The sequence below is a fragment of the Cygnus olor genome, chromosome 16 (assembly GCF_009769625.2).
Source record: "Cygnus olor isolate bCygOlo1 chromosome 16, bCygOlo1.pri.v2, whole genome shotgun sequence".
NCBI lineage: Eukaryota > Metazoa > Chordata > Aves > Anseriformes > Anatidae > Cygnus > Cygnus olor.
In genome coordinates, this window is record NC_049184.1 from 9634874 (window position 1) to 9744973 (window position 110100).

General features: G+C 39.2%; 1 protein-coding gene and 1 long non-coding RNA gene across 2 annotated transcripts; one reads left to right on the forward strand and one right to left on the reverse strand.

Annotated features, from left to right (window-relative positions):
• The first annotated feature begins 1879 nt into the window (after window positions 1-1879).
• LOC121079212 lies at window positions 1880-61075 on the forward strand. The gene is made up of 3 exons (XR_005824940.1): window positions 1880-2174; window positions 59862-60076; window positions 60877-61075. It is a non-coding gene; the product is annotated as an uncharacterized LOC121079212 (long non-coding RNA).
• A 28998-nt stretch (window positions 61076-90073) lies between these two features.
• CBLN4 (cerebellin 4 precursor) lies at window positions 90074-98433 on the reverse strand. The gene is made up of 3 exons (XM_040576037.1): window positions 98142-98433; window positions 96507-96623; window positions 90074-93741 (listed from the first exon to the last, which is right to left on the reverse strand). The coding sequence occupies exons 1-3, from the start codon at window positions 98421-98423 to the stop codon at window positions 93544-93546; spliced, it is 597 nt and encodes a 198-aa protein (XP_040431971.1). The 5' UTR covers window positions 98424-98433; the 3' UTR covers window positions 90074-93543.
• Between the last annotated feature and the right edge of the window lie 11667 nt (window positions 98434-110100).

Genomic DNA, 110100 nt, shown 5'->3' on the forward strand with positions numbered 1-110100 from the left:
GCCTCCAGGGCAGGACCATAACTGAGCAGCACCATCTATTGCATTTGAGTGAGACTGTCCATCATGTTTCCCTACAGGACTTCATATAAAATAATGTTTGGCACATAAAATGGCTTTGGAGGACGGCATGGTGGGAAGTGAGTTTTTCTGGACCAAAACTTTTGGAGAATTATGTGTTTCTTTCACTTAATTCTATTCAGTTTTCTTTGTTAATGGATTTCTCCGAGGAAAATGAGCAGCAGAAAAAGGCATTTAAATTTTGGTGTTTCTTCTCAACACACAAGAGTGAGAAAATTCCAGAATAGCTAGCAATCCTGTCGTTGAAATTCAGGCTCCGAGGTTCAGTTCTCTATTCTGCCTTTCCTTATATCAAAAAAGAAAAAAGAAAAGGAAAATCCTGACTGGCAGTCCATTGATTTTCCCTGCACACACCCTCTCTGCATTTTTTTCTGGAGCTGTCCCACTTTGTGTTTTTAATTCGCTGTTCTGTTTTGTTTCTTCACATCCTAATCATTCCTTTTTATGTACCAAAACTGAACTACTAACAAGAAGCCCTCTGATTAATTTTAAAGCTTTCTTTGTGAGCTGTTAAAAATCCAGGATATGGCCTAATTTAAGGGCCAATAAGCAATCCCTCTCTGCAAGCCATTCTCTGCAAGCTATTCAAGAGAATTTCAACTAGTGTGTACACTTTATCCTCTAGATGTTTAATCTATACAATTTTAGAGCCAATATTTTTAAAAAAGAAGTGGCACTAGTATAATAACACCACTTAGTAATCAAATATTAATGGGTTTCTAAATGTTTATTATGTTGTTAAATTAAAATATTTCTGTGCACAGGCAGAACAGATGACTTCTGTTCTGCAAGGGAAATGGCGTTATATCAGGCATTTGGCCATTTAAAAACAGTTTCATTGTCCTCTCTTCCCTCTTAATTTCCTAAACTGAAAAGGAAACCACAGAAAAATAAGAAAAATAAGAGAAACAGAGAAAATGGGAAAAAATGGAAAATGATGACAAGGAGTGTTATATGATCCAATTATGCAACTATCGGAGTTCAGAAAGCACAAATTGTATCTTTTCGTGGTGTTCAACTTGCTTTACTAACCCTTTGTTCAAAAGTTTCTTATCTTCATGAGTGACAGTTTCCGTTTTGGAAGACCATGCTTTAGAATGTGTGTTAAAAATCCAAAATCTCTCTTCTTACAGATGCAGAGCTCAATTAAGTCAACTAAATTAAAGCGCCTACTATCAAAAGCCTGACAAATTCCTCCTAAGAAGGTATGGCAACTCACTGTAGTGCTTTATTTCCTTTTGTTTGCTGATTATACCCTTTTTATGCTTTGCAAATCTTCAGCTGTTGAATGCTAATGTCATGATTTCACATGAATGGATTTGTTTCACAGTATTTCTGATAGTCTTGTGTGTTTTTTTTTTTCCTAATTTTTCTTTTAAGAGTTATTAATTTTCACTTGGTTGTTAAACAGTTTAGGGTCAAAGCTCCATCGAGCAGCCGGAGGGAAGATGACAGAATTTTTCTCTACTGTGCTGTTAATATGTACTAAATTAACTTTAGAGAAATGACATAAAAGGTTGGGATAAGGGGGGTGCAATTCAGTCTTTAAATATTAGTCTTTCTGGGGAGCCAGCCTAAGATTCATGGCCTTTTTTTAAGAAAATGTTTTAAATTCTTTTTATAAAATCACATTCATAGGCAGCTCTGCTAACGAAAGAAGCTCTTCAGTGCCCAGTTGATGGAAAGTAATGAATTGATCCCAGCTGTAGGATCAGTTAATACCTTTTTAGACATCAGAGAAAGCTGGGATAAATTCCTTTTAAGTACTCAATCAGTTAGGAAGTTTCAGTTAAAGCTTGAATCTGCATAGATGTTAATGTCAACTACTACAAGGTGTAAATTCAAAGACAATCCCTATGTTTGAACAACTTTTTCAGTTCTTTGGATGTTATTACTATTTTACAAAACTTTTGGGGGGTCTGTATGAGTTTAAGTAGTAGTTCTAGTAGGATGGGCTTTATTGTGTTGACCACGCCATTTATCAGGAACCGAAGAAAAGCAAGGTGGTCATCTGGAGGCAGTGATGAAGAGCCAAAAGAAAAGTTAACGTCTCTGATCCACGGGTGTCCCTAGCCTGGCAGGACCTGGTTATTCTGGTACGTGGCTTCTCTCTCTTGCTCATAGAGATGTTCAAATGGGTTTTGTATTTTGAGAAAGAAATGAAAGCTCTGCATTTCTGGAGAAAGAAGCTTTATTTTCTTGCCCTTCCAGTACCAGTCTGAGGGGAACTGTTGTGCTAATTTGTTTGCAGTGCTGTTAGTTTGTTTTTTTTTTTATGTGAACCTCCTGTTTGTTTTGAATCTAGCTTACTGTCCAATATCTTTTTCCCTCAATATCATAAGGGTAGCTGCACTCTGTGATTCACCCTGTGGTCCTTTGTTATATGGATAATGCCTGAGTGGATGCCATTTCCCTGTATTTCTGGCTTTGCACTGGCAGAAAGTCTGGGTGGAAAGAAGAAGGTGAGAACTGCTGTGTACTTCCTCCTGTAGCACAGATGCAGCTAGTGCAGAGCTCAGGAGCTCTCTGTACTGAGCAGAGCAGAAAGAAAGTTCTGCAAAATATAAATATTTCATGATAATGTGGATCACCTGTGCTCTTGTTGGGACAGTTATCTTGGAAAGAGAGATGAAACATGAGTTTCATGAAGTTCAAGAAATTAATTGTGTGCGTGTCCCCATGCAAGCCTTCAACTGGGAGACAAGCAGTTAGAAACAACATAAAAGGAGGATGATCTTACCGAGAGGGAGCAGTGCATTTTGGAGTCTAGTATATGATAGTAAGGGATGATGAGCTCTTCAGTTTCAGAAAGTAGGAAATTCATTATATTTCATAAATTACGTTTTTGTTAAGTTATCAGTTAAAATGTGTTGAGCTACTATGTTTATATCTCTAGTCTTCAGAGACAGTAAAATCCTCTAGGTATGAGCATCAAGAAGTACAAATGTGTTGTGTTCAAGCTTGAAAGATACTGTTTTCTAAGTATTTGCAGTTGCTTCAGCAGCTGTATGTTTTAATTGCTTTCCCCAAGTTATTATGAAACTAAATATAGTGCTTGTATGTTTGAGATACTTAGCAAAAAGTTGTGTGGCAATGAAAGTTGGTTGAATTGTCTTTATTATTGTGGGGGAGAGGGGATGAAGCGGTTTGCCTTTTAGAGAACAAATTTTACCTTCTTCAAGTACAAGCTGAGTTTGTCTCACTTGCCTCTACATAAGAGTTAAAGCTTGATGAGAGGGTTTTGCAGCATGAGGCTACCACCCTGATCCAGCCCAGCAAGAAGGGGGGAGGTAATAGGCACAGCACACACTCTGACCCTACCCATCCCACTCCCCTTCTAGCTGCTGAGGCAGCTATTTGGGAGGGGATGGGACATTAACACCTCCAAAACTCCTTAAAATTTACTGATATCTCTCTGTAGCCCTGTGGCCTGCAACAGACTATTCCCCTCCATTAATGCCTCCAGGCCTGGACTCTGTGTCCACCTGCCAAGGAGTAGTTTTCTTAGGCCAGGTCTCTAGATGTCCTGTCCTGCATCCCATCCTTTAATTCTTGTTTATTCAGCTTTACAGACTTCCAGGCTTCCATCATACTTTCAGAAGACTGTGTCCCTTTTCTGCCATGCTCTTTTGCTGGTCAAATATGTATCCTGGGTTAAATCACTTCATGCTTCAGGTTATTTTCTGTAATGTTTTTTAGAAAATATTTAAAAATAAAAGGGGGGGGTGGGGGGCGATTATAGTATCCAAAATCATGTATCGTGGGAGGAAGGGAACAAATGTTGATTACATTATGATTTAAGATCCTTAAGATACCACTATCTGCTTTGTCAAGACCTAGTGGTGTTAGAAAGAACCTTCCTTAAAAAAGGTCGAAGGCAAAAAAAAAAAAAACTGTTTCAAATTCATGTTTCTACACATCATCCACCGTGCATTTTTCTATCAAAATTGGGAGGAGAGGGCAAGAAAGCCCTATAAAATACTAATATGTTGTAAAACATTGAGGTCCCACAGATTAGATGCATTTAAAAATCCTGTACTACAGACAAGCAATGCTATCATTTCATAGGCATCACGGGTGCAGTGCTACTCTTTTTTATAAAGAGTAGATGCTACTGATTAGAAAATCCTCTTTGGTTGGTTATTTCACATGAGCGCTTCTACAGCTGTAATGTGGTAGTTGTCACAGTACATCTCAATAAATCGCTTCACTGTTTAAGGGTAAAGCCATCATTGCTGAATAATCCCCTCCTTTAGGCATAAAGCTTTGTCACAAATTCAGCTTCTCAGTGTTGTTTCTTAAAACCTGTAATTAAAATGATGATGTCTCAGTGGCTACTTTGCCAGGTGACATTGATTTTATTGCTTAAGCTGCTTTATGACTCTGCCACGAGTCGTTTAGAACAGGCCTTTATTAAGAGAACCTCAGAAAAGTTTTAGTACTGACTATGATGCAGAATTAGCAGCAGTCCTTGCAGAAAGTGTTGAGAGCCAGGTACTGAGGGCACATTTCTGGAAGTCCTCTCTTCATATAAAACAACTCTGACAGTAATAAATGAGGACAGACAAGGGAGAGAGAAGAACAGAAGCCAGGAGATGAGTAAGACAGCATTGGGAAAACAGCTTGGGTATACTTCAATCTCTTGTTATTCATATTTTCTTCCATTTGGAAGACTGATTGCTCCGAATTCAATCCTGTTACCAGCTTCTTTGTCAAAATTGTCTTCAGAACTACAGGCCACTGGAAGAGCCATTAAAATGAAGTTGTTATTCTCCTTGCCTTCCAGCACAAAGCGTTGCCCGTAGCAATGACAATAATCCAGAGGAATTGTATTTTTAAATGGAAAACAGTAAACTGTCAGTATAAAATTTAAGTCCTGTTGTGTGGGCCCTGTAAGCTTTGCACCGCTGTGTGTGACCACTGATAAGTGGCACTGGGGACTGGCCAAATTCTGCAGTGGCAGACAGTGGAGTTATATGTGGAGCTCAGGTAGAAACCTTCTTTGGAAAGTTTATTGGAAAGGTGGCTTCCTTTTTGAGGCAATGCAGGCCCTGTTGTAGTGGAGAAGGCCTCCAGACAAATCCTGTTGCACCCAGTTCATCTGTATGTGCTTGTTCTTGAGACAAGAGGGGTGTCCTTTCCTGGGTTGCTGGACACTCGCAGCTTGTAGGTAGTGCAGAACACTCTTGTGAAGAGCAATACCTATGAAAATCAATGAAATGAGAAGGTATTTCGTTTTATCTTTCCAAAGCACTGTTGTCTATTTAAAGAAAGCCTGGTCGCAGGACTTGCGGTTTGAACATGAAAGCTTTGGCCATCCAGGTCAGTCAGATGGGATCTATGGATGCTCATTTACTATCCATTTCAGACTTTTGGATGAACATGGGCTGAAGTGAACTCCTGCCTTTTGGTTCACCATAACCACTGTAGGGATGTTTGCACCTTAGGGAGACTTTCCTACTTTTTTCAGTGTAGGATCCATGTAAGAGCCTCCTTTTTGAACATATTTTTGCAGTGAAATTGTTTCTATCCCTTTCCATGCACATACTCAGAGAGAAAAGGAGGCATCACGGATGAAATTGCTTGAGGAGTTGGAATCCCGTAAGTAGAGAGCAAGGATCAATGTGTTTTGTATTGAACTTGGATTCTGCAGTGGACACATTCATAGCCCGAGAACATGCACTCAAAGTGAGAGTAAGGTCACTTCTTCAAATAGATCTGTGCTCCTATCCAAATTATACACTGTCTGTCTTTCCCTCTCTTCCCAAGATTAACACGCGTCAAGTTCTGACAGCCCTTGTGCTGCACCATCCCGGGTCTATGCTGTGACTCTTCGCTCAATAGAAGAGCGAAGCCTTGTAGGGAGGGGAGTGTACAACCCAATTTCTGCACTTCCAAATAGCAAGCAAATGTTTGAATTATGGATCACAATTAACTACTAATTGGCCATAATGTAAGCCCCTTCTGAATGGACATGGTAAATATTGAAACAAATGGGTTGTTATTTTTCAGACCTGAATGCTAGTCATTTAAAATGAAAAGCTAATTTCAGCCTGGGAGGCAAGCTCCATATTTTAATCAAGTGTGGCAGATCGAGAACAATAAATGAGCACTTAAGGTGAGGGGATGTTTATTTCCCTGCTGCAAGTTTATTTGTGGTAAGTTATACAGCCCGATGCAAAATAAAATTAAGCTGTAGCTTTGATCCAGATCTCTGAGAAGTCCCAGCAGAAAGCCTGAATAAAGAAAGCAAAGCAAAAGATATCATTCTTTAAATAAACAAACCTCACAGTTAGGAAAGCTTTTGTAGATTTATATATATATTATGCAATTTTGCTGCTAAATCAGTGCTTGGTCTGCTATAACATAATTAAGAAAGAAGCTTCACTAAGAGCCATAAAGAGCTGGGACTTTGCTGGGGTGTCATCCTAGTCTGCAGCTGTCCTGCAGAGTATGCTCAAAACTCATGAAGATCTTTATTACTACAGTAAAAATCCTGGTGTTCCCTTTCACTCAAGGTACATCTTCATCTTCAGTAAATGTAATTGTTTTTGTTATAGGGAGGCAGAGATAATGTTTATAGTTGATGGGCCTTTTTTAACCTACTTTCAGAGTGTTGCGCTAAAATTCTAATATTGTTCTAAGCATGAGCCTAGCATTGATTTTAAAAGGAAAAAAAAAAAATGAAATTAAGCTCAGGTGGATGTTTTCTATAAAATTAAACTTCTACTTAAATCAAGCATTGTATATAATCTATGTAATGTTCTGAAGAACTCATATCTCTTCTGTGTCTGTCTGTATATAAATATTTTATACTTTTTAATATTTCAGCACAACCAGTAGATCTGATGTTGCTCTGAACCATTTTTTTCATATCCAAGCAACAAAATCAGCCTCAACTCAACATTTGGAAAGGGTTTTAATAATTGTATATAATACAGGTTTATGCTGAAAACAAATTAAAAATATATTTCTGTGTAGTAGTGTCCTCAGATGAGATTTCTTAAACTATTTACAGAAGTATTTTTTGCCTAGTCAAAGAATAACTAATACAAGCTAGTAAGGAAAAAGTTGGTGATAAATTGGGAAACAAGTTAGCTAAAACAACTAACTCCCCAGTGAGTTTTTGGATATTTTCCAACACTTAGTGTTGTGTGCATATTGTTGCAGACTAGTGCATTCTTTTTAAAGATTGTGTTCAGTTTACATCTCAAGTGTATTTATGTCCTTTCTGGTGCTTTGGCTTTCTGCTACAACTTTTGTATTGGGATTCCTACTGCGGATGTTAGAAATGCATATGTTTCTTGCCAGGCTATACACTTAGCACCTAGAGGTGCTTCTGCACACTTCTGTGAAAGGTTTAGAAATGAGCTGGCCTTTACAATGCAAGGGGAGCATTGGTTTTATGCTGCGTTACTAGGCAAATATGTGAGTTTGCAATGTGTCTCTACATACTACTAGCATTTACTTAGCTGTCTCTGGTTGTGACAGCAGGGAAACTGAAGGTCCTTGCTTCTGTCTCTTAGAAGGGTGCTGTGGTGACTCTTTCAGCAACGAGCTGGTGGAGTGAAACATGGCTTTGCAAGGAGAGCTTCCAGGTTAGCACTGTTTTAGCACTGTTATAACCTCAGCCAACCTTTTAGTGCCTAGTGCTTCATGGGTAATTCATGTTGAAATTACAGCAACTGTGTAATACAGTCTTGAAACGTGAATGGTATCAAACGTGAGAAGCTGGGAGTGTGTGCCTATTGGCTCTTGTAAATACCGCAAGGGCTGCAGCAAAATGTGAACTAGAAGTAGATCCCCAGCTGCATGCTTGTGCATGCTGCCCCTCTCCCAAAAACAGCTCTCTGGAGTACCTCAAGAGCAGGTGGCTGGCAGCCCGATGTCACCGTGGTCAGGCAAAACTGTGGCCAAGTATATAAGCTTCAATTTATAGGTAAAGGAACAGGTAGGAAAATCTTCTTCCCCTACCCTGGAGGATTTTTAATTTGTCTGCTTTGTTATATCCATCTTTTTACCAGACATATCCAGTCAGTAGCCTGTGAATGGCTTTCCAACTCTATATAAGTGCTCACACCAATGAACACCAGACTGTTTTAAAACCGAACCCTTTTAGAAAGAGCTAAGATTGAAAGATTTAGTTAAAAAGCACCAGCTAGGAAAGGTCATGGTAGACTAGACAGATTGGCAGATGTTCACTTCTAGATACAAATGTTTGTTATAAACTCCCTGTACCCAAACTAGCTTCCCTTTTGTTGGAAAGGGAGTGAACCAGCCTGCTATATAATCCTTCCTCTGTCTTCCCAAGAGGCCTGGTCATCAGTCGCTCAGCTAGTTTTGCAAGAGGACTGCTGAAATCCGTACTCTGCACCAGAGAGCTGCACCTCATGTGCACTGAGGTCTTCCTAATACTGGAGAAACTAAAAGGGAATTCAATTTAAACAAAAATCGGGCACAAACACACGCACTTGTGGCGCTTCCTTGCTGTGCTTTTTCTTCTCCAAGGACTAATCCCATGGCGGACTGAACATTTCCTACAAACTGCAGAGCATCCCCCAGTTCAGGGCTGTTCAGTTGTTTCCTCACAAATAGCACTTCTGGGGAGGAATAATTCTGATTCACCAGATGTCATTTTACTGTTCATATAGCTAAATTAATAAATATGTTAATAAATGCCTTCACTGGTAATCTTCAGGTGGAATGATTGCCGATGATTTCAACAAACCTTTTTTTTTAACAGAGAATTAATCAGCCTTCCCTCTTCAGCTCTGACCAAGCCCTTACAGAGCCCTTCATTTGTTGCTGTCAGAGGCTTTTATTTTCATATGCTGCAGGAAAACCAAAAAATTGAGCCCTACACGGCTCTCTGTAAAACAGAAATGGTATTTCTCTCACACTGCCAGTGAAACACTTTCAATGTTTTTTAGCCTGTCAGGCAATAATTTTTTTTAATGCATCTAGGTCTGTCATGAACAAATGGAGGGATGCATTGATTTCCATACTGCTGAGCAGCACTGTTATTTCTAAACTCTTCAGTGAAGGGACTATACTTCTAAACTCCTTTTTTTCTAACTAGGGCTACAATTCAGTAAATAACAGTGCCACAAATGTCCTTTCTCTTATATTAGATATTAGGAGTGTATTCACACTGCCTAATGTTTAACATCCATATCTGACGCTTTATGTTGTATTTTGGAGCATCTCAATTTCTCTCCTGGCTAAAGACAAAAGTTAAGCGCAGGTACTTTAGCTCAGTCCCATGTTACCTTTCTTTAAAAGGAAAATACATCTCCTCATCCAAATCAGTTTTCCAGTTCTGAAGTTTTGTTGTTGTTTTTTGTTTTGTTTTTTTTAATTTACTTCCACGTAATTTCCAAATCATCCAGCAGCTTCCAGTAGTGTGAGTGATAGACTCAAGGCCTGCCCTGCCTCCCCCTCCTCTTCCTCAGCACAGCCACCTAGCAGCAGGAGTCAGAAGCTTTTCATAAACAGAGACATTTTTTTGTCACATACCTCAGATGCCAGCACTCGACAGATGGAAGTTAAAAAAGAAACGTGTTGGCTGCCTGAGGCACATCTTAATTTGTCGCTCAGCTCGGTTTGTTTCACTTTTAATGGTTCACTTAGCTGAACTTGTGACTGAAAATTAACACAGAAGGAGAAAAAAGTGAACTGAAAGTTTTGACTTGATGGGCCTCCGCAGCCAGCACATGGAAACCGTCACAGGGGCCAGCTGCCAACCTCCTGCTTCTTGACACAACTCCTTGTGGGCTGTAGGAGCTCTCCCAGGGGTGCTGGGGCTCCTTGGTGCGTCCCAAGGACCAGCCATGATCTGTGCCATGGAAGGGCCTGGGTGATGTGCAATGCATCCAGTCCTGCTTGGCTCCTGCCATCAGATGCACTGCTTTCCTTACTGCTGTGTTTTTCTCTCTGTATTGTCTCAGCAAGGCTGGCCAGCTCATTTGCCTGAAGAAAGAGACAAGAATCTGTTGATAAATGCTTTCTGGATATGCCAGCTTGCAGAGAAAATAAAGGAAGGGCAGGACTGTTGCTGCCTGCACTGCTAACCAACTGGGTAGGAAAAGTGCTTTCAGCTTATACAGGAGCTTGTGAAAAGTAAGCCTTTGTCTCCTGTTCAGCAAGGGGAAAAATAATAGTTTCTGATCCTTCACAATGAATGCATACCAGACAATAAAGCCAGCTTGCAGAGAAATGAATAAAGAGTATCAGTATGGAATATGGGAACTATATATTAAAGACTGCATTTCCAGTCACCCTCCGTTTGCCCTCTGGTTTTGCACACTGGCTTTCACAGCCAAATTTGGTCAGAACTGCCAGCACGGAGAAGAGTCACTTTTAGTTGCAAAAATGCATTTTTTTTGCCAAATGGCAGTGAGAACTCAGGACGTGGCTGCCAGAGTAGCCTCAGACATGTGGACACTGCATAGGCACCAAGTTTGTGTCCTGTTTAAACTTTAAAAATTCTACTTACTTTTAATAAATAACAACAGGTGAATTTCTTAATTGGCACATATAGAGATGAGGGAAGGTGGTGAGAGGTCTATTCTCTTGTTGAAAACTTCAAATAATCTGCTAAAATCAAAAGGAAAACTACACTTGACAGACAATCTTGGACTGGTAGGGGTATCCCACATGTTCACAGAGGCTATTTCCATCACTATCTACTCTTATTAATGGATGAAGATGGAGTCAGCAACTTATAAAGGCATTTTAAAGTTAGCTACATGTCTTGTTCAAATCTCCTGACAATTTTCATTTTAGTCTTTGTAGTAACAAAGACTAAAATTTCCTGTAGTAATAGGAATGAGTTTTCTTAGTTAAAGTAATCTCCATGGGATAGATGGAAAAAATATTTGCAGATACTATTTGATGAAAACAGAGAAATCACTTTGCATTCATGAGGCATCATCCCTTGTATTTGTTTCCTGTAAATATTTATACGAGTGTGGCTTTCCTACTGAGGATTTTGGGAAAGCAGAGGCAGCTCTCTTGGAAGCATTCCTCAGCCAGGGCTGTGCCTGCCTGAGGGCTCCCGGGGAGCCCTAACCATGGCTCCTTGCAGAGCAATGCTTTGTGGTGGGAGCTACCTCTTGCACGGAGCTGCTAATGAGTGCCTAGAGCAACAGCACACATGGCACATTCACAGGCTGCACGGCATTAGCATAAACTGTCTTGAAAATAATTTTTAATGAACAAGTTAATTATGAAATCCACCAAGTGCGTTTGTCAATAACTGGGGGGGGAAGAAGCTAAATATTAACAAAAGAAATTGTTTGGCCAGTGCTGTTACCCACAGTCTGGACTGACAGCCGTGTGTGTGTGTTTTTTTTTTTAAGGTATTGTACCCTCTGAGCCTGTATCTGCTGAGATGTTATATGTTTATTTATAGTTTGCCTGAAAATTGATTACAATGAAGGCCAAGCTTGTATAACCACAGTCAGTGGGAATTTTGTTGCTGTCAGCAATGGGCCCTGCTTTGGGACATAAACAGCCCCCTTAGCTGGCACAGGTAATAACTTTACCTGCTTATGCTGAACAGTGAGGAGTTTCCACTGTTTCATAAACACTTCCATCTTTTCAACGTCAGTTTCTGTGACTGTGTTCAAACAAAATTCTTCTGTATATTTTATATTTCTTGCTAAAGACAAAACGCTTGGTTTACGTGCCCCAGCCCTTTGTGTACCCTCATGGGCATTTCTAATTATCTGCTATTGCAGCCAGTCCATACTAGATGCTCTTCAGCTTCAACTTTATTTAGTATGCCGGGATCTCTTCCTAAGACTTGCTCCAGTTCCCTCTAAATGTGTGAAGCTGCTCAGAAAACTAAGAAAGAAGCTCTGCAGCACCTGGTGAAATACCTTCGTCTCTCCAGTTTCCTTTACAAATAACTATTACTTTTATGTGCACTCAGATAAATCTCCTGCAATAACAACTCTTGTATGTGTGGCATCTGTGCTCAGAGCTGTGCTGTGCCTCTTCCCACAAGGCTCCATGTGATCACCTGCAATCCAACAGCTAAAAACTTTTTCCCTAATGAGGACACCACATGTGACAGACTACAAAGATGGGCATGCCGAGGAGGCTGCTGAGCCCACCCAAAACCTGTCTCATTCTGGCAAAAACCAGTTCAGCTCCTCTGTGTGCATGGTGCAGCACCTTGGAGGACTTTCCAACAGCAGGTCCTGATTCTCTTTTGCTGTTTATCAATGAATATTCACATCTCGTGGGTTTGCATTTATTTTTTTTCTACCCCTCAAATTACTTTCTTCCCCACTCATCTTTGCCTGGTCCTTTTGTAATGTACATCTCTGGTATATTTCTCTTCATATTCCAGCAGTAGAAAGTTATGCTAAGTTTCATATATTTCTCATGCCTCTCTTATTTGTAATACTTTACGCTAAATTAGGCATTCAAAATGTGCCTTATTTTGAGTCCTCAGAGAACAACACATGCATCTTTCCATTTGTATTTGCTCAGTGATAATTTCAGGACATGTCTCTTCAGTGTTAGTCAAGCTTGTAATACAGCAGCAACATGAACCCAGTGTTCAGGCAGCTGATCAGGCTGTTAAAACAATCCCTGCTGCACAGTTATGATGTTGCATAAGAGAGCTGTGACTTTGTACCCCAGTGCAACACACTGGAACAAAACCTCTGCTCAGTGTCTCTGGATCTGAGATTTAAAAAAAAATAAAAAAAATAAAAAAGTCTACCTGTGTTTCTTCTTTGGCAACGCTGAGATAATCTGCTTTAAGAAAAGCCTCAGCCCATAGTGAGTGATCCATGAAATGCGTCATCCCCGTTGCCTGAGTTGGTGGTGGTGAGCTGCTGTCACTGTGTGCACAGGATTTGTTGTGCCAGTGTGTCTTCTCCAGAGCACTGGCAAACTGCGTGGGAAACCAGGGAAGCCTTTCATCCCTGTCTGCCTAGCCAATATTAATAAAAACAACTAGTAGGTTCAGGAACTATTTTGATATTGATCTTTGCAAATCTTTACTAAGCTACATGTTAGTAAGAGGAAACCTGACGTGGGCTTATCTAGTTTGTGATTTAAGTAAAATACTAGTGTTTGGGGGATGGGAGTGATGTTTGTGTAATGTGTTCTGGATTTGGGCATCCAAGTCATTCCAGTTTGCAAAGTAAAGGCAGAGGTTGCTAACAAGCTGATGCTCCTTATTAAAGCAACACTTTAATTTTGGTTTTGGTAGCTATCAGATCTCTGGTATCAAAAAACTAATTTGATTACATAGTGTTACAAACAGTATAACTCAGGACTCTACTCATATAAGCAAGGATTTAGTAGGACTAATCTCAGCATTAAAATTAGAAACCCCATGTGGCTAGGGTGAGAGAAAGTTGCAGGAGGAAAAACTATTTGTTGTTTTTTCTCACTTGAAATCCTGTTATTCATTCGATGATCCATACCTTTTTTCTGTATAAACAGAATATTAATCGGTCCTTCCATGGGGATTTTTTCTAAACATGCTTTTCAGCTATTCTCTATATGAATATCAGAAAGCGAACATACAGTGTAATAAGATTCCCTCAGACTTTTGCAGATTGATTTCTATGAGTTGTATGTTCTCCATACTTTGATCCTTCTGTGTTCTTTCATTGCTGCCTTCCATTTGAGCAATTCCTGTAAGTCCTGAGGAGCAGACCTGCAGGGGGTAAGGAGGCCTGCCCCTGTGCACCGATGAGCAGGGAGGGAGGATCTCAAAACTCTTCACCTGCATTAGCAGGTGAACTGCTGCCACTGCCCAGAGTGAGCTGCCTTGCTTCCTGATACCTCAGGCAACAGGAGTTTGAACTGAAACGGCTTCTTTCTCTTCAACTTTCCATTCCACATTCCTCCAGTGATGTTTTGTGAGGCCAGCATAACTGCAAAAATGATATGAAACTGGTTAAATTGATGTGAGCAGTTTAGGTCTCAGGGATGGAAATGATAGTCTCTGGTAAGGAGGGTGTCTTGGCCACTGAGGACACAGTCATGTTTTTGTTTCTGTATCCTTTCAAACAGTATTTCTGCACTACAAGGCAAAACTGAAGAAACAGTGACGCAGAAAACATGGCGCTCTCTCAGGGGGATGTGACACCAAGGACCCTTACACCCATTGCAGAGGGCTGCAGCAGGGGGAGAGGGAATTTGTGTAAGGCTGCTTCCATGGAGCCACTGAGCAAAAGCTGCTTTGGGAAGTGGGCTTCCATAACTGGATGAGACACCATTTCACTCGGTATGGAAGGGAGCCAGGCCCAAAGCTGCCTCAGGACTGCATTCCCCACTGCCAGCAGTGTGCAAGTGGGGTTCAGTAACAGGGAAGGGACAAAGATGTGCAGGGCTCACAACACCTGCCTGAGCTGCACTTGACTAGTGCAATTAGTTTGCTGTGTTTTCCAAGCTAATGACAGCTTTGTCATTTTTTTTTCTATGGATTTGTTGTTGTTCTTTGGTTTAATTTCTGTTTTTTGTTGTTTCCTAAAGTTTCCCCCACTTCTGAGACTCATTTCTTGTAGATGGTGAATTGTGGTTTCTTGCAGGTTCTTCTCAGGATGGAACTCCCCAAATTTTAGAAATTCCCCTGTGGTAGACTTACGCTAGTCATACCTAATCCATGTTGCTGACAGCAACATCTGGCATAAAGGTGACAGGGATGTCAATCATGTATTGCCTATTGCTGCTGTCCAGCTGAACAACATGACTTCAGATCATCTGTGATTACATATCAGTATGTTTATTATTGATTTATTTAATTTAGCATTTTTTTCCAACTGACCTTGATACTTCTAACCACGCTTGGAGATGAGTGTCTGACACACAGATCACTGCTTCCAAGAGGGTATGGGCAGCTGGCAAAGAGAACTTAATAACACAATTTACTCTGCTGATTTTATTGAGTATGTAAGTAAAAGGGTTTTAGTTCACCTCAGTGAATGCGTTTTTATGATCTGCATCACTGCAATCATACTTGTGATGAAATGAAATAATTAAAAAAGATATTCTCCTCTCTTCATTGTATTTATGATTAACAAAGTAAATGAAAATCTAGCCTTTTATCTGACATCAAATGGTATTGCATTTTTGAGCTAAATTGGACATTCATCTTTTTTTTGGTGAGTTTTTTGAAGCTTAAACATACCTTTCTTTTCCTCCCTATCCTTCTTTCTTATGCTTCTGAATACCGGTAAATTAAAGATGACTAGAAACTGGAAATGCTTTCAGAAAAGGTCTTGAAATTCACACACATGCACGCAAAAAGAGGAAGAAAGAGAGAAAAATGTAACTCTTCTTCTTTCATATTAGCATGACAATCAAGCAATTACTTGAAATACTTCATACATATTCCACCAGTCTTTTTTTGGGGGGTGGGGCAGAGTCTTCATTAAATAATGTATTTTATGCGAATCTGAATTTATAGAATCGTGCAGCACCATTGTATTACCCCTCCCTTCCAAAGGCTGGGAAGTAACTAGTTTAGTAAATAAGTTCTGCATTCTGTAAACCCCCAGTGAATGCTTCTTACATGAGAAGTCAATTAAAGTGACTTCTTTGGAAAAGTAGGAAAAAGTCATAAGAAATAATTACACTTCACTGAAAGTTTAGCAGTTGTAAATTAAAATGAGAGTATTTCAGGAAAGATAAGTTTCATGCCCACAAAGTAACCATGTACTTTTGTAGTACTACAAGGGAATTATCAGTGTAACTGAGTCAAGAGTCAATCTCAATGCCTCAAAATGACAAAATCATAGTTGGCCAAATTTTGTCGATAGGAGCAAAATTTCCACATAACTGTATGAATGAGTTAGTCACAGGATATTATTGTAGAAGAAATAATGGGTAAGCAGGAAAAGGAGATATGACTTGCATGATACTTGTGCCTCCTAATTCACAGATCTGTTCTGTGACATTGGTTGTTCCAGGCTGACTTTCAACTCTTCTCATTCTCTAATAGACAGCCAATGTAAAACTGACAAAATCAGGCTCTTGGTACTTTGTATGTGTCACGTGTTTGACAGCAACATTTTGTTTGTAGTTTGCCAATACTTACCTTTGAGAGATCATCCAAAATCATATTACTATAATCCGTCTTCTGCTAAAATGCATGAATGAAATCTCCAAAGAGATCTAGTCAAGAAGAGGACAAATTCAAGCAATTCTTCCGTAACTTTCTGAGTACTGAAATGTGTGCATCCTTGAGAAGGGAGGGCTGCAGCAGGCAGACCTGAATGTGGCTGCAGAGCAGCACTGCAAGCAGCACTTTTCTAAATACAGAAGACAGTGGGATAAGGTGTTACTGAAGATCTTTATTTTCTGCTCAGGGAAGCAACAGACAGTTGCCTAAACAAAAATCGAGTAAAGATATGGAAAGACAATCGCATGTGCTTTCTGTTACTCTGTTTTCATTGGGGAGGATGTATTACAACCCATCTGCTTTAAGGTGGAAGTAGAGGAAAAATTTCCATGGTTTCAACTGACGTCTCACCAGCTGAATCACAGCTGCTCACAGCCTTTCCTAAGAGTATCTAAGCCCTGCAGATCTTCCTCCTTTTGTGACTTTCAGCTGATGAGCTGCCACCTCATGGCTGAATAGCAGTTTGTTCTTGAGTGCCTTCCCTTACCCTTCATCACCTGTCTCCTACCTGGTACGTGGGCCATGCACTTCTGTGTGCTGTTGAGGTCACGGGCCATGGGTTTGTGTCACTCCTCTCATTGGCATATGCCTTATATGTGTCATTTGTTACTGAAAATACTAAGATCTGTCTTAGAATATTTCTTTCCTTCAAATTTTGTTCTAAATCTTTGTTTACAGCTGAAATTTGACTTAGAAGTCTTTAATTGCCCATATAACTTTCTTCTTTTTTTTTTATATTTGGGTAGCGCGGTCTCTGTTCTGGAGTAGTTTCTTCAGAGTTCTGCAATGGAGGTTTTCCAGTCTCCCTGGCACAAGCATTTTGTTTGTAAATGTGTCTATTAAAAAATATTCTGAACTTCTTACACTATGTAACAGTTTTATATTTCAACTCATTCTCCCCATTCTGGGATTGTACCAGATGCACCAAATAGGTGCATCATAATGACACAAATTTCTTCATACATTTGTATGTTTAAAGTTATACCCACACACCTAATTTTCGGAAGAGTTTGACTGTAGAAGAATAAAGAACAGAAGACAACAAAGATAACTAATTTTTTTGTTGTTGTTCTTTTGATGCAGTATGTAAAAAAGGTGAGGCCATGAGATCAAGTGAGATTTTTTTTCTTAGTAAAGATATTCAGGAAGTCCTTTAAATAAGGAGCCTGGGTTGTAGATGCAGACTTTCCAGCAAGCAATTAAAGCTCAACGTTTACAGACACTTAGATGAACCAGATGTGTTCCTGGCAAGGGAGAGCTTGAAAAGCAACAGATTTTGAAGTACATTGACAGCCCTTAAACTTCAGAAAGAAAAAAGCTCTGCTTAGGAAACCCTCCAGTAAGTAAATTATTTAGTTCATTGTATGTTGCTTAACAGTTCTGTTATTTAGACTTCTGATTGTTGAGGACTTAGTAAAAGAGTAAGAAAGAAGTGAAAGGAAAGGTTCCCAGGGAACTAGATTAAGTCTGTAAGAGCAACATTAAGTGTTTTCATCTCCTACCCCATTTTAAACCAAATGACTCTTTTCTTATCCTTGTCTCTTAATGGCAGCAGATCTCCTGTAATGTAGAGACACTCAGCAAAGAAGTAATGCAGTGAAATTGTGCTAACAACATGATTTGCCAAAAGCAATCAGTTTTTGTTAGGTACGTTGTAAAGGAGATGTATTAGCAGACACAGAATGACTTCCTATAGAGCAGCTGCAAAATCAAGGGGAAAATATTGACCCTTCATTGCATAGGTAATAGATGGCTGTTTCAGTTTGGAGGGAAACGACAGAAGAACAGTGACATTAACAAAATGGGAGAGGTGCAGTGGACAGGGATGCTGTGAGAGTTAGGGAAATCTTTCTGGCAACAAAAGCATGTTCTTAGATCCAAAGCTGACAGTTCACAACTGCTCCATCAGAGCATAAGCCTTCCGATTCTTAAATGCTAAATGGATCCAGCCTTTAACTAGATGCAAGCTGTCAGTTTGAGAATGTCTTATTCACCCAGTTACTACCCACTTTGGTGGCACCTTCAGCTGAGAAGTCTTCAGCGGTCCTTGCCAGGTATAACCTCCAAGAGCTTTTCGCTCCTAACTGAGGGCAGGAAGTGGACACAACCTGGCAGTTTCCCATGATGGGTCTGAATCTTTCCTGACCAGGAGTAAACTTGGATTTGTGGGGGAGGAATTACATGTCTCCAAGGAAAAGAGCTACAACAAAGAGGTTCAGGGAGTATTCTGCATAAAACTGACAAGTTTTCTGGGCTTGCTTTATAGACAACCAAAGCTTATTTCAGTTTCTATTATAAAGCACAGTAAAATAATGAAATGTTATCAGTTTGCCTTGCCACGAGACTTGTCATTCTGCCTCTGCCCAAAGTAACTGGCATCTCTGTTGCTTTACTCTGCCATTGTTTCCTAGAAGCAGCTTGGTTGGAGCACAGAAATACAATCAAACTCTTCCTGATATTGCATGAGATAAGAGGGAGTGACAAACAGCATTAAGTCCAGGGTTATTTTTCATTTCCATTTATGTTTCTTTAGCTTTTTTTGTGATTAAACTCTGCTTCTCATATTTCAGGGCATAAGTGTATCTCCCCCCTATCCTGAACTAAATGTTGGAGGGAAAAAAAAAAATATATCCTTTCTCTACTGAATAGTTTACTAGAGGAATAGCTAGGGTCACCTAGGAACAAGCTGTAGCCTTGTCAGAACCAGCAGATCTGCAGTAACCTGAGCTTTTCCAGCCTCTCCATAGCTGATTAAAAATGAATCTTTGCCTAGGTCGCTTTGGTGAAGGAGGCCAGTGGGAATCATTTCTGCACTACAGTGTCTGCCTGGCAAATGATTTAACACTTATTTCATAGGTGAAGGAGTCTATTTGCCTTAAGAGCTCCACTTATTTTGCAACTATCATAGCAGAAAAAATAGGTTTGTTTTCAAAACCAGTCTCAATTTGAGAGGGTATTTTGCTGTATAATGAATTCTCTGATTTGTAGCAGACTCGGAGGCTGTAAAAACTCTTCCAGCTTGCAACCTGAAGTGCTATAAAAGTTTTAAGACATTAGGTATTATTTAGTGAATTATTGAAAACGGTATTGTTTAGAAGTCTTGCAAGCTTAGCAGAAAGAGGTAAAAAACTGAAGTTTGGATTTAAAAAAAAAAAAAAAAAAAAAAAACAACTGCCGGGGGATTATCATTGAGCCAGTGAAGGAAGAGCTGTCCAGAAGAGTGCTCCACTCTCTTTCTAATGTACAAGGCAACTTCTACACACATCTCTTCTTTTCAGGGGGAAAGCAGGACTGGGCTTACACGGAAGAAACATTCTGAATAAACAACAGTTTCGTACTTCATTGCTTTTGTCTCTGGCTACGTGAACTGTGTGTTGATGCTATTTGAACAGGTACAGAGGAACAAAATGCCTGCCTGCTGCAGGATTTTGTTGAGACAGGATTATTCCTTTTTAGGATGTGTCCAGCAGAAACCTATCCCTGTATCTTTGACTTCTACCTCTGGACACACTTTGGGATATAAATCCATCCAAGTAATTAATCTGTCTGGAGACCTGGGTTTAGTTTCATATTTCCTATTGACCAGTTGTAGGCAGTTCTCAGGTTGGCAAGCAGGGGCTTTGAAGTGCCCTTTGGAAGCAGTTATCTTCCCACAGATGCCTAAAAAGTTGAGGAGGCTTGCTTAGTTTTGGAGTTGGCTCAGGTGCCAACTCCTGCAGCACCTCAGTGCTAGGCAGTGAATTCCTTCACTAAGCCTTTGACTCCTTAATGCTGCACGCACTGCAGTGCATTAGTTCTTGGTAGCAATTTCAAGTAATCAAATTCCTCTGCAATCTTTCAAACATTAGCCACAATGCTGGTTGTACCCTAGTGATGTTTGAGTCATGTTTTGTCCTGCAAGTCAATGAAGATATGAAAATTAATTACTGACCGGAAGCACAGGCTGCTGTGACAACAAGCAACCAGATCCATTAGTGTATTAGCATTACAAATATAGAATTTATATTAAAAAAAAAATAGAATTAGTATTTAACCTTGCTTTCATTTCACTTGAATTGTTTGAACTCAAGATGCAACTGAAAATTATTTCCAGTGAGAATTCTGTTATGAAAAAAAAATACATTAGCCAAAAAGAATTGTTTAGATATGAAATTAATAATTCAGCATAGCAAAGAGTAAACTAGGTATCCATGTAGTCACATAATACAAATAAAACTTTAAAGAGGGCAAAATAGTTCTTTTGAGTAAAGACAAAGTTTTGTGGTTTTTTTTTCGTGTCTTAGGGCAAATAATTCACTTAACCTGACAGTTATTTCAGAAGTTCTAGATTGCTTAAAATAGAAATTTCTGGGGGTTGCTCTGTGCAGATAGATTTTATACTTGGCAACTATCATAGCACTTTATTCTTACAAAAAGATTTTGTACTCCAGGCATACAATTAGCCACAGAGCACTACATTCATTGTCTCTTTCCCAACTTACTATCATTATTTGTCAAAATCTTTTCTGAAAAAAAAAAAAAAAGGCTCTGTCAAAACTGGATTATTTTCCCTTTAAAAGGGCAAGTGATTCAGCTCTACTGAAGTCATGAAGAATACATTTTTCTGGATTAACTTAAAATTAGAACTGGTGGTCCTGGTCTTACTGAAACATACAGCAGAATTCACAATTTCAGTGGGGCAGGTTTCACGACTGCATCTATTTTGCCATACTTTTTCTTCTCTGTTACTGTTCAGCTATACAATATTTCTATATTACCAGTTAATATTAATACCAAACAGTATTCAGAAGGAATATTACAAATAGACAAGATGTTCATGTTTGCTAAAATCAAGTAGCATGACAAAGCACTCTTTAATTTGTTTTCATTTCATAGCTCTGTGCAATCTATATTTGTCTAACGCTGATTTCAACTGTGCTTTTAACATTCTTTTTTTAAAGAAAGTTACTGAGATCCTTCTAATAGCTGATAGAATAATGCAATGTCATGGGAAGATTTTTAAATAGAAAATTATTTCTTTCTATTTCAACTCTGTGTGCAGTACTTATCAGAAAAGTTAGATTGAGTGAACTGCAAGACTGATTTTTCCTCCTTAACTGATCAATTAATTGTGTGGATATTGTGGTTTAATAGGAGGGAGATTGGTAGTCTCTAGACAGAGATTACTAACATCTATAAACTTATTCAATTTGTATGCCCTGGGATTTCACTGAGAGCAGTTCAGTACAATAGCAAAAGAGAAAGGAATGTCTTGATAATTTTTCCATAGCAAATTCCAGCAGAACCTTTGCACATAATGAATTGCAATCAAACGACAGTAAATCTGAGAACAGGAGAGAGGGGAAAAAAAGAAGAAAGGAAAGAAAATGCAGCTGTATTACATCATTTTAGAAGGATAGAAGCATTCTCCATAAACAGTCTTGGATATAACGTATTGATTCCTAACTGCAATTTATAGTTCAACACAATCATATTTATTCACTGCAGAGACATGAATTATACAATTTGTAGCTGCAGTTAACCAAGAGAGAGGAAAGAGTCCATTTCAGACCCTAGCCACAAAATTTCAAGGATTCCATCATCCGTAAAATCAATAGAGAAACAGTAATAATCTTTAAGGTATTTGCAGTAATGAAGATTTCACTGTGGAATGGGTTCCCAGAGTGAATTAGATTAATCCAGAATCTGATCACTTATAGAAAGTGCTGCAAGGCCTTCATTGTAAATTTACAATATATTCAAGCTCCACTTACGTTAATCTCAGGGAAAAATAATTCCGTGTCGTACAAATGCAGCTTAAATGTTGGGAAAAAGGAAAGTACCCAGAAACAGAAGCTTCACAAAGGATAAAGCTCCTGACTCCTCTTAAATCAGTAGATTTTTATTTTTTTTACTTTTATCTGAACAGATGTTAAATTGAATTATGTCTATAAGCGCAAGGATTTTAGATATGAGGTAATAAACAGAAACACAGAATCACAGGAAAGAAGTGCCACCCAGTTCCAAAGGAGAAAAGTGCACAGTGAGCCAAAGCAGGTTTAAGTTGCGTGAGGAGTCTGATGCCAAACAGGTGAACAGGGCAGATGTACACTCTTTGGGTCATGCCAATATATTCCCGTATATCTTGTTCTCAAATTACAGTATAGCAAGTTCTTTTCTAGCAGCTCTTAAAGCAGTGTGTAAGAGTGCTCACTGTACATTTTTAGTAGTAAATGTGTTCATTTATTGTGAAAATTAAGTGCTACTTTTACAGCACTGAAGCAGAGCACAAACTTCACTTCAGACCTTCAAAGTGCTCTGTGCTACTCCAAATACAAGATATAGTTAATGTACAGAAAATAATCCTGCCACAAGTTTTGGTAAATGTTTGGCTTGCATCTCCCATTTGATACAATACTTCTCCCAGCTGTACAACATTCAGAAAAGGAGGCACAAAACTATGAAATGACTAGTGCCATTGGCTTCCTGGGAGTTCTTAAACAAATCTCGGTTCCAAATTGTGAATTCTAATTAATTGATGACAAATAGCAAGCTTAAAAAAAATATGTCAAGTGATCCTCAAGCTCTGGCTTATGCCAGTTCTCTTTGTAAAATATTGATAGCTGTTGCTGTGTTGAGTTGTAATGACAGTATGTATTTCCTTGCATAATGCTCTTAAATATTTAGTGACAAGTGATAATGCTATCCCATAGAAAATCCCTGGACAGAAAACAACCATGAAAAGCCTTTCACAGAGACCTTTCCATTACACCTTTCACCTCAGTGTAAGTGTGGGGAGAAGGTTCAGATCCTCCAGTTTCCCTGAAAAACTTCCAAAGCCCATTCCCTAAGACCAACTGTTCGTGGATTGTTTCTCTGCTAGTCACTTGCCCCATTTTTCTCTTCGGTTTCCCAGCATGTTTGCTGATCTGGGGCCATGCTATCAAACAGCTCTTGGGACCAGCACCCCAGGGACAGCCACAGGGCTGAGAGAATGACCCCTGCTGTCTCTCTGCCATCGCAAGCCCTGCTGCTGCTGCTGAGCGCTCAGGGTCGCAGTCCTCCACTGCCCCAGTGCTGATATCTCAACGATGCCTCGTGGGAATGGCTGAGAGCTGGTTCTGCCACCAGCTCAGAAACACAGCTTCCCAGGATAAGTCAGGATCATCTCTATAAAATTTATTCAAAGCTACCCTACAAGTGTGAGCTCCAGTCTGTCGTGAGCATGCAGTATCCAATAAATAATCCTAGAGCTTCCCTCCTCCATTACACACAGTAGTACTCTCTGCACTATTAGTAAGATTAAAATGCTAAATAATTGAATGATATTGATCTTAAAATTGAGTTACCAGAACAAGAGCATTTCCTGTATATTTTCAAAATAAAGTCACTGTGTTCCTGTCTATAATCATCGCTTGAGCCCATTGACAGGTTCAATAGTAGCAGCTTGTCAGGTTTTAAAAGTCAATAAAGAAAACAAGTGTGTTTGTTTTCAAACATCAAATACATTTTAATTGTTCTTATTTAAAGCTACAAACCCTCAATCAAACAATGCCCTTTCTTTCTCAGAGCAAAGCCTGCTGCAGTAACACAGGCACGCGTTACCTAAATCAAGTTTAAAGACTTGCATTAACCATGAAAACTGTAGCACATCTGATTTAAAATGCCATTTCCCCCTTGTTCAGTTATGTTGCCAATTTTATGAAGACAGGTTTTTTCCTTTATCTCCAGGAGATGAGCAATACAGCTTTCACAGGTGAATATGGGCAGTACTCCACTTGGTGTGTGTGTTGCTAAAGGAAGGTCAAATAATATGAGTTATAAATTTGGGGTTTTCAAAATATCCTTTTACAATGACAGTTATGTTAGTTACATTTATTGACTGTGTAATAGAATAACAGCTGCTACTTGAAACATGGGACTTTGCCTGGGTTTCTAAAGATTTGGATGCTGGAGTTGTATGTGGAATTGTCTCACAATACTGTATCTCTTCTTGCAATCTCACTAGGGCCTTATACATGCAAGTATTTGCGTGTGTTGAGATCTCACAGTTATTTGCATAAGATTTCTTTTCATATAGAAATGTTCAGATCCAGTGCTTGCAGAGGCTCTCCCATTTTTGATGCCAGAGCTTTGTTGACTTTCTGAGAAGGGTCATAGATAGGCATGTAGACTATGCCTCTGTAGGTAATGGGCCAAGGTTATAGGTAGCTTCCCAAAACACAAAACTTGTCCCTTTCTAGGTGGCTCTGTATGCAGATAGATATGGAAAAGCTCACACTCACTTAGATAAATCCTTCTTTGATATCTAATCTTCTTGCTGTTCCTTCAGTTCCATTATTTTTTGTTAATAGATGTGCAGCCAGGAGAAATGGCTATAGTCAAGATTTCCGTTTTTTTTGATGGCTGCATTTTTGAGAGGGCAATTTAGTTTCCTAGTAAAGTTCTTTGCTGGGTAGGGTTTTTTCTTTTTTATTTATTTACTTATTGTAAAGAGAGAAAATCTACTTTTAGGGTAAGACATTAACTTCTACTGTGGAAATCCTCAGAACTAAAATAATAAAAAAATCTCAAAGTTAGATTAAATATTTCTTTCCATTAATGTTGCCAAATGGTGGTTCCGCCGCAGTCAAGATTTTTCTGTCTAAAAAATGTTTCTTTCTTTTCTAGTGATATTGTAAATCTATGGATTGCCTCTGCAATTGATTTATTTCGTTGCTTTACAAATTCTTATCTATTGAGGGGAAGATTTTTTGTATGAGAGGCAACGCAGGGCTGTTTATGTCAAATGAGTTATATTGGCTTATTCTAGGTGGTGCACTGGGCCCCAAACCCTAGCTTTGTGTTTAATTATTCTCACTTGCAGACCTATAGACTTAATACTGGAAAGAAGAAAAATGTTTTCCAACGTGACAGTAGTAACCTGGACAGCAGCTTCTTCAAGGTTATGGACAAAGTGATATTACTGCACTGTAAAGCTGTCACGAGGGTACAGCTTTTCTAACTATTGCTGAGAATATGCTGCTAAGCTTGAAATGACAGGCTCATTGCCAGCTTGGGAGAACTCTGCAGGAGTTTATTGGGAGGTAAACCTCATAAAAAGCATCTCCAGATTCATTTTGATACAGAAATGTTTTACAGATTAAAATCTATTAAATGTGAAAATAAAATTTGCCACATCAATCATCAGCAATTGAGAAAAGCCCAAACCTAGGGAAATAACTTGTAATGAAATCAGTTTCTTATAGACTTTTGAGAAGGGCATACTGGGGCAATTTTCTCTTTTAAGCTCTCATAATTTCCTATTTGACTTTTACTGCCAATTGCTTTAGCTATTGATTAGAAAAGGAAGAATGTGAACACGTTTTTGAATGATTGTTGTACAATAGTGTTAAATATGACTTGAAAATATCAGCAGTCAGGATTCATCTGTATAAGGAATCACAGGGCCATATGAAAAAACCCTTGTCACAAAATGTCGGAGAAATGTGAGGCCAAACAGGAAATTTTTACTATTGATAAAACTTTTGGGATAGCTTTACAAGGAAGGTAGTCCCTCTGCACACTGATCCAGCAAAGAACTCCAGTCTAAGCCTTTAGTTTTAAACCAATGAGTTCCTAGGTTCTCAGATACTCCTGTGAGTGCTGAGGGCATGGGATACTCCTGCTGATTTAAGCAAACTGAAATAGCCATTTTTTATTAAATAAAAGTGAATTATATTAATGAACTCCATAAGTTGAAGAATTAGCTGTGCACCTCTAGTTATAACAATCCTTCTGACCTGTGGTCCTATAAAGAACAAAAAAAAATCACTAAAAATATGAACAGAAAGGGTCTGTAAAATGGGCAGTTTGGTAGAGTGTGGGAGAAGAATTCGCAGGGAGCTTTGTGCTGTTTTGTGGGAAAGGAATTCGCAGGTGGCTTCGCGCTGTTTCACACGTCCCTGAGTTAGAGATAATGAGGAAAACGGGTAGAACCAAAAACTTGAGCAAGGACGATATAAAGTAAATTGGCTACAGTGTTAAAGATGAGTTTGGGGCAGTGGCCAATTGCTGGCTGGCTCAAGGCGTGTGTTTGAGGGTCTCTAACCAATTGTAAGACAGACTCGGGCACGTGGACAGCGTGTGGGGCTACGGGGAAAGTATATGTAGTCGTGAAAAATGGCAATAAAGGTCCTCCTGTTCAAGAGCCATCAGGAGTCCGTATTGTGTGTGCCTTCAGTAGAGCACCAGCCTCTGAACACCCAGTGCAAGGACACGAGCCACAGAGCAGTACGGTGCCCAACAAGTGGCATGGGTAAGGTGTAGTGTTGCTAAACTGGGGGGTTTTGTCTGTATTGTACTCGCTGCCCTTTCTGAGTCAAATCTGGCAAGAAAAGACAAAGGAAGTGTTCACAAGTTCTCAGAGTTTGTCTGCTGCTGTGCAACATCAAACCATTTTTTCTAAAAAAAAAAAAAAAAAATACCTCACAAGAAACTCTATGGACTCTTAGGAATGACAAGGATATTCTGATTCCTCTGCAAGATTTTTCCCAGTTCATTTGGAGTCTGCTGCCTTCAAAACACAGCATTTTTGTATAATTAAAATGCTATGTAATCAGCTTCCATTGCTTGAGTTACCAAATACAGCCGTCATGAAATTAAAAATATTAAAACCATTCCTTGATGGTCCAAGCAATATGAATTTCTTCCTGTGTGGCACATTATATTCTATGTTTTCTACTAACATATCATTTCTGAGCAATCTCTTGACCAGATGTAAAATCATGTTAAGGGTCTGTGATGGTTCTCTTTTGAACAGTGATGAGGGCTTTTATACTTTAAAAATGTAATGAAAAATCCAATCCCACCTTCTCACAGGTGACTGTTTAGTACATTCTCTAATTTTGTCTCTGTCATCAGAGACAAATCACACTTCCTTGAGATGATTCCTTGAGGAGGCTGGGAAGGCAAAGATTTCTTTATTGGACAGGTTTTGATATCTTTATCTTATTTTTCTTTCAGTAAGTTTTGACAAAAAGAAAAAATAACTGGTTTGAACTCTGTCTGTTATTAGCATCACTCCTTTTGAAAGATACTGGAGGAGCAGGGACTGGAGGTAAAAGAGTTAAAAGTTAGAGGGTTGAAACAAAAATATCATATCAGTGCAGGAAGAGAAAAGAAAAACTTGCTAAGAATTGGGATTTTGGATGATTTGTTAGCAACAGTTTTTCTGTGAGTCGTCTTTGCATGCGTAATTAGTTCTCTCTGGAGATATTACTAAGAGATGTAGCTGGAAAAATTATAAGGGTGCATACTGTGAATCATAGAGATGATGATTCAAATAATATCTGATCAAGAAAGAGGTACAATGGACACACACATCTCTTTTAAGACTGAAAGGCAATTTCCGTAAATGAAGGAGTAATTTTATATGGTCATATTTATCTACATCAGAAGCAGAAGGATATAATTTGTCCCTTGGTTCTCTCTGGGTTCTCTCTGCTATGAATAGGTAGGGATCAGCCAAAAGTGGATATGTTCAGCTAATAACAGTATGGATTCTTTAAACAAATTATAACACAGGTCCTTGTAAGAGAACGTAATAGTACTGGACCTGTATTGCCACTGGAAATACATTGCTATGGGAAAACTGGCAGTCTGAACACTGAAAAGTCTATGGTCCGCTCAAGGTTGGTTTTCCTCAAACACTGAAAATTGAGGAGTAGGCAGTCTGGGTTTTCAGCTCCTGTGGTCTGAAATCCCTTTCCCCTGGGAACGTTCACTCTGGGTGCCAGCTGGGAACTGGAAGTGGTGGCAGAGGTACCCAAGCATCCTTAGCACAGTTCTGCCTGCAGGCAGAGCTGAATTCAACCAGCCAAAAAGCTGTTTGTTAATCATGTGGAGATTTGTTTTTGTGAATTTGGGGGCAATATCCCTTTTACTACCTCTATTTTACTGTTATTCAATGTTAGTATTGCTGTCTATTTCTCAGCCACCAAGATGGTTCAAAGACGAATAGAGAAGCAGTTCAACAACCACAAAGAACTAAAAGTTATGTATTGTAAGGATTAGGACAGTCAGGAAAAAGGGAATAAAAGCTGTGAAGTTTCAGGTCTGTTTCCAAGCAAAATTTCTCAAGGGAGAGGGGAAAATTTACACAGCAGCTAAAAATGAAAACAGCAAAATAAAATATACAAGAAGATGAGAATCAGGTATTAACTTTGAAATTTGATTTCTTGCTTTCCAAGCTAGAGAATTCTATTATTTTTTATTTTTATTTTTTGAAGCAGATCACAAACCAAAGCACTGAGAGTGAGAAAAAAGGAGAAGAGGAGGTGATTAGTAAAAAAAAAAAAAAAAAAAAAAAAAAAAAAAAAAGATTCTGTATACAGTGATGGGTCTCTTTAATGAGATATCTCCATTTATGCTGTGAGACCCTGGAACTTGGTACCATTTAAGTATTGTGTGTATTGTGCTCTCCAGCAGCTTGCTCTTGATTAGTTCTTCATTTCCACGCACCATTTCTGACATGTATGGCTGAATCTTCGCATAAAACAACCAAAGAGGGGCAACAGTATCAGCAATATCCTAGGTTTTTCCATGAAGAACCTCCAGGGCAGTGCTTTATTTACCTTCTTCATTATATATGCAAATGTTTTCTTTCCTTGTCTCAGTACAGATGACAAGGTAGATGAGGCTGTGATAATAAGCACTTTTATAAAGCAGTAGAAAATGCCACAAATACAGAAACAAATAAGAAACCATCACATACTTTTCTTTCTTACTTGTGCCACATTCTGTGTGAATCCAAGCCCTGAATCTTTAAAGATTTGTAGGGCAGGGAACTGTAAAAGAATTCACTGGGAAAACTCACACCGTTAAGGTACAGAATGTGTCCAAATGCTTTGCTGATACGGGGTATGAGCAAAACTGTTGGGTGAAGACTTGTTCAAACAAAGTCGTGAACATCAGTAGAAGAAACATTCACGCAACCCCACACTTTCTGCCTCGATTGTCACCTGTAAAATTGAGAATAGGCCTCTCCGCTGAGGTTTTCAATGAGGTTGTCAAATGTGCCGAGATATTTTAGGTTGTAGGTACTCATTCCTTTTTGAACTGAGCTCCTTTCATGAAGAACACCGAAGAGCCCTCAGATGACAGCAATGTTCCATTATATTTGGGCTCTATTTTAACAGCTACTTGCAAATCTAAACCCAATCACTTGAAACTGAATTTTCTATTCACCGTATAAACCTGAGACAGTGAAATTGTTCTATAACCTGTGCAGGAGAAATAAAACTATTACAGCCCTTCAAGCAAAAGCCTCTGGACTTTTTCTTTTTCCTCTCTCAGCTGCGCTTTATATCTTGGACTGTAGGTCTGTTAATATCAGTGCAGAAACTGATCAAATCGCAGCTCTTCAGCTGTCAGGGGATGCTGCAGTGAAGGGGTGGGAATGGAGCACAATTTCCCGAAGTGACTATTTTCCCTGGCTGCATCCACGCACCGTCCTTTCTGCTCAGCCACACACGGGCTGGGACCACAGCACCTGTGGGGCAGTAACAGGTCCTCAAAACACTGCTGCTTTGAAATGAGAGTAGTATCTTTGTCTGGTTCTCTGCTCTCCGGGTTGTGTTTTGTGCAGAAATTACTCTGCTAGGTTCATTTTGAAAGTGCCTGCTAATTTGAGCTTTGCAAGCCAGATGAAGAAGGGAGCCTCAGCAGCACGTAAATCCTGCAGCAATTAGATTTGAGGCTCAGTGGTGTCAGGAGTGGGCAGTCTGGGGATCTAAACTTAGGGACATACATCTGACATTTGTCAGTTAAATGCTACTTTCAGGTTTACCTCTAGCATCGCACCTTGTCTGCTCTGTGTTGGGATGTGGGGCACAGCCCTGAACACCCTCCTTTTTTTTTTTTTCCACTTTTTTCACTTGCACCCATTACACATCTTTCAGCCAGGTCTCTTGCACATGAGACCTTAACTTTCAGTCTCTCTCTCACACCTATAACCCTAACGGAGCAAACTGCCTAAGCACAGGCTTTATTTTAGTGTGTACTGAGCTCTCCCTGGTTTCAGTAAGGCTATTTATATCTTTAGAAGTTAAGCCAGTTCCTAAGCTGGTGCTATCAGATCTGTCTAATGTTGGAAGAACAACATATGGTCCAAATAAAACTGCATTAATCATAATGGATAAAGGAGCTTTGTTAGTTTCTAAGGTGTATCATTAGTGGCAGTGTATCCTGGAAAGGTCAGAGTCCAGGCTTCTGCTAAGTATTGGTACTCATTTAGAATGGCTCAATGTTGTGTTTTAAAACTGCATTATTTTTAAAAAATAACTACATTCTAAATGCAGAACAAATGGCAGGGGTCTCAAACTAGAAACATGCATCCTGTTTTGGTTTGACTGATAGAAATTTAATAGTTACTCTGATATTTCAATATCTGCTTGTCCCATAGCATGCACCAGGTGAGCAGGAAACATGGCTGGGATTTCCAAAACACAAAACACTTATGCAGCATGCTTAGATATAACACACCTATTACCTTTATGATTACTAAACGATGACAATAGTAGATTAGAATCAGCCATTTGGCATGTAAACCCTACTATACACAATTTTTTCCTGGGCAGTAGTACTAGCATAACGATAATCTGTCCTTCAAAGAGAGACTGTCAGGGTTAAGTGTCTGAGGCCCCCAGGAGAAGCAGGATTTGGTTGAAATGAGTTGCTCTTTCCTAGCTGTGTCATTATGGAAGTGAACTGTAGCTGTGGTCTCGTTGGGCTGAAATGAAAAGAAGCTACTTTAGGAGCACAAAAGGAAAGAAATCAACAGGAAAAATTGTGTTTCTGTTGTCATTGACTTTAGAGCTCTTTTTATCTGTGAAGTAAACGCTGATTACAACTCATCACAACAGGCCATACCTACCAAAATGCTATCAGAGCTTATGTGATTGCTCTCAGTGTTCAGAATGGAAATGCAGCCGTGAGGCTGGGCAGACTATGCCTTCTGCTTCTGAAGAGTGCTATCTACGTGCTGGAAACGCTGATACTTAACACCAGCACGTATTCGTCAATTTGACCTTTCACTGTTGTGTATACTGAGCTACTATTGATATTTTCCATACTTATTCATCCTACGTCACATACCATCTTCATCTGCTTCTTTCTCTATCTCATTAAACTCTGGAGGAAAGGCAAATCCCTGCTCTATAAAAGTCACAGGGGTGAGAGAAGTTAAAAGTAAAATTTTCCAGGGAAGAGTGTAACGTGCAACAACTGGATAAGGTTTTCATTAACTAGTCCGTCTCCAGTGAGTTGAACTATCACAAAGTATTTGACCTTTTTACAGCAATTTGTCATTGCTATCCTTAGGACTTGAATAGAAATTTCTTACCTACATTATGCCACCTGGATTTCCATTCCCAACTGATACTGAAACATTCACAATATACAAAATCTAGAAGAAGAAGAGGACATTAGATAAGCATCTAACCAAAACACCTCTTCTACAGTTAGTGAAAAGTAGAATAATTTTATTCAACTCCCTACAATACTGTAAAAAAAAATGGTTTTCCTTTTTTAAATTTTTACTTATCCAAACAAAAGCTGTGAAGAGAAAATACCAATTCAGATAGAATTACTGATTTTCCAGGATTGATATAAGCTATTTTAAAGCTGCCTCACTACTGCCTGATGCACAGATAACTTTCACTACCTGCAAAGTGTTATTGTGATCTAGACGTTAAATAATTTGATGTTATGCAGATTCATTTTCTCTCTGGTTTTAATATCGAGTTAGGGTTACACTTTTTGCCCTAGGAATAAGATTATGTATGCTGACTATGTGTAAATTATGATCCCTTAATACTTAATGTGATTTAATAAAATAGTGTTACTTTCCTAATTGGTCTTATTCATAACTTTGCTTAAGGTCTACATTATAGCAGTTGCAAAGACTGGAGCAAACACTATTAAGGGACAAATCCTGATTCCCTGAAGCAAGAGAGAGTCCTGGTAGGATGAGAGCTGAGCATGATGTGTGGCAGGCCCCATGTGTGCACTGCACAGCTCTTGTGGGGTGCTTCCCCCGTTCCACCACATCCAGTGCACAGAGTCAGTGTGGCAGCATGTCTACAGGTGTGCTCCCTTTCAGGAGGGCTCGGCTGCTTCCTTTTGATGAAGCCAGTATGTTGACCCACATTTGCAAAGCATGAAATTTGCATATATATATATATATATATAGGCTTGTGTCTTAGCAGCTTACTCTCTCCTTTTCAGGAGATGTGAGCAAAGGCAGATTTTCAAGCAGTGTGCCTCCAGTCAGCATGCAAGCTAAGCACATTTTAATCTCTAACAATATCTGCTCAGAATGTGTGTGTAACTCTAATTGTTCACACAGGAGTGAAATCTGGTAACGCCCTTGTAGTATATGTTCATGGTTTTCCACATCTAAGAGTGTAATAGCCATACCTCTCTGGAATGCTTTCCCTGATAAGTCCTTAAAGAGGCCAGAGACTACCTGATAACAGAAAGGTTGTCCTTAAAAGATGAGCTGTTTCCGTGTACAGAAACTAGGGACAGAGGAAAACAGTTCCTAATGATCTGACTTGGCCTTACTTGTGACTCCTGACTCCCCATCCTGTCCCAGCCTTTTCTGCACATCTGTGATTACAGAGGTTGCCAAGAGAAGTGACGAGGGTTTCTGTGATCTTTGCCTGCATCAGCACAAATTGCCCTGGCATCGCCAAGGCTGACTGTGGAGCCTGGCACGGCAGCTGGCAGAGCTGAGGCATGCTAAAGCCACCAGCCTCATGGTGAGCAGGAGCACGTGTCACCTCAGCCCTGAGCAACCCCGTCCCTGGCACACACTGAGGCTGTGCTCATTTCTCTATTACTCTTTGCTGGATTTTTACACTTAGGACTAATCTTGTGTGCTGTCTGCAGAAAGGGAAGAAATCTAGGGGAGGTTTCTATTTTGCAATCTCCCAGAAAAATAAATAAAAACAAAAAATCCCCACTTGCAGTGCTGCTTCCTGAAGTCAACAGAAAACTTGCCATTCACATTCAGTTGATTCTAAAGCAATTTTGAAAGTTAATTCGTTCTCAAATAAGACTGAAAGGGATCTATCCCACGGGATGCTTATGCGAGCAGAGAATGGAGAGGCACTTAAGATTCCTGGCTCCTTTCTATCCTCTCAGAGCACACTTGATACAAATATATGATTTCCTGGACAACTTCTTCAAAGGCCATCTGGTTCAGATGCATTGGACTCACTCCTAACTTTGCCAGATTCCCTGCTTAGAGGGTAAATAGCAATAACCGTGATTTATATGGAAAGCTTGCAGAGCAGTGCAACTGACCTGGCTGTGGAAGCCTGCACACTGTGCTCCATGTACCTATCAGTTTGATCCTACTTCTTGGCACTTACATGCCACCAGAAATTGTACTTCCTGGAGGAATGAGTAATAGGATCTGAAACTTGTGAAGACCATCTGGACAAGGTCAAAACCTACAGAGCAGGAAACTGCCACCTGCATTAACTGGGGAAGGGCCAGTCTCATGCAGCACCTTCGCCTGGGTTGGGGCAAGAGACTGCTTTCTCTTCATGTCATAATACAAAAAAGTTTGGTCAATAATGAAAAAAGCTTTTTAAATTACATTTCATTTACATTTCTTCTAAGTAGTTTTCAATGCAGCAGACAGGCCCTTTGGCCCCACTGTAGTTTTTATCATTGTCGGTATGCATCAGAGCACATCCCATCTTTCTGGTGGGCACAGAGGTATGGCGTATGTACAGTGACAGCTATTTGTTAATGTTGTAGGCATTCTTCCTTAAAAATAAATAAATAATTAGAGAAGAAGAAAGAGAAAGGAAAGGATGTTGATCTGGAAAAGGCTGTTCAGCAGAGTCAGCTGGCAGCCAGCATGTCTCTGTAGTATCCCCAGAACTCCACTGGCAGAGCCATTTCTCCACCATCCTGGCACATGGCAAAATGAATCTCAAAGCTGCCAGAGTATTTACATGCGGGATTGTGAAATATTTTCTTGGGATTTTCCAGTTTTCATTTTTCTAAAAATTGTGGCACAATGGCAGGTCAGGCGGGGCATACTAAAACCATAACAGTCATGTGAGCATGATTTTGGCAGGTGTAATAGGATGGAAGCACTCCTTTGCTGGGTCTTGTTCTGTAGTTAGTGTGCCAGGACAGCTGCAGCCCAAGCAGGACTCTGGGGCTCTTCCAGTGTGAAATAGATTCCCTGTGAGTGACTGGGAACAGAGGGGAATTAGCTTCCTGGTGTTATCATCTCATCCTACGTCTCCACCAACAATTCGTTGGCGTTGCCATCCATGTGCTCGTTCTGTGGGAGCAGAGGGACTCACCCCTCCTGACTGCAGAAACCCCATGGATTTCCCTTCGAGAGGAAGGCTGGTGGTGGGCATGAAGCACCAGCCCACAGATCTGAAGTCTCTGCAGAAAATCGTTACGGATTATTTTCTACCTGGCGTGTTGCTATCTTCAGGGTATGCTCCACGTTTCAATACTTGGGGTGAGGTTTTGGTTGGGAAAGGTTTACTATTGTCTGAATCCTCTGTGGGGAAAGAATTTGGGTGTGAGCAGTGGAAAGGGAATTTCTGAATTCATTATTTTTAGAAAGTGTTTTGAGGATACCTGTCCTCAAAGATATGCTTTATTTTTTGAACAATATATTATTCAAAATCAAGGGAGAAGAGCTTTCTTTTTAGAACCCTGCATCAAGCACTAAAAAGCATGTGGTCTCCCAGGATAACCAAGGAAAAACCCTTCCGTGCATTACACTCTGCAGCATTTGAAGCTGAGGAATTATAAAACATCCTTATTCTTTTTCTTTTTTTAATTTTGTTAGCACGTTTTGAAATGGAATTTCACTGTATACTCACAAAAAATGCTATTAAGAAAACATCACAATGGTTCCCAGTCAACAGTTTTTCTTTTATTTCTGTGAAATTATGGATAAAAACTTGAAGGGAAGCATTGACTTCAATTTATTGTTCCTCTTAAGGCAGTTAAATATTCCATTAAATGTAAGCTAAGGCATAATACAGGATGTGAATGATGGAAGATTAATGACCCGGTTTAAAGGTACACATTAAGTCATTTTATTTCTGTAGCACAGTTAGAAGTCTCCAATTGAACTAAGTCCATGCAAGGGAAAAAAAAAAAAGAAGCTTATGAGGGAAAATGTTTTTCACTGTTAAACAAACCAGATTAGAGTCTGAGCCACGCTGCATTTTTCAAAAGAACCATTAAGTTTATTGTTCCACTTAATATTTATCCGAACTGGTACCCAGCCACCTCGTCCAAGGTCATCCACTACCCTGCTGCAGTAAATACACTTCAAGCAGGTCTCAATTTCTGTCCAAGGATTTTATATTGTAAGTGCTCGGCTACGGCTTACCAGTGCAAGGGATTCTGGAAAACATAAATCCTTGCCTGTAGTTCTTCTTGATCATTTAATGAAATGAATTGCTATTGCTCTTTGTCAGGGACTTCCTACAGCCCCAGTTACACAAGGCCCTGTCGGGTGACCAGCAGAGGAAGGCACAACTGTGCTGCTAGCAAGGATGCCCGTGCGAGGTTTGGATGTGCGGGTTTGGGTGCAGGTGACCCCCAGATCTGGAGTTCAGCTCAGCATTTAGGCTCCTTCTCAACTCAGAGGGAAAGCAAGGCTCTCCACCTACAATAGACTTGCATGAAGGAGAGGAATTGCTCCCGAGAGGTTTGTGCTTCCCTCCCTCAGCTCTGGAGGGAGCTGAGCCGCTGGCTTCCCCTGTAAACCAGATTTTTCTCCAGGGCTGAAATTACATGAGGTGAATCACAACTTGTGTCTAGATTGGGGGAATGATAGTCTTGTTTAAACGGATTAGGGCAAAATGTGTAGCACCCAATCTGCATGAAAAATCTGTGAAATAATTCTACTTACAGTGAATTATAATCTAAGACAAATATCACATTTTTGTAAATAAGCCTTCAGCTGCAAAAAGTTATTACAGAGTGGGTTTCTTTTTTTCTTTTTCGCTCATAAATCTCTGTGAAACTAGGAAGAATGCTTTCTGAGGCATTTTCTTACTGTTTGACAAAGCTGGGTGGCATTGCAGTAGCATGTTTTTATTCAGCAACTGTAGGGAATTATGGAGGTACTGGAGGTAAACTTTTATTACTATGTTGTACTGAGTTTGATTTACCCAAAAAAGGTTGGTTTTAAATAACAAGCTTTAGGCTGTGAAACTCTGATTTTTTGTTAAGTAAGACTTCATAACATTTGTGATATGTGAAATATAAGTCACACTCTGCTGCCAGTAGGTTCTACACTATGAGCTTCATTTGAGCAGCAGTGCAAAGCATAATATTTACGTTAAGCCCTAAATTGAGCACAGAATCTGAAATAAAAGTATTTTAAAATGCTACAGCAATAAACAAAACAACAGAAGAAAAAGAAAAACAAAAGTCCATGGTGGTGTTGGTTTTTCTCATTAAGGCAAATACATTGCCAGTAATGCCCGTATCAAATAAAGCAGTTCAAGCTATTCCTGGTTCCTTTTTTATCAACATTAGAATAACTAAAGGAAAACCTTGTAGAGCTACAGCAATTGATTGCACTGCTTTTTAATAAGCACAAAGACCCATTAAAAAAAAAAAAAAAAAAAAAAAAAAACACTCTTCAATGGCATTTTAGTCAGAAACAGCGATTTCTGAAGAATTTTCTTCTTCCAGGAAATTCTTAGAGAAATCAGAAGTTATGGGAAACATTGAGCCAGCATTGCATAAACCATAAAAATATCATGTTTAATGTGAAGTTGATTTGGGCTCAGTAAGCTTTAACTTTTACAGTTAATAGGGATCTCTTCTCGAGATCATTTCAAAAGGTCCCTTTGATCTGCAGACCTCAAAGGTAAAAGATAATCATTATCAACATACAGATAGGTAAATGGGGGCATATCATCATTAAAGGCCGAATGTTCAAAGATATTTTGATCCTTTCAAATTCACATATATACTAAAAGTATATATATATATATATATATATAATATATATATATACATATATATATATATGAAGTCCCAAAGCCAGTGAAGACCAAAGACAACTTGAAACCAACCTGACTTAGGCTTTTGCTCCACTCTGGTGTTCTACCAAGATATTAGGGGTCCTATTTCAAAAAAAGTAATGAAGTGCCCATATCCAGTCGATTTCATAGGACCCTTGCTATAACAGTGTGTTAGATGTGCTGTGACAATACCTTTCTTTCATTACATTCCTTAGCAGACGTAAGCAAAAGAAAGCTTCTTTTCTAGATCTCTCTTAGTCTCAGGCATAAGCTAAGTGCTGAGTAAGCAGCAGGAGTTGGTCATCTTCACCCAGTCTCTGCCAAAACCAAAAGGTCTTGATGAACATTTGCTATCCAAAGGTCCATCTAATACAAATGAATTATGTTATACACAATGATCAATAAATTGGTAGGAAAAAAATGTCCAGGAAAACTCACAGCTGTCACTAAAACTGACTACCCCAATGAGGTTTCTCTGGCTCTTTCTGATTCTTATTTTTGAGTAGTGGCTGCTAGAATGGGGTAATTGCTGAAGACTGCTAGTGTAAATCTCACTCAGCAATGTAGTCGACAATAGTCTGTATTCTCTTGTTGTGCAACTATAGCGTTTGGATTGCTTTGGACATTTGACTATGAAAATCAGGCCAAGATAATTTCCTTAGGAGTTCCAAAGTAGTTTTCCTTCATCATGCCACAAAATTGTCTGCCTGTGTTGGTACATCCATGCACCACAGGACTGTGCAGTGCCTTTGGAGACCCAAGAGGTCCAAAGGAAATCTTACTGGCAACTTTGGATTGATTTAGAAATGAAAAGGAGCTCTTTCTTTCAGACTCTGCACTGCTGTCTCCTGTAGCGCAAGTTAGGCTGCAGGCAGCCAGTGTTGCAATCCACACGAGCAGATCCAGACTTGGGGTTTGCTTATTTCTGGTATTTTCACCATTCATATAAAAGGCACGGATATTTGCTCTTAAACTTTTGTGCTTTTAAATCTTCTGAAGGATGCTTTAAGTATGTCTTTATCATAATTTTACAAATGATTTTACATTTCAAAGAAATAACAGCACTTAAGAGGAAAGGCAGCAAAATAACACTAAAAAAGGCACAACAGGCATCTGTGTATCAAGTGACGAAAAGACATGGCAAATTAATTTCATAGAGAAGTTCTAAAGCAATGATCTTGAGACTATTGCGAATTTTTCTTTTTAATCATTTGTATAAGCATCCTCCTTGCTTCATTCTAGAAATTATGTTTTTAATATTAACTTTTACCAAAAATACTAATAATGACTTTTTTTTTGTCTGTAAACTAGGTAGTATGGTAAAGGAATGAAAAGTTTTACTTACAGATAGTGTTTACTAGAATGATCATGTCCATGAATATGCAAAAGAGTTTCTCCACAGATTTCTGTACAGATATATGAAAACTGAAGACATTGTTGGTCCCTCAGTGACAATAATGCCTCAAAGTACATTTTCTCCCCTAAATTTATTTATTTGCTATTAACAATAAATCAATGGAAGCATTCATATTTTATCAGAGTCGTTTGAGTTTAAAGCTCCCAAGAGAAGCACAGAGAGAGAAAGGGAGAGAGTTTAAGTGTTTTTATCAATAAAATGGTGTGTTTTTAATGATTTTAAAATACAGCACGTATATTCTAGCATATGTGCATTTCTGCATATATAACCTATGAAATTTTATTAAAGATTAATCTTTACTGATATGTTTATTTTAACAAGAGGTGAGTGATAGTGGGTTTAATCCCAATACTGGAAGCAAGATTTTAAAAGCAGAGTTCTGAGCAGGATTAAACCTAATTCAAACCAATAAAGAACTACTGGAATCGAAATATCTTCCTGTCTGCAATTAGCTACATATTCACTTGATCACTATATCTCTCACCTACATTACATAGTGTTATCTAAATGGAAGAGAAAATGGTATCTGTTAGATACTGAATCAGGAACAGGTAGAGAATGTGCAGCAGCCTGAGGTAGGGAAAACACTGAGCATTTTAAATTTCCAGTTTCTGCCCAACAAAAGCCAGGCATGGATCCAGAACTGGACCAGACTTTCTCTTGCTCCATTTTGAACTATGTGTGCCAAAACAGAGGGTGCCTTTGGGCTGTATCTGTCAGGAAATTCTACAAGACAAATAGCTTCACTGTTCTGCAGATTTTCTGTGAAACTTTAGTGACCAAAGATTTGGGGGAAGTTTCACCTCGTCTTTTGGACCTTGACATCTGAAATTTGTATGCAAAGGTACCTCTGAGAAAAACTTAATTTTAAAACTGTAATTATTTAGTATGGATGTATGCATGAACATGTACATGCAGTTTTAACCATGTTTTAACAGTTTTAATTGACTAAAACTTTAGGTGAGCTAATTCTGTGAATTTGGTGAAAGTTTCAGTATAACTACAAATTAAAATATATATTTTATTTCTCTAGTTTTCAGCTATGCAGTGAAGTATATTTCAGTGAATGACAGAAGCATAGAAGATTAAATGATATTGACTCTTTCTTTCTCTCTCTTTTTCCTGCTTTCTCTCACACACACAACTTCTATATTACAATACCAAAGCTTAAAGTTTTAGATATATCTAGCACTTCATTACATTCTATTTAATTACTTGGCACCAACTAAATGCAACCTCATTAACTGCTAATATTGTTCTGATAAATTAGCAGATATCATTATATTAGCTGGCTCTCAAGATTGAGAGACATCTCAATAATTTGACTACGTCCAGTGTTTACAATGACATAGAATAATAACAGGGAAGGAAATTTATAATCTCCAATCATAGGTCCTAAATTTATTTACATCTAAGTAATATTACAGGGGGAAAAAAAAAAAAACACCTAATTGCATTCCTAAAATTTTGTGACATCAGTAGTATTTAACATACAGGCATTGGGATTCACAAAGCTATGGCTGCAGTGAGAATTCATCAAAAATTTTTTTGCTTCTGTAATGACTGACTTTTGTAATCAATGTAAAGCCTCCTGTGAATTTCAGCAGAGGTTGGGCTGGGTCCATAAATCACACTTGGTAAATCGCACACAGTATCTGGAAGAGTTTCCACAAATGAAGAAAAATAAATAAATAAATAAATAAATAAATAGAAATGTTTGCTAATGAAAATGTGAGGTCTAACAAGTCTTCAAGTTTAATCATTCCTTTAATTAAAAGAATCATTAGGTTTCCTTCTTTTACTTTCACATCCTAGTTTTCCTTCATGGTCCTAATCATACAACCAGCAAAAAAAAACACTTTGCATTTTAATAATCTTACCTTCTGTACTAAGATTCAGACAACTTTCTTTGTAATTTGTCTGTAACAGAAAGAACATTGGACCTGTTCAAACTTGCATCTTGTTTTGAAATTCTTCTCATACACTAGCTTTTGCAAAGCTACTGGTGGGCTGTTGGTTGTTCCTGAATTCAATAGATTGATTGGCCAGGGATTGATTAGTCATCACCCTACATTTGGGACTAGTTAAATACTTCAGCTAGTAGATAAAAATGTGCATTTTTTAGAGTTTAAGGAGCATAAGGGAATAGTTTCATTGAACATGTGGACACACTGTGCTATGTTTTTTTTCCAGAGGTTTGATCTAGGCTTATTTGGTTTTCTTAAGTGAGCTGCAAGATAGGCATGTGATCAGAAGGAGAGACTGGAGTATCGTTACACCACGGGCATGCTGTCCTGGTCTGTCACTTGTCTGCTGCATGATTTAAAAAAAAAAAAAAAAAAAAAAAAAAAAAAAAACAACATTATGACATTTTCTCTTCTTATCCATTTCACTTAATCCATCTCTATAAACGAAAACTCATGACTTCGCTATGGAAAACTGCTTCTATATGCAAATGTGTTCACTAGGAAGAAAAGCCAGGCTTCTTGGTCCTGGCTAACCATTTTACTGAGCAGGATCCAGGACCCATATCTGCCCCTTCTCAAGTGACTATCCTGTGCTATGGCATTTTTGTGACACTTATTTTCACTTTAAGAATCTGACCTTTCTGTGATAAGGTATGAGCATCCAGGGCACAGTGCCTGCTCCCCAGGCTTGTTCCAAGCTGCAAGCAGCTGACGCCTTGGAGAATGCTCCTATGAGTCAAAGGATCTTTCCCATTGACTGGTACTATATAATAAGGTTTAGCATTCATTTCACATCTGCAAGGTGTAGATTTTTATGGTAGATCAATCTAGGATGCCCCGTTATCTGTTTAGAAAGGTGAACACCCTCCAACTAGTTTGTGAATTGAGAACTTGCTCTGTCAGCCCCGTGAAGTGGGGGCTCTGGGCATGCTCATCAGCAGGCAGGTAGGAGCACCTGTGGTGAAAAGCCAGGGCTCTAAGGTCTGGAGACAACAGTTTATGATCAGAGCACCAAAATTCAACAGGAACTGCTGTCAGGGCTGTTAGGCCTTCTGTGCTTTCGTTATTCCAGCCCATAATCATAAATAATTACAAATATCTTAGTACAGAAGAATCAATAGATGCATACCAACATGAGTAGAAAATGCCCACTCTGACTGCAAGCCAGCAGGTGTCCTGCTCGCTAGCTAGCAAAATTAATTGCAAGTAACTGGCACATAACCAAACAAGTGCTATTCATCCCTTCATTATCACAAATCTTTGCTGTCACTTCTTAATCAAGTCTTCATTCATAATTCTACTGCTTCTATTTTGTTTACATTTCTACAATGGTTGATATAAACACAGTTTATGCTCAGCAATTATTTTGCATGAAGAGTAAAATTGTAGCAAGCAGCTTGTAAGATATTGAGTCTTGACAGAAGAGAAAAAAAAAGAAAAAAATCTCTGGCAGGACTGGGAATCAGAACCAAGTCTACTTCATCCCAATTATCCTTTTTCTTGCCTAGTTCCCTGGAACCAAATTTAAATTAATTTCCCTGTTTTTCAAGGGACAGAATTACTAAAATTGTTCTGCTTTCTACATAGGAAGGAAGATTTGCTTTTTGTCTTAGCCTATAAAAAGAAAACTAAAGAAGTTGTCTGCATAAGCAAGAAAAAGCAAGCAAGAAAGAAAACATCAGGAAAATTAGCTGCCAGCATTTTAATATAGTTCAGTTGTTTCCTTGAATCTATTAATTGTCAAGCAGGCAAATTCCTGTCACCTCTTGTTGTGTTATCAAGCTAATGGCAAGGATTCTCTTTCATGTATCATCCAAACAATGAATACAAGTCCTGTGTCTGGAGACATAGGCCATGATCCATGTATTGTGTTTAATGCTATCTTTTTCAAATTCTTTTGTGATTTGCTTCTTAATTTAAATTTAACTTCACATTAGATTAACTCTTTCTTCTTCTGGTTATTATTTTCTTTCGTTTTAAAGCTTTGGCTTCATCTGCTTTATCTCCAGCTCCCGCTAGTTTTCCTTTAGCTTCCCTGTTCCTCATGTTTGCCCGTATTGCAAAGATCTAAGTTTTGATTTCAAGCAGCCAAAAAATTCTCCTCTGACTTCTGTTGGACATAAGTGTGAGTTCAGCTCTTCCAAAGTTCAAACTGCTCTATGTGATGAAATCCATTGGAACAACAGCTAATTCAGGAATTGATATTGCAGTCAAATCACCCACATTAAAAATCCCTAATCTTAACCTACAGATCCCCAGAATGATGGCAATGTTAATTTATGCAAATGTTGAGGCATTTTCTTGATGATCGTTGAGACTTCATTCATTACACTTGTCAAATATGCTTAAGATCCGTATATGTCACAGTAATTACAGTGTGTGTGGTGGGAAGGGGCACAAAGAGGGGTGACTAAAGAGACTCTTACTGAATAGATCAAGAAATGGAGCTGTGTTTTGGTGCCGTCCACTTTAATATACTCAGAAGCTCTGATATGGCCTAATCTGTTAATGTAAATTGAAAAAAAGGCATGATAACAAAAATGAATAAGGAAAGCGTGCACCAGGAGGCAGAAGTAATAATTTTAAAAAGCTCCCTTTATCTAAAAATTCATTAAAAACAAAGAAACACTCAAACACACAAAGATATACAGGACATAAGTTTTAATTAAAACTGCAGCTGCTGCTTTGCAGTCTCGGCATAGAGCACACATTTCTGTCTTCCAAACAACTATTGTCTGGCTCTAATGTTTCACGTTTGAGAACATCTCTGGGTCTGACATTACCACAAAGCTTTGCAGTGAAATATAAAGCCGATCAAAGCTCTGTGCCCAGGATCCAGGACAGGGACTGCAGCACTGTGCTCTTCTCTCAATTCAAGCCGAAAGACAAGCACCCTCCCCTGCACAGCAGGGCCTGTGCTTTGCCTCATTCCAGGGCAGTGCAGAGCCAAGATTTGGGGTAACAGTAACACCAATGTGAATTTTGAATCTGGAGATCGGGTGGTTTTTTTTTCTGTTGTTTGTTTTTTCCTCCAGTTGGGACATATAAGTCCTGGTTATTAAGCTATTCAAGGACATACAACACTAGAAATTGACTAATTCGATATTTCTCAGAAAGAGAGGTAATTTCTTATACTGGCTATTCTGGAGTGAATTTATTTGAGTCAAGTCCATATGAATGGGCAGGCTATAGTGTTTTCCTGAGAAGTACAAATGCAGCGTTTTCAACATGTTTGGAAGGGGAAGTTAAGACTCTTGAGGAATATGGGACTATTTCCCCCCCCAAAAAAAAAAAAAGTAAGTTTTGGAGTAAGAATAACATGTTAGTCTGAAATGGGAATTCTAGAAATACCTGTCTCTTGGACCTGGGAAAAGCTACAGGGAGCCTTGAGCTAGCTCTTTGGGCACCCTGCTCTGGTATAGTAAAAATGTTTGCACACAACAGTCATTTTAGACTAAGGTTTCTGATATCCATGAAATAATGTTTCTCCCAGCTCTGCCATTTTTTGATTTTATCCATGAGGCAAGATTTTATTTATTTTTCCTTATCTGTAGATAGAGATTCTCATATATATATATATGGTTATTAACTTTTTAAAAAATAACCTCCTTCTTTCAAAGGCCACATGTCCCATGCCAAAAGTCACCCATCAGTAAAATTAAGGACTCACAGATAACTTGCTTTTGCACATTTAGAGTTTATGTTTTAGGAATAAGCTTCTTTAAGAAATTTTGCACACTTGCATTCTCAGCTAACCAAGCAAACACATCTCCAGGTCAGGCTATAGTGATTTTCCCCTTCATTGGACCAAAGCAAGACCCCATACAGGATTTACATCATCAGAAGGGGGCAGGGTAAGGCCTCATGCCAATCTACACTAAAGCATTGACATTTACCCATGGGTACTTCATAGTTACTTTCACTAGATAAGCCTCAGGAACTTTACAAAATACTGGAGCAGCTGCAAAATTTAGGAAGTCAAGTTGGAGCAAGATTAATTTTATCTCTTTAGTTTCTTTTGCACTTCAGATTGGTCTCTTGTCTCATTTCAAATCATTTGATTAATGCACAGGCAGAGCACTAGAAGATATTGGTGCATTTCTAGGAACTTGCATATAGATGGAGCAGAGTAGTTTTGAGATACTTTCAATTTTTATTTTGTATTTATTTATTTATTTTAATGCTATTTATTGATTTTTGCTCTTCAGTTTTTGCAGAGCAGACCTGTCACAAGTGTCCTTCATAAATCCTCACATCTGGTTTCTCACATAAATTCAAGCCAAAGAATTGTTAAGAAAATATTAAAGCAATTTACATTTCTGCCAAGGATCCTAACCTCTTCTCTTCATAAACAGCACAAACATGTCAAGGAAAGCTCCAGTATAAAGGCAGTATGTTAAAAAACATATTGCCTGCTGCCTGTAGACAATCTTGATAGGATAAAAATGAATCATATCTCCCTGTTATATGTCACTTAGCAAATTTTTCACAGTGAGGGCCAAGGTTAGTGTTCAGTGGTGCTGTATTAAAGTCTATCTCCTTGGCACTGAGACAGAGACACCAGTATGAACAACAGAAAACAAGTAAACTAGCCTAGTTGAGGCTCTTCCCCATGGTAACCTTTGCAGGACTTGAAAGATACTATGGCTCTCACTTAGATGAGCGCCTTGCAGGGGTACAATACTGGTGTCATGATAGCATCACAGGTATGCCCAGTAGTCAGCAACAACACCATTATAAAAAGTGTCATGATCCTACCCCATGGTGTGTCAAGCTGTCCAGATGTGTCTACACGCCATTCTCCCTCCCTGCATTTCCTGGTCCTTCAGGTACCCTCAGAGAAATGTTGGAGAAAAAAAGGTTGCAGGGATCCATGGGTGATGGGAAAAGAGAAAGCAGTAAAGCAATTGGAAGGGACACACTTCATTCTTGACCCTCAGGTCCTGTGGGAAGTACTTATCCCCCCCCAAGGATCAGCTCAGATCACCTGTTGCATCTCCATGGACTTCCCATGGCCTGCCCATTGGTTCTGTACTCTCAAGGTTCGACAGTCTCATGGCTGTGGCTATTGAGGTAACCAGTAAAACAGATTCCAAAAACGATTATCTGTTACTGTTGTCACCTGCATGACCATCACTAAAAAAAAAAAAAAAAAACATTTTAAAGTATTGGGATCCACTTTATTTCCCCTCCTGTTTGAAATAGTAAACACTTTTTTACACCTCAGACATTTTTTACTCTCATCTGAATCAAGAGAAGACTATGCCTGCTTCTGTTTTGGCACCTCAGATTCTAATCTGTGTCTCTATTTTGAAAACTTGTCCATAGTATTCGTTCAAAGCACTGTCCTATTGCCACTTCATCAGTGAAAGACTGGATTTTATTTAGGCTTTTTTCTCTTTTTTCCCCACATGCAGAGTACTGTATGCTGCGTGTCAGGCTGGGAGGTAGCTCTTTATGTATACAGCATCCAGAAGATGTTGTACAAGCATCAGATAGAGCAGCTCTTTTCCTTTTCTTTCTCTGCATTAGCCTCCAGTGTATAGTACATTATATGAAGTTCTTCAAATCATGGCTTAATATAAACCTCAGAGTTATGTTTGTGTCTTCGCATCTTGGCCACTGAAACTAATTTAATTTATCTGTTCTGCTTGATCTGAGGAGCTTCAAAAATGGGTGTTGGCAAATACAAGTCACAGAAAGAAAGTAATAAAAGTTAATTTTGCTGTTAACAAATATCACTGTTGGTGAACAAGGATTTATGAAGGTCATTTGGGACTCTGATATATATTTCATTGCTTCAGTAGTTTGATAGGGATCTTTTTGTTTTACTGTTGCTATTCTAACTGAGCTTCATAGAAGTCACTTCTTATTAAACTTTCAGTAAAAACATATGATTATATATAATGGACATTTTTAGATGAAACAAACTAGTGAAGATACAGGGGGTGAGCTCCATCAATTGTATAAACCATTCTCTGTTTCAAATGTTACCCCACTAACGGCTGATTGAGTTTAGAATATGCTTTTGGCAAAGGAGAGTTTGAATTTGAATCCTGATGCCATTGCATGGTTTAAGAGGTCTCATCAGAAAGCCAAGCAAGATGCAAGATGATGATAAAGTCATCCGAGCATCTATCCAAGCATGAGGGTGAAACAAAGAGCTGCAGGTTTCCAGCAAGGAGGGCTTTCAGGGTGCTGAGAGTACTATTACGGGATGTGTTGACATACTTCAGAGTTACAGATGAGAGTAAAGAAACCATAACGGTGCTGTAGCTGCTGTATAAATAACCATGGCACTGAGCAGCTTCAGAAACTCTTGAATACAATTTTTGAGCATCTCCATTCTGTACAGTGGCTCCCAACTCCAACCTCTGCATGGGAATTGGCTCGCAAATCATGTCATCCCTCACTGACAATGGAACTGATCAATGGTATTTATGAGATAAGTGAAGACATTCCCATTTCCCCATTGTTTTTTTTTTTCTTGAGATGCCACCATAAAAGCTCTGTGCAAACCCCAACTTAAAGAAACATCAATACTCAGGCTCAAAGAAAAATCAGTCTGATCATTTTACATACCAAAACACAGGTGGCAGATTGAGCATTGCTATGTTGAATTGAAGGTGCTGTTTGCAAGGGGTTTTGCTTTTGAATTTCCAAATGTTTGAGTATATTTTAAGTTCCATCTCTGCAAATTATAAATAAAGTTCCACTCAGACTGTGAATCATTGCCTTTATTAGTACAGCTCTCATATCTGAGGTATTTTTCTTTATAGGTGAATGCTGTATAATTAGATAATCTGTATGGCAGCTGAGTTATGATACTTGAAAGTGTTTGCAATATCCAGATGAATATGCTAATGACCTTCATGAAAATGAAAAATCATCAGTCAGATATTGCAGTAGTCAGAGTCTTTACAATTAATGATAATCAATAATAAATAATAGAGATAGGTAATTTTTTTTCCAACAACTTTGGATTGCTGATCATGGAAGTTTTTATTAATCCTTAGTTGTAGTTACCTCACAACATTGTTGTAGTCCTTCATGCTGTGAGAATATCAGTCTTCAAAGGTTTTGAAAATATTGTCTTCGTATAAATAGTGTTTATTTGACCACTAACTAGATCTTCTCTTTCCTTGGTTTAATTTCAGCAGTGATAACCACATCTTGCTTCTGAAATTTCTGTGGCTCCATCAAAATGAAGGGAGCCTTCTCACTGAGTTTAATGATAAACTGGAAACACAGATATAAAAAAAAAAAAAAAAAAAAAAAAAAAAAAAGGAAAGAAAGAAAAGAGATATAACCAAGGTTACTTTAAACCAGACCCCACCTTGTTTAATCTTAGTTATCGAGTTATTTCTTGTGGAGATATTTCTGAAGTATGTATCTCAAGTGGGCTCTCAGATTTCTCTCTAATACCATTCTGATTTGCGTGTGCTCACTCTTATGTGGAGATAGCTGTGAATCAAATCTTCAGGCCAGAACTCCTGAAAATGACATTTTAATACAGAAATTTGAAATCTTCAGTAACAGGTGTATGATGTATGATTTTCTTTTCTTTCTTTCTCTCTTCCTTTTTTTTTTTTTATGAGAGTATTACTTGAATGATGGCAAAATTAGCTATACATTTAATTGAGTGAAAGTGAAGTTTAAATCAGAGCCTGATAACTTTGTTCAGAAGAATATGTTAATGACTTGACACTCCTGCTAATGTTAATTAGATTATTCTGAAATAGAAACACGTGTTTCTAACAGTTGGCACACTTTGTCAGTATATGAACAACAATGTTTATCTCCTTGCTAGTTTCCTGATCTTTCAGTATGAATAATTGAAATATTTTAGTACTGGAAACTCAGTATTTCATCTCAGGCCAAACTTAACACATTTCATTTTATTTTTAGGCAGAAATGCAGCAATACATCAAATAATGAGAGTTCATAAATCCATGGATATGCTTCTATGATTGCTGCTGAAAGTATTTGTATGAAGAAAGCTTTGACATCTTTTCTGTGCTAGCTTATTAAATGGGTTCTTCTAAACATTTTCCATCTAGGCTCTTCTTTTGTTTAGAGCTACTGAATTAAGCAATTCATCATTTATATTCTACGAAGATACAGAACTGTAATCATAGAAGTTGAGGGCACTCAGTATCTTTCAAATGCTTGTAGAACTTCTACGTATTGTATGCAGAATTTACTGCTTTAGGGGCAGTCCCAAGCGATTGAGTGATCAACCAAAAGGATATACCTATAATTTTTGTCTTCCTCAGCAATTTGCCATACTTGGCATGCAGCCACTTTACTGTTTAAAGTTCAGACCCCACCAGCCCCATTTATCAAAAATCCCTCTCTATTTGAAAAGCAATCCCTCCATCATTGTTTAGCCTATAGGACACTCCTAAAGTCACACTTTTTAGCAGAATCCATCTCTGTATAAGAAATGAAATCTGATGGATGATAAGCATGTGTTTAGCTTGGCAGTTTAGAAAGACTTCTGGGAAACATTTCTGTGACATTATATCTTTGATTCCAGCAGAGAAATTGGCCTCAATTTTGAGAGGTATCAGAGAGATCTTGGCAGCATACATAGAGCAAACACCAAAGGTTCTCTTGTGCCATTCCAGAACGAGCATCCAAATCCAGACTTTGATGCTACTGGGCTCTTGTTTTGGTGCTGTTCTTCAGTTCTAACCTACTTTGCTTTATGTGGGTTCCTTTTCAAAATCAACATAATGGCATGTCAGACTCCCTACTGCAAAGCCTTAGAAATGGTACCTACTTCTGTTTAATTACTTCTCTCCCCCCAGCTCAGAGACATTAATTTTTGTTAATTTCTACTGCAAACTGAAATTGCTAAGGTTGGCTGGAATTTGTGCAATCCTTTGATCAGTGACTTATTAATGGGTTCAGGACAGCTTTAAATAGTGACAGTTTCCTAATTTTACAGTGTCTTATTCCCAACATGTCCCAAAATATACCATGATGCAGTCATGTTCAAATTTTCCAGCACTTCAAGTACAGAAGCTAAAATGTTTGTACTGCCAGGTAGTGATCACAAGTCATATTTACAAATAGTGCTGGACCAGAGATGTTTTAACCCAACTGAAAGGTCTCTTGGCTTGCACACAAAATATGGGGACAAAGTCTCTTTGGTCACACTGAGTGACTCTTTCAACTGCAGTGCCACCTTCAGAAAAGACACATATAATGTGTTTGGTTTTTTTTTGTTGGTGGTGGTTTGTTTTTTTTTACAATGCTACAATTTTGTGCTGAAAACCAATGACGGCTTGCAAATCTATCATGGCTGGCAGCAGGTTTTCTTCCAGATAATACCTCCTTAGGTAACACCCCATTGTAGGCACATGTATTTTGTATTTGCTGGACAAACCCAGGCGTGTGTTCACTGTTAATATCAGTTGATCTGCAACATGGTCTTTAAAGAACCTCAAAAAAAAAAAAAAAAAAAAAAAAGGTGGGGGGGAAATGCCAAATCTATTTGGTTTAAAGAATTCATAAATTTTATCTGACTTCATCTCTGAAATGTCACATTTCTTCAGAAGCCCTGAACTAGAACTATACTCGGATCCTTTTTGGATCAAAGTCTCAGGTTTGCTTTCAGTGTAAGGGTTTTATGTGAAACCTCAAAGAAAAGTCAAAACTGAAACTTGGAAACCATGGCCACTTTCTCCCTTCAAACCATATTTTTAATTCACAATGACCCTTAATATAAGTGGAAATGCCAAAAGAAAAAGAAATATATATATGTGTATGAGTTACAGACATTTTTACTGAAAAATGTGTGAAACACTTGGGGAAAGGAGAAGTGTGAGCTTTCCAAAATGAAGTTTTACATACACAGCCCAAATGGCAACTGTCAGATCAAAACACAGAGAGCACCCTTAGTGTATTTGCTTACTCTGAGCATTATGCCAAAGTTGTTTGGTGTTTCACTGCCTCTATCAGGAGGCAAGTTTAGGACAGATTTGCTTCCTTGATCCTTTCTCAGCTGAATGTCAATATTTTCATTTGTTTCAGTGTTGTCCATTGGTTTTTTTCTATCTACAGAGGAGCAATGTAACAGAATAAGTCCTTGAAGGTTTAGTTCTTTTTCAGGATTCTTAATCAAGGCAAGATACGCTGTTCTACATTTCCAAACAAGAAAATCAGAAAACGAAGTCTGACACCTTTAGGGAATTAGATAGTGATTATGAGTGAACTTCTATTTCCTTTAACGAGGCAGAAGGAAATTGCCTCTCTTTTTTTTCTGAAATATAAATTTCCACTTAGTATAATACCAAATTTTGTTACCTAGCAATGTCTCATATAGACTTAACAGCTAGTTTGTAATTGTTTTCTTTTATCTATGTGACTAATGAAATGTTCAAGAGAAAGGACTGTACTAAGAGGTAAACGAGGATATTAGGAGTTCTTATATTTCAAGAGTTTTTATATAATGTGGAAATTAAATTAAGTTTCCTTCTTCCACAAGTGTACATCTCGGCCCTTGTTATATTTCATATATTTAATTAACATGATAATATATTTTTTATCAGTTGTAAAATTATTTTAAAAGAAAGTAATTTCTTCTGGGGCCTTATTTGGCTTGTGAACTAAAAGATGTAGCGATGCAGAGATAATAACAAGGTCTGTTGGGAGATTGGTCAGAGCTTATTGTTGCAAGTTTATTTAAACCTCTAGTAAATTCAGATTAAAACATATCCACAAATTAGTTTTTTTTTTATAATTGTGGTTACTGCATTAATAGCAAAACCTGAACCATTTTCCTGATGTCTTTCCCTTACTTAGCTGTTACAATTACAGTCACAGAATACTGCTCGGAGTTTCATAAATCCCAGAGCAACACACTAATGTATCCATTTCCTTTATCTCCTTTAGTGTAGTTAAAAGTAGAGCTGTCTTTTCAAAGACACTGTGATTGGAATGACTTATGCTGACCAGTTCCAATTTTCTCTCCTTGTAAACTCTATTTAGTGTTACAAAAACAATTCAAAGGCAGATTGTAGGTGCCACACATCTCCTCTGACCTTTAAATCAAATTTAGTATTTCACTCTGTAGTAGGCCAGCAAGCAAAACTTGACAGCTTAATAAAGTGGAAATTTTAGGCAATAAATCTAAGAATTCTTCCATCATTCATGAGAAAGGAGATCAGAGCTTTGCCTTATTGTTGAATATCTCCCAAACAGGAGCTTATGAAACTTGGCTAGAATAAAAACTTGCATTGTAAGAAGTGAATTCTCCTGCCCTAAATAATATATCAAGGAGTATCCTACTGTCTGCTTTAGCTGTGGAATAGCCTGCATGACATGCAGCAGTCATTTTGAATAAGATCAATTAATACAACACCATGATTACATTATCTTTGATGAGTTATGAACTTCAGTGCATGCCAATCCCAAAAGAGCTCCCTTCCCTCACAGAAATAAAAGCTATACTGAAGGAAGATATCTGGTCAAATACCAAATAATTTGGGTCGAACAGTGGAATAATGTTACTCCTCATCATTCCTATAAAATTATGTTACCCTGCTATGGACTGTCAGTGCAAGGAATTGTTGTCAGTCCTTGTCAGTAATATCATGGTGCAGATATTTATGAAAATAGCTGCGCTTGTTCTACTGACAATGCAGTTTTACAGAAATACCTTTTTTTGACAGTGATATGTGCCCAAGGTTAAGGGCATCGTGAAAGGTGTTTGTGGTAATGACAACAGGAAATGCTTTGCTTTGGAATTAAGGGCACAACAAAAGCAAAAGAGAACAATTAAAACATTCAAGACTGCAAACAATTAATACCATTTATGGACAGAAAATAAATCTTCCAGGTACAAAACTCTTAGGTCACAGAAGGTCTGGCTTTCATTCAAGGAAGCATGTGATTGTATAATTGGTCTGAAGTGTGTTCTTCAGTGACTTGCTAAAGCAAAACCTGATGTAGCGTAGAACAGGCAAGAATGATGTTCAGCTGTGCAAAACGACATAGCATCTAACTGCCTCTCACAAAGGCAGGGCTTTGCCTCGAACCCTTCCCGTCACCCACCTAGGTTTGTTGCCACATTACTACAGCCACTGTCTTTTTATTGCATTGCACATGCTATATCCCATTAGATTTCTCCCCAGATTTTATAGCCTGTGATGTATGGAGTAAGAATTTTTTACAATTTTTCATAGCTGGCACTCAACTATAGGCTAAACTACTCTGAAAAGATATTTATAGCACAGTTCCAACGAAAAATGGACCGTAGTGGGCAGATGTGCGTGAGGCTGGGGTGTTGCTGTTGTGTCTCTTTACAACTGAGGAGGTTATATGAGGTGGCTGGTATTCTAAAGTCCTCCTTGAAGAAGGAAAAATTGAAGCTCACTGATTTCAGGCATTATACCTGTCTGGGAATATGTGTTTTGTAAAATATCAGGAGTTCTGAAGCAGACTTTTTTGTTCTGCAAGAGAATGAAACTTAAATCTTTTGAAATTTTTCAGAAAAGAAAGTGAGATCTGCCCCAGTTAGCCATAGCTCTGCAATTAGGACATTTATCTGGACATAATCAGGCAGGGTGGGATATGACCTCAGGGTTTCTGTGTCTTATGTAAGTTCCTTCTCTCTCATGTTTTGATTAGAAATTTTACACTGAACTTGGAAAATGTTCCTATTTCAATGAGTCAGCATATTCTGGTGGGAGAAAAAAGGAATTATTTCACTTTCCACAGAAAATTTTCATCTTCAACTCCTGGGTGAACCAGCCTAGCAGTATCTAGAGTGTGATTTTTAAGAATGGGCAACATCTCATACGTGTTATATATCTGCTTGATTTGTGTTTCCCTGGAAAAACCTGCTTAGCTTAGAAGGGAATGTAAAAGGATCACGAATGCACTCTGCTCCTTGTAGAAGGAACTCCATGGGTTTTTGTGGACTTTCACAGACTCTAAGTTGTAGGCCAGGGCTGGAAACCTTGTTTTCTTTTCTTTTGTTTTAAGAAATGGCAGTGTCACCACACAGACACCCTCGCTCCTATATTCTAAGTGTTTAAAGCTGTGTTTAAGTAACTCCACAGACCATTTTACAGATCTTTTGTCTCAGGATGAATTTTCTTAGTAAGATAGAGAGGACATAGGCTTCCTGCTTGCTTGTCACATTCCTCTTTAATTCTTTTGAAATAAATCATTAGGTACTTGTGTAACAGTAGAACTGTGAATGAGCCTAGAAGATGTACCTCTCTGTGTCTCCTCTTAAGAATAAAACCAGGCTTCAAACCTTACAAATATATTCTCTATAAATTCATGGACTTCACTAAGGCATTAATCTTGCAGCAGGGATTGGAAACCATTATCCACCATATGAGTCACTTACACTGAAAGTATCTGATAAAAATAGCAAAGGAATTGGAATTTGCTTTTATCAGTTTGGTGTAAGTGAGAGTTCAGATGGATCCATTGTTACTGTGTTCATTTATTGTCTATTATTAGCAAAGAATCCACTACTTCAATGGATATATCAGTAGCAATGTATGTAATTACATTTCTTTTTTCCTTTTTGGGCATGCATGAAAGAGGGAGACTTACATTAAAAGACAGTAAAATCTGCACTTAGGAAGGGACAGGGATTCTTCAGGGAGAAGCACAATGCTCCACACCCCCTACATTTGTAGATGTTAAAGACAAAAAAAAAAAAAAAAAAAAGTCGTCAGGAGTGAATTAAACTCTTCCAAAAATGGAGAATCCAAAACCTCTCAGAAACCTATCAGGGATCCCACTGATTCTTCATGAGTCTGGAAGGACCCAGGGATCTGTAAGCAGCTGTTGGGTGCTGCTGGCTGCCTGGGACAATGGTGTGTGGTCACTCACCCGGCCACCTTGGTGGGGAGCCACTCACCAACATTCACTTCCAAGCCCAAATACTAGCAAGCCCATTGTGTGGAGACAGCAGGTAGAACTGTTTTTGGCAGCTCTAGTCACTTTCATGGACAAAAATGGGTGCCAGAATGATGGCCTGGTTATTTTGGATGCATATTGTAACAAGGAACTCTGAGAGGGCTTTTAGGTGAAGGAGAAAAGGAGAATGAGGAAGATTCATACGTATATCTCTCAGTAGAAGGTTGATGACCAAAATGTAAGGTTTAAGACATGTCTACTATTCACACAGAACATTAAAATAGACAGTCAGTGTGGGTGCTTGGAGAAAATGTTGCTGCTAGATTTTATAGGATTCTTTCAATTTTTCTGATCATTGTTTGTTTTTAAACATTTACAGTTGCAGAAAATAAAAAAGAAAACAACTAAAAGCACCTTATTCTATTACAGAAAATACAAATTGTCTGTCAACTCACCCTGCATTTCTACAGTATAATGCAAATAGGAGAAAAGGGCTTAAGTTCTTTCTTTTGGATATTATTCATAGAATAATAACAGATGAATTTGCTCCCAAAGTAAAGATATATTTTTCAAATTGGTCCTATATTTAAATATGAAATGAGCTGGCATTTTGTCATGTCAGCTAATGAAACTGCTGGGAAAAATCTGAGGATGAAAAAGACAATTAAATGGTTTCTTTGAAAACAAAAGAGGGATTTGCATCTCTTTATAATGATGAGTCTGCAGTTCTTTTCATCGAGGGTACCAACAAAGTGTAAATGTAAATCTGTAATGTGTCTGAGATCCAGAGCACTTCAGGTTACTGGGATAAGAGTCCTTTGTGTTATAGCTGTCATCTGCAGACAGATACCCCAGGCTGGGAAACACTGAAAAAGTAACAGATAACCATTCCCTTTCATGATGCCAGAACTATAATTCCATCAAATATTTGGTTTGCAAAAAAGGACCGTAAGACATGCATACAATGGATGCTGCTAAAAGCTCAGGATTCATTGCCTTAGGCATTTGCAGTAATTGTAATATTCTTATACTTTAAAAAGGATATACTGCAACTTATGAGATTTTAATGGCTCCCATGGCATGTTTCAATGTAGACAGGTGTTAAGACAAGGCAGAGGAAACGTTATTCTAGGACATACCCCTGCTTGGTCCAGTCCTCTGCACAACAAAGGCAGAGGCTTTAGGAGTTCAACAAGACTTGGGAGGCTGTGTTGAGTCAGATGCGCTGTAATTTAGGTGAGATGATGGCTACAGAGAAGAGGAAGGTTTTAAGGAAATCAAGAGGAAAAAAATATGTTTGGTTTTGCATGGTGCCTCATTACATTCAGATATTGCAGCATTGTCTGGACAACTCAGTTGTAATCAAGATCTGCATGCACTAGGGGAAAGCAGGCACAGGACAGCAGATAGCCCTTAGAATAAAGTCCTATTTAAAAAGAAGCCTAGGATAATATGATCACTTACAGGATGACACAGTGGCTTGCTATGGCTAACACAGTAGGGCAAGGCTGGGAATGAAGACCAGATCCAAGGCCACATCACCTGAACTATTCACTTTTGCAGTTTCAGAAGGGATTTACTGACATCCTTTTGCCTTGGATACAAAAATCCACTGTCTTAATGTCATAGAAGCATTAATACCTGAGATACAGTTTCACACAGCCATACAGATGATGGATATTATGTGTCTTCACAAGTTTGCCTTGCTAATCTTTCATGGTTTCCTAGGCAATGAAAAAGGAATGTACAATGTACCACAGATTTTCACTTAGTTTGTATTCAACAGTAATGGAAGTGTCTATATTGGCAATAAAAGAAAGAATGTAGAATCAGAAAATAAATAAGATACATACGGAAGTCAGCCAGTACTGATGGCCAGAAAACATAATTTTTATCTCATTTTTAATGTGGGATTGAAAACAACCAGCCACAAAAACAAAACACAAAGCAACATTTTCCCAAACAGAATTCTCTCCAATTTTACATGGGAAAAAAACTCTTTACAGACATCAAATGGGCATTTTGGCTTCTGTTTTTTCCCTTTTCCTGGAAAAGAGTCAGATGCCAGATGCATCAACTTTTTGATGAAAATTATTTTTTGGGAGAAAATGATAGTTGCTAAACCACCATTCTCATTGAAAATTCTTGACTGTCTTCATCTTTTTACTTTAGCTTCTTGCATAAACTTCTGGGGAATAAGACATTGACTACATTTGAAGAGTTATTTTAAAGCACTAGCTTTACTTAATATTGTGGAACCTAGACTCTTCAGGTCCATGGAAAAAGAAAAGATAAATGAAAATTAGCTGATCTCCAAAAGACCTTCAACAATATACTGATGATGTCTGCCAAGACTTCTGCTAATCAACCTAGCCATTTCCAATATAGCTTGATAGTCAAGGCTTTAGAAAAGGAGACACAGAAGTAATCTGAATAGTTTGATTCTCGTAGAGTGTTTAATGTAAGGGTTTGTACCAAATACCTGTTACATTTGTCCTCAAGAATGTGCTTCCATGCAACCTTTCAATATGTATTCCTTTAAGGATGGTTCTAAATCCTTGCTGTTCCACTGACCCCAGTGGCATTATTTCTGATTTATCTGGGAGAAAATAATATAAATTAAAACCCAATGTATGTAACCCTAGGATTTTGGAAATGGCCTAAAATCAAAATCTTTGAAAATCTGCATGTCGTGTAATTTTGTATGGGACTTGAGTTCTTTCATGTATTTGACTGTTGGGTGCTTGTAATATAAAGTCCAAATCTCTCCATTTAGCCTCTAGACAGGAAAAATGACAGACTTTGAAAAAGGAACATAACTGAGAGGCAGAAAGACATTTAGGTAGCTAAAGATACTATATTGTGATGGACAAAGAACGGCCACTGGCAGAGTAGGAAATTCCCACTGAAACTGGGAAATAGGATTTGGACTCAATGGTCCTTGTGTGTTCCTTCCATCTTGGGATATTCTATGAAATGCACTGGGTGCCAGATTCTGGCTCTTCTGAAAATCCACTAATCAGCGTACTTACTTTCCTGATACTGTGGGCATGTAGCAACAGGTGACAGCGAAAAAAAATACAGCCTCTGCTCTTGAACTACTGAGAAACTGTGAATCATTCACAGGTTAACCATCCCTGCACAAGGTGCTTACACACACCTTGAATAAACAAACATATTGACGTGCTGCTTTTCCATTCTAAAGTAAGCACTAAGCTTTACCAAAAATATGAAATTTCCAAATTGTTTCATACGCAGAATTCCCTGCTGTAGTTGGGCTGCAACTCACATATACAGAGCAATAATTATAACAAGTTCTTAACTAGACAAATGCCATTAGCGTATCACAGATGAAGAACACAACACAAGCCTGGTGGCCCTACCTAATAGCGTATCTCATTCTGCATGGCCTGCAAACTCTGGAGATACACACTGGCCTTGGCAATATGTCATGGTCTTCCAATTATAGATGTTAAATGTGAAATTAAAATTTTATGAAAAAAAAATAAAATTGGGATTGGATTTGATTGGGGTTTCTTGTTTTGTTTTGTTTTTCAAAAGTACCATAATTTAGATAGGTCTGTTCTTGGCTGTTTGCTTCATGCCTGAAGCCTTTGTTCAGTCTCTAACAAACAGTACTCAGGGAATATTGCAGCCAGCAAATGGATGAGCTTTCTTTTTTTTAGATGTGATGTAATATCTGATTTTGCAAAATATAAGTAATTAAATTAGTCAGATTATTACTGTTGGCTTTTTTTTTTTCGTGCATTTGAGATATGCCTGGTATCACAGTGTAAACCACTCTAATATGACAGAAGCTAAGGATTGTTTACATTTCTTTCCAAAATTATTGCTCTGAGCTGACATCTTGGGGCGGGGGGGGGGGGGGGAGAATTCTCTGTATTGACTACTTAGAATGGCTGTAATGGCTGTTTCATGTATTAAGGTGTGAAACAAACCATATAGCTATTTCTGTGAATCTCCTAGTAAAGTCTAGCACATTCACAGTAGGTAAGATTTATTAGGCTGGCAATTGCTTTAATGTGCCAAACTTTCTGAGCTATATGAAGAGCCACAGATGTCAAACCTCAGAGCTACATGAAAGTCTTGTCCCTCATGGTTTGCCTAGTGTCACACAGAGAGCAAATGGGCCACTTGGGGAGGGAATGCCAGGCATGCCCCATTATCAACCTGCTTGGATTGGACAAAGAAACATCACAAACTTTTCTAAAATCTCCCGGATTAAATTATTAAACTACAAACACTGCGTGACCCCTCATCTTTTTATCTACACCAGCTTCCCAGGGAGCGCAGTCCTTGTCTCTTTGATCTCCTCCTTGGCTCGGTGGAGGCTGTGATCTTCAGCTAATTTGCTGCCAGCACTGCGCAGAGGAGGCTTCCAGCCTGCTGCCAACTGTGCCTGTTGGCATGAAAACCCCTTTCCCTGAAAAAATGCACACACATCAAAATAATGGAATGAGAGGGTAGTTGGGTAACACTGTCAAGAATTTTCCTTCTGTTGTGAATCACGAGCCAGGTAGTCAATCAGCCCTTACTGATCCTTGGGAAACTCCAGGTGAGTGCACAACTGACAGTACCTAGTGCTGACAAGTCAAGTAGATGAGCCCTAACCATCTGTACGAGCTGTGGAAGAGAAGCTCTCCAGCTTCAGAAGCAGTTTTCTGTAGCACGGTCTCAGCAGGACCTTCTTTAAGTGCTGGCAGAGATTCAGACTGTGTCTGAGTATGCAAAAGACACTTCTGCACCTGGCATGTCAAATCACCCCATTCTCAACAACAAAAAAGGCTCTGGCTAAAGAATTTGAAACCAGTGTCTAAAACAGATTAGCACAGACTAGCTTAATAAAAAGCAGAATATATATTTTTGCTGCTGACATTTGCTAAAGGATTGTTCCGCTCTTGGATGGCTTTTAGAGCAGAAATAGAAAAGCTCATTCTGCCAAAAAATGCTTGAATGTTGTATTGAGCCAGATAACTACTACAAATTCCTTCACTGTATGTTATACCTTTAAATCTCTAAGGAATCCTCTGGCTTTTGAGGTAGACAACCATTTTGTATTCAAGGCTACAATCTCTTGTAGATATGTAAAACACTGGGGGTTTTCTTAAGGATGTTTTCTCTCATTTTGAGCCTGGTTCCCTGAGGAAATCCTCACTTTGGGGGGTGGGTGGGAGGTTTACACATGTACATCTGTCCTTCTGTGTTCACTTCTAAGAATTCCCATTGTTTCATTTCAGTTTTCTTGGGGGGGGGGGAGTGAGAAAAGTGGGAGTTTGCAGCTTATTAAACACCAGAGAATCTACAACAGCCGGCAGCATTATAAACACTTCAAGATTCAAAATACTGGAAGAACTTAACACAGACATACAACTTCCTGAGCTCCAGAAATTCACATGGGGGGAATTTGTGACCTGAGAGAAAACAGCTTTCAAACTCTGAAGATACCAGGCACCGGCCAGGAGATACATCTGAGGCTGCATAAGGGCCTTAACCGGTGAGTCTGGGGACTCTTCAGTGCTTGGGGCTGATGGGATTGGAGGGAAGAAAAGGATGGTGGATTGCTTTAGTTCCTAACATTCAGAAATCACTATTGATGGGAACTGTGAGGGGCTGGGTAAAGCCAGGCTGCTCAGGACTCTTCTATAAGCGTAGCAATGCCGGACTCCAGGGGCTTGTCTATGCTAGAAAATATTGCAGGGGATCGATATATATCAATATATCTAACTCAGGAGATGGTAGCTACATGCAGAAAGTGGTATATGCAGATGACAGGAAACCGTGGTAGAATTCAGGCAGAGTTATTTAATCAGGCAACACAAATCCATAGGAATCAGAATTCATTAATTCTAGCATTCAGCAACCTGCCTATTTTTGACTCATTTTTTCACCTTCAGACTGGATTTAAGAAGCTGCTTCTCACGAAGGGAAAAACACATACACCCTATCCTAGATTTACAGCACATTCCAAATCCTTTGAAGCTAGAATATTGTTTGGCTTTTATAAAATGTATGTTCAGGGCCACAGCATATTTCTCTGTCTTATTCCCTTATCCTTCAAAAGGCTAGGCAATAATTATTTTCAAACAAGTTTCCTTACTACCTGATCATAGAAGGCTCTGACTCTTTATGTTAGCATTGGGAAGGATGAAATCTGCAGGTTCATTTTTCATACGCTTCCTATGAGTCACGTTCCTTCATTAACACTGACAAGTGGATGCTCCTGTTGGTGTCCCAACTGCAGCCTGCTGCAGTTCTGCCTTGTGGCCTCTCCCATCTTCCTTCTTCTTTGTATAGGCCTTCATCTTCCTTGGCAGAAAACCAGTGCTGGGAGGAAGCTCCAGTGCCCACCAGTGCTTGGGCTGCTCGGCGGAGCAGAAGCACAGCACATCTGGTGGGCATGTGCTGGGGAGCACCGCTGGGTGCTCAGCGGTATCCACAGGAACTATATGAAACAAGGACTATTTCTTCATCAAACTGCCAAAATAAATAGCTATTAGGAACTATTATAAAGTTTCTTAGGAGGAAAATTAATTGCAAATTGTTTTCTGCTGTTGCTTTTCCCCAAAGAAACAGACTAATAAATCAATTCCTAAAGTGTCAAGTAGAGGAGGGGAGGCTTTTTTTCTTCCTTTTATCCCCTCTGCTTTCACAGGCCTGACCTCACCTGCTAATTCTGATTTCTTTCATTGTCTTAATCCCAGGGCACCAGTTCACGATTATTGGCAGATTGCAAGATAAAAACTCAATAATCTCTCTTGATACTTTCCCCCTCTTCTACCATCTGTTTCAGTACTAGTACTTTCTATTAAGAAATACCAAATCCTCATTATATGTCTGCAAGGAGTTTCACTTATGAGAGAGCCAATTGGAACTGCATGTGTGGCATCATATAAAGGGATATGATGCTAATGCTACTAATGCTCGGTGGGGCTTTATCCAACCCCGCTGAATCAGTGTTCACATAGGCCTCCCTACACGGACCTGAACAGCTTCAGTGTCGCCCTTGGTAAGAGTCTTCTAACAAGCTCTGAAAAGGTAATAAATAAATACAAACAAATATCTGAAACACTACATGCGAGGCTGGTGGCATTCTTGTCAAGGGTCCATTCCTGTCCAACTGTGTTTGGGGGAATCTGTCCAGAGATAGTGGGAAGGTCAAATAACCTGACGCTAGCACTAATACACTGGGAGAAAACTTTGTGCGTCCTTCTTGGATTACCCATCTTTGACTCTGGAAATAGAAGTAAGAAAGGAAGTCAGTATTAACTGTCATAGATTAAGTGAATGTTATTAGAATCACCCTTGTTTTCCATTAAATGTGTGTCAGTGTTTGATTAAACATATATTTTTATATAAATCTATATATCTTTTTGCTCTGCAGACCAATGCTTAAAAGATATAAAATCAGAACTAATACCTTATTCCTTGTTATCTGTGGAAGTTGGATTACAGGCTTCTCAGGAGTGAGGAGGTAGCAATATTTTAATATTTTTTTTATAAAAACTCCACAATAACAAAAGTTATTGTAGACTGATGAATACCTTCAAACTAATTATCAATCTGAATATGATATGAAGAAAGGCTTTTCAGAGCTTAATTAGAATAAAAATGAATAAAACTGAAAATTAAAGCAAAAATATAAGAAAGAAGACTAAAACAATTTTTGGAAGAAGATAGAAAAAAAGGAATTTAGGATTAAGGAGCCCTGAACTGCATAATAAGATGCTGGGTTATGTACAAGTATTCCTTTAATTGAAAGGATATTCTGAAATCAAGTACCCCTCCTTTTATACTGGGAATAAATGCCATAGTTTTGCGACCCAAGCCAGGTGTGTATAACACTTCTGAACCTCTAAACTATAAACCAGCACAGCTTGCATACTGTTTTCTATGAATAAAGTTAAGAGCAAAAAGCCCAGATTTGTAGACAGAGACCATCAAGGACAGACACTCTGTGCATGGTGGATGCGGGCTGGTGCACGTTGCCCATCTGTCCACCAACAATTCTGCCAGTGATTTGTTACCTGTTGCTTTATGGACCTTCACACCTGAGATAGATGAGCTTCTTCCCCCCAGTGTACTCCAAAGAGCCCCTGTCTTCCATGAGTTACATCCCAATAAATATAATCCCATAAGCTTTGAGTACAGGACTTCAGCTCCCGGTCCAGTTTCTGGTTCTCCTAACTCGTTCATCATTTTAATCATCTATAAGAAATACTGTCCTACTCCAACAACAATAACCTGCCAGCACAATAAGTGTGATGAACCAAGTATCCACTTTGGAGTGTGATTCATAGCTGGCAAATATAGCAGTAGCTTGTGTACGGTCACTGAGCATGTGTGCACCACTGCTTGCAAACACTGCCTAATTTGGTGCTCATTGAACTTGGAGTGAGATTGGCAGTGAGATTGTGGGAAATCCTGTAATTTAGCAAAACTGTAAATCACAGATCTTAGGCGGTGGTAAAGTCCTTTTTTATTATTATTTTTATTTTATTTTTTTAATCCAGAAAGCCATGACTATGCTCTTAGTAACCCCTGAATGCAATGGGAGTTGAGCATATTCTTAAAATTAATCATATAGGAAATGAGCTTTTTGAAAATCAGAAAATTTATCCAGAGGATGAAAATCAGCTTTTGTTCCCTCAGTTTTGGAACTCAAGAGACTTTTGCAAGCAAAACAGGAGAAAGTTTGGATCCTGATGGGTCAGAACACAGCAAACACAGGCTTCCTTCTACCTCTTCCAGGCTACAGCATCACCTCTGCTGGTACACTCAGCATTGAAAACTGACCATGTTCCAGTTTCTCAGACCTACACAATCACAGCTGAGGAAGTTTAATTTTCAAGCCCCTGTGAACGCTTTCATACTGACTTTAGAAAAGTGGGAAAAAATAGTTTTTGCTGAGTGAAATACTATCTAAATTAGTAAAGGCAGAAGCTGAGGGAGCTCTGGGTGCTGTTCTGGGTGTTAAGATCCTGGGCCCCTTCTCAGTTCTGTCTAATAACTGTCTGAAACCAAGGGGAGAAAATAGCTTCAGGATGAGTTTTTGAGTTTCTTAAAACTTGATACTGCAAATAGCACCTCAGAAGTCAATAGCTTTGCTCTTCAAGAAATACCTATTCAGCAGGGATAAGGGCATAAGAGTCCATCCCAAGGTAGTGGAAAAAGTCTGTTCAATACAGTATTTGTATCCAGTGTGTAATTTGAAAAATACCACATTTTGATAGTACCGCAAGAGTGCAAATTTTTCAATAGACTTGTTATAATTGCCTAGAGTTGCAAAAAGTAGTTTTCATGCAGTCAAAATTGCATTTCATGTTGATTAGCAATATATTTCTCCATAGCTGAAAAAGTGGAAAAGGAAGGCAGAGCTATACTTGATTTGCTTTAACATAACTTTTGCCTCTCTGTGTTAAATTGAATGCTATGAGTTACAAATGCAAAGTGGAAAATCTATCACAACACAGTTTAATTCCATTAAAAAAAAAAATAATAATGAATTAAAGTAGAGTGCCTTGACTTCAGATGGACCAAATTCATCACATTGATCACCTAGTAATTATTGAGTAATTAAGGGTCTAGTAAATTGTTAGAGCTGCAATCAGACCCCTCTCTGGATACTAGCAGGCTATTCTGCTTGGGTCCACAGTCCAATCCCTTGCCCATTTAAATGTCTGTTGGCCTAAAAGGCTTCGCCTCTTCCATCTCCCTGGCTCATGTCCTGGAGAAATACTGCCCCTGTTGCTCTCAGACCCACAATCTGCCTCTCTGTCTCCCACCTCCCCCTGGTTACACTCCCATCTCTCACCCAATCAAGCATAATGCTGGCCCTCTCTGGACGTTGTTGCTCCTGAAGTGACAGTATCAAAGTCAAGAAAAGCATTTCAGGCATTTTTTAATTAAAAACATTGAGAATTTTGGGGGGATATTTCTGCAATGCTAGCATGGGAGCTGGAACTCTCAGAAATAACTTTAGATTATCAGATGGAAATGCATGATGTTGCTATCTAATCCAATAATGTTTAAAAACAGCTTTTTGATCAGTTTTCTCTAATAAAAACATGAATTCAGGACTTGCCTGGTACCTTTTATGCATATTGAAAGGATTCCTATTACATCACTGAGAGTAATATTTTGCCTCAGGTTTGTGAACACAGTGAAAATTCTTTTATTATAATAAAAATTTCAGAGGTACTGAAGTCTTGTTTTATTTATATTAACTTCCCTTTGCATGAGATCCAGAAAACTTTTCAAGTTCAGTAGCTTAAATTTTAAAAATATTTCTTCTCTTCAGCCTGCTCTGTGGAGTTTAGAAAATGCAAACAGACTTTTAAACAAAGAAGTAGGTTCATACAAACACCTGCTTTGTGAGAAGCTGCTTTGTACCTGCATAGGTAGAATTTAGATCAGTTCTTCAGTGGGGTCAGAATTTCATCCTAAAGATTTAGGACTCAATCCAGAAAGCTTTTTCTCATATGAGTGATCTTCGCTGATGTGTCCCAATGACTTATGCTAGCTTGTCACTAATTCTAATAGAAGTACTATTTTCTCTGCTTCTGTATATATAATCACAGCCGAGCTGAAAGAAATTCTTAGGCTAAGTGATGGTTCATATCTGAACCAGAAAAGCAGTTACTACCACACATCATCTGGAATTTGCTGTGACCATTCAAGCCATTAATGAAAAATTAGAAGAATATCTTAAAATTATATTCTGTAATGGAATCACTGTCTTAGTATATAATTTTAGACTTAGCTATGAGAAAGGCACAATGCGTTGCTGTCTACTAGCAAAAATAATATGAAGTAATTCTCCATACCTTGGAAAATATATGAACCAGACTAAATTTCTCATAATTGCAGTAGGTAATAAAGTTGCATTTTAATACAAGGAACTAATAGTGAGTGATGTTTTTACAGATGATATACAGCTGTGTTCTCTCTCTCTCTATATATATATATTTAAGTAATAGAGTAAGCATTTGCTTTGAGGTTTTAAATAAGTTGTGAGAATGCAATAAAATACTGACTGGTTTTAAAAATATTATCCTTTCAAAATATATCCCACAAATGATACAGAAATAAATGGCTTATATAAGACAAGAAATTCTGGCTATCCACTTCAGCAGGTATTTCGTTCTCTTTCTTTCCTTAGTAGCTCAATGGAATGGAACCACACTTGAATCCTGGTTGTGCATAAAACAGTCACTCTGGTGCTCCCAGTTGTGTTATAACTTCCCTGGCAGGCAAATACACAGTGCAGACTGGCAATAAAGCGTGCTCCAAATAGTAAATGTATCAAAGGTACGTTCATCTCTTATTGCTGGAAACAGAATCACAACAGTAGCCCTGGTGGAACTCTGCTCATGAGGACCACCAAAGGCATTGGAGGAGAAAGAACATAAAATTATTTACTGTCTCTGCGTATAAATCTTTGGATAATCTTATCTTTTGAGTGAAAATACAAGGGGTCGTTGACTGTATTTTTTTCCTCAAAAATCATAGATGATTAATTAAACTCTATAAGGTTCCCAGCTATATTCTGGTTATGTATTGACCTCAAAGAAAAGCTGCCTCTGGGACTATATTTGAGATATCTGACTTGCAGGAGGAGTTGGCAGCCTTCAGCACTGGCAGTGATAAGTCCAGTGCTGCATTAGAAAAACTGAGTTTGAAACTCTGTTTATTCCTCCTTATTACAGTCTCAGTCTGATTTGAACCTCATTCAAAGAGCTGGAGTAGATAACGTCACAGAATACAGAAATATTTCATCTGGAAGGAGCTAGCTCTCAAAGTGACATGATGTGGTGAGGCTGAATCACACATCTTACCCTGGAATGTATTACCTTCAGTGGCAACTGGGGCCTCCAGATGATATCTGTGTTTTAGAAGACCAAAATTTTATTCTCCTTGGCTAGTATCTGAATCCTAACATTGACTACATTAATGATTTTAGTTTTGTAGAACTTAAAGCTGGAGAAGGGCTGAAAGGCTTTGGAAGGCCTAGGTAATTTGGACTTCTGCAGTTTGTTAAGATTAAAGGAGCTACAGTATAACCTTTGCACCTAGAAGAGTATAATTAATACAGCAAAATAATTTAATTTCTTATGTCTGAAAACATGGGCTGGGCACCAAGTTATTTTGCTGTCACATGTTTTGATAACTCACACAGAAATAGTTTGAGAGCAAAGGAGATGCAGGCTGAGTGGGGTGGATTGTTCAGTGGATTGTGTCTTCTCCCTTTCTACCACCTTTCCTAGGGACTGTAGCCAGCGACTGTCAAGAAATCAGGAGAAGGTACCCTCCTTTAGATGTGTAAGCTCTAAAGTACTCTGAAAAGTGATTCAGTGAGTCTTTGAAGAATGTCTTTTTCTATCAGGCTGTGTGAACCAAACGGATGCAGGGAAGCAAGCAAGACACTGAAATTAACTCTGCCTTCATACTTTGGGCAATACTATTTGATATGAGTCCATGCGTCAGACCCTGTGTACACATATGCATAACTAGTCACTGGATCTGAAGCATACAGTAGCTCCTGTCACTTGTTTACATACGGATTCTCTATGATGCAAAAGGATCAATAAGAAACATAAATTTATATAGTGGTGTTTGGCTTTGGAAAGAATTCAAGGCTGTTAACAGTTATAAAGTCCCTACTATTCCTGCACTGGCCTGAGGTTTCCGCCTTGCATGCAGTTCCCATGTATCAACTTATTATCTACTGTTACTGCATCAACTGCGGTGCTTCTGACCGTGGTTCATTAGCTTAATTTTGGATTAAGTAGGATAGCTGCAACGAAACTGAACTTTGCAAGGCTGCAAATGTTGTCCATAGTAATCTTTCCGTGCAACACTCAAGATGGCAGCTGTTTTCAAAGATATGAAAACTATTTTTGAGCAGTCTTAAGCGTATACAATTATAGTATAATAAAATCAACTTTTTGAAAAAAATCTAAATTATTTTACTACAAAAAGCTACTTTCAAGAAAATGGTGAGGAAGTATTTTTTTTCTGTATTTGTTAAAAATAAGATGTTTCTGCCATATTATTTATATTTAATCTTACCTCTTATTCATATCTAGAGACAGATTGCCTTAAAGAATGAATTGGCACTACTCCATAAAAGTTAGTGTTGCTATGTCAGTTAACACCTCCTCAGAGTTTAATCCATAAAATATAACATAATTTCAAAAATCATTAAAAAGTGAAAGACATTTCTGGCTCTGCATCCCAAAACATTGTAGTCAAGGGAGCTGCCAGCGCTGTTGTTATTCAAAGAGATTTCTATGTTTAAGTGATGATTAACAGCACTTAATGTGTTTATTCTGCTACACATGCATGCACATTACTTCCATTAATACTGATGTGGCTTATGCATTTAGTATCTCAGAGATATAGACCCCTTTAAAAATGAGGTTATTCATTTTCTCTATCCATAAAGTCTGACTTGGTAAAATTACAAATGTATAAAAATCTCCTGCAGCTTTGATTCATGTTAGTTCAGAATCTCGTGCATTAAGCTGATGATGGAGAGGGTGGGTACTTGTCTCCTGCCTATGTGTACTATGGGTAAAGCACTATAATACCTACAACACTTTAACTTTTGGATCAGGATCCCAAATTTGGATTTATTCCTAGAGGCCAGAAAACATTGTCATTTTTATCTGCATCTTGAACCGCCTAAATAGTTTCAGAAACGAGCAATTCTGACTGCTTTGGAAAAGACAACAAATAACTGCATCCATACTGGACTTTGGCATCACGAAGCATCACAGCATCTCATCTGTCAGTGGCTGACCCCTCTGGATTTGTGCATGCATCCATCTGCAATGCAGGGGAAGTACAGAACAGCTCAGAATAAGTCTCATGAGGTACAACACATTAGTAAGGGAGTTGTCAGTACTGGCTGGGAAGGGAATGGCCAGCATTTACCTCTCTTACTTTATGTTACTCTGTGGTCACCTGAGGAATTGCCTTGTAAAAATCCTTCCTTCTTTTTTTTTTTTTTTTCTTAAAGGGAAGCAAGGGTCACTTTTTTGCTATAATAAACAAAGGATAGCAGAACACAGCTCATTTTGGATGGAGCACACCTACCCAGTTCAGTTCCACCCTCTGCATGGGGAGCCAAGACAGAGGCCCAGGAACGTGCCCTTGTTCCCATGTTGGTGCTACTCTCCCTCTCCCTGTTGAAGGTTTTCACTTCTCAACAAGAGGTAGATTTAATGCTTACATGGGATGGAGCAGTCTTACCTTGAGGAGAGGCATTCCGAAACCATCTTCTCTTTTTTGTCTACATGCAGTTTGGGGCAGGTGCAGTTGAGACCTTAGGTGACAAAGTAAACAGTTAATAATTAATTCTTTTCTTTTTTTCTTTTAAAGGGTTTTGGGGGGCGGGGAGAGGAAGCTGATAAACCCAATGGAAGAGTGCAGCAAAGAGAAGGTGATAGACATGAAAAGAATGAGAAAAAAGGAATGCTGTATTCTATTATTTTTCTATTAATTTCCTACATAAATATTCAATTTTCTTCACAAACTTTGTATTTTACTGGTATCAGTGGTGGACAAGAAGTAACCAGACCAATCTGTGTTCATTTAGCCTTATTAATTACAGGAGATATTTATCTGAAACCCCTCCAGAAACTGTCTGATTCATTATCTCAGTTTACAGTGAAGAACTCCTATTATTTGTTCTGAAGGAGGAATGGCCAAAATCCACTTTAAATATAACAATGTGAAATCTATTACAAAAGTTAGACAAGAAAAAGGCTTAGAGGTTCGATTCTCAAATTGTTAAGATGTAAAATACTGCTCTTAGTTTGCATGCACAGTGATTGTATATGCCAAGTGAGTAACAGAAAATATGCAAATGGATGGTTAGGTCTGCAATTACTGATTGGGATGCACAGATATGGGAATTGCTTAATCAGTTTAGGAAAGCAATTACACATGCATTTTATGAACTGCATATCTCAACTTCATGGAAATCAGTCTCTTGAATTATCTAATCTGGGGACAGTGAGTAACTGTTCTGTGATATATGCAATATTATCTCATACCTTTAAGATTCTTGTACTTTGTTACTTGAATCTTCTATCTTTCATCCCCAGAAAGTTTCCAGCTGTGCTTTTAAATATGAAAGAACAGTACAAAGCTATGATGATCATATCTCCCATGTTATTCCTGTCTCGTAAATCTGTAATATGTGATTATAAAATTGCTTATGCTATTCCTGAAGCAAAAACCCTTTGGTGGTCATTTGTTCAGACAATCAGAGTCAAGTCTATGTCTTGCATTGCTCAAGATGGATCCAGTAGGACCTGGAGGAGTAGACATTCATCATCAGCCACTCTCTCTAGTTTGGATGTTTTTGCTGCCTTCTGATTTCTTCAAGCCCTGCTTTCTCTCTGAGATCAGAGGGATTTAGTGAACAGCACTGTTTAAATGAATTCAGCTGACGTAACTCCACAAGATTAGCAAGGTAACTATCAATAAGTTATCAATCCAAGGGAAAACAATTTCTATTCACAATGGGAAGCACAAAGGGCAGAGCTTTTTTCTGTTTCTTCACCCCCCCCCCTATTTTTTTTTTTTGAGCAGAAAGCATTAAAAATGTCTACACATGTAAGAGCTGGAGAAATCTCTGCTTATATGCCTATTTCAAATGCGACTCAAGTATATAAGAACCCAGAACTCCCTGACTCATACCTGCTTGCATCCTACCAGCTTAAATTTCATCTAGGAATATTTTACAATGCTGACAGAATAACATTTCTATGATTACTAATACAGCAGTGAGGTATATTTTCATGTTACAATGGCTTTCTGAATATAGATGCTAAACAATAACTACATATATCTTCCAGAAATAAAATGTATGTTTATTTACCAACTGTTAATTAATTGACTAGCTGGTTTTGTGTAGTATTTTACGTTCAAGTGAAATTATTAGTAGAAAACAGTTCAGGCTACTGGAAGTTTTTCACCTCTTTTTATTTATTATTCTTCCCTTTTTCAGTATGCTTAAAAGTTTGCCATCAAATCACTACAATTAGGAATTACTTAGCATTAATTAATGTATCAGTGTAAATAGATACAAAAATTGAGTGGGAAGCTTCACTTCAAAGGCTTGCATATTATTCATTGAGGTCGATTTGCCCTAGTTTAGTATGTTCATGGGTTCGTTTTATTTCTATTAAATGCAAACATATTCAATGAAGAACATTTTCATTCAAAACTTAAAGATTTGTTCTCTGATTTATCCCAGTGGAATTTAGGAGCAATTCCAGCTCCACCCTAGGAAGCCAAACGATGCATCTCAGTTTGGGGCCAGGATAATCATGCCTTTCATAGCTCAGATTAAAAAAAAATAATAGAACTGTATATATTATTACCCTTCTTGCCAAAGCAGAGCTATGGTCGTATAAAACTGTCCCTGAAATCTTTGCTGGTACTTCAGGAGATGAGCACTCTGCTGCTCTCCAAAAACACTAAAATAGATCAACCACTGAGTTTTTGTAAGTTCATCTTCTCTGTGGACTCTAACAATTTAATAAATTTTCTAGTGCCAGCCTGAACTCTCCTTCCAGCTACAGCTGATACAACACTGAGAGCTCTTCTTATTTTTTAATGGCTAAATCAATTTCTTTTAGTCTTTCCAATACTGCTAAATCACTCTGCATGACAGCTTAGAGCAGGAAAACTGAAGAGCATATGCCACATGGAAACCCAGCCCTTCCCCTTCTCCCTGCCTTTCTGTGCTTGCAAATGTAATTGATTTGGCAACAGTTGTAGCCACGTGTTGACTGGGTCTTCCCACGGAGCTGAAGAAATGTCTGGGAGCCTCACCAAATACCTCTCCCAACACATCTGAATGTGTGGAAAAGCATTAGGAATTTCCGCATAGCCTGGTGTAGCTCAGGGACCTCTCAACAGCACTGTGAAGCCAGCGTTGCTCAGGGGCTGAACTGATTATTCCTGCCAGGGCTCTGTGTTACACACAGGACTTTCTTCCTGTAGCTTTCAGAACTGCAGACCAAAACGTGGTAGTCTCAGCAAAAAGTCACCCAAATTTAAAATGTTCTCACAGCTATCCCCAAACACTTATAGCTTGATATGTTCTGATTTTCTTTGTGAAAGAATGTCTTTCTCCTTTTCCCCATAAGGTGCAACTCATGCCATTTGCTAAAATTGTCCGAAGCTATTACCATATACACAATAAAAAATCAGAGCCTCCTTGGGAACGCCTGATGAGAAAAATCTGCGTTCTGCCTCCTCCCCTTTCTCTCAGTGAGCTCAAATGAAATAGTTTCCTCTCTCTATCATATTGTGAAAGAGTCAATATGTAATCATAGGAAAGTCCCTACACAATATGATTCCTACAGACCCCTGCAGGCTCAAATAAAATGTGAGGTCCTTTTCTACATATTGATTGCATGACGTTACCTACCAGAACAGTGTCTGCACCACAAAGCAATGTTTCTCCCAAAGGAATAGCTGCTGATGATTTTGGAGACACAGTTGTCACACCTGTGAGATAAGCTAGTTTTGTGCACTGCGAGAGGCAGAAATGTATTCTCTTTCTAGAAGTTAGGTGACAGATCCTCAAATGACAGAAATTGCCCTGGTTCTGCTGAAGTCAGTGAAGCTTCATTGGTTTGAACCAGTTGGGAAGGGCATGAAATTGAGATCATTTATTCTTTAATCTAGGATTTCCCTCTGCACAGCCAGGTTAGAAATTCCAGTGAAGAGTAGGGGCCCTCACATGGGGTAAACTTCTGATTTATTAAATAGATTTGGGTTTTTTAAGATGAATGACTATGGGGGTGGGGAAGACTATCAAATATCCAAAAGTTTTCTATTTGTCAATCCGTCTGCATGCAAAAGGAAAAAATAAGAGCTTCTCCATCGATATGTATTATATCAAATATTCAACTACCATTTCTCGCAATGTGGCATGTAAAATAGTACCATTGATCTTGGATCAAATAGTTTGTATTATCAGATTACAACTGAAATCTGCAAGTGGCAAAAAAATATGCTTAAACAACAGGAAAATCTATGTAGCAATTGTTGTATAATGAGGAAGTTCAATAGCAGATAGTTGCGTATAAAATACTTCAATGCTAACTGCCTACTTTAAAAAATTGTTGCAAAATTGGGTTTATAATTAAATTATAATTATAAGCAAATATGAAATAGTGATTATTCTCAGATAAATTTGTATATTTTATTTTTGCAGTTCTGAGCTTCTTTCTCTGTGACTCATCTTTGAGGGTTACTGAGCTCCTTGTTTTGCACAGAGGATTCAACCTCTCAAATTGATTTGTGTTTATATAATATATTGTACATTTCTGCTGAGCTGTCTTTCATGAATATGGACATTTTTAGACACACCTAATTTGAAAAAAAAAAAAAAAGAGATGGAGAAAAATATGTTCCCTTTCTATGTGCTAAAATCAATGACCTCTGGTTAGGGAAATCGGGTTCGGATATCCCATTAAAGTAAGATGACATGGCTGCTGGAGCTGTGTAGCCTGGCAGTTGTAAACCTCTGCCTGTTTAACTCCTAATGGAATATTAGCTGTTGGTCTTGGCACAGCATTTCCAGAAGTATAACTGTTATAACTGTGTGGAGTCATGGGATAAATAGGTAGGCAACATTGTTCCCCTCACAGGTCCCATTGTCCCCCTCACAGGGACAATGCTGTGTTTGATGCTGAGGAAGATGCTGAGCCTCCGAGTGAGATCTAGGATAGGGGAAAGACAGCATGTCTGGTACTTTCTTTCACACAGAGCAAAAATCCAGCTGACTGGATCAAGATCACAAGTGAAAGGCCTCTTTCCTTCTTCTTTGCCTTTTGATGAAAAGGCCCAGACAGTGTCTGGACCTGACCTGTACTAATCATCTCTTAGAGGAATAGCCGTTTTGTAACAAGCCATTTTTGAAGCTGTGACTCACAAGGTGCTTGCTGGCTTTGGCTGTTTAGTGCCAACTGAAATGACAGAGGAGAATAATCACTTCTTCTTGAGTTATGAGAGAAGTCCTGCAAGGTAGCAGTAGTTGTGATTGGTTGTTGGAACTAGCAAAAGTCCTCCATCCTGCCTATCCCCTTACAATAGTGCTTGTATGGGGGCAAAACATCCCTGGGACTTCAGAGAAAATTCCCATTGAAAATGGGAGCCTTTACCCACCCTACTGCTTGGTACTCAGGCACTGGTCTACATTCCTCTTCATGCCACGCAGAGCATCAACCTCTGCAGCAGCATCCATGCGTAGAGCAGATCCAGAGCCAACAGCCTTGAATTTTATCCCTAATCCTTTTTTTCTCAGTTCTGACTGTTTTATAAATGTTATTTAGTGTATTTTAAAGTGCGAACAGTGCAATATTTGCAGTCATATTATATGCCAGCACACAGGATAGAAAGCTACAGCACAAGAGATGAATAATCTGCTGTGTAAAGGCTTGTTTCGTGCCATTTCCTCATAGCCCTGTACTCTTGTGTTGACACTTGCATTTATACTTGCTTTCACAGTGGGGAACCTGCAGCTACAACTCCCTTGTCTTAAGAAGTCTGCAGTCCTTGCTTGGCTGTGGAGAGCTGACACATTGCTAACAGCACGCAGGAGCTGAAGGCTCTGCCAGACTTAGCAGCTCCTCTGAAGTTATTCTGCTTCCTCCAGCAAGCTTCACCACTGTTACTCAGTGCATAAACCAGCCTCACCTCTTGAGCTGTGCACAAAATAAATTAAACCTATGACATTAATGTCAATAGGTGTTATTCACACCCATGGAGGGACAAATAGCCCTTTCAGTTCTTTACATGCATGCAGAAATCTTGAAGTATTCTTTTTAATGCTGCAGTTTAACGACAGATCTCATATGTGTCATCAGACCTGTTCCTCCTTCTTCCCCTTTCAGACTACACAAGAATGGCCTATATTTGGTCCTTTGAAACAGCCGTGGGGCCAGCAACGTGTTACTAGATGAGTGTCCTTTTTTCTTTTTCCCTCTCTTTTTTTTTTTCATACAAACACAATGTCACAGCAATTCCATTAACTGGGAAAATACCCCATTTCTCGTATTAGTACTATTTGGGTAGTAAGTCGTAATTTAGCTACTTCCTCCTAATAGCTCCAGCTGCAAGGCTGAAGCCAAAAGGTAACACATTCATTTTTGACAAATCTGGATGAGCTTTTTCACAGACAAGGTGGAGCACATCTGAGATAAGATACATTGGCTGCAGCAAGAGAATGGGAGTCTGCCCTCCTGGGCTCTGCCTCTGATGGTGGTGTGCTACCTAACATGGAGCTCATCTAACCCCATCTGTAACACTTTTGTCTTAAGGATGTTGTGCATCCCTTCTGGGTTATTCTACATCACTGCTCTTTCTAGGGCTCCAGCTATCACAGATGTGAAATGCAAAGGAATGATCTAGGGAACAAACCCCATCTTGTCCAGGAGGGGGAAAATTCGCTGCAAGTGAAGCTGCTTTGAGCTGCCCTGTCTGAGCTTTCTGATGAGGAGGGTAAAACTTTCATGTACTGCAACTTCAGTGCCTCAAACTGAAATCAAGTTATATAGCCAGCGGTGATACAAACTCTCTCTCCCCTACATCTCAAGTACAGAGAATAATAATTTATTTAATACATGTAATATAGTTCCAGTAGCTAGGATTAATGTTGTCTTGCTCCTGTCGAATACAGTAGGTACACTTAGATGGAAGTATTTCAACCCCAAGGAGTACATCAGCACTCTTACACTGGAAAATCTAAGCAGGCCCTGTTACTTTATGCATATTCCTACTGTCTGTTAGGAGGCAGGATCCTCTATTAAACCTAATCACATTAGCTGTTTCTCTGTGAAAAACCTTTGTGAAAGTACCAGTTTCAGTCTTGCGGTCCCTGGCATTGCTAGGGCCCACTTCTGCCATAAAACCAGAAATGGGTAGGACTGATACAGATTTCCAAAATCTCAATTTTATTTATAGATAGTCTGGTTTAATTATTTATCATCCCTGTTTTATTAAATATAAAACACTTTTGCATGTGAAAGAGAATAAATACAATCCCTTGTGGAAGATAATGAACATAATAAAATAAATCAGTGTGCAAGTAAAGCATCCTTTGGTTGGATGCTCTTTTATTTGCATCCTTGTGATATGAATCTTTGTCTTTCTGCTCTGCTGAAAGATGATTTCATTCTCTCTATCTCTCTTTTTCCCTCTTCCTCCTGCACTCTCCATTAGCACCATCCAAATCCCTCACATTGCATTAGAGGCTTGTTTTATTTATAATTAAGCAGTGATGCAGTCATATGTATTGTTGCATTTGAAAGATGCTCTTGGCTATGTTTGAAAGCTGTGGAGTCTGAGCAGGGTGCATTAAGGTTAATTACCTAATAATTTACAGTATAAAATGCAGCTACAGACACTTTGATTTTCACTAATTGTGGCACTGAACAAAGTAAATAAGAATTTGCTCATATTCAAACACTATGACTGCCAAAAAATCTTCAAGGCATTTGTGATGCCCTTTCTTTCTCCTTGGCTTCAGTGGCACATGAGCAGCCTTTAGGAGGGCATCATCCAGAGTCCTGGAAACTCACCAAATTCATTTTGTAATGATTTTCCTTTCTTAATATAATTCAGATGTCAAAAGTAGACCAGTTGACTGTTATTGAATTATAGGATATCAAATGTGTTATGCTATAGAGGCAATACTAATAGGGTTTGATGATATAAGAAAGACAATTTTGAGGGTCCCAGGACAAAGTGGAAAGACATGAAGCCACTTGCATGAATTGGGAGCTACAGAACTCTTAAACTACGGTATCTTGCTCTCTTTCCTGAGACTGTACAAAAGCATATCATCCTGATCTCCAGGTAGAATAAATCAGAGTAGGTTCACTGATTTCATAAAAACAGTCAATGTTAAAGGAAGCGTGCTTAATTGTGCTAATATGTATATGCCATTCAATCTGTAAGTCTGCTATCAGCACAGTGTGTTTTCTATGATAACTGCTGTTCTGTTAGGAAGACCCAAAGTCACCAAACACACAGCCCTTGCTCACAGTCATCCTCTTGAAGATATTCTCAAATCAGAGCATATGGAGAGCAAATGTTTCTAACTCCTACTTCATGTCTTACTGAAAGCTTGCTCTAGTGATTCTCAGATGAGTGTAATCAGCTCAGCTCTGTATAGGACAGCATAGAGCAAACCCAAATACCTATATGGGAAAGGATGATAATCTTCTGACCAGCCTCTGTACTTGGCCTGTCTTACCTTCAGCAAAAATATTCAGTAATTCACGTTGCCATGAAAATTCATTAAATTTTTTCTCTGTCAGAAACCAGTATTTTGGTTCCTTTGTTTCATTTTGTTTTGTTTTGTTTTTATGTTAGATGTATCATTTGGAGTTTAAAAGTTCGTAAAATTTAGTGGTGTAATTTCATATTTCCTAGTTCACGTCTTGCTACAGTTTTCCTCTTATCTCCACTATGATGAATTTTACCCCTTTGCACAGCATCAGTGCAAGGTTTTTGATTCTCTGAATCCCTGGTTAACTCACCCCTCCATACAGGAGTGAGCTTCATTCAAAAGCTTTGGGTTTCTTTGTTTTCTTATAGCTTCCTTTTTTTCATGCTGACTATGTAGAGTGGCTGTGAAAGTATTTAGTGTATTTTTGAATACTATAAATAGACGCATTTCACACCTTGTAGCGAGCTCACAGATCTTTTCTATTAGGTGTAAGTGGTGTGTAAAAGCATTAATTACATTTAATAAATATTAATGTTTTTAAGAATGAACATCTCTAGCCCTCCAGATTTCTGAGCTCAGGTAAAAGCAGCACGCAGAAACCATGAACAGCAGAAACCGAAAATACCTCTCCTCAAAAGGCGTCAGCCTTTCTTTACAAGAAGGATAAAAGATCAGACTTCAGCATTTCATGCTGCAGATGGTCAAATGCTCCTCTTTCTTTTTCCTGTAATTCTTTTTGGTGTTCAAAATCCATTCAGAAATTTTCCATTAAAGGTTTCTCAGAAGTTTCAGTCCAGAATGAAATAGGCATTCTTCTTTCAGCTGCATTCCAGTCTAATAACTTGAATTAAAAACTTAGGTCCTTTCAATTTCTTACATAGGAAAATTAGAGTTATTTGGAGCACAGAGGCCCCTCACTACAACCACCACTATCTAATATTTCTTAAATTCTTTTGGAGAAACTTGTAACAAAATGAAATGGGGAGAATATAAAAAATTCTCTTTTTTCCGTATTTTATTGCAGGAAAAAGCTGGTGGAAGACCAAAGAAGAAAAAGAAAGAAAAAGGGGGACTAGGGCTGGCTGAGAATGCATTCTTATTTATTACATGTATATATTAAGTACACATTCACACACATTGAATGAAAACACCTAACATAATGAGAGGATGAGTTGGGGATCGGGTTTGGATTGTTTGTATGTTTGTGGTGAATTTTCTCCAACATTTTTTACAAGAAAGTCTTAGAAAAGTGAGACAAGGAGGAGCTTACCATAGGCTAGTAATTTTTCATAATTCCACGAGCAACAGGAGGAAGGAAAAAGAGAATATTTTAAAAGAATAAGAGAAGCAAACTCAAGGAGGCCCAGGAATTCCATATCATAGTTTTTAATTAGTTACAGTTAATTAGAAGAAAATAATCTAGAACGTATACAGAAAAGTGATGAGCTTTGTTTTACCATATTATAAAGCTTTCACTATCAAGGATCAAATGACACTAATTCATGAAGATTCATTCTAACCAAAATTGTTAAACTCAGGGTGATTTATTGAGAAGAGACCTTAGCAAACAAGGCAGTCACTTCATCTTTAAAATACTGTTGTTACATCCAGTGTTGAACTGTGCAATCCTTATATTTAAAGGGAAATCAATATCATTGATTAAACAAAATAAAAGTTGCTCCATAAGAAACTAAACCTGGCTGTTGGAAAAAAAATACATTTTTTAAATCAAATTGATAAAAATCAGTTTGAGTTTCTTACAACTGGACATGATGACTAAAATGCACAATGAGAAGGCAAGAATTCCACATTTAATCAGGAAACATATACCACTGCTTTGAAAAAGCTTCTTATGTCCTTGCTTCTTTCTCACGCAAACATCTCACTGCAGCAAGTAATGTGCTGGGGGCTTTTATTTAAGTGTAACATTTTAATGGATTTTTTTTTCCTCCTCCAGAAGATGCATACAGCAGTCAATCACATTAGTGTCAAAATCCTAACCACAGTAAAATAGCTTAGTGCAATTCTTGAAGGCACGGCCCTCAGATTTAGCTTCATGTGTCTTCGTAATATGGTCACGGACTTCCATTCAGTAGCACTTACACCGAACACCTTTTACATTGGAAGGAAATTTAGCAGTGTCAGTATTGCTGACAGAACTAAAGGGCTATTTTTCAAGTTTATTAGTGCTATTCCACCCTAGCGCTGACTTTCTGTTTTAATAGTTTTATCAGTCTTACAGAAGCTGACATTAGATAATTAAACTGGCATCTAGATCACCAATGTAAATGAACAATGGTATATTTAAAGGCACGGAATAAAGTAAATTATGATCTAGCCTGGCATAAAATTTTGTGTGCAAAGTGGTTTCTAGTAAATTTGTTTAAGGAGGTTCTTTTTTTAAGGCAACATACTTCATTAAAAAAAAAAAAAATTCTGTCCAAGATGCTTTAATTATCTTTATTTTACATTGTTTGTCTTTGAGAAATCATAGTAAAGAAGCTGCATTGAATGCTTTTATCTGAAGCAATAAACTTCCAAGATGATCAAGAATAATTAATCTCATTGCTTAAAAGTAAGGGCTTCCAGTAGAATATATGGGCCTTGAAATTTTTGTTATGCATAAACCCTACAAGCGAATGCCATAATTAAACATCAGGATTATATTTTCATTACATTCTTAAAATTTTCATTAAAACTGGAATAAGGAAAAAATACAACAAAAGCTAACACTTGAATAAAAGTGCTGACATATCCCAAGACTGAGGTATGTAAGAACTAGGATGATAATGTCATAAATACTGTTCTTTCACATTTGTCAGAAGAGCTATTAACTTGAAATTTTAAAAGACAGTAAATTCTCCAGGAAAAAAAAAAAAAAAATCCAGGGTTTTGGAGGTTTGCACTTCACAAAGAAATGATATCAAAGCCTCTTTTATAACACAGTTAAATCACCACAATTTGTTTCTGAGTTATAAAGCAATTAACGGTCTTAGGCAGCTGCATGGATGGACTCAGTTATGGCCCAGTTTGCAACACTGCGAGGCAAAAAAGATCTCAGTTTTCACCTGAGACTTGACGTGTTAGCAAACTCCTCTCTGCATCTTACAGAAGGGTGAAACAGCACCACGAAAAAAGCTGCCACATAACACAAGCTTGTGTCTGTTTTGCCAGATGTTGCTGCTGCTGCTCTGCTTCATAAAAGACAATGAGACAGGGTTTATTTTTACCAGAGTCAAGAAAAGCTGCAGATCCTTGCAGGGCTGAATCCTAAAGACCTTGCACAGCTAAATCCGTAGGTGTTGGTGAGGACAGAAAGGGACTGGTGGAGAACACCAGAGTTTAACTAACAAATGACTTCCAAAGGACTCAGCTTTCCAGATTCTTACTGGCTGGTATTTTTCAAACATCGGCCTGAAGATTTCTAGTAACCAGGGCCAGTGTTTGAATTTTCTTCACCAGGGCTGTTTTTTTAAGAAACTGCCTGCAATCTTCAATTCTTCTTATTTATAAAAGGTTTTAGTTGATTACCCTGAAATGTTATTTTTGTACTTTTAGCCTTCAATTTTGACCTATAATCTGCCCATTCAGAACCGGACTATACGTGGGTTATGATCCAGCATTAAGATTTCAGCTAGCAGCAAGACTTTTTCCTAATAGTATTATACCAGTACCAAATTTTCTTGTTACATGAGGTCTCTTGTTCATAGTACTTTTAGCCCTTGGAGTCCCTCTCAAACACGAAAATATCTATTCCCATATGACGGTAAAGCCATTTTTAAACTATATAATCCTCAATTACTTAGTCAGACATGGTAGTTATTATGGCTCTGTTGAGTGAACTCAAACAGACACGGATACATTCACCTGTTTTTACTTTGGGCGTTGAAGACACTGAGCTGTGACCTGACAGAAATAGGAAGCAGGCTGGATTCTTCTCTAAGGCAGATTTTCTGTAACCCCTCTCCTGTTCTGTACAGCTCTTTGCCTTCTTCTACTCTTTGTCCAACAACTTGCCTCAGTGTGGCAATCTGCAGGAGGGCAGCCTTAGTAAATAGGCTGAAGATTTATCAGTAACCTGCTATTTATTTGAGACTGTGCTATCTGTGCCTACACCATGCATTCAGAAAACCTCGGCAGACAGCAGAGAGCAGAACTTTGTGAAAGCAATCAGCAGGATGCAACGGGGATGCTGAGTGCATCAGTGGCTCGATATATCTTGGTTAACAATTAGGACTAATTTCCTTGACATGCAACTGAGTTCCTTGAAATGCAGCTTTTCTAAGCTCTGGCCACATACTGAATGCCTGAAGTATCCAGAAAGGATGAGGCAAACAACTTCATTTGTTAGCACCATAATGAATGCAAATGCCAATCTCCCCCACACAGAAATACCAGATCAACTTCTCTGCATCCTTGTTTTCAAGCCTGTTAATTTGACTTCTGTTTTATAGGCTCTGCAGTCTTTCTCATAAAGAAAATAGCTTATCCGTGACGCTGAAATGCCATCACATCTAGGTCTGGAGAAAGAAAACATGGTTCAGTTCCAGGTTAGGAATAGGTTTCAAATCCCAATTCAAAAGAAAGTACCTCACTCTCTTCCTGAGAAACTGCAGACCCAGTAAATGGAAGGCTTTAGCCAAAGACTCGTGTAAGCAAGTAAGAAGATTTTAGCCATGTCAAATGGAAAGCAGAAATAAGCCGAGCTGGCCCAATTCACAAATCAGCAAGTTAGACACTTGTGAATCAGCCTCTGAATTTGCAAATGCTTTGCATTTAAAACTGTTGAACGAATGTCATGAACAAACTCTTGGTCTGGAAAGGAACCAAATACCTGGTTCGGTCCCAGTATCTGTGCTTTACTGGCCACACTAACTGTATGGGTTGTCAGTTCTCTGCTCCTCACTGCTGCTCCCTTGATTACTGCTTGCCCGGCGTGCACAACTGCACACCCGGGGACCACGCCGCACCGCTCCGCACAGCGTGTCAAGGCAAAATACACCAAGCTCTCCCAGTGCTGTTGTTTGCTTATGGCTTTTTCTGCATAGAAGCAGTTTGAGAAGAGAATCAACCAAGGATATAAAGTATACAAATTAGAGTACACTAAAAATGTTGAATGTATTTGCTCAGGAGAAAAGTGCCTTAAGTATGGGACAACATAAACCTCCCCGCCACTCCTCTGAAATTCATTTACATAGTTGTAAGCTTATTTTATCCCTAAACAGAGCATTCATTTGGAAGCTGTAACATGCTGTTTCACAACAAAAATATGGGACACTTAAGACAGTGTAAATGGGCATCCACACCTGTGTCTCAAATTGCTGACAAATCTCACATACTTCAAGGCAAATCATCCAGTCCACCCCGAGAGCTCTGCCAAGTTGTAAATATGCAGAAACTGGAATAAGAATGAATCATGCTGAAGTCCCCGTATGAAATATGTATGATTACTTTCCCACCATTTCTGTAGAAGTAATTCCATTTTCAGTTTTGACACGACTTTTACTAAAACCACAAGGGTCAATTAGGATTCTGAGCATTGAATTCAGTTCCCCCATCCCTAGAAATCTAAAATTCAAGACTGCAGCTTAGAACTCTCTTCACACATCACTGTAATTCTTTCAACTTTCTGGAAGGAATTTTCCATAACAAGACAGAAGATTGAATTCTAAGGATCTGTTGGACACATGTATCATCTGTTGAGTAGGTCAGCTCTGGCCAGACGACTGCAATAAAGCGTAGGTTTTCCTATTTTTGAGGGCTTGAGGTCATATTATAGAAAGAAAAGAAAAAAGAAAAAAAGAAAAAAAAAAAAAAAACACTTGTGGAGGATCCTGTAACCTCATTCATACACTTTAGCTTGCTTGATTTCCAATCCTGGACTCAGCAGTCAATTCTGCTCCTTTTATAGCCCCAGATCTCCCCAGGCTTGCAAATTAAGCAGCCGAGGTGAGTCTGAGCATATCCTTCTGGCTTCGGCACAGCTTGAACTGTCCCTTCCCCAGCCCTGCTCACGCTGGCGGCCTTTGTGCCACCAGTCCCCTACCTGTGTGCTGATTTGGACTGAAGCAGAACATTGCACCAGGTTTTAAGCCCTTTGAGCTCTGACACTCACTTAGTGCATTAATGTTTTTATGTGGCTTACAGGCATTTCTGTAGCCTACAGAACCACAGTAATGAGCACAGAGCTAAGGAAAACTTTGCTATACTAAGCTGTTGAATTCTGCAATATTTTTGTAAAATAGTAGCTGGGAAGAAAGCTAGGAGCAAAGAAATGTCCCTGTGCTGCCTGGTTCTCACTTTCTCTGTGACCAGTTCCAAAATTCATCAGCTTCAAACAGGAAAAAATTATATTGTTGGTGTAGTATTTTTTGCATTGCCTTTGAGCATTTTACTCAATGTTTAAAGGGCAAGCATCATTTTGCTACAACTTTTACAGCTGTGGAGAATTGAACTTGGAGTCTGGCCATACATTAAAATGATTTAAAACTGTTTCATTTCAGGTACTCAGTTTCCCAAAAGCAGCTTCTTAAAGAAGAGTCCAAGGACATTCACAAGGCAGTGCCTTCCCCCTCTTTCAGGTACATTCAGTGGATACTGGACACAGTTTTAGATTTAGCTAGCTCACCTTAATGACAAAACTAGTTTTTACATATTTAACTAACAAGGACAGCCAGCCTTTTCCCATAGAAATCTCATTTTACAAGCTAATTAAATGCAGTCATACGAGCAATACTGAAGGCCATTCATAATTGTCTCTAAAGTACTGTTTCAACTGCATTTTAACCACAGAGATATGTTCAAGGCCAGTGACCTGGCAACTCATTGCCTCAGAAATTAATCTCACTTACAAAACAGTTCCTAGCAGTGTAGTAATATTCTCCAGTTTTACAGCTTCACCCAGACTTACATTTATAAGTCTAAACTGGGACTCCTTATCTGTTGGTAAAGAATAAGCATCTCGAAACCATGATGCATAAATACATAAATAATCCAGTTCCTAACCATTTCAAAGATAAATGCCAACCACTCGCTTCAATCCATATAGACAACATCAGACGGAATGCCAAAGGGAGTTTGTCTATTCCCAATGCCAGTATGAATTTTGAGAAAGTATCTTTAATACATTAAAGGACAATATATTTTGTAACCCACTCTGTGCCAGTACTTTTATGCTGGCAAGAGCCTTGGTTATTTGCAGGAATAAAAATACATGAAATGCTTGGAGATCAGCTTTGCAGAAGTCTATATGAGAGATCACAATGAAGATCATTGCTTAAAGTAGTTATAATTGCTAGGTGCAAAGGGATTGGTTAAAGCTGGGGAACAGACACTGAGAGCCTGAGTTCTGTGTCCTTGTCTGATAACGGCTCCCTCTGTGTCTGGGGACCAACCAAGCAAATTGTCTATGACTCAGTTTCTCTTTCTCTACAGCTACAATACGGACACCTCTGCACTGTTAGACTGTTCTGAGATAAGAGAGGTTCCACAGATGGAGAAAACAGCATAAGGTTCACATTATTACCATGACTCATACAAAGACTAGGAAGACTCTTTTGTAAGACTTCACCAGCTTTTTGCAATAATGTGAAGGAAGTAATGATAGTAAATTCTGCTCATAGGAGATTTTTCTGTCTGTGTTTTCCACCTTTCTTTGTTTGAACAAGGTACTGTGGCTTTTATAAATTTGTAGGGGTCCCTTTCTCAGGGCTTTGCCAGAGCCAACTCTCCCGTCACAGACTGCACAGAGGAAAGCAGGGTCACAGCTGTTTGGCCAGCAGCTCTGCTTCCCCAGGCCAAGGGGAGCACCCCATTGCTGCAGGAATATGCCCCAGGATCACCCTCAGTTCTTAGTTCACCTGGCAAAAGGTCTTTCCAAGAGCACCCAAAGTGATTTAGGAGCTTCCCAGGGAAAGTCTCCAGGCATGGTACAGCTAAGAGACCAAGTGCTGTGGCAAGAAGCTCTCACTGTGTTCTTCTTGGCAAGTGGGAGAGAGATTAAATGGCCCCAAGACACAGCAAAGAGAAATTCTGCAGGGCTCATCTTCCCACCAGCTGGGCAAGGAGTCCTCCCAAACAGGAGAGGGCTCACCAACGCCGACGGGAGGGCAGTGGCCTCGAGATCATCTCCTTCGGTCCTCAAGAGAAAGAAACTCTCCTCTGGGGACGGCTCCAGAAGGAGGGACCTCTTTCTCCTCCCTGACACCAGGGACAGATGGTGACTTGTGCCAACATATTACACCATGAGAACAGCCTCGTGAGAGCCAGCATCTTCCCATGCCTGGTCTTTGCAGAAGGGCAGGGCACTGCTGTGGGTCCTGTGCTGGCATTGCTCCTCTTCCCAGCTCACAGCCCAGGTGGGGTGAGAGCTGGGGGCAGCAGCACCATAGCTAAAGCAATATATGCTCCCATAGCCCTTCCTGGCTTATAGAGGGGGGTGTTTTTAATATTTCCTATCTTGTCATATTCCTTCCTTTGCTAGAAGAGAGCGGATATTACATGAATACTAACGTGAGGAGTCGTCTTGGTTCTATTGTTCTCTGAAGGTGGGGTCTGGTGCCTAAGTCCACCTGCACTGTTACCACTCAGCCAGAAGACCCTGGAAGAGGGGAGGACATTTCCTCTCTGAGCAACATGTCAAAATGCTTGTTAAAGTATTTCCTATCCCTGTAAAGTCTTTTCTGTTGATGCAACAAAGAATTAAGAAGAGGCATAACTTTAGGCACAGAAACAGGTATATTAAAATCAGTGAAGTGGCTTCAGCATTTAGCCTTATGCTTGTGCTTAACTGTCCACTGGTTCTTGGCCTGCTCACATGTGTAAAGGTTATGTAAAAAAGACTATTTAAGGGCTGACTTAAAATTATAAACTGTCGTGGTATCTTTTTTTAGAGTCTTTATTTTTCCAGTACCCAAAAGATTATGATACTCAAGAATTTATCTGGTAGGCTGGTTTGCCTTTCACGATTCAAAAGACATAAATAATGCCCACACTTTTCAAGTTAATTTAAGTTGGATTTGGTATGCCATCAGTTTAAATCTCACTTTAAAATTGAATCAGTCTTTATTCAGCTTTAAACTGTGCTAAATTGTTGAGATATTCTAAAACTCTTCTTCCTTAAGGCTGCTGAGTGAAATTCTACATTTATTTAATAAAGCAGCCAGGATTTACTACACCAGTAGTGGTAAGCACTTTTTACTTTCCTCAAGATAGATTGGAGTTGACTGTATACTTTTTTTGCTACAACTGCACAAGTTTACAAGTCACAATTGAATTACCAAACTGAGGAAAAGAAAGATTATTCCTGTGGGTGCAATGCAGGTTGCAGAGTTGTTTTCTTTTAAAGAAGGGTTTAAAGAATTAGCAATAAATGTTATCAACTGCAGCTAGAAAATGATGCTGACTTATTACTTTGTGGGGACCCTAAGGGGCATCATGAAAACCAAATTCCTTAGCTGGCCTTTCCAGAAGAAAAGAGAAAAAAAATATCTAACAATGCCTTTTGAACACCTTAAACTTAGACTTACAATAGAGAGAAAAAGACTAAGCTTACAGGCAACTCTGTCTTGCTCCTGAAGTTGCACAGCCCTACAGTGCTTAAATGGTTACTGATTTATTTACTACGTAAACGATAGGTTTCTATTGTCACTAGGAATGTACGGGATGAGGACGTGTCTATCAACAGCCACTCGTAAGAGAGGAAGGCAGATGGCTTTCTCACCTTCAGCAGAAACCTCCAGTAAAGCACAAGCTGTGACAGCCACTAGGAGCACCAAGCAAGCCTCTAACGTTATTTCATGTCATGCTGAGGTGAAAGCTCAGCTGATCTGGATGGGCATCGCTTCTCTGAAGATTTTCCACTTGTTACCTACCACCAAATAACCTAGTGGCTTTAAAGATTTATTGAAGTCTAGAAGACACAAGCTCAGGGGAAAGCAGAAACTTTGACCTGGCTCTTCTGTACCTAAGTTGGGTGACCCTAACTCGAAGCAGTAACTGGGGCTGAAGGTGGAGTGTGGTTGTGGGCACAAAGAAAGTCATAGTTTGTGTGAAACCTGGACCCTCCTGACCCTGACGTGTTGAAGGCCTTCACGAACCTTCTGCTGAACTTCAGTGAGGCTCTAGTGAAACCTCTAAGCCAGGCGTGCTTAACGTGAGCGGGGCTTTCTCCATAGAGGAAATTTGCTTTTTGATCCTCCCTGAAGATTAAAACAGTGTTCCTCAGCCTATTAAAGATATTGTCTGAAATCAAAAACTACTGTTTATAAAAACTTTGTGCAGACTTTTCAACAAGCTGTTTTTGCATACTTTAAGAACGCGATTAATAGGATGGAAGTAACGCTTGTGGGAATACCTGTGCTTTCTGTTTAAAAAAAAAAAAAAAATGCATAATGAGAGATGTGGAAATATAATCATTCAAAAAGTCTGAATGAACCACCAAAACTGTATAATCTTTATGCATATGAAATTCTGGTTGAATAAATTATTTTAAACCCATCTAAATGTTTTATTTTCAAATATTTATTTCAAAAGTTTAAATGTTTTATTTCAGTTTTAATTCTTTCCCTTTCAAAATAAAGTGTGAGCTTAAAATTAAATACAGAAGTTTTGTGATCCAAAACAATTCTTTCCTTTTATTTGAAAAAAAAAAAAAAAATCTTCTAATGGGTCTGCTTCTTGCAAGCAGCAACTGCATCCAAACAGTGTTCCCTGACAGCAAATTGTTTCAAGGAAAATTTTGCAACCTGCTCTGGCTCGGATCATTTCAAAGGCTGGTCAGGTCTGGCCGGGTGCTTGAGAGGCTCTGACGGAGCCACATGGAGCCCTGTTGCTGCAGGGGCACGCTCTGACACCAGCACCAGCCTTCCTCATGCTGAAAAGCGTCTCATTAGCAGGAGCTGGATCAGTTCGGCCAGGTGGTTTTGCTGCTGCCCAGTGGGAGCAGCCACCATCAGCAGTTGTTACTCTGTTGTACCGAGCTTTTCAGCTGGTTTGCAGGTCCGTGGGATAGATGCCAGAACCAATTTTGCTCCTGTATGTTTGGTTGTGTAGGAGAGCACAGACGTATCTTTATTTCAATTTGTGTTGCAACTTAACTGCATGCCTTCAACCTAAGAGAAATTTAGCTTTGCTATGTAATTAGGAGACCTCTTTCCTAGCTTTATTTTCAGACAGTGCTCATTTTAAAGACTGCCTTTGTTTGAGAATATGTTCACTGCAAATATATCTTCATTTGCAAAGAAAGGAATTAAATAATAATAATAATAAATAGACTTTTAAATACAGTAAAACTTAAGGAGGGATAACATGCCCAACTGATATAAAACTGCTCAAAAGCTTCTACAGAGGGCCCCAATACCTGGGCCCTCCTTCTGCCATCAGGTCTTGTTCCCTCTGCAGAGTTTTGGTCACTGCCCAGATCCCATGGAGATCTGCCTCCTTCTAGCATTAGGACATTAAATGTCCTCACAATGAGATTAGAGTACAGTTTTTCTTGTGTCAGCAGGAATTCAGAAATCACCACACTCAGCTTGTTTTCAGGTGTGTAAATGTTCATACACGTATTTGCCCTCTGCACCACAAATGGCCCAGGGATGACAGCCCTGCTTTGCAGGAGTAAATCCATGCACACATGTAAGTACAGAGATAAAGCTGTTTTATTTGCCAATCTCCAGTGCTCTGCACTACACTTCTACATCTAGTTTCCTCCAGCAGGATAAAAGCTATCAGATTACAATATGGTGGCCTTAACAGGATGGGTCAGCATCATGCGTTGTAGAAAAGTATTATGCATATAAGCAGAACACAGGCAATTCACTAAACTGGACAATAGGTCAGGAATGTATTTGAGTTAAGTCAAGTTGCATGGAAGTCAACTTTGTTGTTTTCCTCCCCTCCTATGGATTTTTTTTCCCACATTAGACACTGGGGAAAAAAAAAAAAAAAAAAAAAAAAAAAAAAAACCACTCTCCCGTCTCCTTTCAGAAATGAACTTTTCTTAGATCATTTCTGATCACATATTTTTTTTACAGCTAAGCTGAACCACAAGGCAGAAAGAAAAAGGGGGAGAGGAACCTGTTAAAAATGATGCAACTGGCGTTTTCCCTTCCCCAGACTGTGAAGATTAAAATAGTGATTGTTTCCATCAAATGCCTTAGATCACAGCTTTCACTAACCAGACTATTCAAGCCACATTTCCATTATTCATCCATCGCTTATATAACGGTGACTGATTTTATCATTATTCTTTGTATGCATTCCCCTTAGTGCTCTAGGGTAAGAAAGGTTTCTCCCCACCCCATCCCTTGCTAACCAGCAACAGATACATAACTTTAGCTCAGTGTCTAAGAGTCTAACAATGTGTTTTCTCAAAGGAGCCTTTTCCATCTGGATAACAATAGTACAAATATATGGTGTCATGGCATGTGCCAACCACTAAACTCATTCTCTGGGGATCTTCATTTGTTTACATTGAGTCATTTGGTTAATTTTGTCTTTAGAAGAGTTTTAATATTATAAAGAACTCTTACAACATGAAGGGCAACTGTAATGAATTGCTAAGGTAAAGCATGTAACCAACTCAGAAACCCTTATGAAAGGAGGAGAAAATATATCTGCTTCTCTGCCTCAGCCCATATTTCATGTTAATGGTTCGGCTTCCGTCTTGTGATTATGATATACTGCTTCTTGCATTTATCTTCTCTATCCTAAATTCTGCTTGTAAAAATAGTATACATTCTGAAGCTGTGTTCTTCTGTGGGCTTGGAAAATATAAAAATAAAAATAACTTTAAAAAAAGAGTTAATAACTAATACTGAGTTTCTCAGGACACTTAAAACCATCCAGTTCACTGCATTCATCTTCCTAGAAATAGAGATCTAGATAATATGTAAGAGGAAATATAACAATATGCTATTCATTCCAAAACATCCTTTCAAAAAACGCCTTCTGTCAGAAAAAGGAGCAGTCCCACAGATTGAACAGGAGCAGCAAGAGCACTGGATGTGTTTGCACTCCGGATGCGGCACTGGTTGTTTTCCGAACCCATCTCCCGTTCCTCAGTAGTGACACCAAGGTCACAATACTTCTGCCATGGCCTGGGGAAGGTGATTTAATCGACACTCAGAAAATATTCTGATACCACTAGAAAATGGCATAATGCAAAACAAATAAAAAATATTGCCTAAAAAAATAATAATAATAAAATACAAATAAAGAAATGTTGCATTTTCCTTCTCCATACTTCAAAGTTAGCTTTTCCTTTCTTTGTAAAGAGAAAAGTGCTTGTGAAATTTTCAAAGCTACCTCAGTGCCTTCCGTTACCCAGGTTCTTTTAAACAGTATCGGTTTTGGCTCCACAGCCTTTTGGCACATACATCCTCAACTCATCCTAAAAAGCAGGATTCAAAGACGAGAGCTGTTTTCTATACAGGATGAATTTAGGAGATTGGGGTGTTCCTGGCTCTCCCAGATACCTAGCTCTGCTAAAAAACATCACCTAAGCATGACAAAGTGGTCCTTTTTATTTCCTCAGTTTTATAATAAAACATGGATGAAGCATAACTAAAATGCAGACAAAAAAAAGTAAAAATACTGATTTCATTTGTAAAGAGACCACTGATAACAATGTAACACTGATAACCACACGTGGCCAGAATGTTTTCTTGCACGCTCAGCCTTCTGTATCAGCTACAAAGCTGACTGCTGTAGCATTAACACAGGAAGACAAAGGGAAAGGGAATGAGGAAAAAAGGAAAAATGGTGATTGCCAAACCCAGCTCCTCATGGACTTGGTGAGCTATGCTAAACACCTCTTCTGGGAAAAACTCCTAGTGAAGCAACTGAAGTGTGGGACAATGCAGTGAAAATGAGCTCAGAGTCTGGGACATAGCTCAAACTGTAACCTAAAAGCCAGAGTTTATCCTTGCTGAAATGTTTAAATGTGAGCCGAGACAACTGGTGTGCACTTGCCCACCTCCAGAGGCCACCTCAGCTCTCAGCGCCGTGCACAGGTGACACGAGCTGCTTCTCAGTGACTTCCCTGACACTTTTTGTTCCCTTCGCTACCAAAATAATTAGCTAGGAATTCCAATTTTGGAGGCTGAGCAGAAAAATTTAGGACATTTCCATCAAAATATATCTCTTTAATTGAATAACTTCCTAGACTCTCTTGTTAAAGTAAATAACTGCTAATGAGTCAAGCAATCAGAAGTGTTTTGCCAAGGGGAAATCAACAGTATATTAAGATAGTTGAGTATTATTGCTGAATGCTAAAGGCAGCTTTTAGCGATCAGATGTTTACAAACTAAAGGAGTTAGATGCATTTGATCATTCCAAAATGTATACTGACACCTTTAATATCATTTTTCTTCCATCTGTGCAGGAACAATATTTCCTTTACATTACATATATACCAATGGGTAAAGTTAGCTTTCAGATTTTACCAATTTTATACAAAATACTGATGTTCCCCTCTGAATCAATTCTTATGGCAAATATATTTTTCATAGTATCATGCATATTATGTGCTGCAATCCCAGTTTTTTTAAGATATATATATACGTATATATACACATTTGTTTGGTGTAGTGGTGATAAACTTTGATTAATCAAAACAAACATTTTTTTATATTTTTCAAAGAAGTAAATCATTTGCCTTCTTGGCAGATCTTTCCAAGTTCTCCCAAACTTCAGTGTTATGTGCAGAAACTATACTGTCTATCAGATGACCTTCTTCTTATCTGACTTACCCTGTAGGATTGTGAACATACCCACCTATCTTCCTGAAATTTAAATAAATAAATAGATAAATAAAAATAAAAACCACCCTGTATGTTGGATCCATAAAAATAGGGAATTTGGGCACTATTCTGTGCCAGTGATTCTCTAAAATTTTATCAGGATCTGATATCAACCATCAGCCACGATTAGACTTTATATCAGTGAAATAACCATTTACAACAGTTAGAGCAATATGATATACTGCACTTAGCTAACATGCGAAGAAGTTGGAAACAACTAAAACAGCAGTTCAAGCCAAAGCTTGGATTTTAGAAAAGGTCCTAGATTTCTGGATATCCTTGCATCCAGAATCTTTCTCGACTACATAGTATGTTTTAAATTAGAACCATATCCTTCATGATATGCAAGGCACAAATGTCCATCGAATTCAGTGTGTACTTTTGGACATGAGGAAGGGACGTTTCATTAGCAGTTCATGTGAAAATCATTTTCAGTTGATATTTGATTTCATTGCACTGGAGTTTAATGCTGATGGCAAAACCTAAAGCACAGGTCTCATCCAAAATCCTTTGGAATCAATGTGATTCCTAACACTAACTTCTGTGAAGCCAGGATTTCTACCTAAATACTTTCAAATAAAATGCATAGGTTACTTCTAGACCATTCTGATCACCTGTAGGATTCTGCCAGACTAAACTGTGACAGTTTGCCTGCCTCCAAGGACAGTTTCTGTGAATCCTAAAAGCTTACACTTTGCATATAATTATTATATCCAATAAAAAAATAGCATGAAGTGACTTCCAAAATCCAAAGGTCAAAAATTCAGCTAACATATATTAATCTTTATTATGTAACAATGACATAATAAATAAGTTTATGAGTTCATATGACCTGTACAAAAAGCCAAAAAGATATTGCACCAAGTTAGGTACAGGCTATTTGGATTTAATATTTGTTAAACATATGATCTAAAATTATATACAGTTGTGGAGTTAAGGCAAAACTAGATGATACCTTTAACACAACAGAAGGTTTGAAAAATAGACATAATTACAAAGAGGGGAATCTCATCTCCAGCTAATAAAGTGGCTGTGTCTAAGGAAGGAATCCCTTAGATTTTTAATAAAGCGGTTATTATCAATCACATTAATTAAAATTGTGAGATTAATAAGTGTGAGATTTCCTGAAGGGCAAAGCTATTTTGCAAAGTTGTGCCTGAATGATCACCTTTAACCCTGGTAAGAGTATTTTCTTAATGGTTATAATAATCTGCTCTTCTTTTTAGAAAACACCACGTGGAAAAGAGGAATACCTTACATACACAACTAAAATACAATCATAACCCCTTAGCTTTATGTGAGCTAGACATGATTGTGACCAGTGACAGAGCGTAGATATATGGGTGAGCCTTCCAACAGACTACACGCAGAGGAGAATTAAAGTCAATCACATATCAATAATAATTACCTTTCTCAAGACAATGGAATAAATCATGTCAGTTAAGTCCCAGTGACAAAAACATGTATGACCAATATATCAATATACAGTTCTTTGGCAGCAACACACTAACTCTTGATTGAAGTCTGAACTCAAACTCTCCTAAATTATAGACCTGGTTGCCAGTCTTTTCGTAATTAAAGAAAATCCACTTCTCTCATGAATCCAATAAGTCCAGTAAATGAAATCTGAATAAATCTTGCAGGCAGCTTTAGACTGTAACATTAAGCATAGATATTTATCGTCTGCTTTAGTTTCAATCCAAATATATTGTATTTAAACACACGAAATTCTGTGAAACTTCTGAGTAGTTCAGATGGGGCCAAAATCCATAAAGAGAATCCATATTCACCCATGAAAAAACAATAAAGAAACATCAATCCCATGATGATAAAATGATCTTCATGTAACAGGGGCAATGATGAGTCCACACCTGGATGAATGTCACAGGAAAACTGACTTTACAGGGGAAAGACCAGAAAGCCAGAAAATGTAGAATACTGCCATCCACCGACCAGATTACCTTTCTCCAATTTCAGGTAAACCTTATCCTCCTTGTCTAGATAGAGCAGGACTCCATTAGTGGCAGCTTCACGTGTGACATCCTTGTCCCCAGCAAAAGCAGAAATGACTGGCTTTCCGTTTAGCATCAAATTAACCTACGAGAGAAAAAACACTGAAAAGCTCTAATTAACAGGAAAACGTCAACAAGTCCCAATGAATATTAACTGCAGTGCCAGAGGTCTGTTTGAGGTCCTGCTGTTCGCTGTTGTTGTCTCTTTTTAACTAATTACATTCACGCAATGTGGATGTGTTTCATGGGCTTGGTCTGTGGCTGAATGGGGTCAGTGCGATGCTGCCCATGGACTACAATGGCTCAGGCTCAGACAGTGTGAAAGGGAAATGAGATATTGTCATCATCAGTTGCACATGCACATTAATTGTTGGCAGAACAGCCCTGTCTACGCTAACTCTCTGGTGATATGGACCTTTGAGCTAGTACCTCGGTTTTGTTTCACATCGCCTACTTCACAAGGTATTTAAACGGGGTATTATACTAACAAAGACGACATTTTAGAGAAACTTAGGCACCCAGAAATGCAATGTAGGCACCTAATGAGATTTCAAAAGTACTGCAGTAGGCTGGGAGCTTACACTTCATTGAGAGCAGAGTATACATCCTTTCCATTATTGACTGCAGCTTGATTTTAAAGGCTAGAACAGCCCTTCAATTTTAGGAACCGCTGCACTGTCTTTTGATACTGAATTCATTTGTCCATAAAACACTTCTGGACGTCCACACAGCCTCTTTATGAAAGCCACACCACACAGACAATTGTGTAAATAAAGTTGGGCAGGGGTCAAAGGAATGGACAGATACAGGCATTTTCATTTCTCCTATTAGTTTTCCTCTTCTTTTTCTTTTTGAATGACTATAATACAGTCACGGAAGGGTGAATTAAGAAATGCTTGGTTATACCGAGTATTCTGGCCTTCCATATGCTTACATTAATTTTAATGGGAGTCACAGTGGAATAAATTACTGCTCAGCATAAGTCAGGGCAGCAGAATCTGGCCCTGATTTGGGATTTGCTTATCTGGGATATCCACTTAATCAGATATCCCCAGGGAACCAATTTCAGTTTAATAATACTTAATGGCACTAACAGATGTTTCAGGGGCATAGTAATATCACTTATGTAGGAAGCCTTCAGGTGATTTAGTGGTGTTTAAGTCTTCATGTGGCTGAGACTCAAGCTGGTTTGCTCTACTGCAATGGTTTTCAGTTCTCGCCTTCACTATCACACACATAAAAAGGTCATCAAGATTTAACTTGTTGCTTTATTTAGGTTCATCTTATTTGTTCTGTACCATCTCGGTTGGTCGGGTTTCCCTGCAGGTCATCTTACAGCTATTTGGATTACAGCACAAGACATACCACAGGTTTGCCTCAGGTTATCTTACATTAACTGTGTCAAAATGGAGCTAACCAAACTCATCCATCACTTCTGAAAACCTTGATCTGCGAAAGATTTTAGGTCATGTGGTAGGTCATTAAATTCCCCATAAAACACTGAAGACTGCACTGGGCTTTCTGAACCCAAGACTGAACATCTTTCCTGGCAATATGTATTCTAAATCCAATGAAGGTGACTGACATACAGTTATTCTAGGCCATTTCAACCCTCAGCATTTAAGAGAGTGAGAGGAACAGCATTTGATCCTATTAAATAGCTTACAAGCTCATTATAGGAGAGTTTACGATGTCAATATTTCATCTAAGACTTTTATCTTTGACCTGAATGGAAGCAAGATTTCAAGTTGTAAACTGAAGGTGAATTTCCCCAGGGATGAGAATGTGCCTTACACCAGCTCCTCTGCCTTCTATACCATTTACACTTTTCTCAGCAGCTTTTCTGGCAACCCAAAGCCAGAGCTGCCACAATGAGAGAGCTGATCACACCTCCTGCAGAAATCAGTTTCCTCTCAGTCCTGTACACTGAAAACCATATTGAGGAGCAAATCAGAGCAGGGTAAAAGCATCAGACACTTCTATGAATCCAGTGGTCTCATAGGTGGAAGTGGAGAAAGCTACAGACATTATTCCAAATCTAGAAAGCCAGCATATATGTCACAGAAATTGTATGACCTGGGGTGAAGATTAAGGAATGACTTTAAGGAATTTACTTTTGGCTCAGCAAGGCGATGTTCAGGAACTTATAGGCTTTTCCTCTAAGCTAGTGCATATTTATATTTAATTAAGCAGTTCAGCTGCTATTAAGCTGCAAAAGAAAGCATAGAATTGCACCTTTTTTTAGTATAAGAGGTATCTTTTATGCATTATATGGCAAAGCAAGTTAGCAAGTTTAAAATGCTATAAAGGTTCCCTAGAAGATATCCCTATAGCTGCACAACATTCTGGTGTAGTTGCAGAACGAGCAGAGCACAGCAGACTGGTTTCATGAGCGTCTATCTGGCATCGTGATCTGACAGCCAGGTGACAAGACATTACCAAAACAAGCAACTGTGGTATGTATCCTCAGAACCCCTGTGTTCAAGACAGTGAGTTTAACCAGTAGCAAAACATGACTTTTCATTAGTATTTATGCAATCAAATGAAATTCAGAGATATATTTTACTCTTCGTTGGCTCATTCTATTCGATACTTAATACTATCCCAGACACTTAGTTCTCAGAGTACAGAAGTGGAGCTATGACAATTTATCTCATGTGAGAATCCTGCCTCATTCCAGCTGTTTGGTTTAAATATATTCACTCTATTGCTAGGAACTGTACACCACAAGTTGCTTTAAACTAAGCTATTCTTCCTTGAAAGTTTGTTAAATGCTTGTGTTCGGTCAAGATTCTATTGTGAATAAACAATTTAAGTAAAAGATTTTATAGTCATATTTGATCAACGTACCTGTATTGTTTGGCTCTGATAGACTTTAATTACGTGAAAACTGAAACTGTAAATTCCTTTTCTTGGTGCTACAAAGACAGATTCCAATGTGAAAAAATTGCCCACATTTACTAGGATCTACAAACAGAAAGTACACAATGGGAATTAGTACACAGCGCTAAATAAAACATTTAGACTATTAACTGTTCCCCCATAGATATTTGTCCATCTACATCTCTGATTTTTCATTTATTGTTCTACCAACTAAGTTGAAATATTTCTGATAAAATGGATGTTTATTTATATTTTTCGTACAACTTTACTATAAGTAAGCTAGGGGGAGAATATTTCTTACTTTGCTACTATGTCATGCCTACAAGATCTTTCTTCTACACATGTTTAGAGGATATTAAGAAAAGGCATTTTTTTATTCATCATTCCCCAAAAATGACATCAAAACACTGATTCTGGGAGTGGCATATTGGTTTTGGCTAAAAAGCACTGGCCAAGCCAACACCGCCTTCCTGAAAGTATCAAGCTGTGAGGAAGGATGTGTGTGAATGCTGTAATTCATTCAGCAGTTCAGAGTAAGCCTGAGCTACCAAAATACCTGGCATATGAGCGAGATCTGGCTGTGAGCTTTTGCTGCTTTGTTTTTGTAAGCACTAATAATAATTTGGGTTTGATTAAACAGAGACAAGGAACCGAGAGGAATGGACCAGACGAGTGCATCATACATATGCTAAATCTCTTCTTTAATGACTAATTTTTTCTTTCTACCCACTCGGTTATGCTCTATTTTTAATTGATATTTTCAGGCTCCTTTATGCCAGACACAGCCCTAGAAAGCCACGAGGAATGCCCACGAAGTTATGGTGATAAAGATCGCCAGCATAAAGCTATGTAACAAATCTGGCTTCGGCTGTCAGGATAATTTACTACTCATTTTGATATGATCTAGGAAGTAAAATGACCATCAGTCTCAATTACCTGCTCTAGGACAGGACCTGGCATACAAAATACGTGCCGCAACCTGTATGTTAAAGCATGACTGACTGAGAGGGGCTGTACTAGGAACCTGTGGTTTTTAGAGAAAACTTGATTTTTCCTTAAAATCCGCTCTTCTCTTCTCCCTCCAAGGCTCTGCCAGCCAACCGAAGTGTGATGGGGCTGCCCGCACCCGGGCACCGCCGGTCCCCCAGCGCCTCGGGGTCCCCGAGGGCTGCCCTGGGGATGCTCGCAGGGTCCCGGCCGTCTCCCCCCCGGGTCTCCCGGCCCCGCAGCCCCCCCGGCCGGGCTTCACCTCGCCACCCTGCCGGGTGCCATCCACCGCCGGGCCGGGAGGGGCCGGAGGGCACGGAGCGCACGGCCCCGGAGCCCCGACGGCGGCCGCCCCCCTCCGCGCCCCGCTCCGCCCTCCCAGGCGGGCAGCCCCTTCCTTCCCGGGGGGGGGTTGGGGGGGGGTGGAATTAAGGCCCCCGGCTCCTCAGGAGCCCCCAGCCTCCCATTTCCCCAGCTTTGGGGCTGGGGCTCCCCGCGAACATCACCCCAGGGCGCCCCGGTTCCGAGGGACACGAGGGGACGGCACCTGTTGATCGGCCCACAGCCCCTCGGGAATCCCCCCCGGGCCCCCCCCCCCCGGGCCCCGCAGCCCACCTGGTCGAAGTAGATGATGCGCGTCTTGTTGCTCATCTCGGAGGGCTCGTGGTTGGTGCTCCTCACGGCCGAGAAGGCGACCTTGGAGTTGGCCGCCCGCACGGAGATGCCGAGCGGGGAGGAGGAGGACGAGCCCTTGGCGTCGGTGGCCGGGTTGGAGTCGCAGACCACCAGGCACTTGCCCTCCAGGACGATGGGCTCCGTGTCGTTCTGCGCCCTCGCCGCGGGGCCGCCCAGCGCCAGGGCCAGGAGGAGGAGGGCGGGCAGCAGCCGCCAGCCCATGGTCGGCACCCGCGGCCCCTCCGCGCCGCTCCGCGCCCCGCTCCGGCCACCGCGCACCCGCGGGAGGCCCCGCCGGCAGCCCCGCACTGCCCCGCACCCGCACCTCCCGGCACCGCCGCTCCGAAGTCTTCTCGCTTTTCCTCCGGCTTCTTCCCTCTGCCTCTTTTATTTTTTTTTTTCCCCTCTCCTTTTCTTCTCCTCCCCCCCCCCCCCCCCCGCCACCACTTTGTCTTATTTTTTTTTTTTTTTTTTTTTTACCCGAGTCCTCTTTCAAACCCGCCGCAAAAAAGCAGCCGGACAAAATAAACACTTCCCGGTGCCCCTTTTTCTCCCCTCTCTCCACATCAAAAAAAAAGAGAGTAAGAAGGAGGGGGGTGGGTGGGAAAAAAAAAAAAAAAAAGCCCTCAGGTGAATTATTGATGAGAGAGAGGAGAAGAGAGGGGTCACGAAGAAATAAAACCAGTTGGCGTTGCCATGATTGCTGCTGCCGGCTCGCTCTCTCCTTTGAGCTGGAGATCCAGGATGCTCGGAGTGGCGGAGTGGAGAGGTGGCAGCTTACCCCCCAGCTGCCAGATCCCGTGTCTGATACCACCGCCGGGGTGCTGCAGACTCCAGATCTCTCTCTCTCTCTGCCTCTCTCTGCCACAATCCCCCAAAGAGTTATGTCACAACAAACCTGCCCATCCCTCGCCCAGCTGGGCAGATGCGGGGCTCCATTAACAGAGAGCCTCCTCTTGAAATTGCCCCTTACGCCGACTCGCACACTTGTCCTCCCAGGCAACTTTTTAAGCAGCTGCAAAGCCAAAGGGAAAGCAACAAATCAGTGCAACGTCCCTTGTTTCCAAAAGGAGGCGGGGGTAAGAACTGCAGCCCGGTGGAAAGGAGTGCTTCTAAACCTGGAGGAGTCTCCCGGGGCACAGACCTCCCGTGCCTTTCTTTGCAGCTTGCATTTTGGCATGACACCCTGACCCCGTGTGCGCTGCCACTGATGCCCCAGAACCCAGCACTGGGGAGGGGAGGAGAGAAGCAGCCCCCCTCAACGCCCCTTGCTCAGACCCCCCCATCATTAAAAGACTTTCCTGTCTTCCCTTTGAGGATTAATGTTGCCAAGTATTGCCTCATGGTGCTGCCAAATGGCTGCTTCTGGTAACATTTTGATTAGACACCTCTGTCTAGTAATAGTTTCTTGTTTGGATGTGTGCTGAAAGGACGGGAAGAACAAGCAGGTGCCTTTGCTCAGTACTTCCACACACCAAGATTATTACAGACTTGACTGCTATGGCACTGGTGACGGCTTCTAGAGCAGATCCTTCTTGCATCGCGTGGTCCCATGATGCACTGAAATCATCTCTTGGTGAAACCCAGCCCCAGCCAGGGACTGGTAGAAATGAAACAGTGCTCCCAGAAGCAGAACAGGCTCAATGGAATTTCCTCCGCAGCAACAGCAAAGTGTCCATTGCTCGTAAGAAATGGAGAGTATGATTTTTGGATAGATGAACGCCAATGAGACAAGTACTTTTGCAAATAAGAGTTATGCAGCAAATATTTCCCATGACAGCCATTAAGTAAGAGCAGCCTTCATGTACTTCTTGTCCAGAGCCATCGCTATCTGGGTCCAGCCAGATCTGTCAAACCTGGCTGGGAAAGGTGCCGACCCATTCGGGAGCTGCAGACGCCCTCAGAGCTTGCTGCCTCCCTGGAGGCTTGGGTTCCCAAGAGGCTTGGGCTCCCACAGCACCTCAGCTCAATGCACTAACAAATGCTGGCCATAAATCTGGACTCTAACAGACAAGCGAAATTAAGGAAGCAACAGGAAGCTAAGAGGAGTAATAAAAAGCACTGAAACCCACTCTCCAGTGAATAAAAGGCTTTCTGTGGGTAAATGTGAGCTGGGACTGTTTTTCAGGTGATGTGGAGAAGTGAGGTGAAGCATTGTCTGCAGAATTCAGAGTCTTCAAGAAGCCATAAAGCAGACAAAAACTCCCCTTAGCTAGGAATAAATACAATACTCTGTAAAATTCAGAAAGCTAGATGCAAATTTTAAGGAATCCCTTTGCTCAGATGAGGTAAAAAGAAATTTTACTGTTTTCTACGAATGCACCAATATCCTCTTATTACAGTGACACCATCAAAAATGAACAAAACAAGTCAAGTTGAGAAGAACCACTTGCTGTAAACAAGAAAGGAGACAAGAAAGGAGGTGAAGACTTGCCTCACAACATTGTTCCTTTTGTAGTGGATCTGCAGATTAAAAGATTCATGCCAATGCATAGGAACACCTGTCTGGAAGACTCGTGCGAAGCAGAGCTGTGTGAAAACAGCAAGATTCTGTTGCAGAATGTTTTGTAAATAAATACACATGTATAAATAATCCCACACTATTCCAACATCTCTCCTTTATAGTCTCTTCTGTACCTCATGCTGCTCAGCCTTTCAACAATGCACAAGTTACATTAAATATATATGTATAACATATATATAAATTTGGAGTGAAGTTTGAGACTTCTGCCTATTCTGAATGTTCTATTATTTGTCAGAGACTACGAATTTTACAATAATTTCAGATAGATTGTTCCAATGCCTTTTTGTTGTGGACAATGACATCAACTGTCTCAACAGTGGAAAGACAATAAAATAGGCAGAATTTAGATGAATCAAGGGGAAAAAAAGTACCATCAGAAACCGAAGTGGTCCAAGGGCCAATGTGCAAGCTGAAGGAGCTGTTTGGGCAGGTGACTTTCCCATTTCCTCTCTGCGGCAGCAGACACGTGCTGAGGCTGGCCTGGCCACGCTACGCGCCCGTCCCACTGCTCTCCCTTGGGTGCCCGTGGCGGTGGTTTGCACAGAGCAGACAGCAAAGTGCAGCCAACATCCAGCTGAGAGCACATCTCGCTGGTGTGGTCTTCTCCCAGAGCTGGGCGTGCATTTTTTGTACACACAGGTTACTTGAGCTGTGGGAACAAATTATTAATAAAGTATGCAGCTAACTAATTACAGCCATTTGTGAACACAGCTACTTCATTTCAGAGCTCAGTTGTGATAAAGTTAAATATATGTCAGGAAGAAATTTGCACACACATTTTGCATGCAGTTATAAACCTGGTTTGAGATCACAGTCTACAAAAGCTAAGTGCTCCTCGTCTCATGCAACCTACTCTGGAAAAGTCAGAAAATACAACAAGAATTCTCTTAGAACTACCTGTCAGTCTGCATGGGTAGCATGAGACAAACATTAATGATTAACATCATACTCCTTATTATCTATGAAAGGGAGACCAAAGTGAGCTCTGTCCGGCACTGTGGATTAAATTTTCAGGAATGTCAAAAAGTTCTGAAAATGCTTTAGCAGGTGGTATTTAATTTGGACATCAGTGGTACCCCAACCTGACTAGAGTCCACTTCGATAAGACTGTGATTAAGGCCAAGTATCAGATATCACGGAGACGGGGTCAGGTTCTGCCCCTGCATTTTGCCCATATTTATGCTGTGCACATGCTCGTAGATGGTTCTGGTTTCAGAATCCTGTGTTATCTGAAAGAAAGACCCTTTGAATGCAGCGTTGGTGGGAGGAAACTTCAGACACTATTCTTGTCTTGGTGCCTTTGACTTAGGCTATGTCGCTTTATTTTCTTCTGATTTACAAAAGGATACGGACAAACCCTTTGTTGCTTTGTGAATCATTTTCTTTTCCATGACCAAAACATGCTCTACAGTACTACTGGCTTTGATGGGTTTCTGGCTTCATAATTCCTCAGTAAAATGAGCAACTTCAATGTGTTATGGAGTTGGAGGAATTGGACTGAGAAGAGGCTCAGGTGCAGCAAGACCGGCCCTTTTGTGCGGTAGCTGGAACACAGGCGCGCACCAGGGACTGCAGAGTTTCTATCCTCGTGGGAACCAGCAGCAGCTCGATCAGATATTTTACTCGATGCCTGGCACTATGTTTCAGTATTCTTTTCCCCAAAGGGTAACCGGTATTGAGATTTCAGGTGACATTTATTAACAATATGAATTCAAAAGATGAATAAGACTATTAAAATTTTTCTTAAGCAATAAGCCATTTGCAAGATGGAAAGAAGGCAGCAAGATAACAGGACAAGCAAAATTCACCAGAGCAATCCTGATTTAACAGCCAAGTCCTACAAGTGCAAAGGAAATCTCATGTTAAATAAATGTCCTCTGCTCTGGGAGAAGGAAAGCAAAATAGAAGCCATCGGGGAAAGTGTATTTGGGAGGGAAGCTGAAATGAGGAAAAAAAAAAAAAAAGATTTCTTCTTGGAAATAAAGTGAATATAACCTCCAATAAAATCAGTATTGTTGGCATTCAAAATCAAAAGCATCACACTGAAAAATGCTGTAGACGGTGTCTTTTCTGACTGTTCAGACATGGCACCAAATCACAATTCAGAAAGTAATGGTGGCAGTTAAAACAAATTCTTGGAGGCGATGGATCAAGCACTTAAATGGAGAACATTGCCTGCTATCAATAATTTCCAAGTTTATAACTGGGCTGTTAGGGCTGCCCTGCAGAAGGCAGGGCCTGATCTCTGCCACAGGCAGCCCACGCATCGACCGCTGCCGAGCTGCTGGCATGGCGCACAATACTCCCTGGGAGAGCAGATCTATAGATAACATGCATAATCCAGCCTCCAATCCATGCATAAGTAAACAGAATGAAGAGCTCCCATCCACAAAATATTTGAGCCGTATCACAAAACATCTCCTTCTTTTTTTCCCACCCAGGCAGTGGGAAGAAAGCTTAAAGGTTATTAGTGCTCGTGCTCTTTGGATGGGTGGGCTGTTATTTAATTGCTGTACAAAATGAGAGAAGTTTGCTGGGGATGCTGTGGGAAAGACGGGTTGAAACGTGATGTTTGGATTTAATTCATAAGCAGCAAGGTTAATGATCGTCCTCATTTTATCTGACAAAGAATTTCTTGGTATTGATCCTCTACCTCTAACAGGGATTTCTTTCTTCTTTTAAAAGAAAAATGAGTAAAATAAATTGCAAAAATGATCAAGAATGAAAATTTGGTAAGCTTAAGCTCTCCGTTTCTTTCCCTTTCTGGGCACATACTGTGGTGGCCTGAAACCATCTCCAGCTGGAAGCATTTTGCCCTTTCATAGGGAACTTTCTGCACCAGAGAAGGCATTAGGCAGTTTTCTGACAAAGGGAAGAGCTGCAGGGAGAATAAGGAGAAAACATCATGTTTACATTTTCTTTCACTTTTTGACTTGTAAACATGAATTAAATATGGTTTCTGTACATTATTGCATGATATCTTTCAAAACTCATTAGAAAAGAAACATGTTGCTTTGTATAATTAGTCATTTGCCACACAAAAGAGAGAAATCATCTCCCTCAGACTTCCTCTCCTGCTTTGGAGCTGCTTGCTTATGTCTACAGGCCGTGCGGATTCTCCAAACCCCTCGGTAACAAGCACCCGCCTTTCCTTGCCTTGCCTTGCCTTGCCTTGCCTTGCCTTGCCTTCCCTTCCCTTTCCCTTCCCTTTCCCTTCCCTTTCCCTTCCTTTTCCCTTCCCTTTCCTCTTTTCTTTACCCTAATTATATTTGCCTTCTGTCAAGCCGAGCTCTCTGTTTGCCAAATGTGGAGCATGGTTTTGTACTGAGCTGGCTGAGCACCCGTCAGCCTCCTCACAGGATTAAAATCACCCATTCCAGCGCAGTCCTTGCCTTTCTGCTGAATTCATCCTAATGAGGACACGCAAGGTGAACGGGGCAGGAGAGGCGGGGAAAGGGAGCAGAAAGGCTAAAATAAAAGGCAGAACACAGTCCCAAACCATGTTGCTGTGCTTACAGAGATCGGTGGTGCTGGGTTGGACTTTTTACTGTCTTTTGCCATTCTTTCAGGCTAAACATTGTACTTCCTGATTTGGCTGCCATCTCCATCTGTCTGTTGGCTGCGGTACAGACTAACTTATCTTTTGGACAGCTGGCCCCGTGACTCGCAGCTAGTTAAACAGTTTGTTGGCTGAGTGCAAAACCAATTCACCTGGCTAATGAGCTTAATGGTTCTTAAGAAGATTCCATTAATATTTTATAAAGTAAGTTTCACTTCATTTATTTAAACTTAAATTGCATGGAAATATTACAGAACTATAATAAAACCTTCAGCCATATATATGCATACGGCTGGCATAACTGAAACGAACAAAAGTTTTTTGCTATGGAAGTCAGGCAGATGCAGAACCAAGCCTACATTTTCCTCGCTTTATTTTAGTCTATTCCATAGATATATATGGGTGTGCTTCATCTCTGGCACCTTGCTTGGCTTTCTAAGTAAGCTCTTTCTCTCTATTTTGAACGTAGCTCTCAACATCCCATTCCATCCCATTCCATCCCATTCCGTTCCATTCCATCCCATTCCATTCCATTCCATTCCATTCCATTCCATTCCATTCCATTCCACCTTCAAGTATTTCTTAAAAATTTCTGCAGCACCAGAACAGAGAAAACAACGTGGGGAAAAAATAAATCTCTACTTATATGTTTGGAGCTTGTTTAATTTCCCTGGCATTCTGTTACATAAAATTTATGTTTCGATGGCCGTATTGTGGAAACAGAATTGTTTAATTCTATGTGAATTTTAAAGGTGATTAAAAAAACGAAGTCAGCAGGATGTCTGCATGCGTGTAAGGGTAAAAATGTTCAGATATGCTGACAGCGCTGGCATTTGAGGTCTTTATTCAGCATTTCTTACACAACCAAACCCTCTGTTTAGCCAATACTGGAAACCTGAGCACACTTTAGGTCCAAGCAAAAAGTGCAAATCAGGGTTTGAAATGCTCACGGCCAGATTCTGTGATTATTTCCAGCAGTTTGTTTCTGCCGCTGCTCTTTGCCTGATCTCTGGGAATATTCCACATTTATACCGAGCCCAATACACTTACTCCAGATTTATATCCGTGTAAAACTGAGACTCTGTAGGTTCTTTTTACTCCTTCACAGATCCTAGGTAGGAGTCAATTGTTTGCAACATTAATAAGCCAGTAAATTTCATAACTAATCTTGGCTGCAGACTGTCCACAAATAGTTTAATATTTCTTCTGTGAGTTTTTATTGAAAATATTTCCAGTAAATCTCTTACTAATTTACATGTTTAACCCACTTGTAAAAACAAGGCTTCTGTGGCCTGAGACTGTAAAATCAACTAGCATACATTAACTGCCTTTATGGCAGGTACTGAAAGATCTATAACTTGTTATGAAGTAAAATTAAATTCTTGTTTTACTATTGTATTTCAGTTCATGTCTAGAAAAAAAAAATCCTTTTTGTTACCTAATACAAATGTGCAGTTTTAGGAAATAAATAATTTTGGAAATGCTGCACTGACCTATGCAGCAGTCTTAGATTTTCAATTGCATTTTAATGAAACAAGAAGTGTGTTTTTTACCTAAATGGAATAAAATGAGATGATACAGCCATAAAATTAAAAAAAAAAAAAAAAAAAAAAAAAAAAGCAGGAGTGAAGAGGAAAGGACTTGGTTGCTGCCTGCTCTGAGCTTCAGAGCCCATTCCACCTAGCAACATGGGCACAGCACACTCAGGATGGAGTTTGCAAAGGCTTTGGTAATCTGCTGGCACTCAATTTAGCTTAAACTGTTGAATAAATTTTGTGGCTATAGTTTGCTAATTTGATGTCAAGGAAACCACAGAAAAAATTAGATCCTGAAGTGGTGTAATTTAGTACATCTCCTCTGACATCAATAGAGGAACACAGATTACCTCCCCCCAGTTATCCCGGATAAATTCCTCACTGAGTGGTTTTCATAACAAGGGCCAATGAAAAACTTAGAAAAAAAAAGAAAAGAAAAAAAAAGTGTTGCTGAGGGAATAATTTGCTTTAAAGCAAGTGTCTAAGATAGTGAATTAGGAGACTGTTCATTGGTTGTATTGCTTGTTTGATATTTAAAAGGGAGTGAATTTACTGGAAGGCTTGTGATGATATTCAGGGTGGAAGCCACAGGGAATGGCTTAGCATTAGGATTTTTAGTGCCATCTATTGAGATGTGCCAACTTTAACAGAATAAGAAACCTGATCTTTCATATATCATAGGCTTCATTTTTAACTTACCAACTTTCATTGCAGTCATTTGCTACTCAGACTAGTTTCCAGCCTCCTTCCAGCATGGGTCACATCAGACTGTCCTGCTATGTTCACACACTATTGGGAAACACATAAAAATCACAGTGTGGTACCTTCAAGTCATCTGGTTTCTCTCCTCTCATTTTAGAACAAATATCATAAAAGCAGATCTCCAAAGCCGGGCACAGCCTTCCAAATCTCTAGAAACACCTTGGCAACTGGGAGAGAAACATCCACCACCATTTTCTTTCCTTCTTTTGCCCTGTAAGTGGCCTCCAACAGCCACTCACCCCTCCTCCAGCAGGTTCTTTAACCTTCCTGCAGCAGTCGAGCTGCTCGGCAGGGCTGGTGTCACAGCCCCCTGGGATGGGAGAGTGCTACCACCACAGTAGAGGTTCATTTAGAGAGGTCTAAACAGGCAAAGATGAGTGACTAAATGTTTGTTTGTTTTTTTAAAGAATTAATGAAATAAAAGTTTTAACGGAAAACAATTTGGAGATCAAGCCCCCAAAATGTTATTTTCACTTCAAAGAAAGCAAAGGTCTTAGGTCAAATGGATTCTTTGAGAGAAGTACAATGATTTGTTCTATCTACATGCTCTTTATTACTAAATGTCTTCAAATTTCTGAAGAACAAACTTCCAGACAAAGAAAAATGTTGAAATTTGTTTCATTCTGGTAATTTCAAGATTTCCACATTCTTTTAATTTCTTTTACTTTTTCTCTTCTTTTCCATTTGCTTTTCTAGGGCTTAGCAGTGCTAAAGGGAGAGGAGAAAATCTGATGCCAATTCTTTATGAAATTTCATCTAAAAATTTTGATCATTCCAGAAATTATCTGTGATTTGGAATGTGCAAAAATATCTTAAACTCATGGCTCAACACAAAAATTTTACTTCACCCTCTCAGAGGCAGAACACTAAATCTCAAAGCCTGTTTCTGCTGTTTTCCCAAAAGTACACATCTTTTATAGTGACAGTATAATTTTCTCAACTTAGTGCTTTTGGTTAGTATTTTTTAGTTCATTTGGATAAAAAATATTATAATCTCAATGCGCCTTATTTTCTAGAAACTGTGGTCCTAACTTATGGAGTACATGTAGTTTATGTAACTTAAATATGCAAAATATTTAACAGCAAGCATCTATTCAGTCTTAATATTTGCAATTCACAATTGGTTTTAGGCTAGAAGATGAGTAAATGAGACTTTCAATCGGAGAAAATAATACTATGTAAATTTTCCAACTATTCAGGCAGCATGAAAAGTAAGTCTTTCATTCTACACGTGTCTCTTGGTTGGCTGCTTGAGGATTTGGGACCAAATTTCACTTTCTCTTGTATTTGTACCATTACCTAGCATGATCTGGAAGTGAATCCTAATAGATTTTAGAAGAAAGAATGTTTTGTTCCTGTTTATTATTATTATTGTTTTATTTATTTATCTCCAGACAATCATCTCTGAGATATAGGGATATCTATTTCCCCATCTAATACTATACTGCCCTAAAATGAACAGGTCCCACCAAGTGGCTCTCTGGCAACACTACAAGCAGCTCCACACCCCGTAAGTTATGATGACTTCTGTGAACGGGTACCAATTTAAATTAGCCATCAGCATACAACAGACAGCATATCTAATATTCACATTGAACATACTCTATTTTATTTCATTAGTTGGAGTGATAATTTTCAGCTATAAGTTAGCAACACACTTAGAGAGAACGTACGAATGGCCTAACCTTTGCAGCAGATGGAAATTGATTAATCTGTTTAAATATTTTGATGATTCTTAATCAAAGCAAAGTGATGCAAGATTTTCTTCCAAGGTTTATTTGTCTCTAGGAGGCATAACTAGTGCTTCTACAGCTCTCTAAAACAGAATACTAATAGAAAATCATTGTTCTTCTTGATCAGGTATTCAAAACCAAGTTTAAATTATTTCACACTTGAGCTTTCTGTTTTTGTGTCCCCATGAATGTTTAAAACTGCTCTTGTCATAGAAATTATGTGGCAAGAAAACAGTGGGATTAGATAGTTATTGGGAGGGGTGAGGGGTGGGTTTTGGTTTTTGCTTTTTTTCTTTTTCAAGAGAGAACCATGCATAAGCAATCCTTCCCCAGGTCTTGATACTACACTCCTCCAAACATTAAATGTAGTTTATTAGATGTGGATAAGGACAAGAAATCCCCAAACCCTGAGGTATCAATAAAATATTAAGATCATGTTAGATACATCCATATTTTTCAGCACTTTCAAACCTCTATAGGGCCTGACACCACATTTGCAGTGTTCCTCTGTGCTGTGCACACATCGCCACTTCAGTACAGAAATATCAAATGATTTTTTCCATCTTCCATCCTTCCATCTTTTTTTTTAATGTAAAAATTGTGCCAGCAGCATGACAGCAAAACGTATTCCCTTTGCGTCCTGCAAAGCTTGCCTATTAATCCCGAAGGTAAACTCTCATAATTGTTCATGAACAGCCCCGTCCACTATTATTTGTAAGTGTATGTGATGCTTTACAAATCTTGCCTCCAGAAAGCATCCTGGAAACCAAGCACTTACAATCCAGGGCCAAACAAGACACTACCATTAAAGACGACCAGCCGATGCAAACACATAGCACTGCAAGAGCTGGGTTAGACGTCTTCCTTTAAATCCCCTCCACACTTGCTAGGGAAAGCAAATTCATCCCACTGGACTCCAGCATTGTATAATTAACTATATGTAATCTAGAACTCCTTACAGATGAACTGTAGGCACCACCAGGATGAAAAAAAATCAAGTCTTTTAATAGCATTTTTCCATTAAGTTTGAACAATTTCCTGACTCTATCATTGGGTAATTTTTAACCAGACCTTTCTGATTCAGTCTAAGTAAAGCTGTCAAGAACAATAAATATCTATCTCCTTAGTAGTGAATGCTTTAAAAAGGTGCAAGGAAGAAAGCCATACCCCTATTTCACAGCTAAGGAACCAAGTCCATTGAACCTACCAATTTCTCTCCCTTGACTGGAAGCTGTCTTTCCCAGGCAAAAGTCTGTTGTCACTGTCTTTAACACTTTTCTTTAGGAAATGAGGCTCGAGCTCACGTTCTGTCTTTCTTTTTGTTCTCAGCTAATAACTCCTGGAAATATTAAACACACTGATAAATTGTGAAGTCTCCAACCTCAGAGAGATTCAAAACATGTCTGGATTGGGCACTCCTGCTCTGGCTGACCCTGCTTGAGCAGGTGCTTGGACTATGCAGTCTCCAGAGGTGCCTTCCAGCCTCAACCATTCTGATATTCTGCTGAAACTCTTTTTTTTTTTTTTTCTTTTTTTTAGTAACGAAGCTAACAAAATCTGTGAAAGAACTACTGAGCAAAACAGGGGAAAAAAAAAGAAAGAAAAAAAGAATCCAAGCACTAAGTACTTCTGAAGAGATTACAGTATTCAGTAATCACTGAGGTCAATATACTTGACGGAGATGTCCTTTCTGAGACTCCCGTTCTGAAAGTCCTTTCATAACATGTAGTGTTCCGCTTCCCAGGTTTATTCTTGGGAAGCTAACCCTCCAACTACCACGTCTCTG

Bases quoted from the DNA above. Each gene is read 5' to 3' on its own strand.
- CBLN4 (XM_040576037.1), bottom strand. From the start codon at position 98,423: ATGGGCTGGCGGCTGCTGCCCGCCCTCCTCCTCCTGGCCCTGGCGCTG. The intron at 96,624-98,141 runs GTGGGCTGCGGG...TTCTGTTTGTAG, and splicing joins GCATCATCTACTTCGACCAG to ATCCTAGTAAATGTGGGCAA. The intron at 93,742-96,506 runs GTACGTTGATCA...TTTCTCTCGTAG, and splicing joins ATCAGAGCCAAACAATACAG to GTTAATTTGATGCTAAACGG.